The following is a 144179-nucleotide window of genomic DNA, read 5'->3' on the forward strand; positions in this document are numbered from 1 at the left end:
CACAGCTGTTAGTATATTCGTGAGCAGCAATGATAGGGTTTGGTAGAACACTTAGTAGATTCAGCAATCTTTGTTCTTAAAGGTCAACTGAAACGATTTTCAAAGTTCGTTTTTCAAATAAATTCCGTAAGAAAATACCATTCCTTAAATGTTTTCACATAAGAATAATTTTTGTTTCGATCATCCAGGTAGATACGACATCGTTAATTTCAACCCGGTAAATTTTATTGTATGAGTTATCTGCCCTTTAGGCGAACCTGATATTTCAATATGGCGGCACGATATGAAAATCATTCGGAAGATTGTATTCCTGAAATAGATATATCGCTTAGTGTTAATGTGCAGCCCTGCCAATACGAACCAGTTGTACAGCGAGACGCATCCCCACTAGTGGAAAACGATAGTTATTCAGAAAACAGCGAGGATCAATCGGACGAATGCCCTTCACCTGTTCACCATCTGATATGCGAGGTCGATATGCAATGGTTTGTTAATTTAGGCTAATTATTTATATGAGACTTTTAATGAAAACGAAACGATTACTCAAAGCTCAGAAGTGCATCAGCATGTATTTCTAAGACTAGTTTTCTATTATTCTAACAGGTGATCATATAGGCTAGTAATGTCATCGCAATGCCCTCAAGAAGGGAGTCCAAATGTTGCAGTGCATAGGATTGAAGAGGTGGGCGTGTCCTGCATCACAGATCACGAAGGTTTTGTTGTGGCAAACTGTCTCAACAGATTGGTAATAGGAACAGCTTATTATGAATGCATACAAAATATTGGTCCCTTGGAGGAGGGGGAATTGATTCACAAGTATGTATTTTGTTATGATTACTCAAAGTTAATATTGGGGGGGGGGGGGGGGGGGGGGGGGGGGGCACTCGGTCTCCTGATTCACTATGACACGGCCATAGTCATAGTCATTAATGAAGCATTGTAAAATAAATGTCTAGATACTATTAAATACCAATGTTCTTTAATATTTTCTAGATTGAAATTGCTAATTTATTTAAGTATTTCAAATAATTTAATGCAAATTAGTAGATAAAAATGAAAATAAGTATGTCAATGGTCAATGGGGCAGGCACTCGGTCTCCTGATTCACTATGAGCCATAGTCATAATGAACCTCTCCTATTTCAATATCTAAACCCACTGAATTGTTGACCCTTTTATGCACTTCCTTTCAAATAAACATAAAATGTGCCTCAATCAATTTCTTATGTTTTATCTTTACCCATTTTACTGTCTAACCATGTGTACATTTTATATCAATTTTAAATCAGAAATTAATTCCTGAAAAATCATTCATATTTAAAGTAACCCCATCCCCCCCCCCCCCCCAATTTTTTTTTTTTTTTTTTGGTTAGATGAAAGTCATCAATTATATTTGAAATTTTAAAATTCTTCATAATTTTTTTAACAGATTTTACAGACATCATGCATATTGGAGATCTGGTAGTAGCTTGGGAAAAACAATTGGAAAGTTCTTCTATCCTGCGTTGTGACTATGATAAGAAATCATTCCATCACAACAGTACTGTGGATTTAAATACCCTTTGGTATTAATTTAAATGTGTGATAAATTCTTAATGCATTTTTCATAAGTGATATAAATAAATATAAACAAGTAAACATAGTTTGATGTTCAGTTTTTATATTGTACATAATATAAATCACCAATTTACATATATGTAATTTGGGTTAAATCCAAAAGGTCTACAGGTCCCAGTCACCTGAGTTTGACACATGTTGGTAGGAATTTGTGATCGGGGCAGGAGAATTACCAACAACATCCATTATATTAACTTCCTGGAGTTTCTGTAGGAGCCAAACTGATCACTTCCTGCATCAATTCAAAGGCTTAATCTGAAATATAACAAAACGTTACAATTCAATAAACATGTACTTATTGTCTAGTATTATGAATATCCACTCACATACATACTAATTATGTGGGTCAATTTAAAAAATGTACATATTTGAGGTGAAGAAAAACAAAAAAATTCAAATGTCGCAGAAAATTAATTTTCATATTAATGAAGCATTGTAAAATAAATGTCTAGATACTATTAAATACCAATGTTCTTTAATATTTTCTAGATTGAAATTGCTAATTTATTCAAGTATTTCAAATAATTTAATGCAAATTAGTAGATAAAAATGAAAATAAGTATGTCAATGGTCAAAATTGACCTACATGTAAAATTTGTACATGTATTCCGTTTCTTTTTCCAACAACTGGATTTATTTAATGATACAAGTTTAATTTTCCATCTCATAATTATAAGAATATTATCAAAACTATGGTTGTAAGAAATATTCATTTATCAATTTCACAATTTATCTATTTAGTAAATTGTAAAATTGCTTCTTTTGGGGGGGGGGGGGGGGGGGGGGGGGGGTCTGTAACTTGGGAAATTTGCATAGTATCAGCATGGATAAATAAATATATGCTCTGCATTTAATTAATCAAATGTGGATCATGTGTACTTAGTCATGTTGCATGTATATCATAAAGCTGATTAAGTATACTCAACTAGTGATATTTTTATTGTACTACTACTTGTGTAGATTTTTCTATACCTATTTCTGGATTTTATATTAATTATTGTACTTCAGAGAAAACTCAGTACAAATATGTGTCCTATATTTACTTGTTTTAAAATCATTTACCTTTATGGCATAAAAATAATGAATTTTAGAAAAATTTACAATTTTTTCATGTTTGACACTGTATTGAGTTTGTATTCAAATTTAGTAACAGTATCGAGAGTAACATCATGGACAAAGTGTAAAAAATCTAAAGGGCATGAGTGTAGAACACAAGTGAAAAAATATTCAGATTTTATACAAAGTTACTTAACATGCATATTGGCTATGATTCTAATTTACACATTTGCAAAAGTTCACTTCAATCTAGAATAATATTCATAGATATTTACTTGATATCCTTCACCTAACTTGTATACATATATATGTACATGTATGTTACATGAACAATTGAACATTCAAAGTATCCATTAAATTTACACCAATGTGTAATATTTTTGAAAACAAATTTGATAATACAATTCATGTCATTTTGTGTCTCTAGTACAAATCTTGCAATTATTCCATATGTGGTTTGTGTAGTCATTTCATAAGTGTTTGTCCCATTCATGATTTAATCATTTTGAATGGCAGGATCATATGACATTGAATGGAATTGGTTGTTTTTGTTGATTGTCTTGGAATTGGGTGGTGGGGGAAGAATGATTCGGACATTGTCATCAACTTCTAACTCATATAAACTAATATAAACAAATGAATGAAAGTAAACTTCAGTTATGAATGACTTGTGTGACTGCATGAAGGGGGGGGGGGTAATAAAAATAAGCTTCAGTATGAAATAATTGTGTGACGGGTGGGGGTAGAGGATATTCGTATAGAGAACAAATAAATCGTGTCATACTATATCAATGTCAATAAAAAAGCCAATATCATTTACATCAAAACTTGCGTTCTTTTCTCCACAGCTCTGGAAGTTTTGTTTATGAAGGGGAAAGTCCAAATCTGTTTTCCGTTTTCGGCCCTTTCAGGTCTTTGTAGCTACGTGTAGCGGTTTGTAATCAAAGAGAATTGGGATTGGCTTTTTCTTTCATTGCATTCTTGAGTGTTCCATGCAAAGACCATGCCATGGACAGCTGATGGACGGCTTATTATGTAGGCCTAACAGTCCTCAATAGAGTGCTTCGACGGCCAATAATTAACCCATTGTTTTTAATTTCCCCACCCAAATTCCGCAATTTTTTGTGTGTGTAGGGAAACTAAACATTGTTACTCTGTCTATATTAAACCTTACAGTCAGGAACCGCACAAAACACCATATTTACTCGTTGTTTACCGGACGTCACCTGCTGATTAGCGTCTTTAGTTTCAATATGGCGGGTTCGTGTAAAGGGGCATAACTCCCGCAATATTTTCTGCTCTGACACAGGTGCGCTATCTTTATCCGCGCGTATCGCGGATATATGACCAAAATGAACCGAACAAACCCGCACAATCATTTTATACGATCTAAATGAAGCAAATACATACTTAATATGGAAAAAGTTATATTTCGTTTCAGGGTTTTTATGAAGTGTAGGTGTTCATTTTGTGTCTGTATATATGTTTTAAAGCAGGATCACAATGAAAACTAGCTATATGCTAATTTGTGTTATCCTGAATAAATAAGAACTATTATTGATATTATTAAGAATTCAGTATAGGTACAGTAGCTCATATTCATCGGACCCATTGACTGGAATATTAAATGTGTGAAAGTTGAAGATAACGAACAGTGATCAATCTCATAACTCCCTTTTGACTATATTTTGACTGCGGATAACTCCGTTTACCTTAACAGGATATAGGGCTCGCGGCGGGTGTGACCGGTTGATAGGGAATGCTTACTCCTCCTAGGAACCTGATCCCAAGTCTGGTGTGTCAAAATACATAGTTGGGCAAACACGGACCACTGTACACACCAGAGATGGGATCAGGTGCCACTTCTCGACCAGGCACACACTAATACTGAAGCATTTCACCTTTGAAAGGGCAGTTCGAGTATAAGTACGATTACCAAAAGTGGAATTAATGCCAAGTTCGTTTCAAATACAGTTGTAATAATGAGTTTTACAAAAAAGACAATGTTGTTACAAGTTTTCAATATTCAGCCTCATCCATACTGTGGATGATGTCGAAGAGTGTGAAATTCTGTTTTCGGGTAATGTAAAAAAGGAAAAAAGAATGTTTATGGACTTTGCCACATATATTCACCTCTGTACTGAAGTGCTATCAGCATACCAAATTATCTACATTGATATTACTTCATAAACTAGAAAAGTAAACATTGTTAAATTTGAATTTTTAATATCAACACTCGTATTAATATGAACAGATATAGATAACATATCACTGGCGATCATTATTGTACTTGAGTAAAACATCGTAACAAAAAACTGTAACAAAAGTAAAGTTTGTTCTAATGTTATCACTTTCCCAAAATAGAGGAGAGTAGATATCTGGCAGGAATGAGCACGTGGTCTATGATGTGTACCACTCCGTTGGTGGCGCTAATGTCAGCCTTGACAACATGGCCATTTCTATTTACGGTAACAGCATTTCCTGAAAAATAAATTTCAGTGTTTGTATGTTGTTGTTTTTTTTTTGGTCACATCAACAACTTTTTCAGTCATAGAGACCTTACTACGTTTATGTGATTTGAAAAAAACACATTTGACTTCTTGCTGTTCAAAGCCATAGCAGTGCGTCCACACCTACTATAAGTATATTTCAGGGGTTTTATAGGTCATATACGAACAATGTGTCACAATCACTTTTAATGATAGGTGCTTAAAATGAATAGTAATTATCTATATCAAACGTGTTAGGAATAACACGGCGTCAGGATCGAAAATCGAACTTGAAACCTCGTAAAGAAGCGGGTGCATTGAACACTAGGCTACCGCTACGAGTTATCTAATAGTTAAGATAGAATACGAGATAGAAAAGAATTGATAATGATCTTTAAAGAAAAAAGATGAAATATCTGTACCACTGACTGCCAGCCTGATGACATCATGGTGACTATCCAACGTCCTTACGTATTCTCTGTTATAAAGACCAGCGGAGTATTCAGTGTGGGGAACAACATGGTACTCCAAGATTTCTGAAACAAATTTGGGATATATACTTATCCCCGTTCTCTCCATTACAGTGTAAATGGTTTCTATGAACTAAGACTAACCTTTAAGAAGTTGAGGGTTTCTTCTCAAGTTATTCAAGACATGGGATCCAAGTTTTTGGAAAGCTGCATTGGTTGGCGCAAAAACTGTGAGACCATCACCTGGAAACAAAAGTCAAAATCTATATAATGTTTCAGAACAATACATATAGAAGTTTGTCATACTTTTCTGGGTATATGCCACTTGCACAGTTTCGGACATTCTTCGTTCAGATATGGATATACAATTCTAAACAACATTACATATAGAATTTTGTCATTCTTTGATTAATATGTGTCACTTGCAGTTTCGAAAAATATTTGTTCAGATGTTGGCGTACCTTGTAGAGCTCCAGCCAGTCCGGCTGCCTGGACGTTGGAGAGAAGGGTGCTGAGGTCACTGTTGCCTGCCACCAGATCCACGATACTTCCTTGTGGAGGCATCATCACGGTGTCTATCACGTGGACCATACTGTTGGAGGCGGTCAAATCAAAGTGAGTGATTTTGGATCCTTCGACAGTCACGACCTATCGACGGAAAAATTCAAATATATTTTAGACAGAAGTAACCCGTTAACCCACAATAGCACGACAATCTTACATGATATATCCACCATAAGTGTGCAAATCTAGACATCTTACATTATTGTGAGGATAGATGTTGAATCTAATCTTGGTTCCGGCTAGTGTCTCCAACTGAAGCTCGTTAGAAGCATCGGCCTTGTGGATAGACCCTTTAACCACGTGGTATTTCAGAATGTTGGCCAAAGCTGTCGTATCCTTCTGAAGGCTATCGAGTGTGGACTGGGGAAGTTTGGAAAAAGCGGCGTTTGTTGGAGCAAAAATGGTGAATTCTCCTAGGATAGTAAACAATAATTTCAGGCAATTCATAAAGGATATCAACCTACTCCTTAAAATGATACACACTAAATTTGCTGTCAAATGATGGATTTGTTTACGATTAAAAGATAAACATGTTCCAAAGCTATAACGACCAATGTATACGGACGGCGGACACGTATAGGAATAGGTCACTTGAGTGACTGAGGTGCCCTCCCAATATTCGATATAAAGAATTTTAAGATTTTAAAACGATATTTAGAACTTTTGTCTTCGTTTCTGAATTAACATATAGAGTGATATTATTGTAAATAATATGTTTTATGCATTTATATGTAACAATGCACTGGTACATAATTTTCGTTAGCTTGGTGACGAAACAATCCACTAGTGCATTTGAGACGTTTGATTAGCTGTTGAAGTAATAAATTATTGTATGACGTTATCAGTAAAGTTATTATCATTAGATGTTTTAAACGAAGCATCAGAAAAGATACCCATCCCCACCGATACAACTAGACTGCTATATATTTTTTACACGTTGTCATTTCGTTATGTTGTGGCCTATTGTTTGTTGCCACCTTATTTTTCATCATAGTAATCATAATTATCACACTATATCTTTACAAGTAAATTTTGGAGATCCTAAACCAAGTCTATGTACAATTTGATAAGCAAGTAGGATATCCCTAATTCTTTATATTGATATCTTCTTGTCATTAATAAATGAGAGTTTTACAATTACAATAATTATTTGTTCGTTGTGATGAAAGGTAACTAGCTGCGGGAAATATGTTTTAACTTCTAGATTTATCGTATAGAAGACAAACAATTTATTTACTATGCCTGTTTGAAACTGTACGTGACGATTACCTCCTAAAATTGCGTCGGCCAGACCTGCTTGTTGTACCAATGAAATGAGTGTCGTTTCCCCATCGGCTTGAAGAACTTCCACCAAGTTGCCACCGAAGGCACTCTGAATCAACACGATGAGAACAAGGGCGGCAATCATGGTTAATCAATGCTTCAGTTCAGCTGATTTGATAACTAAGCTAAAGGTTTCTACCTTTTATAATGAAAAATAGTATCTCAATTTACATAACATTGTCCCAAACTCGTGTTTGAATCTCATACACGTGGTGAAATATTGAAACATGTCCGAACACATGTTGAGGGAATTCCAAAGGTTTTACTGAGTGCATATACTGGGTCCTACTCACTTAATTAGAAAACTCTGTATATTTATGTGCTATCTTACATGTAGTATAATAACATATTTACATACATAATATAATAAAGTAGAATCGAAAAAATAATCTTTTTAAAAAGTGCGTTTCCCTGGGGGACCCCTTTTTTTGATGTACAGATAAGCAACGTGAATTGACCACGTTACATATACCAGCATTGACCATGTGAAATCAGGAATTCCCATATTGCACGTATTCCAATATTAGGTAAAGTATGCGAGGCTTATAATAAGAAAGGATAGATTGAAGCACTCCAGAGATAACTGATATTGATGAAAAGTGGAAAACTAATTTGAAATTGAAAATTAAGACGTTTCCTTTATGTCATTTACTGAAAATGTTTAGTTGTAGTTTAAGAAAAATTAAAACTAAGATTCCAATCTACGATCTATAGATAGGAAGCCTTTTACTATATACCAACTGAAATAACAGATTATGCTTAAAAAGATTCAAAATAACGTGGGATAAAGTGCTGATATTTATTTCTGCATGAGTGTTTTGTCGACCATTATGGAACAGTCTTTGACAGGCAACCAGAGGAAATCTCTCCTACTAAAATTACTACATACTTTAACACAGAGATTGAATTAAGATTCAAAGCTGCACTTTAATCTCTCACAAATAATGAGCCCCGCCTGCTCGTCGTCATTAGACAGGCTTGGTTAATATAATATGAACACCTGTAAACAATAATAATATTTTTCTTCTTACGATGTTCACATTGATAGAAGTTAACCAAAGCGTATTTACGGTGTACGGACCTTAAAAAATCAGACAAATTGTTCATGACTGAAAGGTCGTTATTTCGAGCCCAACTCCTTTTCCGGAGGATGGTGTACATACACTTGATTTACTAGTAGTTAGAATTATTTTTTAAATCACAGTTCATCTCAGAAATACAGATACTATTAATACATCCTTAAAGACGGTAATTGTGGTGGTTTTTTTGTTTTTTTGTTTTTTTTTTCATGCAGATTGATTTCATAGCTGGTATCATTGTAATATCGTTATGAGACCATGGCGTTGGTACAGATAAACAATCATTAATATAATACATTCAAACGGATATGCGGAAAAGAGCAGTTGAGATAGTAGCAAATCATGAAATGTTGGAAATAGTCCGCACTGTGAGCTCTCCTCTGTGAAGAAATGAGATTTGGAAACAGAACCGATCTTATACTTGGTGATCTTAATCCTTTGCAAACATTCTCTCACAGTTAGTCACCTCATGACCCCTGGAACAAGATCGGGCTCACAATATGAGTTCAAACATAAATGTTGTTAAAAAAAATTCTGAATACCAACAAGGATAAAGGTTGTCAAATAGATATACTTCAACTTCCTATATAAATAATCAACTTCCCATATTCATGTTGCAATATTGCATTATCACCTGTATATAGTGTGTATATATTTCAATTAATTCAATACGCAAGAGCTTGTACTGCCAATGATAAGTTTAAAATTGAAGCAGGCTACTGATAAACAAGTTTATGTTGTAAGGTTTCAACAGTCTCGTTCGAAGTCAGCATTTCGGAAATCGTATGGTCGTTATAACGATCTAGTTTGCAAATACAACATATCATTGGGTCAAAGGCTGTCTGACTACTTTCATATCGATTGTTAGATAGTTCTTGGCTCACTGCTTTTGACTACGGATAACTCTGCTTATTTGATCAAGATATCAGATTCACGGCGGTTGTTACCGGTAGACGTAGACAGAGATTGCGTACTCCTTCTAGACACATGATCCCACTTCTGGTATATCCAGGGGTCTGTGTTTGCCCAACTCTATTTTGTATTGCTATAGGAGTTATCAGATTAATTACTGTTCGTTATCTTCGTATTTTATATTTAAACATCTTCGTACAGTGTAGTTTCCCATGTCTTTATGTTATAACTCCTGCATATGGCTGAGTCGCAATCTATTTAAAGTTTAACATTGGGTATATACTTTAAATTAAAATCTATTCAGTGGTTTACATAATTGTTATATGGTTATGTAATCAAGCTCTGCCATAAAGGTTAGACTGAGATTTATTCGCTTTAACCTTTAGATTAAAAGTTTTCAACGAAAACTCAAAAGATAAATGTTTAAACTTTATCAATATTAGTCGGGTCCGGTAAAAAAATAAACCATTGTAACATTTAGATATGTTGAACGTTGAGTCTCATCGGGGTGATATTTTCCCGTGTTATTACAAATCTGACGAGCTATATTTTGTAATTCGTTTTGACTATTTGAACAGTCGGCACTCGAATTGATTGAAGGCACTATAATCCGGAGTTAGTAAATTATGGTTTGGGCTAGTACTTTGTAAAGAGCATCGATGTGTCCTTTTGGGTAGTTGATTTGAATACTTCTGAAGTTCCTCTACGATCGGTTCAGTGAATTTTACTCCTCCTAGGCACCTGATCTCTCATCTGGTGTGTTCAGGGTTCCGTGTTTGTTCAACTATCTATTTTGTATTGCTTATAGGAGTGATGAGATTGATCACTGTTCGTTATCTTCGCCTTACATGTGTGCATACTATTGGTGTTAGTTTTTTTTATAAGATACAAAAATGATGTCTTTTTTCACCTTTGTTAAGCTGTACTATGAAGTATTACAATGTAAATCCGTTTCCGAATATTTCTAAGATCGAGTTCTCTGACTCGGAGTATTTCAAAGAACGAATTTAGTTTTGTGTATGCATGAAATTCGATTTTTGTTGATGCTTCGAGTTGCAACATGGTCCATCGGGATCATGGTGGAACGATATAGTAATGCAGGACTTCCAGATAAATTGGGTGAGTCTTAGCGATCTATTTTACTTTTTAAAAAATTAACATAAGTTTCCTGTATGAACATGTATACGATGGATGGCTAAAGTGTCTGACTGTAGTTAACTTATTAGAATAGAGGCTATCGACATTGACTGATTGCTTGTTTTACATCTCCTCGCGAACTTTTCACTCATAATGGTAAGTCACCAGCTGTAGCTGTTATTCAAAAAATCAAACCAAATATGCTCTTGGTATTTTTAATGTACAAATATACGTGTATATATATATATTATAATATATATATATATATATATATATATATATATATATATATATCCAATAATAAAAGTCAAGAAACACAAAACTCGAATAACATTTCACTGTTAGCGCTTTCGGCTTTAATGCCTCTTCAGACAGTTATTTTAATAATTATTTCATTTTATAACTGTCTGAAGAGGCATTAAAGCCGAAAACGCTAACAGTGAAATGTTATTCGAGTTTTGTGTTTCTTGACTTTTATTATTGGATGTATTTACTGTATCAAATACCGAATTCTTTATTTACAAACTATATATATATATATATATATATATATATATATATATATATATATATATATATATATATATATAAAGCACTAAATAATCACAACTAGGTACTGAAAATTTTCGCCCCAGCCCGGGGTCGAACCAGCGACGTACGGCACCCACCGCCTAGCAAGATTGTCAAACCAGTGCGTAAGTCCACTCGGCCACAACGAAGGGAAGTCGCTGATTCGACCCCGGGCTGGGGCGAAAATTTTCAGTACCTAGTTGTGATTATTTAGTGCTTTATATATTAATTAATTGATTTTCACATGTATCGTTTAGATCCTAGGGGTAAACGGAAGGTTGGGTGTTATAACTGTTTATATATATATATATATATAATTCAATAAAAAAGCAGGAAAATATACAGTTCCAAAATATATTTAAATCACTAGCGCTTTCTGGATTTTAACATCCATCCTCAGGTGAATACAAAGCGCTAGTGATTTAAATATATTTTGGAACTGTATATTTTCCTGCTTTTTTTTATTGAATTATATATATATATATATATATATATATATATATATCTGTGCGAACACGTTTGAATAAGTCCTCAATCCTCTTTGTTACTAATCGTAAGAGGTTACTAAATGCGACGGTTTTTTTAGATGAGAATGCAAAGAAACCGAGGCAATACAATGTAGTACGAAAACTGTAGATTTGGGCATTTGCCAAAAATTCATACTAATGACAAATAATACAAAATGAACAATATGAGCAATTGATATTTCTAAAATAAACATGGAGAAGTTTAACATATTAATAAAGATTAGTTAGAGTGATTAAAAAAAACCTCGTGTAAACATAAACTGATGTAATCCAGTAGTACCCCCCTCCCCAAACACCAAGTAGATTTTGCAATCATTTCCATAAACGAGCTATATTACATGTGCTGTATTGCCATGTAAACTATTATCAATAACTATAAAAAAAAGTCTTCTCAAGATATTGGGCAGATACCAATAAATTGTTTATTGTACTGCCTTGTATTTGCTGACCTTTGACCTGGAAATCATTAGGGTCATCTACTATTCATAACCAACCAACATATGAAATATCATAATTGAACAACAGGCTCAATATATTTGGGGGGGGGGGGGGGGCATTGCATAGAGTACTAGCTACATTGCACCTAGCCATTTTTAATTGATTGATTTATTGATATTTTCCGCCACACTCAACAATTTTTCAGTTATCTGGTGGTGCCCAGTGTTTATTGGTGAAAGTGAAAATCCAGATACAATGTACGTCCTGTGAAGAGACCACCGACCTTCCGAAAGTAAAGTGGGAAACTTTCTCACTTACCGGTGCGAGCGGGATTCGAACCCACGCCGACAGAGGCTGTGTGATTTTGAGCACTATGCTCCAACCACTCGGCCACGGAGGCCCCTGCCATTTTTAATCTTTTGACCTGAAAATCAATGGGGGTCATATACTACCAGTGACCAACCCCTGTATGAAATATCACTATCAATCAAAGGGTTCCGAAGAAACTGGTCAGACATCGATTGTACAGAGTATTGTATTACACCTGGTGACCTTTGGACCAGAAAATCAATATGTGTCATTTTCTAATGCAGAAGCTACATGAAACTTTAAAATTTATTGAAGTTTGTTCAGTGTTACTGTAATCTATGTTGACATACCAGTAATTAGTAAATTTATAATATTAACACAGAACAACTCATTTTTGCAAAGTTGTTTATTCAACAAACATGGATCACAATGTTATCCTAACAACACAATCATCTTTTTTTTTATTATAATAGTGATTTTCCTTCAACTGTTCAGTAATGAATCCTTATTCAGTAGGCTCACATAAGACACTTCAGGTTAATTTTGTAATGTTTTAGTTACATTAGTCTTCTGACACCAAAACTTGATCTTAACTAAGTCATGGTGTGTCCTTAGAAGAGTAGACTACCAGTTTACTGAATCAGGATGGACTTGTGTCGTGAGGTGTGTTCATTGACTGTAAAACGTGCAGGGTTTTTTTCCCCATTCTCTAGAGCTCTCCTTTGTCTTCTATATCATATAAGAGTCATGGAATGCATCTTCTGCTCTTCAAGTTCTAAAACATGTGTTGAACAAATATTGAAAAGTTCATTTTATTTTTCATACAGTACACACCTAATTCAATTTGATTAAACTAAATTTACATGTACAAGATCATTCATGATGCTAGAATAATAAGTTTACCACTTAATTAATTACTTAATTGATAGGTTATCATAGATTATCATCCCCGCCCGCCCCTCAAAAATTATCTGTGAAATAAGCATAGATTTATATATCTGGCATTAAATTATGCACTTCTGTTGACAAAAACTCGTTTGTCATTAATATATTTTAGATTGGCATCTCTAGTGTAAAATTTTCGTTAAAATATAAGGAATGCAATCTTTAAAACGTGGGATTTTAACAGGTTTTTTTTAAATGTTAATGTTTTTGGCAACTTTAGTGTGTTGCAGAAGATCATTCCACAAACTAAACTGGCTGCAGCCCAACTAAATGGAAGTACCCCAAAAGACTTTTGCGAAATTTTTGGCACGGTGAGCTTAAGTGATGTTTCAGATTATTAGAAGTCGATATGGGGAATACATTTCAATCGGTTCTTGTAGCTATTCGGGAACACGTTTTGTCAGCGCGCAGAAAGTAGACACCAAGATTTTTTTTTTATTGCGGACGATACTGCACTGAAAGCCAATGTAGCTGCGCTTAGACTGGGGAAATATGACCCCGTGTTGTTGTCTTCGACACAAGCCTGGCTGCGGTGTTCTGTACCTTCTGTAAGCGGTCCAAGGTGGTCTTCTTGATTCCAAATAGAAGAGAGTTCACATAATCAAATTTTCATGTAACGATTGCATTGACACGAGTCTTACATGCTTCTGTTGTTATGAAATGGCAAATTCGACCAATATTGCTAATTATAGGAAAGAGGTATGCTTTCACAATATATGATACATAACTCTCAAAAATGAGATAGGAATCGAGGTGCACACCAATATTTTTGACACATGATGCAGCAGATGTGTTGTTTTCTCCAACTTTAAGGCGGTGTAATGGAATTTTTGCTGTATTATGTTTTTAAGAGAAAATGATCAGTTCCGTTTTGTTCTGCTTCCGTTTCAACAATAGGCATCAATGAATTGATATCTGCTGTACAAGCTTCTAATCTTGGAAAACAATTATTCCATCCACCATTGGTTGTATTACAAGGTAGATTTGAGGGTCGTCCGCATAATAGTGGTACTTAATTCCATGCTGTCGACAGATGGTTCCGACTGGTTTGGAAAACAGGCGGTAAAGTTTAGGCCTAAGAACAGACCCTAGGGTGACGCCAAAAGAAAGAACTCGCTCAGTAGATTTGACGGAGTTAATAGATACGGATTGATGTCGCTTTTCTAAGTAATCATGGATCCATTTTTAATTTTCAAGATCATTTTTTAATGTATGAAGCAATTATAATCCGAAAATATAAACAACGTTTATGTCAATAATCATGATCAATAATGCTCAGGTGTTTATGGTCTCGTTTATACCCCCATCACACTAGGCCACGTTCGCACTACGACCATGTAAAAATTGATGATCGTAGTGCGATCGGGTACGTCGTAGTAAGGTCGTAGTAAGAACGTAGTAAGGTCTTTATGGTCGTGATGGTCGTGGAGCAACTTTGAACATGCTCAAAACAAACGTAGTGCGGTCGTGGTCAAATTTGATCGTAGTGGAATCGTAGTAAGGACGTAATAAGGTCGTATTTAGATCGGCATGGTCGTAGTAGCATCGTAATGGGATCGTGATGCATAAGAAAACGACTGCACTGCGATTCCACTACGCTCTCTATACGACCATCCCGTTTTCACTACGTTCTCATTACGATCATCCCGTTTGCACTGCGTTTTCTTCACGCTTCCGCTACGATCACGACACGTCCATACTATGTTGTTGAAGACTGTAGTACGTTTCTACCAAGCTCATCCCGTCCTTAATACGTCCTCACTACGATTTCACAGCGCGCAAGCCACGACCGAATCACGTTCTGTTCTCCCCCACACACTGGTATAAAAACTGAACAAAGGTTGCATATGACCATTGCTTCTTTGGAATCATGGAAAGGCCAGACCAAGAAATATTGATGGAGATGTTGATGCATATTCAGTATATGGCACTTAACGACCAAGCTGCTATATTGTTACTTAGGCGAAGGAGGAGGAGAATCGTAAGGCAGCGTATATCTTGCTGGGTACGACCTTGGCTTTCTGTTGAAAGAAGACTTCAGTTTGACCATTATGATCAACTGATGAATGAATTGAGGATGGAGAATCAACAGTCCTTCTTCAACTTTTTGAGGATGCCTCCAGAGATGTTTGATGAATTATTGAATAGAGTTGGACCCCGAATTCAGAAGAAGAATACCACATTCAGAAAAGCTCTAGAACCCGGTCTAAAACTGGCTATAACCATAAGACATTTGGCATCGGGCGGTTGATATTCAACCCTCCAGTATAATTTTAGAGTCGCACGCAATACTATATGCACATTTATACCTGATGTTTGCAAAGAAATTGTTCAAGAGTATAAAGACGAAGTTATATCATGTCCAACAGAACCAGAAGAATGGAGGGCTATTGCTGAGGAATTTAATTGAAGATGGAACATCCCACATGCTTGTGGCGCATTAGATGGCAAACATATTGCTGTTAGAAGTCCACCAAAAACTGGGACATTGTTTCATAATTATAAGGGTTTTTTTCTCAATAGTTCTTCTTGCCTTGGTTGATGCAGACTACAAGTTCCTATGGGTAGATGTAGGTGGTTATGGTTCCATGTCGGATGCCCAGATATTCAACGCTTCTGAATTAAAAGAATGCTTGGAAGATAGAAGTATTGGATTTCCAGAACCAGATGCAATGCCTAACGATGTCCAGCACATGCCTTATTTCATTTTGGGTGATGACGCTTTTGGACTTAGAACCTATTTGATGAAGCCCTATTCCATACGAGGTATGACAAAAGAACAAGCCATTACTAATTACAGAATTTCAAGGGGGAGACGTGTTGTGGAGAACGCGTTTGGGATATTAGCACAGAGATGGCAAATTTTATTATCGACAATGATGCAAGGCCCAGATACCGTTGGTGTTGTAACTGAGACTTGCGTTTGTCTGCACAACTTGATGAGAACACGATATCCAACCTTACAAAATGCTCTACTGGACATGGAAGACGATCAACATAATATTGCTCCAGGTCTTTGGAGAGCAAATGCAAACAAGCACCTTTCCCTTTCCCTTTACCTTTCCCACCACGACCTCTTTCAGTTTTTGGCGGCATGCTTTTACAATGGAAATATTGGTACAAATGGATGACAAGAAGGTTCTGAGCTGTATTTATACTGAATCTGGATCTGATTCAGCTGCTGCAAAGCGTGGCGACAGCGGCGCGGAAACGTTGTAGAACCGTAGTAAGATCGTGGTAGAATCGTAGTAAGATCGTGGTATAATCGTGGCAGAAGCGTAGGAAACTCGTGTTGCAGTCGTGGGAGTCGTGGTAAGAGCGTAGTTAGAGCGTGATGGACGTAGTGGGAGCGTAGTAAGAACTTGATGAACGTAGTGAGAACGTGGTGAAATCGTAACAAGGCCGTAGTTTAATCGTAGTGGAGTCGTGATAAGAGCGTAGTGAGGACGCAGTAACATCGTGAAGACAGACAAAATTACAAATTCATGCCGTTCGCACTACGATCTCACCACGATCTAAAAAAATGATAGAACGTAGTGAGGTCGTGATGGTCGTGATGTAGTGTGACAGGGCCATTAGGTAGTTCTTATCTGTATGTAAATTAACTGTGATATTTTCATGTTTTATGATATATATATATATATATATATATATATATATATATATATATATATATATATATATATATATATTATGATATATGTATATATAATTTAATTCTTATTGTATACTTGTCTCTGATTGGTCAAATTCCAATTGAGGAACGCAATTTATTTTTGTATAATTCCAATGTTATTTATTACAAGTGTTTTGATTGGACAAAAATAAAGCTGAACAAGAGTTTATACATCAATAAATCCGAAAACGCGATGTATTCATACACGCCTGAAAACAAATAACATAGTGCAGGGAAACTATTCAAATTTTTACAATTGTTAATGAAGTGAATGAATTGGAATTATAAGAATCAAACATTCTTTTTGAAGAATTTATCGATGTGTAAACTCCGGCCATTTTACTCACAAACTTAACATAAAAGTGTTTCGTAATGAAGAATATTTAATCCTATTAATAACCTGGTTTGGTATGGGGACACACCCCCTTGACAAACAGATGTCGGAACTATTTTTTCTCTCTCTCTCTAAATTTACATCGCAGCACTGTTTTCAGCGTTCTATGGAATAGGCAGTCAACGTGCACAATAAGATACTTCGGTTTGATACACATGTTGTTTTCTCGTTGTCAATAGAGAGGTTAAGCAACTGACCGTGTACGTCTACGTGTACGTGTGACTAGGGGAATCCCCTCTTTTGATGCGTATTACGTCATCATTTTCGCACACAACGTCATTCTACAAGTTGTACACAACGCGTAGAGCTTAGAGTACACGGGGGTAAGAACTTGTAACATTTTAAGCTCATTATACAACGATTTTGTGCAAAATATGAATTTTGTAACAATCTAGAGGATTTATTACGCACGAATGTTAACCTGAACTGATCATTGTCATAGAAATATTTGATGAAAAATTATTGTAAAATTACCCTTGTAGACCGGTGTCTACATCACAGATCATATTATTTAGGGAAAAAAGAAAGCTTGCTAAGTCTATATTGATGGATGAATTGATATATGTGACAGTTAAATCAAAATGCAAATTGATATATTTAAATAAAATTTATTCCATGTTGTTTAAAAGTCACCGGGGGGGGGGGGGGGGGGGGGGGGGGGGGGGGGGGGGGGGGCTCGCCCCCCGGCAAGCTATAATAATTGTATTGTTTATCATTCAAATATATAATTATATATGTATCATTATACTTTAGACAGAAATGAATACCGACAGGAAAAAACAGATCCGATTTAAACCTGAGGATGATCTACGGCTTTTAAGGGAAGTTGTCGGGAGTAATCCCCTGAGAAACAAAAACAAATGGGCTGAAATAGCTGAAACTCTATCAACATCGACTTTTATTCTGGACAGTAGACGAGTGAGAGAACGTACAAATCTCCTCATTGAACAACATAAACGAGAAACAAGGGAACATCTTAAAAGGTTTTCTCTCTCTCTCTCTCTCTCTGATACACCGCTTATCTTTTAATATTCTTGTCTTATTTTCCCCATGCCTAAAATATTTCATAATACCGTACACTAATATGTTCCCATACATTTTCAATACACTTACGTTCCTGTATATTTATTTTTTTAAGATCTGGTGTCGATGAAGATGTTTCGGAAAAAAACAAACCTGCTGGACGATGTCATAGAATTGAAAAATGAAGAGGAGAGAGAGAAGAAAGAAGAAAAAGAAAAGAAGGACAGATCAGAAAATTTAGGGAAAGAAATCAGGAAAAGGGCACTTGAATGCCTTACACCAAAGAAAAGTATGAAAATATTATTGTGTCATTGTATTACAAGGCTCATGTGATTTGTTTGGGGGAAAATGCATTGATTTGTCGTGTAAACAAATACAGCCATATATATTTTTTGTTTGTTTTTTCAGACGACGAATGCGATTTGCCAGTACTCAAGAAGAAGAATTCGCAGACGTATCTTGTGGACTATTTAAAAGAAAAATCAGAAAATGAGATATCTATGAGAAAATCAGAAATAGAAGTAAGAAAAGAAGAATTAAAGTTGGAGAAGGCAAAGTTTGAAATGGAGCGAGAGGAACGGATGCAGAGAATGGAAATAGAAAAGCAAGAGAAACTTGCTTTCATTGATTTACTTAAAAAATTAACGAAAGATAACTAATCATAAAAACTGTTCAGAAGTGTAAAATTTTATTCCAGATATTTGTTTAATTTATCTGAATAAACTAAACCATTAAAGTCAGTCTTGTTCATATATGTGTCCACGTTACAACACACATTCTATACATTTGAACACATTTAGGCCAAATATTCCTGTAGTGATGGGGGAGACATATCAAAGAAAGTGCCAGTTTCGCTCACGTACAAAATAGTGTGACAATTAGTAAGGATTGAAGCTACCCTATAGTACTTTCCAACAGGTTGTAGATAGAGCTTTTGATTTTTCTTGTAATCTAAAAAAGAAAAGAGAGTTAAGATTTTGCCAAAAGTCCATTCCACGCAGACTCTCACTGCGGACATCCTTTTGTTAAATCGCAGTTGATTTGCAGTAATTACACCTCCTCGAAATGGGGGAATTATGTAAGGCGATAACGGGTACGCAGGGTCGCCGTAGACAGAGTAGACATCATAGTTTGGTTTTGTCATATGTTGATACATCTGGTATTCAACGTTGCTTTCCCTTAACATACCGGCATCATGACGACGGCCTTCAACCGGGCCAAATAGATGCGCAATCATACCATCAGGTGTCGTTATGCACTGAAATTTTAAACCGTGTACTCTTTTGTGACCATTAAACACCACCTGCTGATGAGACTGAGGTCTGCATATCGGTCTGACAGTTCCGTCAATGAACCCCCATCAATTGGACAGAGGCGCTCCACATCTATTCACGACTGCTGCCATTTCATCCAGTTTTGCATGAGACAACCAAGGCTGGTTTAGGTTTTCGAGGAGATGTCCATGTATTGTATCTATGCAGTCAAGGACTGAGTTGAAAATATATGACAATTCAGCAGTTGATCTTCCAAATACATGGGAAAGATCCTCTAATCTATTTGGGTATGCCAATCTTCGTATGAGAATACACAAACCTTCTATACACGTATCAACACTTCGCCGCAAGTTACGTCCCTTTGCGGGGTCAGCCAAAGGTCAATCGGTGAAAAACCCAGTTTTCCTTCTTTACCTTACCAAATGTAAGATGTTATTACTTTGAATTTTAGCCAATTACCAAGTTTTCATACAAGTTAATGGGTTGCCCCAATCTGGGGCATATTGTAGTTGACTGCAATTGATGGAAAAATAACAGATGTTAAAGCTACAGATAGGAAAATTACAAAGGCCAACGTAGGGAAATACGATTTTTATCCGGGAGATGGCGGACAAGGGACGTAACTTTCGCGAAGTGTTGATACGTGTATTCCTGAACATACAGTCCTGTTTTTACATACAATTTTGTTTGGAATATGCAGTGCTATTCGTAATCCTAGCAAATCATCTTTTTGAAACCGGAATAACAGGCGAAATTGTTAGTCGTTCAATTCATCCAGGTTTAATCGGTGATAAATCGATGCCTCTTTTTCATTGCTCATGCAAGACAAAAGTAAAACATCATCATCGTCTGTCAGAGCTGCAAGCAACATCATATTTTGCGCCATTTGTTTTCTTTGATCTTAACGCAGTAAACCCTCTTTTGATTCGTTTATTTGCACATTTGTATCCAATCAATTTATTTGTAATTAATGGTTTTACACGTACGCGTACACGTACTGTTTGTTAAACGTAACATTACGTTGGATGCGTGTACTTGTAAACATACTTCTGTTTGTACACGTACGCGTAGACGTACACGGTCAGTTGCTTAACCTCTCTAATATCGTGTATGTGTGTACTTACAACAAGGAGTGTGATATGTATAAAACAATAATAATTCATGATCTTATTTAGTCAACAAGTTAAACATCTTTTGTCTGATTTATCATTTTTTAACTAACAGGAGACTTAGTAACCGCAAAACTCCAATCCTAAATAGTGAGGACTTCTGGCAGTTAATTTTTAAACTAAATACTTGTATAGCTTAACATTTGGATTAAGAATGAGATGACTTTTAATTCCATTCAAGTATAAATTCTGTGTTAAGTTTTTAGCTACTTCATATATTATGAAATAAATCTGTTAATTCCTCTTACTGTTGGTCGTAAACTTCATCCTAGTTAACATCGGTTTTGTTTCAATCTTTCTTTCCTGCTGTATCTCTTAAGTTTCAACACTAATCCGCAGGATATCGGTAAATGAACGAACTTTCGCATAGATTCATCCCAAATGAGGCAAAACTTGTTTCTTCACCGGACTCGTTCGCTTTAAAATTTGATTTGATACATAAATGTATATTGTACCAGGGGTAGAACTAAATTCAAATTCAGTTATCTTAAACATATGTAGTTCTATTAAAAGCACGTTCGATTTAAAAAGGTAATGTTTAGGGAAAATTGTTCAAAGAATTATTTTATCTTTTACAATGTTGTTTTCGGGGGAGGGTGTGTACCTTTTATTCATTGGATGGACTCATAAAATCTTTTCTTACCATACCAGCCAGAATAATGTAATAAATTATAATTCAAGTCTTTTCAGTATGTTACCTTATTTATTTTTTCTTCATTTGTGAAACAACATACTGTCAAAATCTGGGGTGGGGTGGGGGGTGGGGGTGACAAAGCCGGGAAAAAAGATGGTGCCAATAGGTGCTTGCTTAATATTTTTTATTAAAACTTACTATATGCAAAATATTAAGCAAGCGCCTGTTGGTACATTCATCCGCAAAACACACCGTGTAAAAATACATAATAATGCTTTAGTATGAGGTATCAATATGAAATGGTGGATTCTGAGGATGACTTCCTGTTCTCTCTGTAATTTCTGCATTCCTTGTTCAAAATAAGCCTTTTGATTTTGCAAAATGTTGACCTCCTCATGACATTATTGTATATATTTTCCGTTTTCCGTTCCTTTTTCCGTTCCGCGTTTTAGCAACACCCCAGCCATCATGGTAAGATTTGCTTTGGCGGGCTTCCGTTTTAGGGAGGAGTACTAAAAGTATTCAAACTAATAAAAATATTGGAAAGAGATATCTCTTTCTCTTTGAGAGATATCTCTTTTTCAACGATTAAAGAGATATCTCTTATACTTTGAAAGATATATCTCTAGGAATTCTTAGAGAGATATCTCTTTAAGTGAAGGGGATATCTCTCAAAGTAAAAGAGATATCTCCCAGAGTAAAAGAGATATCTCTTTAAGTGAAAGAGATATCTCTCAAAGTAAAAGAGATATCTCTCAGAGTAAAAGAGGTATCTCTTTAAGTGAAAGAGATATATCTCTAAGTGAAAGAGATATCTCTTAAGATTAAGAGATATCTCTCATTTTAAAGAGATATCTCTTTAAAATAAGAGATATCTCTTTAATTCAAAGAGATATCTTATTTTTCGAATAAATAGTAAAAGGGCTTGCCATATATACGCCCCTTTCGAGAATTTTTCACTCATAATGAGACTAGATGGAAGTTCCACATTTAAACCTATGCTTGCGCTCAAGGCCGTAGCAGCGACCCAACGACTGGAACTTAATTATTTAAAAATGTCATTTTCGGAAAACCCGTGACCCTCACTTCTGTTCTATGCATAAAGTTCATTACACGGTTTATTTGTGCTGTGTAGGGGATGCTCTGCCACTCTTTCAGAAGTGCCTGGCGCAAAGCAGATTTATAGAGCCTCTGATGGATTAGGGCCCGTTCACGTGCGTTTAAATAATATGCTTCACCCATGCTGCCCATGCTCTATTGGCGAGAGATCGGGACTGTTTGAGCACAGGCACTTATTTCTGTAAATAACTTATAACCTCTGTAAACTAATAATAACATGTGTTATTATACAGAGGTCGTAAGATATTTACAGAAACAAGTGTTTGTGTGTATGAGGGCCAAGTTAACGTGTCGACATTATTTCAGTGAAGATAGTGCGCGTGAATATGCATGATATAATAATTCAAATTTGCAAACAATAAACGATTAAAAACTCAAGACTGCGTTTTTTCTACGTGTATTCCCGTGAAGACCCGGTTTAGAATAGGTCCTCAGTACCCCTTGCTTGTCGTAGGAGGCGACTAAATGAGGCAAACCTTCGGATGAGACCACAAAAACCGAGGTCCCGTGTCAAAGCAGGTGTGGCACGATACAATCTGATTAAAATAAGATCTTTGATCCGCTCCGTTATTGTTATGTCGCTACACAAAGTAGCGACATAACACTTTGTGTAGCGACATAACAATAACGGAGCGGATCAAAGATCTTATTTTAATCAGATTGGGCACGATACAGATCCCTCCCTGCTCAAAGGCCGTAAGTGCCGAGCATAGGCCTAAATTTTGCAGCCCGTCACCGGCAATGGTGACGTTTCCATATGAGTGAAAGATTCTCGAGAGGGACGTTAAACAATATTAAATCAATCTTCTGCGTGTTCTTGCATGGATAGCCACTTCCGCCACATGAAACACACGTACACAATTATGCTGATAGTATTGTAAACTTTCGTATATTTATATCCAATAATGTATCTACTGCGCTCAGTGACCATTAGGAGTCCTTGATTTGTTGATTAATACCTTTTACTTAAAAACATGTGCCATATAGTTATGTTGTAGAATTTTCCGTGTAACATAGAAACCTCTAATTCTTCGAAAGCCTCATCAGGTCAATCCAGAAGCAGGACATTGATTATCCCTTGTAAAATTTGAACAACAAATAAAGAGATATATTTGTCAAAAACTTTAATGAACACCCTAAATATGTTATATTTTACAAGATTGAAATAAAAAGAAATTCAATCATCAAAGCCAAGAGAATCTCGATGGGAGTTATTGTCAAACATCGAGCTCGACATAGTCATTGACACGGAGACCTACGAGGTCCTCCCAGACAATTACCAATTCCTGACCAGAATGGACCAACCAGGCGGAGGCTCTCCCAGAAAATTACCAATTCCTGACCAGAATGGACCAACCAGGCGGAGGCTCTCCCAGAAAATTACCAATTCCTGACCAGAATGGACCAACCAGGCGGAGGCTCTCCCAGAAAATTACCAATTCCTGACCAGAATGGACCAACCAGGCGGAGGCTCTCCCAGAAAATTACCAATTCCTGACCAGAATGGACCAACCAGGCGGAGGCTCTCCCAGAAAATTACCAATTCCTGACCAGAATGGACCAACCAGGCGGAGGCTCTCCCAGAAAATTACCCGTTCCTGACCAGAAAGGACCGACCAAACGACCCACATGGAGGTGTAGCAGTCATCGTCAAATTCAACATTACTGGGGTCCAAGTCGAAACAGACACAACCACCGAATTTACAGCAGCTCCAATCACCTGCAAGCACAGTAAGAACTCACTGATCATCGGTTCCCTTTACCGACCACAAAGCAGCAACGCAGAATATACAAAGGAGCTGTGCTCAGCTATCAGGAATATTGCGAGACGATACCAAGGTTCAGTGATATGGATCGGAGGCAATGCCAACTTGCCCGACATTGACTGGTCTTTCAGCACTCCACCCCAGAACAACCAGGCATATATCAACTCGATCTTCACTGATACGATATTCGACATTGGAGGGGAGCAGGTGGTAGACTTTCCTACCCGAGGTATCAACACCCTGGATGTTTTCATCACAAACGGTCCTTCCTCGCTGAATAGGTGCATACTATGCCCGGGCCTTAGTGACCATGGTCAACACACAGGGTCATCTAGTCAGAAACTAGTCAGAGCTTCATCCATGCACGAAAGCCAGCACATCAAAACTGGCAGAGGATCTTGACAATGGACAGTTGAGCAGAGGACACACCCATAATCAACGTTTGACCCACCTTCAAAACGGTCTGCCTTAACAACCTCACTAAACATGTACCAACTAACAAGGCCTTGAAAAGATAAGCAGCCATAGTGTAACAGGAAGATCAAGCAGCTTTCGAGGCAAAAACGAAGAGCCTTCAACAAGTACAAAATACCAGACAGGGACGATTTAAGCGCCTGCAGAAGTCAACGCAGCAAGAGTGTAAGAGTGCCTACAAATCGTATGTATCAGGCATGGTGCAGGAGTTTTAACAGCAAGAAACGCTAGTGCGACAGTGCTGGGACTACTCCGCTTCACTGTAACGGGAATCTACACGGAGATCTACAATTCAAAGTTTCTCTCCGGGATCAGCAATTCTCGCCAGTGTTTACTTCGGGGGATACATCCAACATATCTCAGAGAAGGGCGTACTGAATCTCCTGTTAAGCTTAACCCTAATAACTATAAGGCGACTGGTCCTGGTGAGATTTCTACCAAGCTCCTGAAATAGATGGCTCATTCAGTTACAAAAGCTCTCACAAAGATCTTTCAGGCATCCATCCATCAATCAAGGTCAAACACCAGAGAACTGGAAGTCAGCAAATGTCTCACCGATATTCAAGAAGGGTGACAAGAGCAAGCTTGCAAATTATCGACCTGTGTCCTTTACCTCTTTGTGTTGTAAGGTTGTAGAGCACATCCACCTTATGAACTTCTTTGAACAGCACAACATCTCAACCGACTACCAACATGGTTTTAGGATGAAGTGATCCTCACCGTTGTATCCCAACAGATAACAGCAACCCAGAACCTCGCCATGGACATCGAAAACAACACCCAGATCAATGCAGTGCTGCTAGATTCCTCGAAAGCATTTGACAATGTCCCACATGAGAGGTTGCTAACAAAGCTAGTTCATTACGGTTTACGAGGGAGCCTGCTCATTTGGTTCCGGAGTTTCTTGTCTGCATGGACGAATGCAACGAATATTGCTCATCAACCGCACCTGTTACATCCGGAATAACCCAAGGAACGGTCCTTGACCCACTACTATTTTGGCATAACTTAACGACCTACCTTTCAAAGTGAGCTCCAAGGCCAGATTATTTGCGGGTGACTGCTTCCTGTACAAGACCGTTACTACAGAGACCGACGCCATACAACTCCCAATGTGTGGTCCTAGAAAACCTCCAGCAATGGGAATTTACAGATTGGCTATTGCACTTTTATCCAGATAAGTGTAAGGTCATCCGTATCACCACCAAAGCAAACAACACATCACCCCATTCGACATCCATGGGAAGGATCTCACTGTTACCACCAAGGACAGATACCTAGGGGTCAACATCTACTATATAAACCTATCGTGGAACCATCACATTGATAGTGCTTGTAAGAAAGTAACCACTGCCTTCTTACAGAGAAATCTCTCATCTTGTCCAGCCAACACCAAGGACAAATGCTACAAGACGCTGCATGCTCAGACCCAAGTTGGAATATGCATGCACTGTTTGGAACCCTCAGACCAAGGAAAATACTGAGAAAATGGAGGTGGTGCAAAGGAGAGCGGCTAGGTTCGTGACAAACAACTATAACACCACCCGTATAGTGTCACAGCCGTGATTGACAGGCTAGAGTGGGATACGGAGCAAAGGTCACCATGATGTACCGGGTCGTCCATTCCCTTGTTGCCATGGATGTGCCTCCCTAATTCAGTCAAACAGGAGCAGCCAAAAGGGGACGCCAACACCGATACAGGATCTCATTCTGCCGTACCATCATCTTCAAGGAATCATTCTATCTTACTACCATCAGGATATGGAACCAGCTGCCACAATATATCGTCATGGCTACGACCCTAGAGTCCTAATTAAGACCAGGATCCAGGGATCAGAAACACCAGAAGTAGCAGAGCATGATTTTACCAGATTTTAAACTTTAAATAGCGGCATGGAGTTCCACCCGCACACGTGCTTTTTAACCCAATTGAGACAATGCCTTAGTAGCGGCCCTTCATGTTAATTAGTGGAAGAGGAAGAATTCAGAACCGGAAAAAATGGTTTATCATATCTAGTCATTTGGGCATTATACCCCTGTAATTTTTTCAGTCAAATAAAAAAAAACTAAGATGCATTTTACATCCCACCCCATAATTCTTATAGAAAATGTTAATGTTGAGTACACTAGGTCAAAAGAGTTTGGTTAATGCACTTAATTCATAATTTCCTAATTTTGACATTTCAATCAGTACACTATACTATCAGGACATTATACCATCGGCTCCCGTAACAATAAAAATCAATATCCCTCGTCTTTCTGATTTTTAAAGAGAAGGAACCATTAAAAGAGTAACGATGTGTCAATATTCAATTTATTTATCAATCCCTTGCCTCCCATGGTTTGTGGTTTGATATGATTTATATTCAACTCGCGTGAGTTTTCTAAGAGAGATATATTAGTTGCCCAATTCAAAATATTCATGTAAAATTCACTTAACCTTCTAGCATGAACTACATTGATAGGGTTGCAAAGTATTTTACAATGGTTTTCATTTGATACATCATCATTTGAATTGTAGATGTTCAAAGGGTATTTATATATATCTTATATCTTTATATACATATTTAAAGCAGTCATATAAAAAAAATGTAACCCGTCTTCAACAGTAGTTTTAGAAAACTGACAAAAATAACATTCTTTTGGAATACATGATTTTGAATATCTATGCAAAAAGTCTTGTAATTCATAGCTCCTTCTAATTTTACTGTTAAAAATAGCAATATTCCAGGTAGTTTGTCACACTTGTTTTAAAGTCTGAAATCCAAATTTCAGAATCACATAAAATGATACCTAGAGCAGAATGATGTTTTAATAGAGTTTTTACAGATAAGTTATCATAAAAGGGTAAGGGATGTTTAGTTGCATAAAAAAACTTTCCATGCACGGTGATCTTGTCTGGTTTCTGATCCGCTCCTCTCGAGTGGAGCGGATCAGAAACCCTGGACTTGGGAAAGATGGGTGATCTAAGCAGTTCGGCTGCGTATTTAAGTTTACCATTACAAGTGAAGCTTATTTCCAAATATATATATTCACCAATGTAAACGCAGATTAATGTTCAGGGCGTATGAAAAGCGCGGGATTTAACAGGATGTGACGTTACAAGCACACAGCAACGATAAACAACATGGACGTCGGATTAGCCAAAAAGACGTGAAACCGTGAGGATCAAAGCGTCCTTCTCTCGTGAAACGCTTGAAAGGATCACTATAAACAAAATGGATACAATATCAGAGGAGTTATGACTGTGATGTGAATGACAATGAAACTTTTTGTGTGATTATTAGCTAACTTAGGCGTAACTTTAACTGTCTGAACGGACACCTGTTTGTTTGCTAAAAAGATTTTCATGATGGTTGGAGGGAGCAGTGCTCTAAATCTCTCGCTGTTAAGCCGAGGTGTTGGCGAAATTACTAAAAATGGACATGAAAAAATCGACGTTGTATTCGAACCTCAGGTAATTTACAGATAATGTACAGATAACGGGAATGACCGTCTTCATAAATAATAATAATAAAAAAATCTTGAAAATTCTGTTAATTTTGTCTCCACATCTTTTGAAACACAAGACCAGTTTGATGTCAACCTGTCAACTTAGAATCCGTCTCACTGATTTTGTTACATGTATGCTATATTAATGGGTGTGAAAATTTAAAAATATATCGCTCCGAATAATTCAGATTAGAAAGTAGATTAGGCCTAGTGCAGAGTATATGATTAGTTCCACTTATTTAGTTAGAAATCTTGGGTCATGAATAATAGATGTGAAAATAAAACCCTGGAGAGAAGACTCAATTTAAATGCCTTGTTGTGCTAAGCTTCAGTATAGAACTGTTCAATAATGCATGCCAGCTCATTAATGGTGGTTAAGCATGAAACATGAAAACTTTTTTCCAAATGATACAGAATCTTTTTTAAACCTGCAGTGATTGATACTCGTAGCAGTGTAAGGTCCTAATTACGAGGTTATGAAAGGGGTATGTTCTTTAAATTGAGAAATTAAATACATATTTTACAAGTTACCAGCTGTTTTGAATTAAAGTTGGCATGAATAACCCTTCATATGAATTTATCAACAATTAATTAAATTTTTTCCTCAGATATGATTGATTTGTAGGATTAACGTACAGGTCTATGCCAGAATGATATTATGATCCCCAAACAACCACATTTAGTTACTGTCTCCTAACTGAGGATTATAGAATGATATTCAGATCCCTAAAACAACCACATACTGTCTCCTAGCTGAGGATTATAGAACAATATTCAGATCCCTAAAACAACCACATACTGTCTCCTAGCCGAGAATCATAGAACAATATTCAGATCCGTAAACCAACCACATACTGTCTCCTAACCGAGGATTATAGAAAGATATTCAGATCCCAAAACAACCACATACTGTCTCCTAGCTGAGAATTATAGAATGATATTCAGATCTGTAAAACAACCACTTACTGTCTCCTAAATGATGATTATAGAATGATATTCAGATCCCTAAAACAACCACATACTGTCTCCTAGCCGAGAATCATAGAATGATATTCAGATCCCTAAAACAACCACATACTGTCTCCTAGCTGAGAATTATAGAATGATATTCAGATTCCTAAAACAACTACATACTGTCTCCTAGCTGAGAATTATAGAATGATATTCAGATTCCTAAAACAACTACATACTGTCTCCTAGCTGAGGATTATAGAACAATATTCAGATCCCTAAAACAACCACATACTGTCTCCTAGCCGAGAATCATAGAACAATATTCAGATCCGTAAACCAACCACATACTGTCTCCTAACCGAGGATTATAGAAAGATATTCAGATCCCAAAACAACCACATACTGTCTCCTAGCTGAGAATTATAGAATGATATTCAGATCTGTAAAACAACCACTTACTGTCTCCTAAATGATGATTATAGAATGATATTCAGATCCCTAAAACAACCACATACTGTCTCCTAGCCGAGAATCATAGAATGATATTCAGATCCCTAAAACAACCACATACTGTCTCCTAGCTGAGAATTATAGAATGATATTCAGATTCCTAAAACAACTACATACTGTCTCCTAGCTGAGAATTATAGAATGATATTCAGATTCCTAAAACAACTACATACTGTCTCCTAGCTGAGAATCATAGAATGATATTCAGATCCCTAAAAACAACCACATACTGTCTCCTAGCCGAGAATCATAAAATGATATTCAGATCCGTAAAACAACCACATACTGTCTCCTAGCCGAGAATCATAAAATGATATTCAGATCCCTAAAACAACCACATACTGTCTCCTAAATGATGATTATAGAAAGATATTCAGATCCGTAAAACAACCACATACTGTCTCCTAGCCGAGAATTATTGAAAGATATTCAGATCCGTAAAACAACCACATACTGTCTCCTAGCTGAGAATTATAGAATGATATTCAGATCCCTAAAACAACCACATATTGTCCCCTAGCCGAGAATCCTAAAATGATATTCAGATCCCTAAAACAACCACATATTGTCCCCTAGCCGAGAATCATAAAATGATATTCAGATCCCTAAAACAACCACATATTGTCTCCTAGCTGAGAATTATAGAATGATATTCAGATCCCTAAAACAACCACATACTGTCTCCTAGCCGAGGATTATAGAATGATATTCAGATCCGTAAAACAACCACATACTGTCTCCTAGCTGAGGATTATAGAATGATATTCAGATCCCTAAAACAACCACATATTGTCTCCTAGCCGAGAATCAAAGATTGATATTCAGATCCGTAAAACAACCACATACTGTCTCCTAGCTGAGAATTATAGAATGATATTCAGATCCCTAAAACAACCACATACTGTCTCATAACCGAGGATTATAGAAAGATATTCAGATCCCAAAACAACCACATACTGTCTCCTAGCTGAGAATTATAGAATGATATTCAGATCTGTAAAACAACCACTTACTGTCTCCTAAATGATGATTATAGAATGATATTCAGATCCCTAAAACAACCACATACTGTCTCCTAGCCGAGAATCCTAAAATGATATTCAGATCCCTAAAACAACCACATACTGTCTCCTAGCCGAGGATTATAGAATGATATTCAGATCCGTAAAACAACCACATACTGTCTCCTAGCTGAGGATTATAGAATGATATTCAGATCCCTAAAACAACCACATATTGTCTCCTAGCCGAGAATCAAAGAATGATATTCAGATCCGTAAAACAACCACATACTGTCTCCTAGCTGAGAATTATAGAATGATATTCAGATCCCAAAACAACCACATACTGTCTCATAACCGAGGATTATAGAAAGATATTCAGATCCCAAAACAACCACATACTGTCTCCTAGCTGAGAATTATAGAATGATATTCAGATCTGTAAAACAACCACTTACTGTCTCCTAAATGATGATTATAGAATGATATTCAGATCCCTAAAACAACCACATACTGTCTCCTAGCCGAGAATCCTAAAATGATATTCAGATCCCTAAAACAACCACATACTGTCTCCTAGCTGAGGATTATAGAATGATATTCAGATCCCTAAAACAACCACATACTGTCTCCTAGCTGAGAATTATAGAATGATATTCAGATCCCTAAAACAACCACATACTGTCTCCTAAATGAGGGTTATAGAACGATATTCAGATCCGTAAAACAACCTCATACTGTCTCCTAGCTGAGGATTATAGAATGATATTCAGATCCCTAAAACAACCACATACTGTCTCCTAGCCGAGAATTATAGAGTGATATTCAGATCCCTAAAACAACCACATACTGTCTCCTAGCTGAGAATTATAGAATGATATTCAGATCCCTAAAACAACCACATACTGTCTCCTAAATGAGGGTTATAGAACGATATTCAGATCCGTAAAACAACCTCATACTGTCTCCTAGCTGAGGATTATAGAATGATATTCAGATCCCTAAAACAACCACATACTGTCTCCTAGTCGAGAATTATAGAATGATATTCAGATCCCTAAAACAACCACATACTGTCTCCTAGCTGAGAATTATAGAATGATATTCAGATCCCTAAAACAACCACATACTGTCTCCTAGCTGAGAATTATAGAATGATATTCAGATCCCTAAAACAACCACATACTGTCTCCTAACCGAGGATTATAGAAAGATATTCAGATCCCAAAACAACCACATACTGTCTCCTAGCTGAGAATTATAGAATGATATTCAGATCTGTAAAACAACCACTTACTGTCTCCTAAATGATGATTATAGAATGATATTCAGATCCCTAAAACAACCACATACTGTCTCCTAGCCGAGAATCCTAAAATGATATTCAGATCCCTAAAACAACCACATACTGTCTCCTAGCTGAGGATTATAGAATGATATTCAGATCCCTAAAACAACCACATACTGTCTCCTAGCCGAGAATTATAGAATGATATTCAGATCCCTAAAACAACCACATACTGTCTCCTAGCTGAGAATTATAGAATGATATTCAGATCCCTAAAACAACCACATACTGTCTCCTAAATGAGGGTTATAGAACGATATTCAGATCCGTAAAACAACCTCATACTGTCTCCTAGCTGAGGATTATAGAATGATATTCAGATCCCTAAAACAACCACATACTGTCTCCTAGTCGAGAATTATAGAATGATATTCAGATCCCTAAAACAACCACATACTGTCTCCTAGCTGAGAATTATAGAATGATATTCAGATCCCTAAAACAACCACATACTGTCTCCTAGCTGAGAATTATAGAATGATATTCAGATCCCTAAAACAGCCACATACTGTCTCATAACTGAGGATTATAGAAAGATATTCAGATCCCAAAACAACCACATACTGTCTCCTAGCTGAGAATTATAGAATGATATTCAGATCTGTAAAACAACCACTTACTGTCTCCTAAATGATGATTATAGAATGATATTCAGATCCCTTAAACAACCACATACTGTCTCCTAGCCAAGAATCCTAAAATGATATTCAGATCCCTAAAACAACCACATACTGTCTCCTAGCCGAGGATCATAAAATGATATTCAGATCCCTAAAACAACCACATACTGTCTCCTAGCTGAGAATCCTAAAATGATATTCAGATCCCTAAAACAACCACATACTGTCTCCTATCCGAGAATCATAAAATGATATTCAGATCCCTAAAACAACCACATACTGTCTCCTAGCCGAGAATCCTAAAATGATATTCAGATCCCTAAAACAACCACATACTGTCTCCTAGCCGAGAATCATAAAATGATATTCAGATCCCTAAAACAACCACATACTGTCTCCTAACTGAGGATCATAGAATGATATTCAGATCCCTAAAACAACCACATACCGTCTCCTAGCCGAGTATTATAGAAAGATATTCAGATCCCTAAAAACAACCACATACTGTCTCCTAGTCGAGAATGAGAATGATATTCAGATCCCTAAAACAACAACATACTGTCTCCTAGCCAAAGGTTATAGAAAGATGTTAAATTTCCCAAAACAAACACATTTAACTAAGTACTGTCTGCTGAAAACAACCACACTAGGCTGCATTGTACAAGATGATATTCAAATGTCTAAAACAAGATATAAATATTGAGTTTTACATGTACATGTATTGCCTATATGAAAAAGGCATAATTTTTGTCTATCTTGGTAAGAAATTGATATAATATCTAAATTTTTAAAAGTAATTTTACAATCAACAAATTATCTGGGCCCATGCAGTTGCACGAAGATGAGTTAAGTTTATCTGACAGTTAATGTTTAGTTAATACTATATATTAAATGTAAGTTAAGTTTAAGTGACAGTTAATGTTTAGTTAACACTATATATTAAATGTAAGTTAAGTTTAAGTGACAGTTAATGTTTAGTTAACACTATATAAATGTAAGTTAAGTTTAAGTGACAGTTAATGTTTAGTTAACACTGTATAAATGTCAGTTAAGTTTAACTGACAGTTAATGTCTGGTTAACTATCTGTTAAAGTTAACTAACCATACTGCAATTAGGGCCTGTGTTAAAGGGAGAAAACTTGGAAAAATGTCATGATGAAATATTGCTGTTGTTCATTTATAGGACTACTACAACTTTGTTAATGACTCCAGAAGAATTTATCTGCCACCCATACAGCCCTCTTACGCTTATGATGAACCGTCATTCTCATTATCACGAGCGTCCAAGAAATCTGTCCAGGAGATCAGCATGCCAAAGACATTCACCACCAGAAAGGGGGCACTCCTTCTCTTTTCTGAAGACATGGCCCAGCGCAAAAGACATACACACCACCATGTTCGTAAAAGCCATCTGGGTTTTGATGACAGAGAATCACAGCTGTCAAAAAGTGCTGATGAAATTGACCTGAGAACTGTAGATGATCTGGCAAAATCTATTTTGTCCTTCGGTGCTCAGGTAATCCCACGAATAATACACGATTAATTCAGGTAATCCCACGAATAATGCACGATTAATTCAGGTAATCCCACGAATGATACACCATTAATTTAGGTAATTCCACGAATAATACACGATTAATTCAGGTAATCATACAAATAATACACGATTAATTCAGGTAATCCCACGAATAATGCATGATTAATTCAGGTAATCCCACGAATAATGCACGATTAATTCAGGTAATCCCTTGAATAATACATGATTAATTCAGGTAATCCCACGAATGATGCACGATTAATTCAGGTAATCCCACGAATGATACACGATTAATTCAGGTAATGCCACGAATGATGCACGATTAATGCTAGATACCCTTCAGCCCTTAATATTTGATCTCATTGTTTAACAAATCAATAAGGTAAAACTTGCAAGAGATGCAAACTTCCAAAAAAGATAATACTAACTTTGAATATTGTACCAGTGTAAATATATGTAAACTTTTAAGTGAATTATATATTTTGAAACAATGTATTTCCGCTTGACACAGGATCCAGACAGGGAGGAGGGTGTATATCTCAAATTTGTTCACGGAAGACGGAAGAGGGATTATTTTGACAGGCAGATCCGACCAGGATTTTCTGCCAAAAGATATTTGTCCTCCTGGACCAAGTGCTGGGATGATAATGTCTTAGAAAAAGTTATCAGCAAAGGTACAGCTAATTACATCAGTATGTAAAGCGTGTTGCAGTCAAGAATGAACATTTTAAAGACATTATAATGCATGGTGAATTGGCACTGTTTTTTAAAAATATATTAAATGGATCTGGGTGCTCACCATTGTGCATCTTCAGTAATGAAGGTTACAATCCTCTTCTCTTCTCTTCAGTAGCGAGGGTTACAATGCTCTTCTCTCCTCTTCAGTAGTGAGGGTTAATTACAATCCTCTTCTCTCCTCTTCAGTAGTGAGGGTTAATTACAATCCTCTTCTCTCCTCTTCAGTAGTGAGGGTTACAATTATCTTATCTCTTATTCAGTGGTGAGGGTTACAATCCTCTTCAGTAGTGAGGGTTACAATCCTCTTCTCTCCTCTTCAGTAGTGAGGGTTACAAGCCTCTTCAGTAGTGAGGGTTAATTACAATCCTCTTCTCTCCTCTTCAGTAGCAAGGGTTATAATCTTCTTGTCGCCTCTTCAGTGATTAAGGGTTAGAGAAGAAAAGTGGATTTTAACAGAGAAGAAAAGTGGATGGTACTAGAAAAGAATTTAAGTGTATTGTTACAGAAAAGAAAAGTGAATTGTAACCCTTGGTTAGCGATGATAACCATTGTAATGCTGTACAATGAATTAGCGTACTCATCAGAATTGAGTGTAATAACCTTTTTTTTTTGCTCAACAGAAGTTAAACTCGTGCTACCCCACATGTCCTCTTGTCAGTTTGATGGTTTGAGGAGTATGTGATGATGTTTGTTTTTTTTTTACTTCTTTGTAGGGTATTTGACAGAAAAATCCCTGTTTTATTATAACCCTCTGATGCCCCATCTCCAACGTCGACTAAATGACGATATGTCACATTACCCCACTCCCTACAAACTAATGAGGAGCATGTTAATGTCGCCCGGAAGCTTGTCTGGATACACCTTCTACCGAATCCGACCCGAGTCTGCAGAAACCATTAGTAAGTACCAAAAAAAATTTGTAAAGTCGAAAGTGATATTTGTAAAAAAAAATTATCTTATAAAATCTTTTATCTCATAGACAGATGTCACCGTAGGTAAAGTGACAAATATTTTGACAATGTGTGGCTGTTGAGGCTACAACTGCGGGTTCTATATCATGCTAATGCCTACAGTATCACAAAAAAACCCACTTGCTACCAATTTCAAATGTTTTAACTTTTGAGCTTGAGATAACAATGAACTGAGGAAAGTACCTGTACTTTAATATTACTAACAGACTAAAACTGTTGTTGAACTTGTTATAGGGTTGAAAAATCATGGTATAAAAGGCGTATGAATGCAAGTGAAAAGTGTTACTGATGCTATGTATAGACTTGAATGTCTTTACCTGGTTTTTGGGGGAGTGAAATAGGAAACACTCATATATTTTATTTTGGTCTATGTGTAAATCATTACTGATATTATGTATAGACTTGAATGCTGTTCATTCTAACAGTGACCCAGGACGTCGATATTCACGGAGTACCTCCAAGCCAGGGGGCCTCCATTAAAGTCATCAGTACCAAAGATGGAGTGCAAAGGGAGGTAACTTATGGCAGTCTGGACAAGAAGGCCCAAGAGGAAGTATTGACTGATCTATTGGTAAAGAGCGCCGTTCACTATGCCATGAAAAAACAACAGGTTAGTTTCTGAGTGTATGCAATGATTTAGTTATACATACTGTTCGTGTATCTCAAACATCGATATTTCAAATACCATGAATATGTCGAAGTGAGTTGGAAGTCCCAACTACATATTCACTATGTATTTTAACCTCAATATCTGTAATCCTTAGATATCTCAAATTTGTTTTGGCTCCATGAAGTTCAAGATAGCAAAGTTTGACTGTGGCATTTTTCATAATTGCATCCTATATCAACGAAAGGTCACTTTAAATCAGCTTTAAAGCTAGGCTGATATAATTTGACAGAGAACTGATGCGATATAAAAAAAAATTGCCATGTTATGATTTTTATATCATGGTTATCAGAGAACTGATGCAATAAAAAAATAATGCCATGTCATGATTTATATGACAATGACACTCTGGATTTGACGATTGTGACGTTTATGATGTTGTGATGTCCTTGTCATGATTTATGTGACAATGACACTGTGGATTTGACGATTGTGACATTTATGATGTTGTGATGTCCTTGTCATGATTTATGTGACAATGACACTGTGGATTTGACGATTGCGACGTTTATGATGTTGTGATGTCCTTGTCATGATTTATGTGACAATGACACTGTGGATTTGACGATTGCGACGTTTATGATGTTGTGATGTCCTTGTCATGATTTATGTGACAATGACACTGTGGATTTGACGATTGCGACGTTTATGATGTTGTGATGTCCTTGTCATGATTTATGTGACAATGACACTGTGGATTTGACGATTGCGACGTTTATGATGTTGTGATGTCCTTGTCATGATTTATGAGACAATGACACTGTGGATTTGACGATTGCGACGTTTATGATGTTGTGATGTCCTTGTCATGATTTAGGAGAAGAGTGTATTGTATTTTTTGATAAAATCAGGCAGTGTACTTCATGTATTTTTGGCTTATTTGAAAAGGGCATACGAACGGTGTATTTTCTATTACTTTATAATATACCTAGTACACCGAATCATTGAAAATTGGTATATTATTGTGATCAGAATCTTTGAAATTGTTTGCCAAAGAGAAGGACAATTTGTATTTAATATATAGTAGAACAAGTTTCAGATGAACACTCATGAAAGATTCCTTTAAGACATATCTAGATGTACTTTCATTGAATTCTGCAGGAATATCTAGAGGACAATCTGATAAGAGCCATAGAGACGAACAAAATCCACGAACTGTCCGAGGGTCAAGAAACGCCAACCTCCATGCCACAGTTTAATATGCAGGAAGCTGTTGAGGTAAGAAGCAAATACATCTCTTCAGAAAAGCACCTAGCTGGTGCAGCGGATGAGATTGTTAATTAGTAGGTCAACAGTTTGATTCCAGGTATCGTCAGTGGATACCATGTGGTTTGTCCTTGGATAATCATGCAGTTTTAGGTTGGTAAATGACAAACAATTGATGGCTTTGTGGGAGGAGATATGTCTGTCACTTGAACCTCATAAGGGCTTTCTCCCAGGGACCTTTACAATATTAAAATGTTGACATTTCTTGGTTTAATGATAGATCAGATCAACAGTGTGATTTCTGGTAGTGTCAGTCGATTCTGGGCACAGTGTCCTTGGAGACAGATTTGTGTCGAGACTCGGTGAACCCAGCCGTCCGGGGTATTGCTGATTCTCATGATCCCATGTCGAGGAATCAAAACTTTTATCTCAGAACAATCCACAAAGTAATTGTTTACATGCTATTCATTGCATCTGGTATGTTGTTGTTCTTAAACCAATTAAAAAGTACATGAAATTTGCTTATTATATTTCAGTACCTGATCATTAGTTAATCAAAACAATATGCATACATTACTTATTTGCATTGTTTATTTTTTTACTTTAACCTTGAGTAAGTCAATACAATTCCCACTACTGAAGGTCGAACATTTAAATCTTTGAAGATATGTCAAAACATTGATATGTTGTGTCGTTGATTGTTATCAATGAATGGAGATGTTTATCTCATTAATTATCATTTGACTTATATCTGATCAGGACAAATGCAGGGGCCTTGAAAATATATCTCACAGATTCAGAAATTGTTTTGAAGTCAAATTGTATACGAATTGATTTATGATTGAAGAATTTGGACATTCACATTATAGATGTGCACTGATATGTGCGTCAGTGTAATTTTTTATGCTCCCGAGATCAAATATCAGGAGGTAATACTGTTTTGGGTCTGTCTGTTGCATTGCCTGTCATTACAAGGTGGGAACTTCATACTCTGTAAATTGAAAGGTCAGGTCAGGGCTGTGTGATAATTGAATTTGACCACATTCTGGGCAGTTTCATAAACATCTTTATTTTGTAGAAAATTTATAAACTTGTTTTGTATTGATTTACAAAGCTTTGTTTATTGTTATTCCAAGAATCCACTTCCTTTATGGCTAAATATGGAATAAGATTCAGTATACTAACACAGTGCAACATTTGATCATACCGTCTACTGTCTTTTTCCAATTAATTCAAATTATGTTGTTTTGATTCAGTTTTGAGATTACCCGAGTCATTCATGTCACTTTCCTCCTATATTGTGCCTATCTTGCGTAGGCAGTGTTGCTTGTTGTTAACTTTGGATCATTTCTGTGTTCTGTTACTAGCATATTCGGAAGTAGTGGAAAATGAATTTCACGGTCCCTTACACTCTTAAAGAGGTAGGGGGTGGGGGTAAAACCTATAAGAATAATGCAATTTTAAAACAAGAGGCTCATACCATGGGTCATTTCACTAATCTGAACAGTATCATTTTCCCGATATAAAACTTAAAAACCTGATGGTGGTCCTCCTAGTAGTTATGGTTGAATCTAAATATCTATACACTACACGAGAATGCTTGTATATCAATATGGCAAAGAATGATAATTTATAATTTATCAGTTAACTTGTCAAACTTATAACAACAAACAAACTAACCCATTAACTTCTTGTATCCTTGAGAACATTTTTTAAAAATATATTCCAATTAATTTGATTTATTTTCACTCGTAAAACGCAATTTGATTGGTTCATTTAAGAATAAATTTCATTTCAAGGTCTAGATTACTTTTTTAAAAGATCTAACTTTTGTTTGGATCACAAACTAGTGATGTAGAGATCTTAGAAGTTCACAAACTAGTGATGTAGAGATTTTAGAAGTTCACAAACTGGTGATGTAGAGATCTTAGAAGTTCACAAACTAGTGATGTAGAGATTTTAGAAGTTCACAAACTAGTGATGTAGAGATTTTAGAAGTTCACAAACTAGTGATGTAGAGATTTTAGAAGTTCACAAACTAGTGATGTAGAGATCTTAGAAGTTCACAAACTGGTGATGTAGAGATCTTAGAAGTTCACAAACTGGTGATGTAGAGATTTTAGAAGTTCACAAACTAGTGATGTAGAGATCTTAGAAGTTCACAAACTGGTGATGTAGAGATTTTAGAAGTTCACAAACTAGTGATGTAGAGATCTTAGAAGTTCACAAACTGGTGATGTAGAGATTTTAGAAGTTTACAAACTAGTGATGTAGAGATCTTAGAAGTTCACAAACTAGTGATGTAGAGATCTTAGAAGTTTACAAACTAGTGATGTAGAGATTTAGAAGTTTACAAACTAGTGATGTAGAGATTTTAGAAATTCACAAACTGGTGATGAGAGATTTTAGAAGTTTATTCTTCGAGCAATGATTGCTCATAAACTAGTGATGTTTCATTTTCTAAGCAATGGTTGCTCACAAACTAGTTATGTTTCATTCTCTGGGTGATGGTTGCTCATAACCTGACAATTTGTCTTGACCCCGAATAGAGACAAAGGCTAAAATTACTTACAATGTATATCAAAAATTCAATTTACTGTTTATTGGGCCACAATATGGTAACAATGATGATCAGTCATATTGCTATATGAAAAGTTACTCATTAGGTTTATGGCCATCGTCAATGACATAGGTAAATATGTGAGAAATACTTGTTCAAGGGTGTTATACTTTTATTATACCCCCCGAACGAAGTTCTGGGGGGTATATAGGAATCACTCTGTCTGTCTGTCCGTCTGTCTGTCTGTGCAGATTTGTGTCCGGGCCATAACTTCTTTGTTCTTTGACTTAGGCATACCATATTTGGCACACAGGTAGATCACCATGAGACGATGTGTCAAGTACCTTCATGACCTCTATATGAACTTTGACCCTTGACCTCAAGGTCAAAATTAAAGGTTTTTTACAATGGATTCGTGTCCGGGCCATAACTTCTTTGTTCTTTGACATAGGCATACCATATTTGACACATGAGTGTATCACCATGAGACGATGTGTCAAGTACCTTCATGACCTCTATATGACCTTGATCCTTGACCTCAAGGTCAAAATTAAAGGTTTTTTACAATGGATTTGTGTCCGGGCCATAACTTCTTTGTTCTTTGACATAGGCATACCATATTTGACACATGAGTGTATCACCATGAGACGATGTGTCAAGTACCTTCATGACCTCTATATGACCTTGACTTTTGATCTCAAGGTCAAAATTATAGGTTTATGCCATGGATTTGTGTTCGGACTATATCTTCCATTTTCTTCTACAAATGCATACCATATTTTTACACTCAGGAAAGAGGTAATTTATACCTATTAACAACACCCTTTGGGAGATTGGGGTAAGCGGGGGGTATTCTTAGTGAGCATTGCTCACAGTACATCTTGTTTGTTAAATACATTAGAATCTTTTATTTGGCACAAAAGTTGCTTATGAATTCAACTGTGTTTCATGACCCTAAATCATGGTCATTTGGCCAAGATGTAGACCCCCTACCCCACCCCCGAAAAAGGCATCAGTCTAAAAATACCCAGCCTTGACAAATCTTAATGAGATTAACCCCCCTCCCTCTATGCCATGATGAATTTGTAAGGAAGAAACAACAAAAGAAATTATCACCTGTTCTGATCACTGATTAAAGATTGCAGCATCAACATGGAACACTTCTAACTGTAGATCATTGTTGTCGCATTCCCAGGTGACTGTTAATGCCCATAGGCCTCTCATGATTTGGTATATGAACATGAAGTAATACTTCACAGTTTGAATTAGGAGTATGGATTTTCTGCGGAGCTACATGTACCTCAATATTGACTTCCCTATCTTTTGTCTGGATCTCTGTAACACAGGTTTCAGTCTAAGAATGGGGATTAAATTTAATGTGACTTCGCTGTTTGCTAGACTGCTTGAGGTTATGATAATTAGAAATTAATCAACTTTTATGGTCAAGTTTTTTGTGTTTCTAAGTAGGTAATTTTAAACGTAATGAATGTTTTATATATATATTTGTAAAATTCAATGATGACCAAAAACTTGGATCTGAATCAAAGTTGAAAGATGCCCTTTGGATTTGGGAATGCCATGAGAATTTTTTAGCTTGTGAAGGTAGCTGAAAGATAATTGATTATCGTGATGTTGAAATAAAAAGTATTCTTACAACAAAAATCAATTTTTACAGACAAATGAAGCGGAATTTTAACTATCACTAGAATATGGAAGAAATGCAGATGAAACGTACTGTATCAGGAAAATGTCGAAGCCTGGTTTTCATTAGACACAAGTGAAAAAACAGAATGTGCTAAAACTTTAATTTTTATTTAGTTCTTTCTCTAAACAATTTGTGAGGCAGTTAATCAATCTGTAAAAGTATCCCATATACATTCAAAACTAACATTAGAAGGTAATTTGAAAAAAATTTAAAACCCCTCCTGGACTCGAACCTGCGACCTACAGTTCAGCAGTCGGTATTCTTACCAACTGAGCTACTTGGCTAGGTATTTAAATGGTAAAGGAAAAGTCAAATATTGCTGATATCGATTTTTTCATCCATGTTTTTATAGGAAGTCAGCCATTATGATGATGTAGACTCGAGTACTTCGTTTTTGAAAAATATTCATGTATTTTAAAAATACATGTATTACCTAACTTATTCAACACTAATAGTTTTGCATATATTAAAAGTAAACAAATGGCAATTTCTAAAGAATGTTCATGGTGATAAGGTGTATAAATAAAACAATTTTTGATCATTATCTTTAAAGAAAACTATAGGTCACCACAGAGACAAAATCTGATGAAATTTTAGTTTTCCCTTATTTTTGTCTTTAAAAATAACTTGCATTTAATAGTGATAAATTTTCTGTCAGTGATGTTTGCATTAAGTTGAATAATAGAATACTAATGGTTTACAGATTTACAATTAATTCATTGAATCAGATATATAATTTATCTCTAGAATGTGAAAAACTCTACTATTATCAAACACATGTATAACAAATATTTTAAGTATACAAGTTTTGAAATTCATCAGTTATTTCCCTTTAGTCAAAAAAGGGTAAAGATAACCAGTAGTGATCATGTGCTTTAGAGGAGTTAGCACCCCTGTTGACTGGTCACACCCATCATGATCCCTCTATCCTGATCAGGTAAATGGAGTTATCCATTTCCAAAATTAAAATAATCAGCTAACCAGAATAATTGTTTCTAGCACATTTCAGGCTGGACACATCAAATATTATATGATGCACATATATTTATAGGTCTGTAAAACGGACACATTAATATGATGCACATATGTATTTTAGGTCTATAAAACGATTTCAAAGTGGATGAACAATTCTATATGCAATACTGTATGACAATCATTGTCTTTAGGAAGCTTGGCATCAGTTCTCAAGTCTTATGCTGATATTGGTCCTCTGAGTAAGTTGAAGATCAATCCTAAAGTCTGATATCAATTGACTAAAGCTGTCTAAAAAAAGATGTACAGTATCTTCTCATTCATAGCTGTCTAAAGAAGTTATAGCATCTCATTCAAAGCTACCTAAAGAGAGGCTCATAGCATCTCCTCATTCAAAGTTGTCTTATTTTTATTCATCCTGATGTAAGTTTCATGCATGCTTTTAGAAATCTTTATTGGTCGCTCATGACCAATGCAAAATTCCCGAACAGTTACTCACATTTAATTATGTTAACCAGAGTATGCATAACTATGACAGCACCTTCAGGTTTGGGTTTACAGTGCAGAGATATAAATGATTTGAATGAAACTGTGACTATATTGCATGTAAGCAATTTGACCCTTGGTCGCTTAGTTTGGAAACAACATAATTTGTAAACAGTAATTATGATTTAAAAGAATTTAAATGACAGTGTTGAGAATGAAGATTTAACACCTAGGAAATGAGATATAGGGCACAAAGTTCAGGTGAAATCAGCAAGTCATTGATCAGGTCTTATATAGCAGAACGATGGGCCTAAACTGGGGACAAGCACTGATCAGTTTTGTGATAAATGACAGGATTATGTGAAATCAATGACAAATATTGGAAAAACAGGCTCCGATTAAACTAGCCACCGAGAAAGGAAGGGAAAAGATGGAATTAAGAATGATAGTATCAAAGTTTGGAATATACCTATTTCATTGTTGTGGAATTTATTAAATTTACTTGACAGCAAGATAAAATGTGTTTTAAATTCCGTGTTACCAAGAATCTACATATATATCAGATATATCAATTTCTTTTGAAAGGAGCTGTAGTAGAGTTTGATAAATTGTCTTAGATTATGAAGTCACCAGATTAAACGTGTATTGTTAATTTGTGAGCTTATGAAGGGCTTTGACAATCTACACAAGCTAGCTGTTATCTCTGTGGCAGGGTTTAAAATTACGACTTTACATTTAAATTGATTAAATATGAATGGCCTCTTCTGTGACACATAGTAATACACATCCTTTGGTGGGAAATATTGTATTAGTTGGAGATTTCCTCATTAGACTGGGAGTCCTTTTCGTCAGTGCAAGAGATGATACTTACAGTTGTTTGAAGTTCAGTTTTTTTTCTAACGGATTTCATGAACGATAGATTTTATCGGGAGATGGATATAAATTTTTTCGTAATTGCATATCCACCATTATGAAGGAATAATGGGTATGACCAAGGATTATCAGGAAAACAAACAAAATGAGATATGCCACGACTGATTATATGAATTAATGGCAATTATTGAGCAATTTGAAAATTTCGGTTGTGAACGTAAAATGTAAGTAATGGATAACGTTATTCTTTCTTTCGATTAAAAACTACTTCAAATGAAACTTTAAAAACAAGTAAATTAATGCCGAGTAACTTTAAGGTACACAAGCGTCTAATGTCCCGATAACTTATAAAAATAAAATGGAGTTCTTTTGTTGTAAAATCAAACAATTCTCTATTCATGTATTACATTTACTTTAAAATCAAAAGTTTGCTGAATGAAACCTATTATTTACAAATCATTTCCCTGTACCCTGCATCTCGACAATTGTGACTGGCATTGTCTAAATTATCAATATTAAGTCAGGTGGGAGTTTTTAAAGGCAAAATAAAATAATTGTGAAAAAAATATTGTGATATGAACTTTGATGTCAAATCTAAATTTTCTGGACATTTCAAAGTTATGCCAGTGACGTGAGTCCTGTTATGATAGACGGTCTGTCTGTGATTCGGCAGGGTTTTGAAGACCTATGGTGGTTGTTTTTACCCATTCACTCTGTAAGCCGATTAAGATGTTTTTTGTGAAAATACCTGGATGCATGAATATGATTTTAGTGGTGAATGATGATACTGTGAATTGATTGGATGAAATGAAGGCTAAGGAATTGTGTAACAAGATGTCCATTCGACTGATTGTTCCGTGAATTTAGATTGAAATCTTTTGATCTCGGGGATGTACGGATTTAAGCTGGTGCTATACAAGGAGTGAAATATCAAGAAAATTTCAAAATGGCGCTAGTGGATAGTCTATTTCCACCAATAAAACTAACAAAAAGCAGCATATTTCCATCAATAAAGAAAAAGGGCAGGAATAAAACTTTGGCAAACATGTTTACGAGGCCCATGTTAAGTGATGTGCCTCGCAAGATTGTCCTGTGTTCATTACCACCAGTATCTGTTCCAAAACGTCTGGCCAAGCGTCCCCGCAACAATCGGTTAAGGCGCCTCCACGTAAGAGCACCGGTTTATCCAAAGCTTCACCGTTTAGGTTCCGGTTTGCTTCCTCCAGCAGTCGTAGACAGCCAGATCTTGACGGATATGATGGTAGGGGTCTCTCTCTATTTGTGGATATGAAATCTCAATTTATTATTGACATATTCTTAAGGTATTATATGATGAAAAGTTTTTATCCCCATCTTATAAACTTTTATATTGATGGATTGAAAAATGATTTTACCCCGTATTGAATTACAGTGTAAAATTTTATGCCTCTGGTATTTAGTTAATGAGGCAATTTCAAATTCGGCCATTGATGAGTATGAAAAGGATGATGGAATTAAGATAGGGTTGCTATTTCCAGCAATTATGCAGACATCGGTATACATATTTGGTCCAGAATTTGTGAACTTTTTTCATTGAAATACTTTATTGCAGTCTTTTTTAAAATTTTTGTTAAGCTTGACAATGAAGCAGTTTGTAAGATTATGACTGTACAGCCCATGATTTAAATGGTTTCCCATCAGGCCTTCAATAAAGGTTATATTTGAAGGTCTCTTAGTTTTATAGCAAATTTTTTTCTGCCAGGACACTAAAAATTTGTTAAGTCTTAGATTAATAATAGGTCTACCAAATTAGTAGATTTCTGGCATGTAGTACTGTTATCCATGGCTTTTTAGTTGGAATTTTACTTTTTGATAAATATCTTCATCGATTCTGGATGTGTCATTATATGTGTGACAGCTAATGTAACAAAAAAATTACATGTGTGTTTGAAACCTATGTGCACATTTCTACAGTTCATAAGACATACAATTCTTATTCCTTTACATATCATTTACAAATTGGACCTCCAGCTTGCTCAGGGCATAGACTCAAGTAAATATACATGCATGCTCATAATTAGTACTTTAAAGTTATAATAGCTCTCAATCTGAAAAATTTATTTAGTTATAAAAATGTACTATTATGATAGTTTTGTATGTAACTTTAACTATATTCATTGATAAAGTTAGAATTAAGTTAGATTTTTATCAAAATCAAGATTTTGGTTCTATTTAATATAAAGCATCATATACCTGATCAGGATATAGGGCTCACGGCGGGTGTGACTGGTCGACAGGGGATGCTTACTCCTCCTAGGCAACTGATCCCACCTCTGGTGTGTCCAGGGGTCTGTGTTTGCCCAACTGTCTATTTTGTATTGCTTGTAGGAGTTATGAGATTAATCACTGTTCGTTATCTTCACCTTTCATATAGAAATAAATTTTTGTACAGGAAGACAATAAATGTAATTTTACAACATTGAAAGACTGAATAGGTTTTCTAACATGAATAACAAAAGTTAATTATGAACCTTATTTTTTCCTGTCATTGAAATAGTAAATCACAATTTTGCAACTAAACTTTTCGACACCAAAAATGAGAGCTATACTTGTCAGGTTAGCAGTATGGTCCTTCTCCACTATATCAAAAGAAAATGAAGCAGTTTTTTGATGGTAAATCAATGCTGAGATCATCCAGTTCTGATAATTAAATCTGCTAAAATATCAGGCCATTGTAGTTGATTTGCACAAAAACTTATGATTTCATACGTCATTATTTTTTCATGGCCTCTTCCTATAATCAATGCAGACAATGCAGCGGAATCGGAATTACAATTGAATTCTGCAACAATGCAGAGATATTTATGCACATAGTAACGATGGCAGGCATTGATCTGTGTTATCATATTGTTAGTCTGGTGTGTTAACCCAGTCAATCAAATTGTAAAGTCAGATGACAGCATTACTCAAGTGTATAGCGGGTACAAATGTGACACACGGCACGTGAATGGTCCAAAATTTATCGTTACAAACCTTGTATTAATTTAAATTTTATGTACTTGCTTTTGATTTGCAAAATATACGAATAAAAGATATGCAATAAATAATTCTGTACTTTTAAACATTTTAGATGGTGTTAAATGGGGGGAAATGGTACATTTTTAAAAGCCGATGTGAATTTTTTTACGTATTGTTCCTCATTTTAATCTGAAGATTATGTATGGGTTGAGAATTGGAGAAATTTGATATCAGTGAGACGATCTGATTAAATGCGGCCATTATCTGAGAATGGGGTATGTAACAATCCATGCAGATCCCACAAGTAAACTTTTGATGACAAAGAGAGAAAAGGAAATGTAAATAACACTAATTAAATCTTCACATACAATTACACCTGTATACTCCAACAGTCAAATGTAGGAAATAATTGAACTTAAAGACATTGATACAGGAGAGTGCTTAGATACAGCACAAATTTTCACTGGAGTATATAAAGTTTGATTTAGTGTAAAATGTGAAACTGGATCCTCAGCTGGAATCTACCATATTTAAGTAAAAATGGGGAAATTTGTAAAACAAGAACATGGGTACAGACGTTATGCGTTTGACTTTTTCACAATTAAGAGTCGTACATGGAGACTGGATTACTTTAGGCCTGCTGGGTTCACTATAAAGCTGAGACACTTCCTGGCAATCCGTCGACCAGCCAGGCTCAGGGTACGACAGAGTGTAGTAATAGTTTCTTTATAATTGATGGGAGTATTTAATTTGGTGAAATCCAAGTTCAGCATCATTTTGCGAGAATCAAATTTGCAAGTGGTAAACTCTGAAGGATTTAAATCCGTTTAGATTCACAAGAAGATAAAAGTCAGAAATTTCTTTTCGAAAGAGTCTTCTCAGGAATTGATGAAATTTCTTCCATACATTAGGGAATGTACAGTATTGTGATTGAGATCCATAGACAGGCAATGATCAACAAATTAAATATTTCTTTGTAAAATCCCCAATTGTATAAATTTCTTTCTTTTTTCAGTCATTGCTGGATACCCAAAGATCTAAAGGTGCTGTTATTGAGGCAGACCTCCCAGAGGACAGGTCATCAGAAAAGTCAGGGTCACTGAAGCCAAAGCAACCAATCAAAAGGCACGGCAAAGACCGAGGTAAATATACCTTCAGTTGTACACCTATCATTGATAAACCAAATCAAAATACAAGTTATCGAGCTTTCAGTTTAAGGACACTTGATATATGGATTGATATATATTTTATGGCTGAGTTTGGTTGTAATAAATACAACTATAGAATACCTTTTTTAAAAAAAGGGGGGGGGGTTATATTTTGTAAATTTTCTATGATGTTCAAAATTTGAAATATTTTAACCCTCCCTATATATAACTCTATAGAAAATTTCCCCACTGTTTTTGACTTAATTGAGAAACAATGGGAATGATTAAATTGCATTCCATACAATAGCTTATATTTATTTTAATTATTAAAACAAATTTTGTTTTCATCATTTTTGAAAAAAGTTAGTTTGTAGCAAGCGTCATTACAATCTGCATAAGTGAGTCTTGTGATATTTTTTCAGCGCGCTCCACGTCGAGTTCCCCAGCCCCTGAGGAGAAAGAATACATTGGAGGTGTACCTGTGGTGTCCTTCAGAGACGGGTCAGGGTCACCCAGCTCTGTCCCCCAGCTCCCCCACATTCCCGGGACAGCTCCTCTGACGCCGATTGGGGAGATGAGCAGAGAACAGACCACAGTGGTCCCACTGCCACCCATAGGAAAAGGTGACCTATCCACCTCAAATACTATATACATCTATACCCCTTTCTTCTCTTGGCATGTGTGTATTCTCCTATATATGTATCTTGCTTAAAGCAAAAAGGAATGCAATGGCTTTTATTGTAATCAATATATTTTCATTTAAGTATTTGTAAACTGCACAATTTTTATAGTTGAAGACGGAGAATTAATTGCAAGATGACATACATGCCTTGATCTATGACCTTGGTGAAGGGAGATAATTTGGTGGAGGTTAAATGTAACATTGAAAAAATTGTTTCAACCCTTATTTTGTCCAACCCCAAACCCTAGGTAAAGCTAAATAATGTTTTAAGTCCCAGGATATAGTTAGGTTTTATGTGAACACAGCATATTTAGAACTTAAAACCATTTAACAAGAGAAGAAAATTGCAAATAATTTTAAATGAATATTTACACAGTAAAGAGATCATTATTTGAGACTGACTTGTTTGACGTCTGCTTTTAGTTAATTTTATTTCTGTGCCCGGCAATCTCAAACTTAGAGAATCCAATTATAAAGTACAAAGCATAGAGTATGAAGGAACTTTAAAAAATATTGATAAAAGATCTCACTTGAATTTGTCCACGTAATGAGTGTATGTATTGTTAAGCCTGACTCGGAAATGTGATCCTGATCTAAAGAGAAAGAGATCAGTTTTGAAAAAAGAAATTTTATTGCTTTACAAAAAATGTCAAAGAGATACATTTTTAAAATATCATGAATATGTATTGCTTCATGGTCATCAAGTTCAGATTAAAAATCAAAATAAATGAAGAGTATAAAGGCAGCCACATACCATTTGGTGAATGATTTTAGTGGAGAAAAGATAGGGTAAACGTACGCACATATATAAAAGAAAGGCTTCACATGAATAAACTTAAAGAATCGTCCGTAAATTAATGTTGCATTAATACTAAATTAGCAAATGTTTCTTATATCTTGTATATGAAGACCCAAATACGTTTATGGTTAATATTTTCAGAAGAAACCAAGAACAAGATTGACATCCCCATTGGAAGTATGGCTTTATCCCTGTTCTTGTGGGTTTTTACTCTATAATGTTCCCAAACAAAACAAAATAACATGTCTGTGAAACACAACAGTGTTTGCACTCTGCATTCCAACTGGACTACACAAACATGTATATAGTCCATGGTTTTAAAATTTACTGTGTGGATACTCAACCTCATGTTTGTCGTCCCCAATCCTAATTAAATCAAGGTGTGTTATGTTTAATTAAACCTGTTTGTGTTATGATTTAATTAATGAATTTGATCACAGGTTTAAAATCTGAGAATGTCAGATTTGATCTTTATGTGAATGGAACCTAACAACCCACTACACTCATGGTGATACAAGTTCAAACACCTCATTATTCTGTGCAGAAATTGGAACACTAAATGTGTTGAATTTCAAAATAAATGTTAAAAAGACGATAATTGGACATTTCTTTTGATGTCCAGAGTTTAGAGAAATATTGCAGACAGTATTTACAAATTTTCAGAATAGGTGTACAATATTGACTAAATGCAAATTACATGCATTTCGATCACCTTTGGCTTGACAAAATTGAATGAAGTATGACAGATAGGTTGTCCATTGTGCATTACGCACTTTGTATATGACCTTGTATCACCAGCGCCATGTTTGTCCTGTACGGCTCTAATGCGACTGACAGAGATTCTGTGTGTACATTAGGCATACCAGCTCTGCACATTCAGCCGCCAACCCCACAACATACAATTCTTGAGTCGTATGATGCCACAGGGCAAAAGAATGGGAATCTCAAGTCTGTTAGCGAAGGTAAAGTCAGCTCACATCATCTCCTCTGCTGGGAACCAGTCAAGCTTCTGTATGACCACTAGTTTTTTGGGGTTTTTTTTTTGGGGGGGGGGGGGGGGGGGGGGGTAGCAAATGGACACAGTTAGAATGATAGTCTTAGATATCAAAACAATATATATTTTATAACTCATTTAGTTTGTGTAATAATAGTTATCTAAAAATAACACAGCATTAGATGTGATTGTTAGAGAGATGATGTGAGTTAAATTTCAGAGTACTATTATGTTAAACTGATTAAAATTTGTAGATCTGCTACATATATATCTCTATTATTATTGGGTTATTGAATTTGGGGAATTGGTTGGTTTAGAGATTATACAGTATATCATGCCTATCTTCATATATTCACGGCTCCTGTGTGTATAGGTGCACATTTACTATACAGCTGCACAGCGACTCATTTAGTTGTGTGATAATTTTGCTTGTTTTGCTGTTTGGAGTCTGTACTTCTGTCTGTGTGTTTGTCTGTAGGAGATATCTATATATAATTCAATATTGATAGATGATGTAGACACATATACTTCTTAAGATAATGTGAAAAATAAAGCGCTGTACCTGAAAAGTTTGACATATCAATATAAAAGCTAAAGGGCTTACCTTATTGTAATGATTGTTTTATTTTCAAATTGTTCCTTTTTCACCCAAAATGAAGAGTAATTGAGATTCTATTTCAATCCTCAGAAGAAGTTTATCTTGAATTACTTGGTGTTCATTTTTTTAATGCAAGATTTATGTTTCACTACCCTTGCCTCTGACTATGTATTTAGAAACAGTGGCTCATAAAAGGAAGAAAAAAACCCAAATAATTCAATGTATTTGAAAAGGGAGTAGTATTTTATGATCGTTTGAATGTTTTAGCAGACACAGATGAGGATTGGACTGCTCAAGTGTCTCAGTCCCGTGTGGCAGATCACACCTCTACTAAAGGGGACGTGGAAACTGAGTCCAAGAAGGACAAGGGTAAGACGTCAGCCTGTAGAGGGCGCTGTACGGTGTATTAGTGTGTACCTGCTGTACTTGGTGTTCATCATATACTGGCTTGTCTGTGTTTTCAATGTTTGTATCTTCATTGGTTTGCATGTGTGTAAAAATAGGTTTGTGTTCACATGAATATCTGCATCTTCATTTTCTTTCTGGCTGCATTGCTTGTAGGTATTTTTATTTTCACTGTATGCCATTTGGTGTATTTGTATTTCATTGAAATTTTTCCATATTGATGATGATATAGCAAATCTGATTGGTTAAAAAAAATTGATGATATTCAAATCAAGTTAAAAATTTACTATGTTATGCTACTGTTCAAAAGCATTGTTTTGAAATTTGCAACCGCATACTACATGATGCAGTTGTAACATTTTCATCAATTTATATGTATTATCTATGGATTAAAAAATCAAGTAAGGGAATTGAATAATTAAAGAAATGACTAACAGTTTTTCAGTTGATAAAATTTGGACAGAAAACTTATGCATCAAAGAGTTGTACACATTGATGTAATTTTGATGGTCACCTCAATCATCTGAAGAAAATAAATATTCATAAAGTAATTTCTGAAGTTTACATGAATGTATGTCACTATGATGTCCAAATGTGTGTTCACTTGTGTGCCTGTTTGTCATGGTTTTGTATGTTGACAAGAATATCTGTATCTCGTGTTTTCACATGTGTGTATATCACATCTGTGTTTTCACATGTGTGTATATCACATCTGTGTTTTCACATGCCTGTATATCACATCTGTGTTTTCACATGTGTGTATATCACATCTGTGTTTTCACATGCCTGTATATCACATCTGTGTTTTCACATGCCTGTATATCACATCTGTGTTTTCACATGTGTGTATATCACATCTGTGTTTTCACATGCCTGTATATCACATCTGTGTTTTCACATGCCTGTATATCACATCTGTGTTTTCACATGCATGTATATCACATCTGTGTTTTCACATGCCTGTATATCACATCTGTGTTTTCACATGTGTGTATATCACATCTGTGTTTTCACATGTGTGTATATCACATCTGTGTTTTCACATGCCTGTATATCACATCTGTGTTTTCACATGCCTGTATATCACATCTGTGTTTTCACATGCCTGTATATCACATCTGTGTTTTCACATGTGTGTATATCACATCTGTGTTTTCACATGTGTGTATATCACATCTGTGTTTTCACATGTGTGTATATCACATCTGTGTTTTCACATGCCTGTATATCACATCTGTGTTTTCACATGCCTGTATATCACATCTGTGTTTTCACATGTGTGTATATCACATCTGTGTTTTCACATGCCTGTATATCACATCTGTGTTTTCACATGTGTGTATATCACATCTGTGTTTTCACATGTGTGTATATCACATCTGTGTTTTCACATGCCTGTATATCACATCTGTGTTTTCACATGTGTGTATATCACATCTGTGTTTTCACATGCCTGTATATCACATCTGTGTTTTCACATGCCTGTATATCACATCTGTGTTTTCACATGTGTGTATATCACATCTGTGTTTTCACATGCCTGTATATCACATCTGTGTTTTCACATGCCTGTATATCACATCTGTGTTTTCACATGCCTGTATATCACATCTGTGTTTTCACATGCCTGTATATCACATCTGTGTTTTCACAATAATGTCAGTACTATTTCATTATCTCTATGTGTGTGTGTCTGTGATATATTTTTAGATGGGATATTTTTCTGCTACATCACTTATTAATTTCGTGGTGTCAGGGCTATTTTGGATTATTTTCTGGTATCATCTTTATTTCTCAGCATGCTCACAACATTCTCAGCTTCATAATTTAACACGAAAAACAGAAAATCCCATTTCTAAGGGGCAAGATCAAAAGATTGATGTCGGATAAAAATCTAAATTCAAACAGTTAGGGGGAGAGGGAGTAAAAACTCCGGTAAGTTTCTGTCATCCGACATTGATTACTCTTTAGTAGAAAAAGAAGAAAAAACAAGTGAGTGTTAAATCACATAATAATATTACATTTTAATGAACATTTAATAGTTTTAAAGTACACTTGCATTTGTGAAAAAACTGTAGAAAAGATATAAAGTGTTATTTATAATTGTATGTTTGTACTTGATAATTGATTAGTTTCAACATTTGTCATATTTAGTTTTAAAGGGGGGTAGGGGGGGGGGGGGGTCTTGATAAAAACTATGTGAATTTAGTTTTTTGTCAGACATTGAACTTTGATCTTGCCCCTAATGCCTTTTTCATATTTATATTCATAAAATATTTGGATTTTGGGTGGGGGCTCTTTTAAGAAGGAGGGAATTGCAATAATTTTTTTTTTTCAGAAATGCACTTTGATGTTCATTTCTGACATGTGTTGCATCATTTGACAAAGTGTTATACATATATGTTGAGATTTACCATTGCATGAAAATTTGAATTGTCATATATATCATAAAGCTTTCCTACGATCCTATTTATAGAATAAGACTTTGTTCTGGTGTAACTACTACCTGAACAACAACTGTGCATGTCTCTGAACATGAACATGTTGAATTTGTCCTGCTTTGATCATTAAGATTTTTTTCTTCAGAAATAGCTTGATGTTAATAAAGTCTGTGTGAAAAGAAGGCTTAATATGTTTGTAATGAATCAAGTTATAAATAGAATATGGCATAACAGTCTATGAATGGTGAATGGCACTGGATATGTTTTGGAAACTTCTGAAATTGTGCTTGCTCTGTATTAGGTAATAGGGTCTGCTTTAGAGTGAGCTATCGTTCATTATATACCTCTATCAAACAAAGAGCTCTCATGTTTTACAGGTGAAGTTTCCTCACATGTCAAGGGTTCCACAGAGAGCAGTGGTACTGGTGTTCACTCTATAAGAGAGAGTAAGCCCAACCGAACACACTGGAAGGGCAGTCAGACAAGTGTCAGGAGCTCCAAAAAAGGATGTAAGTCACCGACCAATCACAGGAGCTCTTTGTTTCAGGTTGTTGTAAATCACTGTTTTGATAGCATGAGTGTAGTTTGTGCTATTCATAATACAAATGGATTTTCAGTACAAATGCAGGACAGATCGCAAAGTGATCACTTATCGAGTGCAAGCAATCAGTCTTTGGAAATTGCTTGTAAGACAATACAAAGATTAAGCATGCTTAGGAAGTACAGCCAAACACCCTCAACTACTGAATCTAACCAGAGTTCTAATCGAACACAGCCTTCACGGAGAAGTAGCATGCAGGGCAGTCTGTGGGAAACAGAAAGTAAAAGTTTGAGTAGAAATCGCACATAGATTTTATGCGAGGGTACTCCGGATAGAACACAAAGAACTTCTAATTGATCTATGGACTTTTATCATTTAATTTGCATTATTGGTTTCAGCATCAGTTATTCATACTTTGTAGATTGTTTTTTATTTCTTTGATGTGGTGATAGCTTGATTTGTATTAGCAAGTATGTTTTTTTTAATTAAAATGACAGCATCTCAGGATAGTGATCAGGAAAGTGGAAGTCATAGAGGTATTTTTGTTGAAGGTTGATGGGAATCAAAACTGGCAGTGTTGATTGTTAATGTAACAAAGGGTCAAGGAAAACAAAACAGTACACTTATAACATGTATGAAGATCAAATCTGTGGTGGCAGAAACTGATGAAATGACACAGCGACTGTGTGAGATTGCATCAGTGTGTATAAGTAGCGCTTTAGGAGCATAACAAAACTTCCTTTTTAGGGAAGTTGTTGTGGCCGAGTGGACTTACCCACTGGTTTGACAGTCTTGCTAGGCGGTGGGTGCCGTAGGTCGCTGGTTCGACCCCGGGCTGGGGCAAAATTTTTCAGTACCTAGTTGTGATTATTTAGTGCTTTATATATTAATTAATTGATTATCACATGTATCATTTAGATCCTAGGGGTAAACGTAAGGTTGGGTGTTATAATTATTTGTTTTGCTTTATATATATATATACACATATGTAGGTTATGCATTATCAAAGTCACTCAGTAACTGCTTGAAGTATGTGTTCAGCATGCAATCAATCATTTCTATTTCAGTTATTTTGCAGTTGTATATTTAGTGGGATATAAATCAAACATCTTAATGAATTTGACTTACAATTTTGATTTTATTCATAATAGAAAACTGTAATTTTTTAATGAGTTTATTAGAACCAAAACAAAAATCATAAGTTGTTGGGTTTTATTTAGATGAATTCATGTTGTGTTAAACATATTTTGTTTGCTTTGCTTTGTGCTGATTTTATTTTAAAGCTTTTTTCCGTTACTTTTATAACTTAGCTGGTAGTATAGATGATGGATCAGTCAAGGGCAGTGTTATAATGGGTCCAGAAGGGGAGATAATTAATGTAGGTGGAACGATTAAACCACACCTCAGAGACATAGACATGGTTCAAGACGCCAACAAAGTGTTCGGAAAAGGTATTTTCGTACTGTTGAAATAAATGTGGATACATGATTAATTTAATAGAAATTGTTTTTAATGTATAGTGGGCAGGCGAAATATAAAGGATTTGTAAAAACAAAAGTCAGTGCTGTAAATTTACTTATATATTTCACAAGTCTTTATTTACATTATCATATCTTTTGAATTCATCAGCAAGACACCGTGCATTACTATGTATATAAACAATATTCCCTAGAAATTTATTTTTGCGGCAAGGAAATTTGAAGATTTCCAGGTTTTCAAGAATAAAAAGTGAAGATATTTCAACACACTGCATTTTCGGATATCTCTGTTTGGACAAACATTTTATTTTTTAATAACAGTCCTTGATATATAAGATGTCTGGATTTGGTTATTTCAGATCTGGCAAGTGATGACTCTGAAGCTGACGATCAGCCAGATGAGTGGAAGAAACATCGAACTTTACCGCCTGGAGCTCGCGATCAGATGAAAAATTTCGCTAACAAACGAGGTACATACATGTTTTATTACACTGTGATACGGACAAGCAAATTAGAATTTTATCGCCTGAGCAGTATTGTGTAATATATTATCTTATAGCCCATTGATAGGAACACAGATATGATTAATCACTGTGTACTGGATCTAGCAATGTATCTATGTTTGTAAAGGTGTATGTGAAGTTTAGGAATCCAGTATATAGATCCGGTAACTCATATTCATTTATCCCATTGACTGGGACATGAAATGGGTTCAAGATGCCTTAGATTTGTTTTAAAAGTCTTTGTGCAGCTGCTGTAATAGAATTTCATACATATGTTTGTCCAAGAGCGATTCATTCCAAATGCAATTGATTTATCCTTGCAAACAGTTACATCCTCAAATTTATCGATGACGGAGCCCCTGCGCCCGCCTCCCCATGGCGACCCATCCAGTGAGTGGTAACCTAGAGCATTAGCATGGCCAGCTCTCGGCTGTTTTCTGTATTACCGTATATATAATCCTTTCTTAGCGTGTAATCCGCTTTGCTGCATGAAAGCTGCCTGAATGTCTCTATGTTTTCTGCTCTGTGATTTGATATTGATTATGTTTCAGACCTCAATTTAAAATTGTTTGGTAGACTAGCACAACTCTGTGGTTTGTCGTTTTTATTAGGTTGTATTTTACAGGTGGAGTTTAGAATCAGGTGCAGAGATTGAATCTAACATAGAAGTGATTGAATACATAGTACTGATTCAGACTGATAATGTACAAGTAGTTTTTAGCTCACCTGAGCTATAAGCTCAAGTGAGCTTTTCTGATCACCTGTTATTCAGCATCTGTCCATCTGTTCATATACTTTACACATTTTAACTTCTTCTCCAGAACCACAGGGCCAATTTCAACCAAATTTGCCACTAAGCACCCTTGGTGAAGGGAATCAAAAATTGTTCACATAAAGGGTCACACCCTTTTCAAAGGGGAGATAATTAAGAATTTTGAAAACATGATTGCATCATTTACAATCCTTCTCAAGAACCAATGGACCAGAAAATACAAACATATGAGAAAGCTTCCACGATGAGTAGAGGTTCACAAATTCTCAAATCTAGGCCCCTGGGGATATGGTGGGGCCATAATAGGAGATCAAAGTTTTATATGGGAATAGATAGGAATAATCTTCTAAAGAGGGACATTAGGGCCATGATTAGTCATATCAATGTGCAAGCATCCTCAGGTAGTGCAGATTTCATTTTCTTCATATCATGGTCTGGGGAGTAGGGGGGATGGTAGGATGGGATTAAATGTATTTAAAATATGCAAGTATTCCAATGTAGTGCCAAATTGGAATGTTGAAATGACCATTTATGCTATATTTTGCTCACTTTGGTATTAGAATGAAGTGAAGTTATTAAGTACTGTATTTATTAAACTTGTGTAGTTTGTGAAAAACTTTGCATGTTATCTCATATGTTGAATACTGTAGATTCCTTATTATACGCGAGTGCTTAATATCGTGAAATTATTCATAGACTTCAAATGGTGAGATCATGAATTCTCAAGTGGATCAAGAGTTTTTAAATATAGTTTTAGCAATTTGATATTAGTTTCAGCAATATAATATTAGTTTCAGCAATATAATAATAGTTTTAGCAATATGATATTAGTTTCAGCAATATAATAATAGTTTTAGCAATATGATATTAGTTTCAGTTCAGCAATATGATATTAGTTTCAGCAATATGATATTAGTTTTAGCAATATGATATTAGTTTTAGCAATATGATATTAGGAGAAAGTAATTTTATTTCTTGAGTCGTGCCTCTTGTTAAATTCTGTGATAATAAATTCCTCAAATATGTTTCGGAATCTACAGTACTGCTCTTCATAGATATTGTTTTTCTTTTATAAATAGCTTTACATATATTTTTATATTGCTTTCTGCTGTTCATATATACTGTATTTTCATCTTTAGTTTTACAAGTGTAATCATATCTTTACAGATGTGTAGAGACTTGCTACTGCAAACAGTTATATGATTGTGCTACATGTATTATATGACTTTCATTTTAGATTTAAAAGTAAACTTGTGCAACATTCTTAATTTTGATTTGAGTTGTGTACATGCACTAGTATCAAGATTTTTGTAAGTTTTATTAAGTTTTGCTATTTTTTGGTAAACAAATTGTGGTGCATTGTTGTTGCTTGACTGTTGCTTTTATGGCTCTGTAGAGATTGATTATACCAGTGGGGACATAGACGCCACCTTGTCAATTAACTCCTGGAGCTATGCCCCCCGTGACCAGGATCCTGAACTGAATGATCTCAGAAAAACAAGTAGTTTGCAGAGTCTCCCCAATCTAGAAGGTAGAGAGTAACCCTTGGACAGCTTGTCTGTCAGTAGAACGCCACCTTTCTCTGTCTGGGTCTAGCACATCTTTTCTCTCTGAATCTAATTTCTGTTATGCACTGCTCACCCTGTGAGCGATCTCATTATTGAGAACATTTTTGTTACCTTCTTGATATCTCTTTTTGTCTTCTGTCTTTCAAAATTATTTTTTTTTAAAAAGGATAAAAAAGAGATTAACATTTTATACTCTTTTTTTCCTTTTCATACAAGATTTGATTGTGAAAATTGATTTAATATTTATTCTATTGTACACAATGACAGGATGTTATCAACAGGGACTTTCACTGCTGCATTTTCTCATGTTGCTTATTAGTAGTAATTTCAATTGCATGATTCTGAGGTAATGGTTTATAATTATCTATAATCTCCAATAAGCATATCAGCTGCATGGTACAATTATATTCTCCACTTCATGCTTCAATCCTCACATCCTATGCTTTATTTCAGTTGAGTTTTTAAAGGATTTAACCATTTTAAGTCGAGCAACAGAGAAAACTGAACCAGTTGAAGCTCAGGATGTGAACACTTCTGATGACTCTAACAATGCTGGAGGTCCAAGCTCCACCGCCCCAATGACAGATGTCGTCAGCTCCCTCCAGACCCCTTTTACCCAGTCCATAACCCCGGGAGGGAGAATCACCAGCATACTGGACACCCCCATGGGTCCTCAGGAAGACACAGTTATTGAAGAGTCAGAGAGAGAATCTCCTGAGCAGATCTCTGAAAAGGAAGAAGAGAATGAATTAGATGAGACAATTAAATCTAGAGCCAGTCAGGAATCTGTAAAGTCTCCCGTGAGAAAGGATTCGGTTATGTCTAAAGTATCGGTTGTTGATCCAGAGTTGAGCAAGTCTGCAGCTGGGAGCGGTAGTCAGTCTAAGTCTAGGACTCCCAGTGTGGATCTGTACAAAGGAACACTATTCCAACCGCTGGGTCGCAGAAGGTATAGTTTAGATCTCGGATTAAAAATGGTAAGGGGGCTCCCATCTGATACTGACAAGAGGCTTAGAGCATCAAGTGTTGACCTGAACAAGAATGTGGACCTGTCACTGGATGATTTGAAGAACAAGGATGATGAACAAAGTGACGAAGTCAACAAATCGAGGAGTGCAAGTTCACACGAAGAGAAACGGATGTATGCTTCAAGGGAGTCCATCTTAAGGAGTTTGTCCAAGCAGTCTATGAATCAGGAGGATATATTGTTTGAGGGTCCAGGGGAGAGTGAGATTTTGGAGGTGGTCTCTGAGAGGGAGAAGAAGTCCACAGTTACAGGTGAAGAAGAGTCTGTGTTAGCTGTGGAGGGGCAGGGCATACCTAGCCCCCCTTCTCCTACCTCAGATGAACAACCCCCCTCTGTTGAACAATCTCCCTCCTCCCCTGAATCTCCCAAACAATCGGAGCATGCAGAGGACACAACTGGTCGCCTCTCAGGTATAAAAGACCTCACAAGTAGTCTTTAACAGTTTACTACAACCTAATCCACACCAGAGGTCACAAGGTAGAGTGGTAGGCACAGCAGCTCGTTTTTGCCTCCAGTTTTTTTTAGTCCTCGTGCCACACAAAGTTTTGGATCCTCACACGATTTTCACGTGTGTTAGTTTTACTGCAGCAATTCCCCATCACTGATATTGTATTTTATGTTTTTTCCTTTGTCATTCACTTTTACATTCCAATTCTAACATATTGATGAATGATTTTTTTATCCACTCGCAAGAAAGTTACTGAGGATACTGTAACTTACCACCATGTGTGAGTGAGTGCATGCATGTGTGTGTGTCTGTGTGTCTGCGACCTTTTAGTCTAATACTTGCTATAGAGATACTATGTGGCCAAGCAACCAATTGCATTCTGACAGGTGAAATGATTAGGTTAGGAATAAGTTTGAAAAGCAAAACATAATGTTATGCATGACACATAAAATGAGAAAGTTGATCTTTCAGTCACAGAGATGTACGGTAGACAAAGGAAGAAACTTTCTGATTTTGAGGGTCAAAGTTCAAGATCAAAGTCTAAAATATGCTTGTCATAACAATGTTGCGGGCAACATGTAAGGCATAGCATATCACTATCCTACATGGTAATGTTGTGTTGAAGAGATGACATATAATTTTGATTCTCAAACTTAAAGTCAATGTCATTATTCAATGTGAGAGGGTAGGTAGGTGTTTGTAGGTTATGCACATTGCAATGGAATGCTTTCTTTCAGTGCCTTTATTCAGACTAAATTTACAAATTTAAGATGTTAATGTAGTTGGTATAAAGAAATATTTCTTGATTTTTTAAGAAGTGAGTAAGAAAATATTTTGATGTTAGAATATTTGACATTTATGCACTGTTTGATATGAGTGTAACTAGCGTATCACTGCATGTGTTTGCTGTTCTGTATAGTGGTTTGTGCATCAATATCATTACTTTGCCTCATTTCAATTAATAATATTTTATGTTGACTTTTGTCAAAGAATTCATGGATTAATTCATTTTATTTCAGATAATATTGGGAAAAATGGTTGAGATGAACTTTTTTAATATTCTATCATTACCGTTTACACCATTTACTCTTTTTCTTGTGCAGATCAATGGCTTACATGATCCTTATGCTCTTCAATATTAAAACATTCCTGTAACTTTGACAGATTCTGCAAATTCCAAAGTGTCTGAGAAGGAAATCATGGATGCCTTGGCAGACCACGCCCAGCAGATAGCTCAGAACGTGCTCAGTCGCAGTGTGTCAGGAAAAGATCTAGAGGAGGATGTCAGGGTAAGGGAGATAACTTGTACAGTTCAAATCCCAGTCAAGGGAGGCCAAGCACAGCGCTTCATGTTGTGAACTTTTTTCTCAACCTCAAAGGGTGAAAGTTTCTCTATTATCTCTCAAGTTTTTCAAGTTCAAACTATCTCTCAAAGTTTTGGAATCAAATATTCAGATAATTTATATATTCAATAGATTTGTTTTAAAAGTGTACATCAGGCTAAATTTATGAATGTCTTAAAAGAAGAATGAAATTTGCTGACTAATTTTTCAGATTAATTGAATGTGTTGCTTTTCTGTGATATATTCACCTATTGATAATATGCTTCATTCAGATGTGAGAAGATGCCTTTTATCTACAGGCTTTATTAACAGTTACTGTTGTATTCATTTCTCTCATCTCTGGTTTTTGATATGCTACAATCTTTGAATTGTCACTGACTCTGCCAGAATTTCCTCTGATTTGCATGACATGCAGACTAACCTTTTGGCCTCTTCTAGCGGGCAGCTAGGCTATGGATGGACACACACCCCCCACGGGATATTTCTAGGAGTCAGTCGGTTCAGGACAAGGTATTTATACACAAATAAATGCGCACTGGCTCAAAGGGATTACTTGGGTGTAGGAATCCATTTCTAATTATTTCAAAAGATCAAAATGATGTTGATATAATATTTGTATCATGTCACAGATGGAATGTTGTCCAAATAAACAGAATAAGTGTGACACACAGGGCTTGATAATACATGCAATTAAAAGTTTCCAGTTTCATTTAGTGTTGTCATATTTTGTATTTTATCAGATTATTTGACATAAAGAACATTTTAAAGACCAATTTAATAATGGGTAAAGGTTTTGTGCCTATTACATTAATTGAGAATTTGAATCTTTTTTTTTTTTTTTTACTTTTTCATGTTACCAGTTCATCTGTTCTTCATTCGTTTTTGTTTATTTTCTGTGAAAATACTTGTATTTCTGTTGTAAGACCTTGAACATTCAAAATGAAAAGTGTAGATTTTGATTTTGTCTCTTTTGTTTTGATATGTTTGATAAGATTTATGCTCTATTGTAATGTGTGTATAATTGAATAACAAATTCTAAAAATGCATTTGAACACTAATATAAATCTTAACAAGTCATTGGACATGTGTTGATCTTAAACAAAACAGAAAAATTCCATTTTTGCCTGTTTATTTTGCTTTGAAATGCTTATGAGATTGTATGAAATTTGAAGGTGTGTTTTTTATTGCTAATTGTAGTCTATTGTACAAAAGATAATGGCAGGGTAGTCAGTACTTTCAGTACTTTGAATGTTATCTGTAGTCTATTGTACAAGAGATAATGGCAGGGTAGTCAGTACTTTCAGTACTTTGATTGTTATCTGTAGTCTATTGTACAAGAGATAATGGCAGGGTAGTCAGTACTTTGATTGTTATCTGTAGTTTATTGTACAAGAGGTAATGGCAGGGTAGTCAGTATTTTCAGTACTTCGATTGTTATCTGTAGTCTGTTGTACAAGAGGTAATGGCAGGATAGTCAGTACTTTCAGTACTCCGATTGTTTTTTGTAGTCTATTGTACAAGAGATAATCGCAGGGCAGGAGAAGAGGAAGAGTGCTGGACCAACAGCAGGAGAATATAGAGAACTGATCAAGGCTAATCTCAAAACTGCTGGTGAGTATCGGGATCAGTGAGGTAAAATAAAATATAGAGAACTGATCAAGGTTAATCTCAAGACTGCTGGTGAGTATCCGGATCAGTGAGGTAAAATAAAATAATTATAGAGAACTGATCAAGGCTAATCTCAAGACCGCTTGTTAGTATCGGGATCAGTGAGGTAAAATAAAATATAGAGAACTGATCAAGGCTAATCTCAAGACCGCTTGTTAGTATCGGGATCAATGAGATAAAATAAAATATAGAGAACTGATCAAGGCTAATCTCAAGACCGCTTGTGAGTATCGGGATCAGTGAGATAAAATATAGAGAACTGATCAAGGTTAATCTCAAGACTGCTGATGAGTATCAGGATCAGTGAGGTAAAATAAAATATAGAGAACTGATCAAGGCTAATCTCAAGACTGCTGATGAGTATCGGGATCAGTGAGATAAAATATAGAGAACTGATCAAGGTTAATCTCAAGACTGCTGGTGAGTATCCGGATCAGTGAGGTAAAATAAAATATAGAGAACTGATCAAGGCTAATCTCAAGACCGCTGGTGAGTATCAGGATCAGTGAGGTAAAATAAAATATAGAGAACTGATCAAGGCTAATCTCAAAACTGCTTGTGAGTATCAGGGCCAGCGAGATAAAATAAAATATAGAGGATTTATCAAGGTTAATCTGAAGACGGTGTGAGTATCAAAGTTAGAAAGGTCAAATAAAGAATAGAGGACTCAAAAAGGATGAGCTCAAGATACATGTCATTGATTGTTTTATTTAAGGTAGCTCATTACACTAAAGCTTATACTCTTTATGACACTACATCACAAGATGGCAATTTAAATGTTTTGTGAAAGTATTTGTATCGATCGATTTGTTTGTCTAACATCGTAGCTCAGTGGTTAAAGCATTGGGCTGATGAACTGCAGATCTCGAGTTCAAATCCGCTAGAGTCTTCTGTTCATATGTGTTGAAATGATTTTTTTGAAAATAATGTTTTTATCCAAATTTGCTTATTTTCTGCCTTTTTTGGCATACACACTTATTATATATCATCATATCTTTTATGATTAAACCAATTCGTACTGATTTGAAAAACTATTTATAGGCGTAGTGAGCCACCTTAAGACCGAGTGCAAGATACATGTAATGAGCATTAAAAAGACTAAACTTGTACTTATTTCCTTGATCTGCCTTTCAGTGTCCAGCACGAGTGGGGAGAATGTCCCGGTGGACACAGAGGTCAGTCCGGAACTTCTAGACACACTGGCCAAGGAGGACATCGCTCCGGAGGATCTAGAAATCGTACAAGATGATGACGGGAAGAGTCTGATCCGCAGCAAAAGTCAGGTCTCCATGGCAATGGGTGGAGTCAAAGAAGGTCATATCTACGTACCAGTGGCTAAAAGTAAGCTAGTGTTGTCAGTCTAGATATCTAGTACAAATATCATGGCATGTTTGACTGATTTTCAGATAGTTGAAATAAATACTGCACATTTTCATGATTTCTCAAATTAATGAACATGTTTAATGATGTCTTTCAATTTTTTTACACAGTTAATAGAAAATTTTCAGAAGTTTTTTACATTTCAATCTTCCTTTTTAATTTAGTAGCAAACGCTTTTACTTTCCTTTATTTAATTTGCAAATCTTGATGTTTGGTAAAGGATCGAATGAATTAATAGATTAGATGTAATTGATTTGTAAATAATTTGCTTCATAATAGCTGTGGTATTTGGTAGTTTATTTGTAGTGAACAAGCTGTCTGTTATTAGTGTAATCTCAGTGTTACTGTCGAACAGGAGTTGTTGTAATTTTCATTTGTCTGCCAGGGATGTCTAGTGAAACTTCTCTATTCCATACATCAGGTCATTTTGGCACATTGAAAATGTTGGGTTTTTTTGGCAGGTAAAGGAACAATTTTTTCCATATTAATCAAAAATGCTAAAATTTCCATTAAATGAAAATTAGCCAAAAACTAAAGCTCCAACATTTCAAACTATTTTAACAAGAGAAATCTATAAAATATTCTTGAAGCCAAAATTACTTGATAGATGGTATACTTAGACTAGTTTGTGTTTAAGGTTGATCGATCCTCATGTGATGTCATAGGTTTTTGCAAAAATCTTAATAATTTAAACTTTGCACATGATATAAATATATCTTTCTGAGAAATTTTGTTCACTAGATGTAATAAAAAATCTGGTAAACTATTAATACTGAAAAAGTTCATTTTCCATCGATAATCAATTATTTATGATTAAAAAAATGTTGTCAAGGGCAATAACTCCTATGGTGGAATTTCCTCTACTGAATGTCTATTATATATTGGTTTCCCTAATATCCACTATTAATCTATACATATTTATGAATTAGAAACTGTTGATATTTAAATTTTGTCATTTCAACAAGTTTTTATCTATTTTTAATATTCTGTTTAATGAAAATGTGTGATTTTCTGATGTAGATGTATACTTCTGTTTTTGTATGTCTGGCATCTTTAAAAAGGTGGCAACATATATATTTTCTTTGATTATTAATTAAATTAAACTATACTGAGTGGAAATTAATAAAGTTTTTCCACTTTTAACCATTAATATTGATAAGTCACATGAGGATGGAGCTACCTTAACTTGGTGAGATGGTATATTTAAATTAGTTTGTGTTTAACTTGGTGAGACGGTATATTTAGATTAGTTTGTGTTTAATTTGGTGACTGGTTCTGCTGTATGGGTGTGGGTGTCGCTTGGTAACGCTGCTTAACACTATTGCTTTGCAGACGGGCAGAAGGGTCCTGCTACTAGCATTCCAGTGGATCGTCAATCTAATGCTGATATAGGAGAACTTGCTGTCATTCATTATTCTGGGGAGAAGGACTTGGTAAAGGAAAGTTCTGAAAAGACCCCCTCAGATCGGGGCAGTAAAACCAAGTCCCATCCCCCCTCAACTCTCGGAGAATCTATTGCAGAAGAGGATCAAATCCCAGATGATGCCTCAGAACCTAAGTCACATGTGTCATTTAAGGATGAAGTCGAGATAGAGGATGAGTTCCAGAAAGCCATTCAGGGATTGGAACAGGTTTGTGAACAGATGGCTCGGTGATAGATCATTCAAGGTGAAATAAACACAATGGAACACTGGGATCAGCCCTGAGATGGGTCTAGCTGGTTAATCAAAAACAGAATGGGACTCTGGGATCAGCCCTGAGATAGGTCTTGCTAGTTAATCAAAAACAGAATGGGACTCTGGGATCAGCCCTGAGATAGGTCCAGCTAGTTAATCAAAAACAGAATGGGACTCTGGGATCAGCCCTGAGATAGGTCTTGCTAGTTAATCAAAAACAGAATGGGACTCTGGGATCAGCCCTGAGATAGGTCCAGCTAGTTAATCAAAAACAGAATGGGACTCTGGGATCAGCCCTGAGATAGGTCTTGCTAGTTAATCAAAAACAGAATGGGACTCTGGGATCAGCCCTGAGATAGGTGCTGCTGGTTAATCAAAAACAGAATGGGACTCTGGGATCAGCCCTGAGATAGGTGCTGCTGGTTAATTAAAAACAAAAGGAGACTCTGGGATCAGCATAGCAATAAATAGAATTAAGTACATAATCTCCGTAATAAATCTCCAAGGTTGACACAAAAACATTAGCTCAGAGATAGGTTAACTAAAAACAGAGCAGAACATTTTTCGATTGGCCCAGCTCTCTTAGGTTATATGTTGGATTTTTAAATTTTGTCCAGCAATCATCATAAGATTTTTTAAAATGACAGTGAATTAAATATGTGCTAAAACATACAAAGTTGTGATGATTGTTGATATGAATTGTGAACCTGATTAATATGGGGAGCACATGCATTCCATACACCTATATTTTTATCATTGCATTGCTATGTAGAGTAAATTAAACATTAAAATGACATTTAGAATAGTTAAAGCTTGACTAATCTTTGTTTGTCCTGTACATAACTATAACATGGGGCAAGTTCAGTTAAACAGAATAGACATGGTTAAATGGGATATAGTAGGATCACTTAAAGGACACATCTCGTGTTTTCAAAGTATACAGAATTATATGCATTTTGTCTTCCTTATGCTTATAGAAATTAATTGTAATAGTTCGTTCGCTGAAGTATTGCGATAATTAGCCACAATACGGACTTAAATCTAAGCCCCGATTTAAAAAAGCCGAGTTAATTAGATAGGTAGTCACGTGATACAGTGACGTCATATGCGACCTTCGTCGATCAACTTGTTGTAAAAGTAGTGTTAGATATTTTTAAAAACTCGGGTTTTAGGGGCCTAATTTATTTACCATGGATAACATTATTTCGATGTCGACAAATTCCCCGAGTCTTATATCTTTTAGCCACCAGTGCATACAAATAGCGACCCAAATGTAGCGAGGAAAGCGAGTAAACTATGATATCTGCATAAATTTGCGAGTAAATAATGTTTACATCGGATCACTGTCTAATGCCATTTCTGTAAACAACTGTAATTAGCATTGTTGCTTTTTTAAAATAAACAGTGCAATTATTATTAAATTTATTTTTGGAGAAATTAGATAGGCCTAAATTATGATACGATTATGACAACTAGGCCTACTGTCACGGGTGCATTTCAAAGAAAAAAAATAATAATAATGATCAAACTTATTGTGAAAATCACAATACTTTTAAATTATTTTATTAAAACAATTTTATTAGGCCTAATCATTATTTTTTGTTATCAACACGTTGTTACTTAGGAAGTGGGAGCGCGGCGTGCTGTTGTTGTAAACACGTATGTGTTCCTTAAAAAAAATGAAAGCATTATAATTCAATTCAAAGTCGGGAAATATTATATTTTATTATTTATGATTGAAAGTTCAATTATCTTTTATCTTAAAATTTCTTTTTTAAAACTACCAGTTGGTAGACACTGCTAGCAAAGTTCTGCCTATATGTTGTTACAAGGTGAAGGTCAGTTGGTGCGAGTGTGTATTGAATTCGAGAGCAGAACGGAAAGCATATGCCGTAGGCCTATATGTAACAGTGTGTAGCTTCGATAGAACCATTTTCTCGCAGTTTATCTACGTCTTTGTCCAAGTGCTTGTTTGAAAAAGTACAGGGACAAATTCTACTGGGAGTTTTTATGGCAAAGTCGTTGTGCTGACAAAAAGTATCCACGTCTTGTCCCTCATACCTTCCTTCGAAAATTGGAAAAAACACAGTCCAAATCCTCTCTACTGACAGCAAGTACACCCTTAAACGGCACAAAACACCCTAATGCAGTGTTATTGACAAGCTGTTAATGTGATAATTGTTTGTTTGTCAATTAAATCTAATCTGTTTATGAAATGGCTATCAACTGTTTTCAAATATTCTCGCTCGAGGTCGCATATGACGTCACAGATAATGGCGCGTAAAATATCGAAGAAAATATGCATATCGCAAGATTTGAATTTCATCGCTTTCAAACTCGAAAACTACATAAACTGTTTCATTTAAAACACATGTAAAGTAGTTTTAGGCATGAAATGAATTAATTTTGCTGAAAAAATTAAAAAGTTTAAAAACATGCAATGTGTCCTTTAAATTGTATTGGATGCAGTGGGATCAGTCAAACAAAAGGGACATTCTGAGATTAGTTAGCACATGGGATCAGTTACACAGAATGAGATCCAGTACATAGGATTAGTTATACAGAATATACAGTACATAGGATTAGTTACACAGAATGAGACACAGTACATAGGATTAGTTATACAGAATGAGATACAGTACATGGGATCAGTTACACAGAATGAGATACAGTACATAGGATTAGTTATACAGAATATACAGTACATAGGATTAGTTACACAGAATGAGACACAGTACATGGGATTAGTTATACAGAATGAGATTCAGTACATGGGATTAGTTATACAGAATGAGATACAGTACATGGGATTAGTTACACAGAATGAGGTACAGTACATGGGATTAGTTACACAGAATGAGGTACAGTACATGGGATTAGTTACACAGAATGAGATACAGTACATGGGATTAGTTATACAGAATATACAGTACATGGGATTAGTTATACAGAATATACAGTACATAGGATTAATTACACAGAATGGGATACAGTACATGGGATTAGTTACACAGAATATACAGTACATGGGATTAGTTACACAGAATGGGATACAGTACATGGGATTAGTTACACAGAATGAGATACAGTACATGGGATTAGTTATACAGAATGAGATACAGTACATGGGATTAGTTATACAGAATATACAGTACATAGGATTAGTTACACAGAATGGGATACAGTACATGGGATTAGTTATACAGAATATACAGTACATAGGATTAGTTACACAGAATGGGATACAGTACATGGGATTAGTTACACAGAATGAGATACAGTACATGGGATTAGTTATACAGAATATACAGTACATGGGATTAGTTATACAGAATGGAATACAGTACATGGGATTAGTTATACAGAATGAGATACAGTACATGGGATTAGTTATACAGAATGAGATACAGTACATGGGATTAGTTAGATAGAATGAGATACAGTACATGGGATTAGTTATACAGAATGGAATACAGTACATGGGATTAGTTACACAATGAGATTCAGTACATGGGATTAGTTATACAGAATGAGATACAGTACATGGGATTAGTTATACAGAATGAGATACAGTACATGGGATTAGTTACACAGAATGAGATACAGTACATGGGATTAGTTATACAGAATGGGATACAGTACATGGGATTAGTTATACAGAATATACAGTACATGGGATTAGTTACACAGAATGAGATACAGTACATGGGATTAATTACACAGAATATACAGTACATGGGATTAGTTACACAGAATGGGATACAGTACATGGGATTAGTTATACAGAATATACAGTACATAGGATTAGTTACACAGAATGGGATACAGTACATGGTATTAGTTATACAGAATATACAGTACATAGGATTAGTTACACAGAATGGGATACAGTACATGGGATTAGTTACACAGAATGAGATACAGTACATGGGATTAGTTATACAGAATGGGATACAGTACATGGGATTAGTTATACAGAATATACAGTACATGGGATTAGTTATACAGAATGAGATACAGTACATGGGATTAGTTACACAGAATGAGATACAGTACATGGGATTAGTTATACAGAATGAGATTCAGTACATAGGATTAGTTATACAGAATATACAGTACATGGGATTAGTTACACAGAATGGGATACAGTACATAGGATTAGTTACACAGAATGGGATACAGTACATAGGATTAGTTACACAGAATGAGATACAGTACATAGGATTAGTTATACAGAATGGGATACAGTACATAGGATTAGTTACACAGAATGAGACACAGTACATGGGATTAGTTATACAGAATGAGATACAGTACATGGGATTAGTTACACAGAATGAGATACAGTACATGGGATTAGTTATACAGAATATACAGTACATAGGATTAGTTACACAGAATGGGATACAGTACATAGGATTAGTTACACAGAATGGGATACAGTACATGGGATTAGTTACACAGAATGGGATACAGTACATGGGATTAGTTATACAGAATATACAGTACATAGGATTAGTTACACAGAATGGGATACAGTACATGGGATAAGTTACACAGAATGAGATACAGTACATGGGATTAGTTACACAGAATGGGATACAATGTTATAGAGATTGATAGAGAGACAACTAGTGATCATCTAACAGCATGTGCATTGCCATGCTTGTTAAGAAATGATTTTTTAAAGTATATTTCAGAGTGAATTGTGCATTAGAATGGTAAATAAAGGTAGAAAAACAACCAAACAAACCCAATCGTATGTACATATATCACCTCTGACATTTACAAATTTAGAAATCGGACAAGCAGAGCGTGAAAAGTGCAAAGACAGAATCTGACGGAAAGAAAAGTAAAGTTTCCGTGGACAAGTCCACAACACCGATTAAGAAAAAGGAGGAGTTTATTGTAGGTATGTACTGGAGAAACTGGGTGCTTGATAGTAAATTAACACATAGAAACTAACTTGTGAATGTGATACAAAATGCAATATCCATGAATGGAAGTTTGTAAAATATTTTGGTATCGTAAATCCGATTCTTGTTACTATTTTTGTTACAGAAGAAGAATGTAAACTGTACATGTATCATTAGATACATAGTTATCTAGTGACCGAGAGTGGGATGAAACTTAGATTTCATACCTCGTGAAGTGAAGCCGAGGTATAGGACTATACTTAGTGTGTAGATTTCATACCTCGGAAGTGAAGCCGAGGTACAGGACTATACTTAGTCTGTAGATTTCATACCTCGTGAAGTGAAGCCGAGGTATAGGACTATACTTAGTCTGTAGATTTCATACCTCGTGAAGTGAAGCCGAGGTACAGGACTATACTTAGTCTGTAGATTTCATGTCTCATGAACTGAAGCTGAGGTACAGGACTATACTTAGTCTGTAGATTTCATACCTCGTGAAGTGAAGCCGAGGTACAGGACTATACTTAGTCTGTAGATTTCATACCTCGTGAAGTGAAGCCGAGGTACAGGACTATACTTAGTCTGTAGATTTCATACCTCGTGAAGTGAAACCGAGGTACAGGACTATACTTAGTCTGTAGATTTCATACCTCGTGAAGTGAAGCCAAGGTACAGGACTATACTTAGTCTGTAGATTTCATATCTCATGAAGTGAAGCTGAGGTACAGGACTATACTTAGTCTGTAGATTTCATATTTCATGAAGTGAAGCCGAGGTACAGGACTATACTTAGTCTGTAGATTTCATACCTCGTGAAGTGAAACCGAGGTACAGGACTATACTTAGTGTGTAGATTTCATACCTCGTGAAGTGAAGCCGAGGTACAGGACTATACTTAGTCTGTAGATTTCATACCTCGTGAAGTGAAACCGAGGTATAGGACTATACTTAGTCTGTAGATTTCATACCTCGTGAAGTGAAGCCGAGGTACAGGACTATACTTAGTCTGTAGATTTCATACCTCGTGAAGTGAAGCCGAGGTATAGGACTATACTTAGTCTGTAGATTTCATTCCTTGTGAAGTGAAGCCGAGGTATAGGACTATACATAGTCTGTAGATTTCATACCTCGTGAAGCCGAGGTACAGGACTATACTTAGTCTGTAGATTTCATACCTCGTGAAGTGAAGCCGAGGTACAGGACTATACTTAGTGTGTAGATTTCATACCTCGTGAAGTGAAGCCGAGGTACAGGACTATACTTAGTCTGTAGATTTCATTCCTCGTGAAGTGAAGCTGAGGTACAGGACTATACTTAGTCTGTAGATTTCATACCTCGTGAAGTGAAGCCGAGGTATAGGACTATATTTAGTAGATTTCATACCTGGTGATGCGAGTTGGGATATGAAACCAAGTGACTATGTATCAACCCACACCTGGTCACTAGATGACCATGTAACAAATTTACCCCACTAATGACATTTATTGTGTAGAAGCAATGTTAGACTTACATTTTAACACTGATATTGTATGTTCAACAACTCTATGAACTGAAAAATTGTACACATCTAATCAACTGGCTTGTGCATCAATTATTGGATTTATTTTTTCCATGGAGTGGAGATTAATCTAGGAGTAGACTAATAGAATCCTTCATTATTACGAGTGTGGGATAGGGAAATTCCACCGAGGGGACAAGATTCGCAGTCTAGGACGAGGCTTTGCTGAGTGCTCAGACAGTGAATCTTGTTCCAGTGGTGGAATTTCCCTATCCTACACGAGTAAATAATGAAGGATTATTTTTCTCACATTTTACCTACAGTTTAGTGCATAGATTTAGGAGCATTGAGAAAATTCTAAATTATCAAAATCCTCATTGGAACTCCAATACAAAAACTAATTAGATAGGCAGAAAGAACATACCCGAAAATGATTTACACTATAAATGTAAACTAAAAAGCCCAAGGTTGTCCACCAGAAAGCTATACTACATTAAAATTTAAAGAAAACAATGCAAAATAAAATCTCACATGGCTGTCTCACATGGGTAAAGTCGATCTCACACTGTTGATAATGTGAGATAGAAAAATCTCACATGGCTGTCTCACATGGGTAAAGTCGATCTCATACTGGTGATAATGTGAGAAAGTATTATCTCAATCTTCTCACTGCGAAGCAAACTGTGTAATCGTCGTAAAAGATAACTTAACAATGACCATATATAGATTATAAAGCTGACTGGTATAAGTTATAATAAGTAAGTCAATTGCAGTTACTGATTTTGTTAATCATTAGTCAGAAGTGGGGTAATTAAATTTCTGACCATATATACATGTTTGTTTTTCAGCTTAATTAGATTATTTTAGTCAGTTTCTTAGTAAATTACCATATATTAAGTGGAATTTTTAGCGAGACACTTTAGTGATTTTTCAAAAAAATATATAATATTTAGTGAGAGCTAATTTTAGTGACTTTATAATTCCAAGAAAGATAACTATTACTTCTGATATAGAATAAATTGTTAGCAATATTCAATTTTAGCAATCTCATCACACTCGCTATTAATGCCAAAATTAAATCCTTGTTAAAAATTCTACTTATTTGGTATATATTAGATATGTTTATATGACTAGATGATGTGATATTTTGATATCATTGATACCCACCCAACAGTAGAATTTCACTTGATGTATTGATTTTAAATGTGTTTCTATATTGTGTTGATGATGTTTCCCAGGCAAGGTTGACACAAAAGATGACATAAAGGCCCTGTACGGTCAACCTGACCCCCCTCCCAAGGAGCCGTCACCTCCAACCATGGGTGAGAATCAGAGCGTGGGACTAACCCTCCACTGTGTAATGTCTCGCTGCCACATAACAACCCTAACTCCGTTTTTATAGACCGTTGCTTTCTCTGCTTATAACTCAGGTTATTTTGTACTGTGAATTGTATTGTACACGAACATTTTATTTCCAAATTACAGGAACTTATAATCATTAGTTTCAGAGATAGTTTCTTAATTCAAACTTCTGTTTGCTGATATTTATTCATATATTACTTCACAACTATTCAGGAATTCATAGGAGTTAAATTGCAAAACGACCAATCTGATTCTTTCTGATATGTAAAGTTGCTAAATATATATTACAATGAAAAATCCACACACCTAGTTATCCAGGTTAAATCTCAGAATCGTCATTTCATGTTGCGGAGGGTTAAAGATGAACACCAGAAGATAATTTATTGTTTCTTATTTCAATCTCTACGGGAGATATTAATTCTTTTGTCTAAAGGCAGTTGGTTCTCTTGATGCTTGTAACTAGTGGTATGACCCTCTTTTTGCAATCACACAAATTTTTTAAGTATTGTCTTCTACCTATTTACCTTCCATCTGCATTTACCTGTCAGGTGAAATCTTACCTATTTAATGATGATGATTTAGTACATCTACTTCTAATGTAAATTTTATAGTACCTTAAGGCTTTCACTACTACATGTACTAATGAATTTTTGCCATAAGTATATGAATCACAGTATAATGTCAAAGGTTCAAAATACTAACAAAAATCAACAATATGATAAATATATGATAACTATTATGGATGTACAAGTATGTTTTGTATTTCAACACTATAAGAATTAGGTACATTGTACTTATGAAACTGACAAAATCCCTGTACTTCCCACGACAGCTAAGAAGGCCAGCCCTGTCAAAGAGTCGCCTCCCTTGCCCTCTCCTCCGAAGAGCGCTGGTGAGATTGTGTGATGAGTGTGATGACATCACTATATGACTGTGCACTCAGACAAAACCTGTCTGACATTAAAAGAAAAAAATATACATAAAGTTGCACCAAGAAATTTTTATATAAACAGTTGTAGAAACAAATGAAGTTTTAAAATTTTCAAACAATTTTGAATTACTAATCATGATACAGGTGCCTTTACTGATACATGCATATGAGTGTGGCAACTTCAAATTTTTAAGATGTGCACATCATTTCTCAGAGTTTATGGTGATCTTCTCAAAGAAAAGTCAGGAATTGGAAGATATTCCATTTCACAAGGGGGGTAACCCCATATCAAATCCAGCCATGCCAGTGCTTGATAGTCTGAGTAAGAACAAATCACATGGGAGATTAGTCATTGCTTGTTCAGTGCACACATGGATCTTGTCACATCTCCTAAAGGCATTGGGTTCATCCACATTCAAAAATGATTCAGGTTCAATAGGTTTTTGTTCACTCCGTCTGTCTTCTATTATTGGGGCATTTTGAAATGCGAATTGGTACCTTCCAATATGGTGACAGATGAATTTATTGTGATACAATTCCTTTGCTGTGCTGTGGATAAATTTTGCTGGTGTTGGCGTCATATTGTTAATTTTTATTCATTTCTCTCTAAGAGTTAAGATAAATGTTTGTGTTCGTGATGGCATACATCAAGGGTCGCGCAGCGTGATCTGATCTTTCTGATACTTTGAAGGAAAAAAATCGAAAGATGAAGAACCTAAAAAACTTGCAGTTGATGACAAAAGCATCAAATCTGCTAGCACGGCCAAGAGCAGTACTACTGGTACTAAAACCATGACATCTGTTAAGTCGGAGGAAATGGGTGAGCAACACTCAGCTGACCACGAGACCAAAACACAGCTTTATGTGTGAGCTGGCTGCACACACACTGGGCATTCAGAGTCACGTCAACACGCTTAGCTTTCATCAATTTCTGACTGCTACACACTTGGCTATGACAAAAATCGGACTTATTGTACACAGTTGACAAAACTTGGACTTGAATCACATGCATTAGTTGAATATTTAAAGTTATTACAAAAAGAGAGTTTCTTGTTTTTGTTTTAAAAATATGTCACCACTCACATTTTGCATCACTTTTGCAGTTTGGATTGAGTTTTTCCATTCAGACACCTGTGACCATTAAAACTCACTGCTACTTTCATTTTCAGATTCAACTGCTAGTGAAACTAGAGAGTTGGAACGAGTGCTAACTTTAATTTGAAATTCAATTTCAGCTCAAGTTCAGCAGGATTTCCAAAATGAGATAAAAAATCTTTTGGGAAAAGGGCCATCAAAACAAGACGTCAAGGGTAATCCCCCTTTGTATCTTGACCACCTCGTCCACCTATGGGATTTATAACACCATACTGTCTAACCATCAGTTTTAACAATCTCACATTTCTACGATTAATACTCTGTTCTTTTTGTATTTTTTACAGGTTTCACACGACACCATTTCCCAACTAAATTCTTCCGACACATATGACAGTATAAAAAAGCTAATCTGTGTGTGATAAAAGTAAAGCTCGTTGTGCTGAGAGATGCTAGACTTTTGTTAGATCTGTGTGGTAAATAGTCAGATCTTTTTTGTTACAGGAAGAGTTGATTACAAAGATGAATTAAAACATCTATATAATAACCAGGCTAGAAAGCCTGAAAAATCCAAGGGTGAGACCTACACAGTCAATAGAATGTTTAATCCTAGATGTACTTTTGCTTTCTAAATATATATATATATATATATCTATATTGCCCAAGCAGATACACTTTATTATTTTTGACAGTTTCTGTATCTTTTCTTTATTTTTTTTAGAATGAATTTCATTTCTTTCTTTATTACATAAATGAGATTACTGTAGTCCTCATGCTCTACAGATCAGCATACTCCTTCAGCACTGTCTATAAACACAACATTTCAAGCTGTACCCACCTTTGTCGCACTTAATTATCTTGTGTTTGAACACTGCTTTTTTAAAATGCATGTAAATATAATTAGTGAGAACATCCTTTGTGATCAGTACTCTCTGCTTATAATACACTGTATACACATTTAGCATTGCATAAACCAGAAAGGTATCGATCCATGTGTTAAAACCCTTTTCCTTTTCACTATGCATCTTTGTTTTGTTTTTTTAGCTCCTTTTTCAGACAGTTGTGTATACATGTATGTTTTTACATTAGTAGTTGTGTTATACAGTGAAACTTCTCTAAACCGGCCGGCTCTCGGACCAGAAAAAACGTCCGGTTTAGAGGGATGGCTGGTATACCGAGAATTTAGCAATTATTTATAGACGTTTAACGGTTTTATCTCAATATTCACAAAGAAGGTACTGTTCACTTTGATCTGGTGATCTATGATAAATTATCAGTGGAGATTAAATTAGTTTGCTTGTACCAAAAGGTAATTATGAATTGCAAGAAATATTCTCGCTGAAATCATCTAATTTTAAACTGAAAATCTATAACAGGATACATAAAGAAAACACAGAGGACTATTATTGGAATTCCTCTTACCTATAAAAACATTCATCACTTATGTCATTAACAATTTTGTTTTGACGTTTTTAAAAAGTACAGTAGTAAATATGAAATTGTAATTTGAATATTTCTTTGGAATTTTAAGTCTCTGGAAACCAAGAAAATTAATCTATCTTTTAATAATTATCATTAACAGTCATGGGTTTGTTCTTTATTAACTACCGTTTATATCCATACGATAGTATGGTGAAACAATATGGTGATTGATACTGTATTCATTCAATATGTTCCAAACTTTTTTTTACATTTTGTACAGAATTTGGAAGGGTCTCTTGGATTAGCTAAGTGTCAATTAACACCCTTGACAGTGCAGGTAAACAATAGAAATTAAAGAGGCCACTAGAGTATTTCACACCTCCTGTGGATAATTTCCCACCAGGCTGGTTGGTCAGTCAATTTGCTCACCTGGACGATCTTGATCAACCTCTGGCCAAAAGTTTCTTGTCTTAAAAAAGTGGCTGGTATGTTAAGGATAAATTACACATGTTTGTTAACAAATGTACTTTAAAAAGTGGCCGATGTCCGGTTTTCAGGGGTAGCCGGTTTTGTAAGACTTTTTCTTTGTAAGGAAATGTTAAGATTTCTGCCGGGACTTTGAAAATCGGCCGATATTCAGGGAGAACCGGTTTTCTGAGGGGCCGGTTTGGAGAAGTTTCACTGTAGTTGTCCAATAAAGACATCAAATAATTGTATCAAAATTCATCTAGCAAGTAAATTAAATCAAAATCATTTCTTGCATAGTTAACAAGTTCATCATTTGTATAAAAAAATGCAAGTGCTCATGACATTCTTTTAATGATATCAAAAGAAATGACTGACTGATTTGTTGACTTTCAAAACAGGTAAGGGCAAGTCTAAGAAAGTGCCCTCCCCAACCAAAAAGCCCGCAGCTCCTAAAGAGGTCAAGCCCAAAGCCAAAGGTAAGGGCAAGGGCAAAAAGAAGGAGGAATCACCTGAACCGAAACCAGCAGAGCCAGAACCGGTGGCACCAGTGGAGCCACCCAAGGAACCGACACCACCACCTCCCACACCACCACCACCAAAAGAGGAACCACCTTCTGATCCCGAGACTGACAGAGTAAGAGTTAAATACAGTCAAACCAGTTTATGGTGAAGTCATTGATGATGATTGCCTGGAAATTTGAATATTCCTAGAAATTTGTAAAAATGTCTAATGTCTAATATAATGGAAAAGTAACATAGCTTGGTGGATAATTGTTTTTGCAGAGAAAATCTATTGCTTCCAGTATAAATGTAAACCTTAAGAAGGTCAGATCTAAGGTATAAAGAGCAGTACATATCACTGAGCACTCGTTTGCTAATGCCTTCATTTTCTTTCAGTGATGTCTATATAATGACTTTGCAGTGTTTTGTTTCCAGAGATAATACAAACAAGATGTTCATATTGTCATCCATCTCTCTCTCCACTTACTCCACTGAAACAACCACAAAGAAATCAAAATTTCCTGAAGCCTAATATACATATGTCATTTTGTGTTAATGATACATGTATAAACTTCACTATTCATGAAAATGGGACGTTGAATCTTATCACTACTAATTGACTCTGTGTGTAGGACGGGAATGCACTGAGATCATTTGAGATCTTTCATATGACATGAGTTTTGTGCTTCTCACTCTACATGTAAAATAAAGATTTTATTCAGTTTTAAGAACTATAAAAGGGAGGTAATATCCAGATAATGATGACCAAATGAACATCTTCCAATTTTCCAGGAGTCAATGTCCGACTTGAAGAGTGAGGAGAGTTTTGAGTTCCATATTGTCAGGGATTCCCCGTCCCCCAGTCCTCCGCCGACCAAGGCGCCCTCGATCCCGTCTGTAGAGGAAGAACCAGAAACAGAGGATGAGGAGCCACCGGAGGACGAAGATGTAAGTTATCTCCCCTAGTCAATCTCAAGTTTTCAGGTTTGGAAGTTTACTGTTGGTGTCGGGTAGGATTTGTAATCGATCTGATTTAAGCATATTTTATTGTCTTAAACATTTACAATGGGATTGGACACAAGTTTTCAAAACTTAAAATGTCCTCTCCCTTATAATAGCTGTACACTTGCATGCAGTTGTTGTTAAATTGTATGAAATTTATTTATATAAATTTGATATATGAATAAGTATGATTATGCTGCTACAATATTTTGGGTGGAGAAATCATTGAATTTCAGGTTTAAATTGTGATACTGAATTTATTATAGATATTTGCAAATGAAGTATTTTTCACAGAATGTAAGGTGTAGATAAATCATTTTATTTTTAAATTTGTTTAAAGACAGCTAAACAGGTAATGAATGCTTGATAAACCTATCACAGGAGTGGTCATATCTGCACCCTATATGTCTCTCTAACAAAACTACAACAATCCTCTAAGTTATTACAAACCCACAGAGCAGTAATCCGCTCTGAGGTAACCTAGTAACCATAGATAAATATTCCAAATCCATTAAACTTCATAAATCCTGTATCCAACTTTCATTTGTGGCAAAAATTACTTGCAAATAATTTGATTGGAAAAAAAGTTGTTTTGGGTGTCACCGTGTGAAGGTAAATTTCCATTTGGTGTAAATCGTTTATCTTTTGTTGGTGATGAATAAATTGGCAACGTTTCAGACAATTTCTGTAGATTTGTTAAAATTACTGGGCACACTGACGCAGCCTTCTTAGCTGCTTAGTAAACTGGTTATGACAATCCTGCACTCGATTGTCAGCTGAGATTGTGCACACACTCAGCAACATGTGCTGATTGCAACAGAAAATTTAATAGGCACATCCTGTATAAAGATGGCAGCAATCAACAGAAGATTTGTGAGATTGTTGTATGTTTTTGGCAATTGAAATTACAAACATATATTCATAGACAATAATTATGTCTTACAAACTGATATACTAATTATCATTGTCGACACAGTGTGGTAAAGGAATAAAAACAAAAAAGAAAATTGCATTTAAAAAGAGATAGCATTTTGCTAATTTATTTCACTACATTTCATCCCCATTTTTTTTTTGTGTGTGGGGGGGGGGGGGGTGTTAGGGACCTGTTAACTCAAATTTGCTTGAAGTTTCTTGAAAGTAGCATGTCACAATTGATAAATATAAACTGCCAATGTGATTAAAAGTTTTGTTTTCTAGCTATTTTCACAGATCATGTAAATGTTCCCAAGCAGCTAAAATGTCTTCCTTGGATCAACTCATTTTTGTCAGAATCAATTACGCTAATCACATTTAAATGTACATGCATTGAGATTTCAGAATATCCCAGGATTCTGATATAATGTGGAAATTTACCTTCATACTGAATGTATACCAGTCTCCCAGATTGAGAGACTCCTGAACTGTTATATACACACAAATAAAAGTTGTTAACATGCCAACTCTTGACCATTCAGTGATCCTGAGTTAATGCAGAAAATATTACTCTACTAATTTTAGTTTTCAACAAAACTTCTTTAATCAAGCAGCCAAACTTTGATCTCTCTGGACAGCCTTTCCATCTTTATGACTTACTAGATTAAAACAGATCTTTATATGCAAATTATGATTGCTTAGAATTATATTTAAAGTGTGCTGTATATGTATCTCGGCCATGATCGATAACACCCAATGAAAGTCCATGAATTGCCTATCTACTATCTGCTCTGTAATAAGAGTTACCAATTTTGGCCAAATGACAGTGTATCTTGATTACTAAATGAAAACAATACTACTTACGGCTTTTGTTTGGATACTAGTAGTACATGTGCTCTTGAATTCTGCTTGCTGAATATTTTTTTTCAATTATATAAGATTGTTACTTTAAATATCTAGAAGACATAATGTTTTAGCCTGTAAAATATTCCCAATTGTGTACAAGAGAGTCACTAATGTTTTAGCCTGCAAAATATTCCCAATTGTGTACAAGAGAGTCACTAATGTTTTAGCCTGTAAAATATTCCCAATTGTGTACAAGAGAGTCCTTGATTTTCATGGGGACCCCACTTTCATGGAATGGATAAAGGAAAGTTGAGAATAAATATTTCATCAACCACAATTTATCTTAATCCAAAGACATTCAAGTTCAAATCTCAAGGCACATGCTGCAGTCAAACCTCGTTACCTTGAACTTGATGGGACCAAGAAAAAACTTCGAGATATCTGAGGATTCGAGATATTGAGGGTAAAATACTTGAATAAGTGGTTTTGACTTTTAAACCAATTCAACATATCCATGGTATTTAAGATATTGGTGTTCGAAATACCAAAGTTCAACTGTATTTTATCTTAATCCAAATAAATGCAAAAATCTGACCCCATGAAAGTCGGTGGCTTTACTTTTATCCTGTGCTGTATAATTCGGTGGCTTTACTTTTATCCTGCGCTGTATAAGTCGGTGGCTTTACTTTTATCCTGCGCTGTATGCAGTAAAATGTTTGCCCTGTGTTATTCTCATCCTTACACATTGGAAAATGTTTCTGCCCAAGTTAAAATTCACCCAGAGCTGAATATTAAAGTAATGATTGAGTTATACTTAACCAGGTTTAAATCTTCTTTTTTTTTAAAGTGATGCTTGAATTTATTCTTAAACTTTAAGTTTAAATTTGTCCAGATTCGGTCTTTGCTACTTTTTAAGTAATGATTGAATTCAAATTTGCCCATTTAGGATTGCTCAAAGTAATAAAGAAACAAGGCATATAAAAAAGGATAAGACAGGAGCAAAGCTTTTCCTGTCTGCAGTGTCTCTGTTCCTGCGTTTGGACTTGATTGTTGTGCATTTATAGCCAGTTGTAGTTCTATTGATATCCATTTACATGTTTAATATTCTCTTTTTTTTTCTAATTCCCACTTTAAAGAAAGGGGTGAAGAAGGTAAAATAAACTGTTGTATCAGCACATAACTTAACATGGTGGTAGTTAAGGAGCAATTTAAATCACTGCAATATCAACACAGCAGACGTTATGTAGATTTATGTATAAGTGATCTTAAATGGAGGATTTTTTTTTCAAACACAAATGAAACATTGCAACAGAATTATAATTGAATTTACCTGTATCTTGTGCTTAAAGCAAATTGTCAAGAAGACAAAGGTATATTGTTTTGTTTCTAAATATATCTATAACTTGCTTGTATCCTTTAATTATTATTCATTTTATTTTAAGTACTTTTTTTTAATTCTCAAAAATAAGAATTTCTAAACTTCTCTTCTCTTGCTGCCATACTACCACCTGTATCACCACTGTGTGTCAACTAGGGTCAGCTGAAAGCATGTCATGTGACCAGTCTAAAAGCATGTCATGTGACCAGTCTAAAAGCATGTCATGTGACCAGTCTAAAAGCATGTCATGTGACTGTCTAAAACATATTGTGTGATCATTCAAATTAAATGCATGTCATTTGTTGGACTTGAGTCTGTGTCAAAACAAACTAAAAGCATGTTATATATTTGTGTATGTCAAATGAATTTCACTATAGAATGATGCATGGCATGCCAGTTTTATAGGATGCCATGTGATCAAAGTTTACGCCATGGTGAACCATATGCATGAAACAAAACGTAAAATGATAAATGTTTTGATACTGACGAATTGTTACATGAAAAAAGTGCTTCATGAGAAAGATGATATTTCTAATATTCTAAGAAAATCCTGTTTGTTTCTATATTGCACAATCTATCCAAAACAAATTACTCACATATGTCAATAAGTTTCATATTTTTAAGAATTTAAGCTTTGTGTCACAGAATCACAACTGATAATAGAATGCATGTACGGTGTACATGGAATTAAGTCACGTTTCATTTAGAGCCATGGTCATAGTTCCACTTTATTTACTCTATCTGTCAAACGCACATATTTGAGTTACTGCGACTGATCAATTCTCACTTCTTCTCTAGATAATCTAATAAGAGTCTGTTGACATGAATGTAACTTAATGTTGACAAATTTTAAGATGAATTTTTGTGCTTTGAACTTCAAAGAAGAGAAATAATTTGTGTTTTGCTATGTCAAATTTCTATGCTTTTTGTCTGTGATGATTCTTCAATTCATGATTTTTAATATCAGGGCGGACCTAAGGTAGTATGTTGTGATAAGACTAAAACTATTTAATGATTACATTGCAATCTTTGAAATGCACGAGGGAAATACGCACACACAGCAATGATAATTACAGAGAGAGAAAAAAGCAGTTGATATAATTTGTTGATGTTGAATTAATGAAAATGTTTGACAATTTTTATGGTTTTTACATTGACTACAATGATATTAATAACACTTGTGAGAGTTTACAACACTGTATGCAGTAGTCCTCACTCTCTGATAAATGACTAAAGTTCCAGATGTGCCATGTAATCCAGCATTAGATAATGATGATATTCGAGATGTGAATTATGTAATTTGATGCTATTTGAACATAAGCACTCAGAGATACATACATTTCACTATTAACACTCTTTTCTTTATCGGACCATTTATTAACGCTCTGATTTTTCTTGACTAGAACAATATTGAATGTTGTGTAATTTCACTAAAGGATGAGGCAGCACGGCTGCGCATGATTTCCAACAGAGAGGCAAGAGCTGCCAAACGGGCCGCACAGGCGGAGAAACGACGACAGGAAGTGGAAAAACGGCGACGTGAAAGGGAGGATCAATTAAAGAGAGAGAAAGAAGAGTTTGAACGACAGCAGCAACTAAAAGCTGAACTTGAGGAAGAACGACGAAGACAGGAAGAGCAAAGAAGGTCAGCCATAACTGACATTTTGTTCGGTACTGAATGACATTTTGCTAGACCACCCTGTCATTGTAGTGTACCATCCTGACATTGTGTTAGACCACTACTGACATTGTGTTAGACCACTACTGACATTGTGCTAGACCACCACTGACATTGTGTTAGACCACCACTGACATTGTGCTAGACCACCACTGACATTGTGCTAGACCACTACTGACATTGTGCTAGACCACCACTGACATTGTGCTAGACCACCACTGACATTGTGCTAGACCACTACTGACATTGTGTTAGACCACTACTGACATTGTGCTAGACCACCACTGACATTGTGTTAGACCACCACTGACATTGTGCTAGACCACTACTGACATTGTGCTAGACCACCCTGACATTGTGTTAGACCTACATTGTGCTAGACCACCACTGACATTGTGTTAGACCACTACTGACATTGTGCTAGACCACTACTGACATTGTGCTAGACCACCCTGACATTGTGTTAGACCTACATTGTGCTAGACCACCACTGACATTGTGCTAGACCATTACTTACATTGTGGTCAGGTGTAACTGACATTGTCGTGGGGCAGCACTGGGACTGGTTAGTCATGACTAACATTGTGATTGACCATGTCTGATTGTGGTCAGCCATCACTGGCATTGTGATCAACTGCTACTGACATTTTATGGGGTCTATCAAAAGCTACTGCAGAAAAATCAAGTTTTGTGTAATTGCTACAGTTTATGAAAATATATTTACTGGTAAGGTTTGATTTTGCTAAATGCTATTTTCTTGGGGGTAAAACAAATTTTGATATACAGGTAATCATGATTTGGAAATACAAAGAGTTATCTCTCTTTGATTGTGGACATTTTCAGACTTCGCCGTGAGCTTGCAGATGCAGAAAGAGATGATGAGGAGCGAAGAGAGGAAGAGAGATTGAGAAGACAGAAACTCGAAGAGGAGAAGGAAAGAAGAAGGAAGGAGGAATACCAAAGAAAACTGGAGGAAATGAGGAAGAGACAGGCGGAGGAAGAAAAGAGACGTCACGGTTAGTGGGAAGAGGGACTAGAGGGAAGGGGGTATCTTTCATGGTCAGTGGGGGAGGGGGGGGGCATTTATGGTCAGTTTCAAGAAGGGGTCTGTCATGACAAGTGGAAAGGAGGATCTATTATGGTCAGTTGGAAGGAAGCAAAGTTAGTGGAAGGGGGTCCATCAGTATAAAGGGAAATGGGATCTCGTCGGGAATGGATCTACCTGTTAATGGATAAGTGATTAGTCATGATCAATTGGAAGGGGAATCTATTGTGGGAAAGGAGGTTTCATCGGGGAATTTCTGCACTTAAATGAATGAAGCAAATAACAATGTCAATTAATGCTTCATACTTGAATGCATTATGTCACCTGTCTGTCGTGGTGTTTTCTCTGACTGGTTGTTGTATTATGTCATCTGTCTGTCGTGGTGTTTTCTCTGACTGGTTGTTGTATTATGTCATCTGTCTGTCGTGGTGTTTTCTCTGACTGGTTGTTGTATTATGTCACCTGTCTGTCGTGGTGTTTTCTCTGACTGGTTGTTGTATTACGTCACCTGTCTGTCGTGGTGTTTTGACTGGTTGTTGTATTACGTCACCTGTATGTCGTGGTGTTTTGACTGGTTGTTGTATTATGTCACCTGTCTGTCGTGGTGTTTTGACTGGTTGTTGTATTATGTCTCCTGTCTGTCGTGGTGTTTTCTCTGACTGGTTGTTGTATTATGTCACCTGTCTGTCGTGGTATTTTCTCTGAATGGTTGCTGTATTACGTCACTGTCTGTCGTGGTGTTTTCTCTGACTGGTTGTTGTATTATGTCACCTGTCTGTCGTGGTATTTTCTCTGAATGGTTGCTGTATTACGTCACTGTCTGTCGTGGTGTTTTGACTGGTTGTTGTATTATGTCACCTGTCTGTTGTGGTGTTTTCTCTGACTGGTTGTTGTATTACGTCACTGTCTGTCGTGGTGTTTTGACTGGTTGTTGTATCATGTCACCTGTCTGTCGTGGTGTTTTGACTGGTTGTTGTATCATGTCACCTGTCTGTCGTGGTGTTTTGACTGGTTGTTGTATTACGTCACTGTCTGTCGTGGTGTTTTCTCTGACTGGTTGTTGTATTATGTCACCTGTCTGTCGTGGTGTTTTGACTGGTTGTTGTATTATGTCACCTGTCTGTCGTGGTGTTTTGACTGGTTGTTGTATTATGTCACCTGTCTGTCGTGGTGTTTTCTCTGACTGGTTGTTGTATTATGTCTCCTGTCTGTCGTGGTGTTTTGACTGGTTGTTGTATTATGTCACCTGTCTGTCGTGGTGTTTTCTCTGACTGGTTGTTGTATTATGTCACCTGTCTGTCGTGGTATTTTCTCTGAATGGTTGTTGTATTATGTCACCTGTCTGTCGTGGTGTTTTGACTGGTTGTTGTATTATGTCATCTGTCTGTCGTGGTGTTTTGACTGGTTGTTGTATTATGTCACCTGTCTGTCGTGGTGTTTTGACTGGTTGTTGTATTATGTCACCTGTCTGTCGTGGTGTTTTGACTGGTTGTTGTATTATGTCTCCTGTCTGTCGTGGTGTTTTCTCTGACTGGTTGTTGTATTATGTCATCTGTCGTGGTGTTTTGACTGGTTGTTGTATTATGTCACCTGTCTGTCGTGGTGTTTTGACTGGTTGTTGTATTATGACATTGTAATCGGTGACATCATGAAATTGTGTAATATGTACCACGTCATTTTAGCTTTTGATAATTTTTTCAAATGCACCCCAACCTCCATCCAATTAGATGCCTCTAATCACATGTTTTAAATCATTCAAAGATGATTAATAATAATCATTGAAAACTTTTTGGATCATGGGCTAGGGTGAGATAAATATTGGGTAATAATTATCTGTTACCATGCTTGTTTGGAATAAAGTCACAAAGATGTCTAATTCTCTCAAATACTTTAACCCAATGGATAAAATATTTGGTATGTATAGAAAGATTGAAACATCATATATACCATTTTCCAGAAAATTTCAACACAATCTGACAATTCATTACATTGCAAAATGAATAGGGTTGATTTATGCAATTGTGAACTGCAATTCTTTACATGGTACACCTGATACACATTCATTTGAAAATAATGCATACATATTAAATATAGAATTTCATGTTCAGATGCATTTCCCTCTTGTGTGTGAATGATTTTTCTGATTAGTTTGGTTCCAAAAATTTTGACACCATGGTCTTAGAGTTTGGCCATATTTTTCAGAGAGATGGTTAATGAATCCTCTGATTATGTTACAAAGGAGGTGTTTGATGATTTCTCTGATTATATTACAGAGGAGGTTGTCGATGATTTCTCTGATTATTTAACAGAGGAGGTTGTCGATGATTTCTCTGATTATTTTACAGAGTAGAAATAGTCGATGATTTGCCTGATTATTTTACAGAGTAGAAATAGTCAATGATTTGCCTGATTATTTTACAGAGGAGGTTGTCGATGATTTCTCTGATTATTTTACAGAGTAGAAATAGTCGATGATTTGCCTGATTATTTTACAGAGTAGAAATAGTCGATGATTTGCCTGATTATTTTACAGAGGAGATGTTGAAAAAACAAGAAGAGGAGGAAGAAGCTAAGCGATTGGAGGCTGAGAAAATGGCTGCCATGGAGGAAGAGGAGAGACGACAATACGAGATTCAGAAGAAACTTGAGGAAGAGGAAAGGCTGAGGAAAGAGGAAGAAGAAAGGTAGGATACTATAGCAATCCACTAAATCTAGACACAAAAATGCAACAATCTACTGAATTACAACTAAATATAAAGTGGGGAATAGATAATTAGGCACTGGTCTGTAAACAGAACCAGAGGAGCTTTTCATATCAGTAAAAATTTATTTTAGTGATGACAAAATATTACAGATTCATTTGATTCCTCCCTTAATATGATCCAAGGTTATCTGTATAATGTCATACCAGTATCTTAGTACAATGTGTGTTCTTTCACAATAAGGTTTAGCCCAAGATTGAGGTAACATTTATAAACAAAAGAACCAAAAATTTAAGGAACTGTTGTTAAAAAATAGTTCTTTCCATACGTAATCAGGGGTGTGATTTTTCCTCTTTTCAGAGGAAATCCTCTGATTTGCTCAATTTTTGAAAAAATGAAACACTCTGGATTTGATCTAAAGTGGCAGAAAATTATATTTTTCCAGGTAGGCTGAGGTGTTTTCCTCCCTTTTTGACCAGTTTTCCTCTGATTTCTGAGGAATTCGGTCACATCCCTGCATAATGCTTTAGTCACCTATTTGCATACAGAGTTTAAATACATGTTTAAATAGTGATGCTTGTTTTATATGCTGATGTCACAGAATTATTGTCATTTTAGACTTCGCCGTGAAGAGGAGGCCAGGAAAGCTATGGAGGAAGCACGTCGCCTGGCCGAGGAAATGGCTCGAAAGCAGGCGGAAATGGAGGCCCGGCTCAAATTCAATCGAACCCTTCAGGTGGAGGCACATGGCCTGGAACACTCTCAGGACATCACTCGAGCATTTGTTTTCTCGTACTTTGAACTTCTCCAATGGCTTGGTCTGGACATTCCTGAATTTGAGTTGTTGAAATTGAATCAGTATTGATTGTTTTAGGAGTATGTATTGTTGCTTGTAATGGTGATAAGTTTTTCCAAGAGTAGCAGTATTACCGCTTTGTTAAAATCTATGAAGTTTTTCATCGATTCTGTTACAGAGGATTCCAGCGCTTGTTCTCCCTAGTCTTTCACAAGTATTTATATCTTTCCTGTTCCATTTGTCAATGTCTTAATACATCTAGAGATATATTTTGCTATCGTTCATAACGATATAATGTACTTTATTTTATGTGACAGGCAATTTATTTTCTGAGAAATTCATTTGATTTTCAATTTTACTTTATCTATCTACTGTCAGAACTAAACTCTGTAATCTTATGATACAGTGAAGAGGCTGTTAAAGTACAAGCAATGTATTACTATGTATCTAATTCATTGGGTATGGTACTGTGTTTTGTTAAGTATATACAGCAATACTTGTTTCAAGGTCTTTTTGTATTCATTTAGAATCTATGAAAGTACCAACTGTTAGCAATAGGACAATATGATATTTATCAAACAGTTAACAATATAAGACATTTATTTTATCCTGCATGTGTGCTAACTTTGATCCCAGTATTTGAATTCATTGTATAAAACAGATTGACAGTATTTTACAAAAAAACAACAACCCAAAATAAACACTGTATTTTATCAATAATTTACCTTCACTGTCAATTACATTGTTCTATATTAAACAATGACAGACGGTATATCATGGAATATTATTTCAACCAATTGAGGAATACCATACATAATTTAACATTTGTGCACATTTTAGCATTTTACATTGTTGTCACATTGGCTAGCCATGTTAAACACATTTTTTTTTTATTTGATGTATGTAATTGTCTGTTGAATTTTTTTTTTAATACAGCCACATTTCTGCATTGATGACCACCATTTTGATTTGCTGATCACCTGTGTGTTGACCAATATTTTTATCGGCACCACAATGTCCTGCCAGTTGAAATCTGTGATGTAGTGTAATTTCATCTACTGTGATACAATGTTTATTTATACTCATTTTATGTGGAAATAAATAATTTTCACATTTTTACCGCTTTTCTGGATGAAAACATTTTCCGATGTTGACTGATTGTGTACTTTACAATAAGGTAACAACGCCATAAAACAAACAAATTCAGCAATAAATGCATTCATTTCTCCGAATTGTACAACTGACATAAAAATTTTGCTATTTGTTTCCCATATAAAAAATTTATTACAGTAATTATAATTCATAGCTTTCAGAGATTTATGATGTTGTTGGCACACATATTGTCAGAGACAACCCCGTTTCGTCTTTTTCCACGTAAAGGAAACCATGCACCTCGTTAAAGGCTAGACGTCTTTGATCTCGTTGTTGCTAGCTGCAGCGCGCGAGAATTAGTGCAGTGCCCAGAAATTGACAAAATGTCAAAAAAAAAGAAAAAGAAACTACTACGCTAAACAAAGTTGGAGTATGATATCTTTTTTAACTGAATATCTAAAATATTTGGCCTGTTTCTATTTCCTTTGATGTGGATCACCGTGAAATGGTGATTCATTGATAGTGTTGTGGAGGGGGAAATTAAACCTTAACAAAGTCAATATTAAGTTATTATCCGCGGAAAACACAACAGAAAGCTGAACATCAAACAACAAGTTAATGCAGGTCACGTTACCGATTCTTATTTCAAGAAGCGATGCCAATTATAACATAGGTTTTAGTCAAGAACAATATAGCAGTTCCATAGTGCATGCGACCTGTAGTTTGAAATATCGATCAGAACTATTTAAAGGTTGTAAAATACACGGTGAAACAACAGACTGACGGAGAATAGCGTCTAAATTATCAGTTCCAGTTTGCGTGGTAGTTGATTCCATGCTAAATTTAAAGCCCGCGTTAATAATCCATTAATTTTATTTCCGATAGAGAATGCATCAAGTTTGTATTCAAGTTCCCACCGTTGTGCGATAAATGTTTGCGTCAGTCAGAGCACTATTCAAAATCGCGCGCACGCTACGATAGTCGCGAACGAAACAGAGCCTGAAAGTTGCAAATAATCTTCTTTTTTTAAATCATACTTTGACGGAGGTAAAACGGATAGAGATACATTAGAAGTCGTTAAACACCGATTGTGGGCATCTGGCACACTAACAATCTCATCAAAGCTTGGGATCGTTCGATTTACACTCATCGAAGCTAGGGATGGTTCGATTTATTGGCGAAATGCAGCCCAGATAATGCGGTTCTCAACGCAATAACTGCTCAAGCGATATGCCCTATGTTAAGTTCAATGGTTTCCATGAAACATGTCTTAAGGTTATCGTCTTTTAAGCAATATATCGCAATTAACCATGCTTCTGTTCGTTTTTCAGTACATATTACATGTATTTAGAAACAAGTCGACATTTAGATGTTCATGTTCTGAATGCCTAGTCCTAGTCCCACACTGGAGACGAATAAACAATATTAAAAAAATCTATGTACGTTTGGATGAATTCTGACCAAAGTCGAGACTTCTTTTCGTTACAACATCTATTGACCCAACACCCTCAAGATTAAAGTCTATCCGAAGGACCCGCGAACTCTCCCTTCCTAACCGCGTTGAAAACGAGGGGGCACTCGATACCTGCTGCTGCAGTAAGACCTAGGACCCTTGATCCCACGTTGTAAATGTCGTTGTGCTACGGAAAGCAGTCAATCTGACAATTAATTACCATTGCTAACGAGTGAAAATGTGTTTATTTCTATTTGATAAACTTGAGTGAGTTGTAAGTAGACCATGTTGTTCTGACGAGGGGACGTGCCCGGAATTCGAAGCTTGACATGCTGTTGGAATCCTCACATCTAATGGATTAAATGTGTCAGTTTAATACGACAGAGTGTCTGATTATCTGGTCCTCCACTAAGTCAGAAGCAGGGTGGCGGTGCGGGGATCAATACACAGCCATCTTATCTCCTCCGTAAAACCATGACTCAACGCCACACACAATGCCAACTGCAAACTAAATAAATACATTTTATGAGATCTGAAGAATAGTCAAATCGATAAACTCGTGAAAATACTACAATTAAAGCACATTCCTGACGCTTTCCCGTACTACTAGAACCTTGGGGTGTAGAGACAAGACTGAGGCAGCAACGCTCTACAAAATACATGCACTGAATTTAGCACATTGTGGGTATCAAAAAATTTTTGCGAAATCATTTTGCATAATCAAATATATAGAATATCAACAACTCGTGACTACTTCAGCATGTTTACTTTTTATCGTGCACCTCCCGTATATCAATTAACAACGCTCACTGCTTCTCTGTATAGAGATACGGTACTCAACACTGTCCGACCTGTGGTGGGGGAGGACCACTCAATCAGCCTTATTAAGAATACCTAAGCCGTGCCACCAGGATACTCAGGATAAGCCGTGGGGACATGGTATTTCCTTTGAGAGTTTGTAAACACAGGTGGCAAATTATGCTCTGTCCTAACAACACGCATCAGCTGATCCAGTCTTAAACAGTATTAAATACAAACACAAATAATTCTGACGTATTTTCTGTCATTTTGTAATCTTTGTTATCTTTGGGGATTAGAATAGTTGTGATTTCCCCGCTAACACCCCGGGCTCACTACGATAATCGTATATTTAAAAAAAATTCTAAATCTTTGTCGAGTATGAATAAATCAAAGCTATATTGAGTGTCAGTCAGGGAAATGACACGTGAGTGTATCATTCATAAAAATCATAGTTCCGCATAAATCAAATATATTAATTACAAGACATTTCTGTTTTTTGTCGAAATCTGACAGAGGAAACCTGTGTCAGGTACAATATTCAAATTGCTCCAATTCACAAAGCGCTTTCCATGAAGCCCAAGTGGACGCGAGTTCGTCTATAGCAACCCGATCCAATCGCCAGCCTTGCGGCCTAACACAAGAATATGATACACATAGTTCTGTTCCGGTTGCGTTCACAAATGGAGACCCTTTCTTGCTTCACTGAAAAAGAATGATGCCAAAAATAACATGATGCAGACAGGATATGTTTTTTTTATATTTAGCGGAGAGAAACTGATCGGCATTATCTACACTGTGACGCAGTCATGAAAGATTTTAATGAGTTCCTTTATGTGCATTGAGAAGATAGCATCGGGTTTTCATAAAACTGCAAGTCCCATTACGAAACCCAATAATGTATTCCATCCTTTGTGTTGTTCCCATGTACAGGCAAGGCCGCACACTGTTACCGTCTGTCTGTCTGTCTGTCTGTCCGAGAAATTAGAAGAGATATTTCAGATGAGTTGTAAATATGGATAACTCTTAAAAGACATAATTACGATTTAACATAACATCATATATGCAATTATGCTTTGTGCTTTCAATGTAATTTAAATATCCACGGCAAATAAAAAGATAACCATTTTAGTCGATTAACCACACTTCATGGTAGCTTTTGACGGGACAACAGTGACTTGCCAGTATTAATCAATGTGTATAAAGTGCAACCAAAAGAGGTCACCCTGCTTCAAATCCGGAACTTCCGAATCCGATTTCAGTTTTTCAAGTGCTAGCTTTCGGCGGGAAAAACTGCCGGGAATAATTTAAGTCCAAAGCTATTGAATATTGCTATCAAGCACTTCAAATGGTTTGCAATGAAAACTAGATATTTTAGACAAATATTGCAATGACTGGTGCCTTTTAACCCTTCGGCTTCCAAATTTCAAAGATATAGATGTCACAATGGACAAAATGTTTACTGAAATGTAAAACATTCTTAATACTGCAAGACTATTCCTGATGTACAGAGAAAGTCGACTAATTTTGCAGTTCTACCTGAACTTGGAAGATTTCCATTCTATTATCAAATCATTAAAGCCATGATGAATTTCTGGTTTCGACTCGAAACATTACAGAATCCATCTTCTATCTTATTGAAGGAAGCATTTTTAGTGTCAAAGAACCTTCAAAATAAACCATCATGGTATACAGCCATCTAAACAATGCTGGATATCAGTAATATAGATCTATCTAAACAATGCTGGATATCAGTAATATAGATCTGTCTAAACAATGCTGGATATCAGTAATATAGATCTATCTAAACAATGCTGGATATCAGTAATATAGATCTGTATAAACAATGCTGGATATCAGTAATATAGATCTATCTAAACAATGCTGGATATCAGTAATATAGATCTATGTAAACAATGCTGGATATCAGTAATATAGATCTATGTAAACAATGCTGGAAATCAGTAATATAGATCTATCTAAACAATGCTGGATATCAGTAATATAGATCTATCTAAACAATGCTGGATATCAGTAATATAGATCTATCTAAACAATGCTGGATATCAGTAATATAGATCTATCTAAACAATGCTGGATATCAGTAATATAGATCTATCTAAACAATGCTGGATATCAGTAATATAGATCTGTCTAAACAATGCTGGATATCAGTAACATAGATCTATCTAAACAATGCTGGATATCAGTAATATAGATCTATGTAAACAATGCTGGATATCAGTAATATAGATCTATGTAAACAATGCTGGATATCAGTAATATAGATCTGTCTAAACAATGCTAGATATCAGTAATATAGATCTGTGTAAACAATGCTGGATATCAGTAATATAGATCTATGTAAACAATGCTGGATATCAGTAATATAGATCTATGTAAACAATGCTGGATATCAGTAATATAGATCTATCTAAACAATGCTGGATATCAGTAATATAGATCTATGTAAACAATGCTGGATATCAGTAATATAGATCTATGTAAACAATGCTGGATATCAGTAATATAGATCTGTCTAAACAATGCTAGATATCAGTAATATAGATCTGTGTAAACAATGCTGGATATCAGTAATATAGATCTATGTAAACAATGCTGGATATCAGTAATATAGATCTATGTAAACAATGCTGGATATCAGTAATATAGATCTATGTAAACAATGCTGGATATCAGTAATATAGATCTATCTAAACAATGCTGGATATCAGTAATATAGATCTATGTAAACAATGCTGGATATCAGTAATATAGATCTATCTAAACAATGCTGGATATCAGTAATATAGATCTATGTAAACAATGCTGGATATCAGTAATATAGATCTATCTAAACAATGCTGGATATCAGTAATATAGATCTATCAAACTATAAAAGTCCCTATTCGTTTAAAAAGAAGTTGTCAAATATTATAAGACATTATTTTATAAACCTATGGGTGAAAGAAAAGGAGCAACAAAATAATGGCAAACTAAGAACTTATGCTACATTAAAAAACAACTTTGGAAGAGAACACTACCTCTCTGTTGTTAATAACTTTGATCAGAGGAAGAGTATAACTAAACTCCGCATGTCTGCACATCAATTAGATATTGAAAAGGGAAGATATACAGGACTTCCCCTGAGTTTAGAGTATGCTTTCAATGTGATATACAGGAGGTTGAAGTTGAACAATTCTTGTTTGTTCAAAATATAACAACGAGAACTTACAATTAATGGAAACCGTCTCAAGAATCAGCACAATATCTCTGTTTTGACGCCTACTGAAAAACTAATATGGATCTTAAATAATAGAAGTTTTATGTTTGCTTGGAAAATTTATTTTTGAAAACAGTATAAGAACTAACGTATTTAACATACGTATTTTCATGTACGTGAAGGTTTTTGGGAGTTTATAGCTTTTTGTTGTTTAAAAATGCAAAATCAAGAATTAACACTTAAATGTATGGGAGCAATATGTATTAGCATCTATTTACAAATAAGTACAATCATATTTCATCATGAACACTAGTGACAATGATACCTGGCTATGATTATATAAAACGCAATGTTATTGAATTTCTATGATTTTTTTAATTAGACTTCTTTATGTTAACAATGATTTCCGAGGCCCTTGATTGGTCAACAAAATATTTTGTATATTGTTTTTATCCCTAGTGTTATAAGTGTTACTCGGAGTGACCTGACTTTCTAGATTAACCTTTCATTTGAAACAGAGATTTCTTTTATGGTGGATAGAATCTCCCTTTTCTTTGACTGAAAGACCGTGGCCTCTTTCGTATCTTTTGAAGTTAATAACTTATCACGAGAGTATAAATAAACTTTGGTTGGATCAAATATACCTGTCAGCTGAAATCCATCTTCCTTTAGAACATTGGGATCATTTTTTATGTTTGTTCTGACCGTAAAATAACTTTGTTCTCTCAGACACAAGATCCCATCTCTTTAAAAAAAAAAAAAAAAACAAACTAACATAAATAATTGTAAGATATACCAATTTATCCGAGATAATTTCCAATACTCCCCCTTCTGATGATCGTCACCAATATACGCCAGATATTAACATAAACAATTCATTGAAATTCGTGTGCAAGGGGCTGGTTTCAATCAAAGTAAATGTATATATATATGGCATTGCAAAATATAAAGTATTCATTCATCATAAGTGGAATATGCATGCTTGTGTAACCGATATCCGTATTCCTCTTTGTATAGACAGAGACTAGATCAAACTCGGGATTTAAATCTTTTCAAATCGATCTTTAGTAGAGGAAGGTGACTTGGTGCAAATCCCCGAGAATACACAAAGACCGGGACCCAGATTACCCCCGTTTGCGTTAACTGGGCCCCGTGTATGTATACGTTAGACAGTGTAGGGTTACGCGATTACACCTAGGCTTAATGCCTGTTAAATCGACTTCTGAGATAACATCTCTGATCACAATCAGCCTTCCTTTGATGCCCCATTGTGTGACTTAGTCTTAGGATTCATTTTTCCAGCTATCTATGAGGCATTCACATCTTCGGTCTAAAGTACACAAAAAATAATGCACTGTATATTATTTCACTATTTTGTATTAATACAAACTCGGAACAGGAGGCCTATTTGGGCGATTCAACGAGCTCGCTTCTACAGATTATACAGGGATAGGGCACCTAAAGTTTTAAATACAAGTGATTAAATTTCAAATGCCATTAAATCCAGACAATGGTTTTTGAAGACCCCTGTCTTATTTTACTCCTTGGAATAAAGAGACCCCCGATTGATACACAGTGCTTATCTCTGAAGGTGAATATTTAGATAGACAGATTGAATGATTTTCTCTCCGTGTGGCATTATCTGGAGGGTTTTTTTCACTCAGTCCTGGGGGCTGAATTAAAATCTTGTTATAATACGACCGAAGCCAGCTGTATTGAGATTATAATGTAAATTGCATTTCAGTTTCCTTTGATTTATTCCTTACACATGATGAAAAAAGATACCAGACAGTTTAGATGAGTAAATAATCTGGTATCCAACTTTGTGACACTATGTTTGGTGCAAAAAGGGTGGTGGTATCCACCAAAACTAACATTTTCTAACCAATGTGGGGACCCTCACCCCCCCCCCTCTCTCTCTCTCTTTCTCCCATGTTATTCGCTTTTTGTCCTATATTTGTCCTTCTCCAAAGATCAAAAATTTCTAACGGTGACCCATCACAAGTTTAGTACGAATCAATGACTTTATTTTCATGTATTTCACGTTTCCACTGTTTTTACATTCGACATCTTTATCTAAATGATAGCCATTTCCTCATGAATGTAAACAGTATGCGTATGAATCTTTATAAATATAGTACGGCAATTGCAACGGCTGGGAATTTCGACAGAAATGAAAATAAAATGTATAAATATAAAATTTAGAAATACATGAGGGTGTGTTCGAACAGCCACGCTTCAAGTCGGCATACCTTTCAGGAATTATGTCAGGGCGTAAAGCGTCGCAGGTCATGCACTTCTGTATTTTCAAAGATGAAATTTATTTCTTAAATAATTTATTTACATTTGCTACATAGTCGATTTCGAAACAAAGCGTTTATGTGATAAGAACCATCCACGAATGTTTGTTCAAAACATATGTTAGAGGTCCTTGAAAACCTCTTGGATTCTGTAGTGCTAAAGTTAGTCTACTCCTAAAAGTTTTGAGCACTCAGACAGAAACCATTGACGAGTCAATTACGACATGCTTTTACAATTTCACTATAGGTTTGTATTAATTTCTTATTCTTTATAATTTCAAATAAGAGAGTTCTCATTCCGTGAAAATATTCTTTTCTAGAAAAAGTAGCTCGCTTGCTTTGCCCGCTAAAGATCTTTGCACGTTTATGAATAATTAAAAAGTGCATGCTGCACATTTAATTTCCTTAATGAGTACGACACATTTTGACTGTTTTGCACCTGGTAAACCTTTGATTAGAACATCATGTAATCTCCCAGTTACACCTGTAATTATAGCAGCACGTCATCCACAACTTTGCACACACCTGAGATGGTGTCGTGACATCTGTAATCCAATGCCAGCTGACCTCCTGACCCCACAGGTAACTGTTTCCGAGGGCAAAATTCCACTTTCAATTAGAAACTGTGTTTAGATGTCAGTTTCCCCAGAAAGTGATCAGTTACAGAATTAAGGAGGGGGGGGGGGGGGGTAACTTTGTACAGAAACAACCTAGGTGTTTAATCACATATCTCGATCATTTGTAATTAACATCATGTCAAACCTTTTTTAAAAAACACAAAAGACTTAATTTTCTGTGTTTGCTGATAACAAAAGTCAATATGTGGTTTCATTACCTATAGCATTAGATAAGTTTTAAATAGGTGATCAAGATACGAAACAGCAGCGAACACAGAGAGACACGTAAAGCCAAACTGTGTAGATACAACAGATTAGAAAAGCCACGATAATCCATGATAATCCGTCAGATGGACGAAGCAAACAGTGATCATCTCTTTGTCAATCATCACATGGGGCGATAAGTCCAGAGCAGAGGATTTCCATTATTAGGAAAAGAAAACAAAAGAGAGAATTGTATGTGTGACCTTTGCTTCTGTCCCCTCCCCTAGGTTCTAACTTTCCATTAATTGCCCCCCCCCCCCGCCTCTTTCCCCTTGCTTTTAACTTCCCAGGCATTGTATTCCTCCCTTTGCCCCCTGTCATTGCCTCTTTGCCCATGCTCATTTATAAATAAAACTCCCCTGTCATTGCTTCTTTGCCCTTGTCAATTGCCCCTTTGCCTTTAACTCCCCTGTCATTGCCTCTTTGTCCTTGCTGTTAACTCCCCTGTCATTACCTCTTTGCCCTTGCTGTTAACCCCCCTGCCATTGCCCTTCCCCATTTTCCCTAGCTTTTAACGTCCTACCTACTCCTTAGTGTACCGACAGTTGACCAGAAACATTCATGTATTTTCAGTAAATTGTATGATTTCAAACCTAAACACAGAAGTTCATCCAGAACTCTTTTTATATTTATCAGTGTGCACATCATGTGCAGTTCTCTTAAGTGTGTAATTACATTTTGAATGCCTCTACAGTCTTTATGGCCTCTTCGTTGGATCCTCAATCGAACTGATGATGGAGAGAAGGGAATTGAAATTTCTGAAAAGCCAATTTTTATTTTGATTACACCACATTTTTATAAAGATAGGGAATTTCAGTATCTCTCTCACTTCAATAGAGTCGACAACATCGGATTGAACATCAAAGCCCTCCAAACTAATGAAAAATGCAACTTCAAAGGAACTATGGGATATCAAAATATATCTTAATTTCCTTGTTTTGACAAGATGCTTTGGAAACACATTTGTTTGTATATATGAGCAGACATCCCAAATGTACCAAAAAATTGCCAATACCTCAAAGCTGCCAAAATCATGAAAACACATGCTTCTAGCTTCTATCGTTTTGTTGCTTGAAATTCCGCCGTCAGTCAGCGTGTCGTGTTACTTACATATCGCATGAAAATCTTCAAACTGGTCAAAGTCTCGTAGATATCCAAGTTTCCAACCTCTGTTCCATTGGTGTCCATCTTACTAAACACAGGAGGGACAGCTGGAGCATCTTGAGTTAAACGACTCTTTATCATGACACTTCAACACTGAAGAGCTCCAATATCCAGATAAAGATATTTCTTCTTAAAGCTTTTTCTTCATTTTATTTTATTTTATCTATTTTTGGGTCAAATTAAACATGGAAGCCCTAAGACTTAATTGTTCTTACAGCAGAACGATGAAACATTTTTCACGTACTTTTTGGCCTGCAGGTTATATAACATTTTTTTGAGCACGTTTTCATATTCAAACTCAAAAGCGAAGGTTATAAAACTTTTATAAAATAATTCACACACTCAAGTGGAGTACATGCTCAAGATTTTTCGAGTATACTGAGAGCTTGCTCAGAGTTGTACTCAAAACAAACATGACTGAGTTTGAGTATGAGTACGGTAGAATGCTTTTTTTACCCCCAGGCCTGCCCATGGTTAGTAATAGAAAATCAGTTTTAATGTTGGTTATCAACTTATATGCTAATTTAATGTTATCTTTTATTGCCATAGTACGGAAGCCGATAGGTGCCAGGGTATAGAATTAATATTTATTTAACTGGCGGCCTCCAGTTAATTTATGTGGCGGCCGACAGTTAAATTAAGTGGCGGCCGCCACATAAATTAACTGGCGGCCGCCAGTTAAATAAATATTAATTCTATACCCTGGCACCTATCAGCTTCCGTACAATAGAGCATTAATAAATAAAGATTTTTTCTCTAAGTCACATGCTTTTTTGTGCAGAACATTATACACGTTTCAGGCTTATTAGTGGAGTTTCTAGGAATACATGCATTCACGACAAGCTGTCTAATGGTGCAGTGCAGATTTTGTCCGGTTCAAATCAGTGTCAAAGTAATATTTATACTACAACTCATAAAAGAAAACAATTCACCTCCTCAGAAAATTTGTAACATTTTTAATATACGAAGCATTTTCGTGTAGCGTACAGATAAAATCAGTGTGGAACTACAGTGGGGTCCGGGGTGTTACACATCGGAGCTTACCGGGAAATCTCTTTAAAAATCTGCCCAAATATTTACAAACTGCAAAATCAGTATGCAAGCTTCCTTGATACTTCCTGTACAAACAAGACATAGGTTGGCGATGTAGTCCACAGGCCTCGGATTAAATATTCCTCCTCTGATAGGTCTGATGTTTACCTGCGCGGCTTCGTGGCTCACAGTGAATCTGGTGGCTGCCAATCAAGCAGGAGAGAGAGAAAAGATGTTTGGCATTGCAGGGTATGGTGGCTCCCATTCAAGCAGGATAGAGAGAAAAGATGCTCGGCATTGCAGGAGACAGAAAACTGTTGTTCTGGAGACGCCAACAAAAATCCGTAGGTCGCTACTTAGGAGGCTTTGATGTCAGAGAAAATCGGTCATTAATCAGACCCCATAAAGCCTGTATGATAGGTAGAGTCTCAAAATGCTCGACCGTTTACTGGTTACCTTGATGTCTTACAGGTCTGGCACGTTGTCGATTTAAAAAGAAAAAAACACACCAAACAACATTTATGACTGATATTACAGCGTGAAATGTATGTCAACTGTTTTAGCTCACGGCTATTGGTTCTATGAATATACTGAATATTTGTTTTGAGGGTTCATCTTTATTGAAATTCCTATTACATTTTACACAGGAAACATCAAAGAGCCTTGTATTGTGCTTGTGAATAAATGTACATGAACGCACCATAAACTTACTGAACGAGTAGTTTCTCAGTTGGATGAGTAGATTCTGAGATTCTCGTGAGAGCGCATGTTTCCCGAGATCTCGTTGTGCTCTCCATCAGTACAAGCTCATATTTGATTTCGATAATTTTGTAACACGGAAAGAAAATTAGTGATGGGTCACCATATACAAAAATACACACACTTTTCAGAAAAGTATTCTTTAAAAAAGAGAAAGAAATACCGCATTAGATGTTTCAACGCTTCTCCTTCGTTAATAATTTCATTCATAAAAAAAATCTGGAATTATTTGGTCAGTAATACCATTTTTACACTAATCAAAGTGATCGACAACCCCTGATAGTGAGTGAATTGATTTTGATAGCCAAGTGAATCGAGTTGCCACCAAACAATAGGAGCGGTGTATCGTCCAATATAATACACAGCTTCCTCAAAGATTCCGTTCTGCTGAGATATTGGGGTTCTGATCCTGAAGGAAATTCCATCAACATTTAATACCAGTGTAATTTTGTTTAACCCGGCATTGCATAACTGAATCACCAACAGCGACTATATGACTCATGGACTCCGAGATGAAGATGCAATCATCTGCAGCAAATCCATTTTTCACATAATTTTTGTAATTTAGTTATACTGGTAGAATGCTAAAAGCCCTTGATATCCTGTTAGATTTAACCAATGTTTGGTTGAGTTGTCTAAATATCATTAAAATTTCCGATTGGAAATCGGTAGTCAACAGAAGCTGTGCATACAAGTGACACAGAGCTTTGATTGGAAAGAGATGAATCTGGTCATCAGCAGCGTATAGCATATAATGATCTAGGTCTTTTGTGACTAGGAAATGCTACCAAATGAATTTACACCAAAAAACAAAAAAACAAAACAAAAAACAACCCACAAAACACCTTACTGTATCGTTCACAGCCACAATTATCAATAGGGAAAAAATATATAGTTGAAATATTTCAACATTTCTTGTGCACCATGAATAAAAACAAAATATTTCTTTATTATCAAGGCATCAATTTCCAAACAAAACCCCTTAAAAACAATCTTGCCTGCATGTTTTGTCAATTTATGCAGCATACAAATCGCAGTGGGAGTCAAGACATGTAGAAAATATCCAGATATCTCCACGTTACCAATGTCTGAAATGCTTTGTTTCCCGTAGGTTTATTTAAAGATGTTTTCCTACAGTTCGCAGCAGGAACCCTAACCACAGAAATATGATGTAAGATTTAGGAGTTCCTGAAAGAGGCCCCGAAAATTGAGTATCAAAGATAAGACAGAAGTGTGATTACAAGCACTGTATGGTAAGCTAAGGCAATTTAATTTACTGATTCAACCTCTAAAAGTGTGAAACCCGCTCTCACCTCACGTATACACACCATTCGTTTAATCAACTGTCAGATTGTGGGAGAAAATGGACTCGGTATTACTTATGTCTAGAGTATTTGGGTCATGTTCTCGGAAGCGTCCCCTCACTGCTTTTTCCGATGACCACTGCAATGCATGTGCAGCTATATATGCATAGATCAATTTCAATGACCGCTAAACGTCTTCAGTTCAGTGCCTGCTATACACATATACTGCTAGATAACACAACCCGGTGATGTGTTGTCGCTGTTAACAATAACAAAATGAGAAAATGGTTCAAGATGGAAATTGGAAAATATATCACAATGATTTAACTTCGGTTCATTCTATGAGGCACGTTCTGCCATATTATCAAAAAGGTAGACAGGTATTTCATTGACAATGCACATCAGGGGCGGTGGTATGTTTTCCTTGAAATAAGACAACACAAGCTGGTTTATGAGTTGTTTTGCCGTTCATATTTTGGAATGCCAGCCCCTGGGATGTTTACCCTAGTAAATTTTGTATATATTTTAATGGGTTGGTGTTCTGGTAAGCAGGGCTAGTGCCCTGTGTACTTTACACTGCATTATCATACATCACACCGTCGCCATTTACATATATAAATGTTTCCCCCCTACATTTTTGCACAGAGGGCACCTGCTTAATTAAAACTTCAAACAATTCTCAGACTCCGTGGAAGGTAGTGTTGTTTTGTTTAAATATTTAAAAATGTGACGTTTAATTGTCTCTTTAGGAAAGTGATAACATCTTGAAACATTGCAAAACAACGACGTCTCACAAGCTTTACTTTGAAAATATGTATATACACATCAAAGGGGCCTGAAAAATGTCTTAAATTACCGCGGTATTTGGGGTTTGTTTCTATGTTATACTATGAAATTTGAAAGATATTCTACTGTCCAAGGGCTAGAGAACATACTCAATTACAACTAACGAAGTTTCACTACTCAGTCAGTCAGACTAAAAGTTTGATCCAGACTCAGTGACTAACAGTGAACGGACGACTGCTGAAAGACTTCTTTGCAAACGGCACACCACGAAAGGCAGTCCATAGTCAAATCATCTAAATGCATTTCCCTTAGCAGTTAAGGTTTCAACATCGTCGCTAGCCACGGTTACTGAGTCCGGTGGTACCTACCCTACCTCATTTGACGTAATGTAAACGGAGACAATAGGCGTGGCTTGTGTCGATGAGGTTACAAGCGACTGGACATTACATACAAAAACATTGTTAAACGAATGAATAATTCCAAGCTTCTGATTGACTGAGACCCAACAAGTAGAAAATCCACTCCACATGCCTTCAAGGTGAGTATAACATTTGATTTTTTTCGAACATCGGACCAAAAATAAAGTTGGGGGATTCCAAAATAGATACGATTGGTCATCATTTTTGGTTCTTCTAATGAAAAACTTGCGTCTCTAATCATTTACGATTAGGTCTTGTACACTAGACGGAAACAAAGATGGCCGATCAGATATCCTTTTGGTAAGCTCTAGACGTGTAGTAGCCGGTTTTGATGTTATCAATTATTCAATTATAAAATAACTATTAACATTCTCTCGGTCAATACGATGCTCTAGCTACTAAAAAATACAATATTCACCGAACCCGGAGAAAACGTTAATAACTGTATAATTTTACATACAATATTACTTATAACATCAGACAATGATACACCTAAAGTTACATACAAACATATATTATATGCTTTTTAAACTACATTTATTTGGTAAGAAAATAATAATGAAGACATAAATGTATATTTCCACATGCCACAATTTAGTCATTTTAAGTTTGGTACCAAAAATCCTTCACTTTCTTAAGCCGTTTTAATTTATACTGTTACACTGTAGTAATCTTTTTCATCTTTCATAGGTCATATCACACTAGCTCCTTTTCTTGCTAATCAGGAATTTTGAGGGATGCGTGAAAATTGTCAGTCGCAAACCAATGCCTTACACTGTATATGAAAATCAGGTAATAATTTCATGTGATAAAATTATATAATTATTTATCATATGAATTGCCATATCATTCTGTAACACTCTGACATCTGCCCTGGATTTCTTGAAATGAATTTAAGTCGAAATTTGGATTTAAGTCTGAGGTTTTGTTCTTTTGACTGCTCAGATAAAAGAAAACTCAAACTTAAGTTTGAGATTTTTCAAGAAACCCAAGCCAGAATTTTAGAGATGAATTCAAGCTTAGAGAAAAGAGACACACCCACAGGATCCTTTGCATCTCGTGCAAAGACCACTTTACCAACTTGGAGGTTTAGTCAGAGTGACGTCTCCATATGAGGGGAAAACTTCTCGAGGGGGAAGTTAAACAATATACAATCAATCAGTCAGGGTGAGGCTATGAAACCATGAAACCATACAAATGCATGTTGAATTCGATGAAAGATAAGATGATAAAAGTGAAGATAACGAACAGTGATCAATTTTATAAATCATGAAAAATAAAATCACTATAAAGACTAGGGCAAACACTGACCCTTTGAAACACAAGAGGTTCCAATGTACTTGATAAAATCACTCTAGACGAAACAATACAAGCCTGCAGGAGACGAAGACAAAAAAAAAAAAAAAAAAAGGAGATTGGACGACAACATAGCTAATGGACTGGCCTCTCACCCAGGGGCTGACTCAAAACATCTGGGAACCGGGAGGAACAGGGAAATAGCACCCCTGTGATCTTCCAGACTCCTGGATAAGCGAAGATGAAAATGATTCAGCATAAAGTAGAATAAGACTCGTTCTGAATTTTCTGATATTTCCTAAAAATATGATTATATCAAACTCCACACTAACGTGAAATGATAACATACGTGATCCAAGTTTCAATACTTTTTTCTGCTGTATGTTGCCCGTGCCATCAAACGTTAATGTGTGTGTGTTTGTTTAGGTCTCTGTCTGAGAATTGAATAGAAGTGTGAGTCACCCTCATAGGTTAACTCACACACATTAATACGCTGAGCTCGGTACTTCTTTTTCACTGAGGCTGATGAAAATTGATATGATAATTCACGGCAACGTTCTTCATAAAACATCTAACCATATCTGCAGTGTCATAACTCAGCGACATTAGGACAGGAGAGAAAAAATAGAAATCCCCCTGACATGTTGTCATTTTAATTCATTACAGGACGTTCTGACACCTGAGATAAATTTTCGTTTGCAGGAACAGTGCACAATATTTATCTTTATGATTAACTTTTATCACCAGCTGAATATGCGGAGCTAGAAATTACTAAATGAATTGCCCTTAAAACTGAAAAACACCGCAACCATTAACAGACCTAGATGCAGACTTGGGAAATAGGTGTGGCCCAGAGAAGCACTGCATATCCCTGATAGATTTTACATCCAGCCGCCCACTCGATGTTGTACGATTTTTGTGAATAAAAACGACCAGCTAATCCTGTGCGTTAGATGTACACAGTAGCTATATAGCACCAGCCATTAATTCCCTAAGATAATTATAAACTCTTATTTACATATTTGATAATGTCCGATTACGTGCCCCCAGTTCTAATGTTGCCATGTTCAACCTTTCGGTTTTATCATTTGATTAATTAGGCTGTATATATATGTGTGTGTAACGTTTGTTGTTTGATAATTATTTGAAATTCGTTCATCCTATATTTGAAATTTCTAAGTATTTGATAAACTATTTTTTGCTAAATAACAGAAACTTCACAATAATGATCGAATAATTTTGCTGTAAGTTAGATTTCCTAAAGCGGCTGTTTGATCTCCCAAAATATCCCACTGTTACGTAAAAAAAAAAGTTTACGAGGAAGGTGAATATTGTGCCAGCAGGCATATACTACACACCACTAGTAACTCTGGGCTCTGTTTGTACAAGGCTAGGGTAGATATATCACTCAGCAGTATTATCAAACAGTGGTCCCCCAACATTCCAGGGCTTAGTACACAAAAACAACCCACTTCAAACGCGTATCCAATATGCATACAGTGACGTCACTGAAGAAAAGAGTCAATTTTTAAATTCCTGACGAGTGTCTCTTGATTTTGTATTTCCTTTACGTACATATGTATTTAAAATCTACCTTTATTGATGGACATCCTAAACCTTTATCATAACATATTGATTTCTAAAAGCTCCCGCTAGTGGCCATTAAAAGAATCTTATACAGCAGGTTTTCGCTCAGTTCTTGCTATTTTACAGCTAAGGAAACAAATAAACATTTGACTTGTGGCACTTGATGTGTGCAGGTTTGTTAATGCAGAAACCCATGGTTCTCCATAAATCAGCACAACCTTGGCATGCAGCCTTAGCTTTAACATAAGATTGCAACAATTGTATACAATCGTTAGCAGCTGCTGTGGGTATCCCAGACTTTTAACGAGGCGGGGAGGAATGTAAGGGGAACCAACACTTCGGCAGTCAAGTGGATCACTGGCATCAGAAGGTTCACAAACCCCCGCTCCTACAGAAGCTAGGCTTCAGAGGGTTCACAGGAAAGGTTCAGTAACTTTAACCTCTCTGATTAGGGGAAGTCAGGTGGAAATATAGTTTACAAATTCAACATTGTACACGAACAAGTGAGAGAAAACTACGCGGTTTTCCAGCTAATATGTTTGTCGGAATTCGAACCCGATACAGTTTGAGAGAGCTGTGGTTAAAACTTTCCGGACGTTGCCATCACTCAGACCTCCAAGAGTCTTCAAATTCTATACCCTTTTGCATCTGGTTCAACACATATTGTCAGATAGTTCCTCCATTGTGTGATCAGTTCAAGAAGAAAAAAATCACAAAACAGTCAAATATTTTTCATCAATACATGAAGCGTTTTGAACTTCAAGTCTCGCCAAGGAAATATATAAAATAAGAGAAAGTACACATCTAATTGCAGTCCTATTATCATTGAATGAATGCACTAACTGAACCAAGATGTCCGATTCTTTTTTTGTAAGGTGTAACGCAGATTTAAAGTAAGGTCATCATTAAAAGAACAAAAACTCTAATGATTTATAATAAACAAAAGCTATATATGGAATTACATGAATCATTTTGTTGGCATGTAGATTTTTTAAATTTTATTTTTACATGCATTGTGCCTTTGAATGACATTTATGTATGATGTAATACCCATAATCGTTTCTGTGATATATTGTGTACTATCTACCTTTCCATCCTGCGTGTTTGTTTATGAAAATTTACTTTCGAACATGCTTAAATTTCATGTCTCATGATGGTCCTATAATTGATCAATAAAACTATTGTGTTCCGTCTGGTACACATGCTCGTTATCCAACTACAGGTTCAGTGTCGATGATAAATCAATCAATCCCTGTCAGTGAATTGTCTAGAATACTAAACACCTCACAGCAAAGCCGTTATTAAATTGATTATCAAGGACAGTCATGTCGGTGAATCTTTTCACGATACACTTATTGTAAGACACAGAGAACAACTCTACATAATGGCTGTGTCTATACAAGTACAGAAGACCCAGGATAAGCATGCATTTGTAATGTCAGAGTTTTATCCAGCATTTAGTTGTTACTACCCATTTTATATTTAAGGGGAATTTTTGAAAATGTAGTCATGAGCTTCCAGGGGATGGGGGACACCCATGGAATATAATATCCACAGATTATAACAGCCATATAAAGTGATTGATTATTCATTTTATCTATATTTTAAGTCTGACAATTGTAGGAAAATGACTTAGAATATCAACCAAAAAAAAAAAAAAAAAAAAAAAAAAGAAAGATTTTTGTTGAAAATTCTTTTACAATTTTGTGAAGTTTCTGCAAATGAAGGTGTTTTTTTAACTGTGGAAGGGGAAATATCCATTTGTTGCCAAGGGGGAAAGGTACCTTTTACCGGTAGTAAAAACCTGGATAAATCCCTGAATGTGCAGTTCTGTACTGGGCACAGGGAGTTAGGGTTCGTACGCACCGTCCCTTGATATCCTCTGCACTATTGCGACCAGTTCAATATCTCATTAATGAACATTTATCATATGTTGTAATAAAAATCTATTTGATATGTAACCTTTGTCCTAGCGAATTATTGTCTCTCCACCATTAGTCATCAATTATATACACAATTTCAAATATCAGTCTAAAGTGTATTTCAGTAGTGCATTGAACTGTTGCGTGTCAAATTGCATGGCTCTTATAACCATAAACGTTCCATGTAGTACATTGCCCTTTGTGGGTCCATGACTAGTCAATAAATCATACATAAAGAGCGTCTAGACTCCGATGACCACAAGCACAAGTTTACAAGATTCCTTTGGATTAGCAGAGTAACAGAAAAGGACGGAAGTTACTGTAGATCAGCACCACACTGACCTCACTCCACGTTACACGAGCCCTTGAATTAAAGTGTCCGGCCATGTGAGAATACTGACCATTATCTCACTTAGAGCAATAATGCAGTAGCGAGAACAAACATTTATCAGCTCAAAACTCGTGGCCCTTCCCTCAATAGCAAGTCAAAAAACAAGACGTGCAGAGTGGGACAATGAAGAGAGCGAAGACACAACCTCGATGTAGGTGGGACTTTTCACGACAACGCTCTTAACGATATAATGTTGATTGCTTGTGCTAATTATCAGTGTGAAACGTACTCTCCCTCTACAGTATAGTGATTAACAGACATTAACTAAGTGCATTACTATTGGTTTCAACTTTTGTCCATTCTCTGCATGATAAATCAGGAAGCGAGAAGTCAGTGCATCAATGCCGAGGATAAAGTTTTGAGATGGATCTTTTATCATGTATAAAGACATATTTCTCACCTGAGAAATCAACTTATGATCAAATACAAGTTTTAAAGGTAGATCTACTTGCACAAACAATATATTACTTTGGGAAAACTGATTGTCAGCTCACAATCCTTCAACATGTATATTTAATTTTGTAGTTCATAAAATTTGGTCTCACCATGTTCAACTAAATACTAGTATTCGGTAATATTTACATTTCCAATTTATTGCCTTCAATATCTTTCCAAATTGTAATGATAGCCATTTTTTCATGAATGCAGTGGACTTGTGAACAATGCACATATATAGATCTTGATAAACATATAGCACTGTACATCTATTTCAAAATTGGGCAATTCCAATAGAAATGAACGTAGAATGTAAATAAAAATTGAAAATACACTAGGGCATGAGCTGCAATGCTTTAAACCAGCATACTTTTCAATGAGTGCTAAAACGCTTCACGAAGTACGATGGCATGAAGCCTTGCAGTTCATTCCCTCTTGTGTTTTCAAAAAGGAAATACATTTCCCAAATATCTATTTCCGAGCCCTTGGTGCAAGTGTGCTACTAAGTAATGATTTCCTTTCCAACAGGCAGCTACAATGATAAATTTCTCTAATAGGAGCAGAAAACTCAAGTATTTACACTGATAGAAGTAGGAATGAGATGATATCTACAATTTATACAGAGTACAAAACATTGTCAATGAAAGGACTATATAATATATATGGTTAATGCCCAATTTGGCCCCTTAAAAACATGAAAATTCACAGAAAGGTTTTTTCCAGATTCCCCCCAATGCTATGACATCAGAAATGAAGAATTTAAATCACTGTCTGGTATTTTTGTTTTCTTCTTTGGTAATAACAATATGAATCTTGTTCACAAAGTTGCTCTAACATAATTTAAAATTCTTCAACAAAATTTCAATGTAGAAGAGTCTTTTCTGACATCATAGCCCATGATCAAGAACTATAATTAAAATTATGTAATTTTACACACATGTAAATACCCTTCATCAAATTTCTAAAAAATTGAAGTCAATTTAGTGGATCACTAAGGCCCAGATCATGAACATGTATAGCTCTTTGTTGAATTTTTCACACAACAAGACATATCAAAAAACTTTTTGAAAGGCTTTTAAATCACTGTTCAGCAATCTGACAATGGGACACACCAAAAATCTATTTCTCAATGTATTCTCAATAGCAGTACAAAAGAGTGTGTGACTTTTTAACTAGACTTTATTACACATAGAGCATTGGTTGATAAAAATGACAATTAGGCATGCAGAGATCCCAATCTCTCACAGACAAAAAAGCTTAAAACACTCACAATTCCAGGTGTTTTAAAAAGATTCACAAAAATAAAAAGTCAACTGGCACAAAGCCAAAATTCCTTTAGCCCAAAATATGATACATCCACTATCAATGAATTTTATCATTCCCTTCAGTGAAACAACAATTTGCTCTAGATATTTTTTAACGAAGTAAATGTAACTTTTGTTCGCACTCTTTCTTTTCAGACAAACAAATCACATGTTACTTGATTATGGACCTTACAATACCAAATAAATAAGGCAGTACATTTGACTTAATTTATAAAAGTATGTCAATACTGTTGACCTTTGAACTAAATATACACTCTACAAAAGAGCAATATCCTTCAAGTGGAAAATATATACATGCAACGTTTTCTTTTTTAATCTCAGAATTTTGTAGCCTGAAATATTGACAAAACATTTGCCCAAAATTGTATCACACACAAGTGTGTAGCACACAACCAGTTTTAATCCAAGTCAATTTTGTTCATTTTGTGCAAAAGTATACCCAGTAAGCACATAGGTTTGATAGTCAGTAAATGGTACTGAATGACTGCATTAAAAAAAATAATTCTCCACCATCACACTCAACATGTAATAGTTGCAGACAAAATCAATAGGTCTGCAGACTCTGCATTTCCTTAATAAAAACTGTCACATTCTTTTACTAATGTGTCATCAATTAACAAACGCTTCCAAAGACAATACATATTTGCTAAATAATCCATCTATTGTTTCTTTTGCGATAAAGACTGTTTTAATCAGAATTCAAATATGTCCAATTCATACAAGATATTGATCTATTTTCATAAATTTAGCATTAAAACATCAAAATCTATAAAATAAATCCAGTTCTTTCCATAACAGTGTCAGATTTTGTGTCCTTTACATAGAACCCACCTTAGAGGATGCTTCATACATCCAGTTACTAAAAATGCATGACATGTCAATATATTCATTTACCTGCCAGACATTCACACCTGAAAACTGGCATACATGTATCTGACCATGACCTGGAGGCAATTATGTTACAACCAAAGCCTCACCATACATATGTAAAATGGTGATTTATCACTTAAAGCAAAACACACTGTTTATTTACAAGTTGTAAAAAATATCTAAATAAACTGACATGTTGACACGTATCGGTACATATAAAACATGTAAATTTATATTAAATAGTGTATAAATCAATAAAAAGAAATATATGACATACTTTAAAAGCAAAAGAGGAACTTTTCCCACTATCTAAAAAAAAAAATTGAATCCAAAATGTAGCAGACCCTATGATAACAAAGTAACATGTATGAATATTTTACTTATCTTTGTTCATTCAATTGTGAAATGAAGGGCAAAAATTATTCCTATTTTCTTCCAGACTTTCCATAAAAAAGATTCTTTGGCACATGAAAAGAACTAAGGAGAGTTTAATAAGGAGATGCGAAATGTAACTGTTCACTGTCCGACAATGATAAAAACACAAGACACTTACACATGAACAACCTCACATACATTGGATGTGTGCTCTTATGGACACATGATTTTAGCTCAGCCACTCAATACAAGGTGAAAATACTCTCAAGAGCTAACATACTGGCATCATTGGAAGGTATACAAAATTTTAAACTCTTCTGCAGAGTTTAACTGACAATGTTTCTCAATTTACAATCATTTTGTAAATTGTCATAAAGTCCACTTAAGATTTTGCTTGCCATCCAAAGTTTTCACACATTACTTTCCCGTTTGCTTGACCCAAATATTTTGGCATAGAATCTCTTCCAGGAACTGAGGGTTTTCCCGGTCCAGATCCAGACCCCTGAGGTAATTCCGACAATAACGGTCATTAAGTACTTGATCATGAACACATTGAAGTCGGGCCACGGTTTGTCCCCTGACTTAAGCAGTTCAATGCCTTCACGAGGGGCATCTGTTGATGACGCTAAACACACTTTGGTAAACCAATGTAACATCCAAGTGTCTCGAGATGCTTGTTCATAAAAGTAACAGGCAATAACTATGGTAGCTGGAACTGTGTATAATACTGAAAAAACTCCAATACGAACCATTAATTTCTCAAGCTTGTCTGTTTTGGTTCCATCACTTTTCATAATGGTGCGGATTTTAAACAGTGAAACAAATCCAGCTAATAAGAAAGAGGTTCCTAATAATAAATAAACAACTAATGGAGCCAATACAAATCCTCGCAGGGCATCCACATCGAAAATCCCAGTGAAACAAATACCACTCAGATTGTCACCATCTACCTGTCCCATGGCTAGAATGGCAATGGTTTTAATGGCTGGCACCGCCCATGCTGCAAGGTGGAAGTACTGGGAGTTAGCTTCAATGGCTTCATGACCCCATTTCATTCCTGCTGCCAGGAACCAAGTCAAGGTCAGAATGACCCACCAAATTGAAGAGGCCATACTGAAAAAGTACATCATCATGAATAGAATTGTACACCATTCCTTCTTTGTTCCTTGTGTAGTAATAAGCTCCACTTCTGGACTGTTTTTGAATCGGTTGCATGCTGCTGCCTCTTTGTCGAGAGAGAACCCAATGACATACGCGAGTGCAACCATGAAGTAACACCCGGACAAAAAGATGATAGGACGCTCAGGATAACGAAATCTGGTCATGTCCACAAAGAAAGTCAACACGGTGAACAGTGTTGAAGCTAGGCATATGCTCGACCACACACCTATCCACAATTTTGCAAAGTGTCGTTCATGTTCATTGAAATACATGTTTTCACATGGGGCACCACAATTTATGTACACTACAGAGCCCACTTTCAAACGGTAGTCAAATCCTGGCCCTATCCTGTACTGCGAGGGACAAGTTTGGTAAAAGTTGGTCGCTTCTGGATTTTCATCCCCACCATACCCTGGTCTCAATTTATTCTGATCATTATCGGGAACATACACGGGGAATTCTGGATTGCTACCACCATGATTCCCATTCCCAGTGTCTGGGGGGTGGGGGGTAGACTCAACAGGATCTGTCCGGTTTTCTCCAACACACATACCACTCTCCGGGAATTTTTCACATTTTAAACTGTCCGGCCATTCAAATCCAAACTTATTCATTAACGATTCACATCCATTTCTGGCTTCGTTACACATGGCACGACAGGGTGGAATCGCCTCCTCCAGCACAGTACACACTGGTGCATACATTGTACACAAGAAGAACTTCAGTTTAGGGCTACACTGAACCTTCACAAGGGGAAAGAACTGGTGCACCTCTAATCCGGCGTCCTCTTGTTTCTGATGGTTTAAGAGATTCGGCATAATTGTCCAATTGTACGGCAAGTCCTTACATAAAGGAATCGAAATAAGTTGACATTTTTCATGTGGGTGAAACGCTTGCTGTCCGTTCCCAAACACGAATGCACACAAAATAAACGCGACCACAAAAATTGTTTTCGACGCTGCCATGTCTAAATTCGTGTAAATATCCGCTTGGTTAAACCACTGTCCAGGTAATCGATATTAAGACATGGTCCTACAAATCTGCTTCAATTTTTTGGGGGGTCCTTGTATGGGATCAATTGATCAATAGCCATGAACTTAAAACTACACTTTCCACAGATCCAGTCCGTCCATCTTCTTCTGTCTTTGTGCGGTGAATTGAATTACAATTTTCAAAAGTTTCTAGATCAATGACCTGGAACACTCTGTACGAAACTGTTTGACTGGGGATCTAGAAACCTAACAAGCACTAATATTATTGGCTACAATAGCTGTTACATTTACACCCCCTTCTCCCCTCCATGAGTTGGTGTGGAAGGCGAGGTAATCAAGAATTATTTTAAAAGACATCGACCAAAATATTGATAAAAAGTTTACATTTTTGTTTTTACATTTAAGGTAAAAAGATTGCCCCCAAGGTAATACTGAAATTTTATAAAAGTTGCCGCTCCGTTTATGTCGTGAAAAGGTGCTGGCACTAATCATTCTTCAGATTAAATCTTGTTTAACTTGTCAGGGACAATAAATACTCAATTAAAGTTCACTCAATTCCTCGTTAATGAATGTAATTGTTATTCAATATTAGAATTAACGGTTGTACAGTCTTGCCGGTGGGAATCACACAGGGACAAGGGGAAATGTATATTATATAAAGGCCAAAAACGCTGAAATAAATCGCTCTAGAAGATCTACATTAATAACGTTGAACAGATATGTATTTTTTAAGCCTCAGATATATTTTTTTCCAAATAGACCCATGTCCCCCCCCCCCCCCCCCAAGTCAGACAGTTTAGAGTTGTGTAACCTATATGGATAGATAATCAATAAGTTTGAATTTTAGATCGTGTAGGCCCAAGCAAATTCGTGTTTTTATGATGTACTGTATATTTAGCTTACTCTTACCATGACTAGCCCCGAAATTAGTTAGACTTAACAAATTTGATTGATTGATTGAATATTCACCAAGTATTGACAGACTATCAAATCATACGGGCAATCAAATTTAGATACAATTTTATTCAACTGTTGTTTAATTGATTTACTGTCAAATATCCCAGTCAGTGGACTGACGGGCTCGTTACAGTTCTCCATGAGGTTGATGACGGTGATCCAAACAACTCTCGTGGAATCATGCACTACAATAAATACAATGGGTACAATAGTATTTTGAGGAAATACGATGGGTACACCCTTCAATACACCTATTCTCTGTTAATCGGCCCATTTCATTTTGTCAATTTGGAAAAAATATAATTCTGAGATAAACCTGAAAATCAGGCTTTTTATTTAAGTTTAAACATTCAACAGTACATATCATAAATTGCTGGACTCGAAGTTAAGGTGTTACAATAAAATTCTTCCTTGAAAATATAGTATGAAACATATGTGTAATTTACGTGATCAAAAGAGTGGATGAAGTTCGTGATGAAAATGTATTTGAATTAACAACTTTTGATACCAATTATAGCTTCCTAAAATAAGTTAAGCTATTAAGACGTATAAAACAGCAACATTGGCAAATTTCTACAAAGCATATACATTTTAGGAATGTCTAAGTTATGTATATATCATTTTGTGGGATTAATCACGGTTTCACAGTTTATCATTCTCGTGAACAACGTTTCGTATGTCATTACAATAAAAAAAGATGGATAAGAAATAGAAATTATAATAATTTGATCGTGTTTATGGAAGTTATTTCATCTTGATACTTAAACTGAATGAAAATTTGCATAAAATAATATGATAACGTAAATTACACATTTCAGTCAAAAATAACATAATCTAGCTTTATTATGAAATTTCATTAAGTTCACCGAAAATCTTCATTCATTCTTTACAATTATTTTTATCAATGGGCAAATCTGTAATAAAAAATTGTACATAGACAACGGGATACCACTAGAGTTTGCCTAAATTTTAAAGAACCACTATATTCTATTCCAAAAATCTTGAGAAAATACAATTAATCTAAATATTTTCAAAGCAAACAGAAAATATGATAGTTTTTAACACTTGAAAACATATATATTCGCAATATTTTTGGCAAACCGTCATTAAAACATAAGCTTTATGAGAAACCCCTTGTTTAACACTGATAACGTAAGTTACAAATCCGGAACGAGAAACATGAAAACGATGTCCTGGAACACTACATTCAGTCCTTCGAACGAGTATTTTGAATAATTTCAATGCCTGCAGCATTCAATTTCAAACTACGTCCTATTCTACCGATTTTTTAAGGGTAGTTTATTTTACAGATGACATCATAGTGAGATATATCAAGTATGTTTGCGGGTTTTGGCCATTTATATGTACTGTGATATGTAGAGCGTCCACCACTCACTCTGAGAAAAGATAATTCATATTTTCCATCTCCTTGGTCGATAGATTTTATTTGATCTACATGCCACTTTTGTTCGTAGGAAACAATTATCCAATCTCCCTTTTCATATCGCAGCGGACTTCTATTCTCGTCGTATGCAGATTCAGTGGAAACAATGGTAGGACTTGTAATTTCTGCATTTGCTGAATTAGATTGCAATTCCTCGTCTTCCGTGGAATGCAATCTTGACGTTACCTCTTGTCTTTGTTTAAGAATGCTTCCATTGGTACCAATATGGTCTACACCATTTAAACAAACCTCGCAGTAGCAAGAGGTAACGGAAGTGCGGATTCTCCCCTTTTCCAGTGCAGAGACATGATGGACTTTCATCGTTCCTTTCAGAGCTATTAGGTTCTTATTCAGTTCTGCTAACTTTTGCCTAGCTGAATCCGCTTGGAACGAAGAAACAAAAAAAAAGTGTAAGTTGCAGATTTATAGTGGCCTCCAACATTAACGTAGAAGTCATTGGCATCTTGGACAATGAATTTTTCTTGTTTAATACCCATGTCCGCTGCCCGCTTTGCTGTTCCGCCGACACCATCACATGGTCCCTTGCCATGACCCGTTTCAAAATAATTCAACGGGGCTGGGACACCAAGCAAGTTAGTGTGGCCAGATATTATGTAAAAGGCCATTTTGTTGCGATACTGAGAGCTGGGGCTATCTGTCCAGTAATGAATGTAGGTGAGATTCGGAACGATCTCCTTCACCTTCTTTACAATATCTTTCAGAATAGCATACACAAGTCATATGTTATGGCCCAAATCGTCAGATACAACAACGTAGTTCTTATGTTGTAGGATGTCATCTTTCTCAAGACATATTAAAACAAAACAATGTATGTCAAAATCATTACAGAACATGGAAGTATTTTATGTAATTTACGTTATGATACCTGTAATTTACGTTATGTGAAATGTTAACACTCCAGTAAGAGAAATGAACAATTCAAATGTGAAATATTCTATAGCAAAGACATTCAATCTCTGGCCTTCACTTATGATGAGTCTATTTTTATTTCGTCTTTATATTACGTGAAAAATATGAGAGCAGGTGTTTATCATGTAATTTACGTTAGGGGGTTTGCGGCATTATAATTCTTTAATTCATGCGTTCAGTACACTGTACTATCCCTATTCTTGATACAAAAGGCATACAGTTGAAGAACAGAACGCATATTGGGTGTTAAAATAGGATTAAGGCATAAAAATTGCGAAATAAAAACAAAGGTATGATGTTTTTTCCTTCACTTTTCAGAACATGTGCATTGCTTTTCCCATTTAAATTGTACATTCCCTTTAACTGATATACTTTAATTGGCTTATATGATTTATATGAACTTCTTTTTAATCAATACCAATCAATTTGACATATAATTACTTGCCGATCGCCTGAATGAAACACTGTAATGTTACTTGTCTAGATGGTAGTTTTCTGTTGACCTTGAATTCTGTACCAAGAAAATCTTTAGTGAATACCGGAAATAATCAACGCCGATAGTTTTACGGAAGGAAACCTGACCCGGCCATGCAGTTCCGAATATCGTAAACTAAGTTACTAACGTATGTTTGGGCATTTCTTTCAATGGACATATCGTAAATTACAAAACGTAAATTACATTTTGATAATCTTTTAACTTGAAAGCAAGATAATCATTCGAAGAAAACCTATTTAGTGTTTTAATTTTTCGCATATGGTGTCGTCTATAAGAGGATCAATGTTTTTTGTATTTATCTCACTGCATGTATTAATTATACGCCTAACGTAAATTACATTCTTAAAAAATCTCTACTAAACAGTTCTAAAGGGACATGATTCTGTTTAACGCATTGCTGATACACTTACACTCGTTCTATCAAATACAAGTATATTAAGTTATGTCTACAAAAACGAGGTTTTTGTATAGACAAATGTATATATTTTCATAGTTGAGGGCAATTGATGCTTCCATAACGTAAATTACTGATTTTTGGCGACATGTTCGAAACTCTGTTTAATCGCATCAAATAGAATTATTGATGGAATTTGAATTCATTTCATATATTTCTATCTTTTACGTTTCATTTGATAGGAAAACATGCTAGATACATGGCATAATTAATATCGAAATCAACATTTGAAGTGAATATGCTTGTCAGGCGACATCCAGATAGCGCCAATTTCCGTTTCTTCAGACGTCATGTTTAGTATTATTTTCAAAGACAATCTTCCCTTTCTTGGTTTCAGAGAGAAGATGGACATATAATGTTATGAAATTTATGGCAAAACAGTAAGATTATGAGCCATTTGTAGAAAAAAATGATCGACGACCTTCTTATATAAATTCGGTACGATTAACAGAGAATAGGTGAATAGTATTTTTAAATCTATAGATAGTCAATATTTCTCTCTAAACATAATATGAGTTACTAGATCTACAAGAACTTCACATTATATGTTTATGTTAATTAAGAAATATTATCTAAACCTATTGTCATGACAAAAAGAGAACGGTATATATATATATATGCTTTGTTGACTAGAGAGAACGGTATATATATATGCTTTGTTGACTTTCGTAAAGACTCTGACACGGTTATTAATTCTGGATTAAAATTCAAACTTTTAAAACTATGAATATCAGAACTAAGTTTTACAATCTCATGAAAAGTATATACATTCAAATTAATTTTTGTGTTAAAATAAAAAAAAATCCCATGCAAATTTTCAATATGTAAAAGAGGGCGATAATCTAAGTCCTAATTTGCTTAAAATATTTTATCAATGACTCACCAAACTATCTTAAAGATACCCTTAATCCTATTATACTGATTGATAAACTTTTAGCATGTAGTCTTAAATATGCCTACTCCTGTAGTCACTATATAAACATCAGTATAGCGTTATTCTATGCCCTTTTTCATGTACAATTGTATCTATTGTTCTTTGTTTTAATTTGTTTTACATTTAAAGCATTAGGACACAATACATTAGGGTTATTTATTGTGAATTAGGACGGTTATCTCTATATGTCAGAAGAAAAATGTGGATTTTTAAATACTGGATAAAACTTGAAAATACAAATAACTGTATTTTAAAAGAATATTTTTGATTATATGATTTTAAATAACGACAGTTGGGTTATACATATAAAACAAGAATTGTCCGACTTGGGATTAACATATTTTTGGGAAGAATCAGGAAGTGGTTTGAATATATACAAGGTAATTGAACAAAAAATGTTAGATACACATATAAGCAAAATATTTGTTCGTCTTTTTTAACTTCACCAAAATGCAATTTTTTTTTTATATCAACACCTTATTGATAATTTTTGTTTACAGTTCTATCTTAAAAAACCAATTGATCCCAATGGAAAGAATTTTTGTAAGAAAATTTCGAACGTCGTCACACTCGTTGATCATTGAGAAGTATGGAGCGCCAAATTAACATAAACTCAAATAATTGAAGATATCTTCAATTATTTGAAGATATCATCAATTCAATTAGTGCTCTCTTTAATTGAATTAATGCGCGCATTAAATCAATAATTGCTCTCGTCAAATGACTTAATGCGCGCTTCAATTCAATTATTGCTCTCTTCAATTCAATTGATGCTCTCATCAATTGAATTAATGAGAGCAATAATAGATTTGATGCGCGCATTGCTCTCTTCAATTCAATTGATGAGAGCATCAATTTCGTAGAAATATTGCTCGCAATAATTAATTTAGAACTCGGTATAAATAATTTAATGATCTCTTTAATTCAATTGAAGATATCTTTAATTATTTACCATGCTTTTGTATAAGGAATTAATGCGCGCATCAATTCTTTTAAAGAGATCAACAATTCAATTAAAGAGATCATTAATTCAATTGTGGATATGTTGAATTGAAGATATCTTTAATCATATCTCTCAAAGAATTATTGCTCTCTTCAAATGAATTAAAGATATCATTAATTCAATTGAAGAGAGCAATAATTGAATTAATGCGCGCATTAAATAAATTATTGCTCTCATCAAATGAATTAATGCGCGCATCAATTCAATTATTGCTCTCATCAATTGATTTATTGCGCGCATTATATCAATTATTGCTCTCTTCACTTGAATTGTAGCGCGTATCAATTCAATTGTTGATATCATTAATTCATTTGAAGTGATCATTAATTCAATTAAAGAGAGCATCAATTCAGCTGAAGAATTAATGCTATCATCAATTCAATTAATGCGCGCAATAATTCAGAATTGAAGATATCATGAATTATTTGAAGAGATCTTTAATTAAATTGTTGCGCGCATCAAATGAATTGATGATATCTTTAAATAATTGAAGATATCTTCAATTATTTGAGTTTATGTTAATTTGGCGCTCCATAGAGAAGGGCAGGCATAAAAATATTTCAAGAAGTAATAGGATTTGTACATTTTGTAACCTAAATGAGTTAAAAGACGAATTTCGTTTTATTTTAAAATGTCCTTTTTATAACGGTTTAAGAATTAAATATATCAAAACAAATTATCACAAAAAACCCAGTGTCTTCAAATTAGTAAAGCTTCCTAGTGTAAATAACACAAAAGAACTCAATAATTTAGGAAAGTTCCTACAACAGGCTACAAAGTTACGATCTTCATGTATTTTATGAAATGCTGTACAAAAGTTGCAACGACATATTATTTACGCGTATTCATATTGAAATGCATTGATTTCATATCCTCAAAATTGTATCTGTATGTCTACTCACCCTCTATTGTCTTATTTGTATATGTAAATATTTTGTATTTATGACCGACCAAAGGAAGGAAAGAATCTGATGTGTCAGCGAGATGATTATCTAGGCGCTATATCACAGGCACTAAACGTTTTTAAAAAATATTTATACTAAAAAAAAAATTGTCTTCCTATAACGTGAGTAGGTTATATATAGGAAGACTTTTTTTTTTTAATTACAGATATATAAAACGTCAAGTGCCAGTGGGCGCTATATAAAAGTACCGTAATAATGATGAATGATAAACTGGCTTCTGTACGATGCTGATGTAATGTTGTTATCCCAAACAGTATGCATCAGGTCTTTGAACAGTCTAAATTAGATAAGCTATGTGCAGTCATTTTGCAATGATTGGTGTCTGGAAGTGAATAGAGCTAAAACCCGGCAAAGTTCTCATTCTAATAAAGAAGGCAGTTTTATATAAGCGTTGTCCAGAGGGGATAGAGTACATAATATTCGGATTGTTCTAATAGAACGCTTTAAACAACAAAATCAAAAACTAAAAGCCAATAGAAACTTTAAAGAATAGTAATAAATACAAGACACCCCCCCCCCCCAAAAAACCCAAACCTTCATTTTGTAGTTGTACGAAATAATCAGTGTACGAGTTGACCTGAATCCGATAGTTTGACCTTACCGCTCAAATTCTACTTTTACCCTGATCATACGATAGATCTTAAGAAATGAAAGTAGATTGTTTGCTGCCGACATCAACTCAACATGTTTTATTTTGAACCTCCCAGGGGCGTGGTATCTCTGAAACACTTTGAATATTTTGCTACAGTTAGACTAAACTTTTTGATAAAAGTGATGAAATGTGGAAACCAAACAGATCAGTTCCATGCAATTCTTTCCACCCCCAACATTGTTATGGATTCTGACGTCTTACTGGAAGGATCCAACAAAGATATAATTTCTCATTTCACATTAAGGTTAGCACTAAATGCAACTTCTGGTCTGTCATTAGGAATTTGGGTTAGATAGAGCCCTAGAGCATCATTTTTAAAATTTCCCTTTAAACCACACGTAATATTTTATGGTAGATCTACCTTCACACTCACGGATTTTTCTTGCGGATCCTTATGTATTCCACAAACCCGTAAATTTACGGAACACATTTACGATTTGTTCCGAATGAATACGGATAAATACGAGCTTTTTAGGGATTGTTAGGAGTATATAATGGAAATTTACTATTTAGCTTAGGCCAAGATAAATAAATAGTGTGTTTCCTATTCCAACCTGGAAAAAAATAGGGTAGGTAGGTAGGGTAAATAATTTAATTTATTTGAACATTATATTGTTTAAAATTCAACTTTGACAATATGACATTTTATATCAGGATTAAAGCATATTGTGTCAGTCTTCACGAAAACATTTAAAACTTGCTGGCCAGTCGGACCAGTGAACTGTCTGAATTTACTGGCCCACAGTGAAATTTACTGGCCCCCTAAATTTTCATAGTACATATTTATCACATACATTATGGAATGCATTGTAAAATTGTACAATTAATTTACTAAAACTATGGTTATTACTCATATTCATATCCACCCTAAGACATCCTTTCTGTCAATTCCAGAAAAACAACACCAGTCGTACACAGTATTTTCTCTTCTCTTCACCCGCAAACAACAAGACTATAAATTCACTTATTTTTCACAAACATGAAAACAGCCCGAGTGCAACCTTAGGAAGTAGCTTTCTCTACTAACATCAAATGTAAACGATTGATTAATTCTATAAACTATAGAAATTGCATAAAATCAGAGACAATATAATTGCACTTGACGAAGTTCATTTTAATTGTACAATGCAATAAAGCAGCAATTACCGGTGTGCTGGGCAATACAGAACGCAGCCATTTTGTTTTTTCAACAAGTTGTTCGTTTAATATTCACATGATCAACGTACAAGTTATCTTGACAGTTACAAGTATATAGTTATCGTTCTTTACAAAATAAACAAACCACGATGTCTAAACACTTACTTTATGTACTATTTTTTGATTTATTGTATGTGGTAAATGTAAGCAAATAAGATGTTTAGAATATCTAAATCCAACATTTAATATATTTAATGTGACTTACGAAAAGTCTACAAGCCCATCAGACTTCCTGATTTTTAATTTTCACTGACCCGACCGTAAAATTCACTGGCCTCAGTCTTCGGACCACTGAGTTTTCGTGAAGACTGTTGTGTACATGTAAAACTATTTTGAGAAATGCATATTACACCGACATAGTTATGCAAAAGCTACCTGGATATTTTTTCTTAATATTTAAATGTTCGTCTTTTTGACATTAAAACCTGGAAGGCATCAATAGCTTTTTTGGTCGCCGATTCAGCTGCCACTAACAACCCTGCACCTAATGTAGGGTCAACGTCTGGTTCACAAATAAACTCTAAATATTTCATTTCAAATCTGGCTAAATCACCAACAGAAATACTGCCCTGAACTTCATACGGCTCCATGTTTTTGGAATGCGATTTATTTGGCCAACATAATATTGTAGTTTCGCAGTGTTTTGGCCAATCAGATGGCCCTTCATGATGCTTCTCAAAAATACTAAACAATGATTCATTGTTTTTACCATAGTTATAAAGTTTTTTCCCTCTTGATGTTTGCAATATGCTTGGCAAGACAAACACGCTGCTCCCCCCCCCCCCCCCCCCCCCACCCCCCCCCGGAGAAATCGCTCTCAGAACATTTTTGTTTAATGCGTAAAGGAATATGTATTTTCTCAAACACGGAAATGATTGAGATTAGGATTTCTAATAATGAAACCGGAATTGTTTACTTCTGGGAAGTATATCGGTGTATAAATTTTTCAGGGTCAGCTAATATATTTTAGGGTCGGTCGGGGAACTGGAAACACACAATTTATTTATCTAGGCCTTAGCTTTTACGTGTAAATCACGACCTGTTAACGTGTTGATAACTTGTTGTTACGAATAGTTAGAAATTAGTTACGATTGTTTACGTTTTTGACTCAAAAGTGTTCGTAAATTGGCTTTGTATCATCATTCGACAACTGACATTATTTGTAACAGCATGTGTGTATATTGTATGCTAGATGTGTAACTTCTTTGATGTCTTGATAACAACTGAAAGAAACTGTCAGATTTTGTGTCTTTTATACCTTTCTTTAATCGTAAAGTTTAAGTAGTACTCGTAAAGTAATCGTGTCTATATGTAAAGCGCTCGTAATGACTGTGAACAATTCGTAAAGCGATTGTAACCTGACGTGAATGAAATCGTACATATCATTTAGGCATTCGTAATAATCCATAAACAACTCGTAAACTAACCGCAAAGCAGGGTTTGACACTAAGGCACGTCCGACCAACTGAGTCTACTAAATTATAGGTCGGGTCGGGTAAAATGTCGATTTACTAGTCTGACTGGTCGTGTTGAAAAAATAAACAAGAAACTTTACTTTAAACCATAAGATATTTTATTCTTAACTAAAAAAAGAATAACCGTAGAGTTTGCGAGCAATTTTGAACTGCATGATGACACAATCACTTTTTATTTCTAATAAATAAGTTGCGGTCGGAAGTGATGTTTTACGACATCTACTCGATATTAATGTGTGTAAAGTTATGTTTTAGATGAATTTATTTTCATTAAAAAAAACCCAGTTTATTTGAATCAAATATAAGAAAGTGTTTATCAAATTAATAAATTACGTCATAAACAGCCATTTTTCGGTGTTGACATATGTGCAGGAATGTCTCTATATTCAAATGCGACTTCTCGTCCTCAAAGAAAGATGTCCCAAGAAAAAAAAGTAAAAGGTTGAGAAGAAACAAAGCAGAGCTTATGAAATAGAGATTTTAAAAAAAAACGGTTGAGGTCATTTTATTTTAAATGGACTAGAGAATTTCCGTGCCGGGTAGAATTTAAAGAAACAGAAAATGTGTTTGAAAATGAGAGTATTAAATTGAATGACGAGACTAAAGCTCTTTTTCTAGACATTTAAGTACGTTTCAGTTCATGCAAACATGATGTTTGTCATTGGAATTAAGTACATTTAAATATGGAGAAACTATCAGTTTCTGGAAAGTTAGTCGGAGCTAGTGGATTTAAGGTCAGGTCTAGCAAACATCATTTGAAGTAGCCCGACTGGTCCAGTGCTGAAAAAAGTAAATGTCAGACCCTGCAAAGATTCGTAAAAAAAACTTTTTACAAGTGTTTAGGGATTCTTACAAGTAGTTTACGTGTTCTTGCGACCAGTTTACAATACTTACGAATTGTTACAAGTTATTTACGGAAAATGAAATCCGTGGACAATTGTGAAATTTTTTTTGACATGTCAAAAAATTTGCCCCTACTTTCACGGATCCTTACGAATGTGTGCGAGTTGTGACGAGTTATTAACGGATACCGGCGAGTAATTTACGAATGCTTGCGATTGACTACGAGTCGGAGATCCGTAAGGACTCGTAAGAAAAATCCGTGAGTGTGAAGGTGGTATTAAGGTCAAAACATTGCAAATTACATCCTCAAGCAATTAACAAACAAAATGATGTTCAAAACAATGGTGTGACACTGATGCAGGTAATTGTAACAGTTTTCAATTGATCTCAATCACTACATCATTATAAACATTATGGACTGGTGTACTGAAAGTATATGTTGAAATTGTTAACAATGTTAGGTATTTTATTTTGTAGACGTTTACTAGCAAATGAAGCAGATTCCTGTAATTTTATTCTCCATGCTGAGTCCAGACTGTTTCAGTTCAGACTAAAGTGCATGAATGATAAAGAATTACATAGGTATGAAATAACCTTTATCATTGAATCTTAATTGATTGTAATTTAAGTGCGTGTAATACTAGCATCTTTATGGTCTTGGGTAGTTACCAGTACAAATGTTATAATTGTTGACAATAACATGCAATTGACATTGTAGATTTCTGTCATACACCGAACAAAGACTCAAGAAGCTACAAGAATCTGCATATCTCTCATCTTCAGAATACTCTCTAGTTGATCAAATACAGAGCATTTTTGCCCAAATTAAGACATCCCAAGGGAGATGGAGAAAAGTTGTGACATTAAGTCGTGAGAGGAAAAGCAATTTATTCTTTCAAGTTCCCTTCTCTGTTGTACCACATTTAATGGCCAAAAGAATGGTCACTCTTCAGAATGGACAGGCATTTGTACCATATCACTACCTACACCATGTGTTAGCACACTGCTTTGAACTCTCCCTCCAACAGGGCATACAGAAATGTAAATCTGAGCAGGAAAACTTGGATAAGCGGTGTAAAATACTCAGACACCGACTGCAGGTAAAATTCTAAATGCGCACAATTTTATTCTACTCTTGTCAAGCTGCAATCTGATTAGAATCAGGTCCTTTGATTCGCACATGTAAATCACTGCACAAGGAATTTGTGTAGCAATCTAAGAGAGTAGATCAAAGGATCCAATTTTGATCAGATTTGACAAGCTGTTTAAAGGATAAAAGACTTTTGGGAAATCAAATGTTGAACATATAAATATGTTATCATGTATATACATATTTTGGTATGATTTTAAATAGTGTATGTACAGTAGTTGCCCATTGCTAGATAGTATCAAATGGGAGGGTGTGGTTTTTACTCTCACAGGGAAACATCATGATTTTCACAATGTTTTTTGTCCAATCATATTCAAGCCTTTTACATTGAAATATAATGGTATCAGATATAATAATAAATTTATTTTGTAAAGTGTAAAATCCATATTGCTCTAAACGCTATTTAAATAACAATAAAATAAGTAAAATAAGTTGTATAAGAACAAATGACTAGTATGTGAAGATAAGGGAGTCCGTTATGATTGCACAACATAGTAATCTTGACTTAGATTTCATCTGCACAGACTAGTTGTAATGAATTGTAAACAGATGAGTCTTTAGTTTAGATTTAAAGATACAGAGACTGACAATATATGACCATTTTCTAGTCAGCAGTGCAAGGCCACAATTACCAATGAATTGAATACATGTGATCACTAATCTTGTTCTGTTTTATATTGTATCAGGTGATGCTGCGGAACAAATACAGGCCACAATCCAATTTGGCCTGTTTACCCTGTACCACACTGACACGAGGAGAAGTGATGACAGAAGGTCAGTTCTTCCCACCGTGCATGTTTGTGTTACTCCAGAATCTACATACCCACCACAGGCTTCAACATCACTCCAGGGTATGTCATCCAGGTGTATCCCCACTCCAGAGTATGTTATCCAGGTGTATCTCCACTCCAGAGTATGTCATCTAGGTGTGTCCCCACTCCAGGGTATGTCATCCAGGTGTATCCCCACTCCAGAGTATGTTATCCAGGTGTATCTCCACTCCAGGGTATGTCATCCATGTGTATCCTCACTCCAGGGTATGTTATCTAGGTGTATCCTCACTCCAGGGTATGTCATCTAGGTGTATCCTCACTCCAGGGTATGTCATCTAGGTGTATCCTCTGACACTTTAGGGTATGTCATCCAGGTGTATTCTCACTCCAGGGTATGTCATCCAGGTGTATCCTCACTCCAGGGTATGTCATCCAGGTGTATTCTCACTCCAGGGTATGTCATCCAGGTGTATCCTCACTCCAGGGTATGTCATTCAACATCACTCCAGGGTATGTCATCTAGGTGTATCCTCACTCCAGGGTATGTCATCCAGGTGTATCCTCACTCCAGGGTATGTCATTCAACATCACTCCAGGGTATGTCATCTAGGTGTATCCCCACTCCAGGGTATGTTATCTAGGTGTATCCTCTGACACTTTAGGGTATGTCATCTAGGTGTATCCTCTGACACTTTAGGGTATGTCATCCAGGTGTATTCTCACTCCAGGGTATGTCATCCAGGTGTATCCTCACTCCAGGGTATGTCATGCAGGTGTATCCCCACTCCAGGGTATTATATCCAGGTGTATCCTCATTCCAGGGTATGTCATCCAGGTGTGTCCCACTCCAGGGTATGTCATCCAGGTGTATTCTCACTCCAGGGTATGTCATCCAGGTGTATCCTCACTCCAGGGTATGTCATCCAGGTGTATCCCCACTCCAGGGTATGTCATCCAGGTGTATTCTCACTCCAGGGTATGTTATTCAGGTGTATCCTCACTCCAGGATATGTTATCCAAGTGTATCTCCACTCCAGGGTATGTCATCCAGGTGTATCCCCACTCCAGGGTATGTCATCCAGGTGTATTCTCACTCCAGGGTATGTTATTCAGGTGTATCCTCACTCCAGGGTATGTTATCCAAGTGTATCTCCACTCCAGGGTATGTCATTCAACATCACTCCAGGGTATGTCATTAAGGTGTATCCTCACTTCAGGGTATGTCATTTTTGGTTTGGTCCGAGTTGTATATGACTTTCATGAAAATAGTATACATGCTTTAAGTCTGGTATTAAATTCTGCAGATTTTATGTGACCAAGGACATAGCGGAAATAAGTACCACACGTAATAAGGACATAGTGGAAATAAGTACCACACGTAACATTTACAGTATCTGTTTACACTGGAATAATCATGTGCATATACCTAGTATATCATGTATGTCATAGTGAGGAATATCTATTGGAAGATACAAAGAGCTGTCCATTTTACATACAGAGTGATAATGGCTTACTGTGAAAATGTGTAAAGGAAGAACTATGTTCAATGAATGAAGTAATAATGACAATGAATAAAGTTGTCAAAATGGTGAGTTAGAAATGAATACTCGTTCACATAATCCTCTATAGATACAGTTGACGTTGTTCCTGAAGGAGATTGGTATGCCGGTGCACGAGGCGATACAATTCTGGAAGCATTATTACAGCCAAGTCAGCGCAGACAGTGGTGGATGTCATCACGCGTGGGAGGGAAATGAGAAGAGATATCAATATGGCATACGGCACCTGTATGGACTGGAGGGCTCACATATCAACTATAGAGCTCACTGGTGTGTTTCTCTCCAGGTCAGTCGTAATCTCCATCTTCACGGTGCTTCATTTGTCAGTATTTCTGTCTCAGCTGCACATCTCGAAAATTGTTCATTAAAGATTTAAACAACATGTAATTATGAGGTTTACTGAAGGTTCTTACAACACTTGTATCATTTGTATTGCACCAGTAAATAAATATATCTTAATTTTTTTTAAAATGTAGGAAAATTTTACCCCGCCATTTGGAGGCAGTGGTGGTTGCCCTTTCAAACATTTTGATGACCCGAATTTGACCCAATACCTGTCAGGAGAAGGAATCACAGATATTGAGGATATTTTGGATCTGAGGCAACAGGGACACTTTTCTACTGCATGTGCCCTGTACCTTCAGGGAAAAGCTGGAAAACAGTCACCACAGAGAAAAGTAAATAGGCATATTTCAAGTCACAAACGGTCACCACAGAGAGAAGTAAATAGGCATATTTCAAGTCACAAACCACACAAATGAACATTCTTGAAAGGGACTGATACATGATTCCCCCCCAAATTTAATGTATTACAAAAAATTAATGTTATGCATCACGACAGAAGCTCGATCATTATGAAGAGTTTATTATTTGTTTTGAAAACAAAGATTGGGGTGTGTTATTGTTTACGAAGATTTCAAATAAATGGATATCGATGTAAGTTAATTAATATATATCACATTTCAAGTATACTTTTGGTAAAATGTGTCATTTGAAAGTTAAAATTTGTGATTGTACAAAATGAAGGATGCTTTAAATTACAAAATCAACATTTCACTGGTGTGTAAATGTATACATAAAAAGACTCGAGTCTTTGTTTACATAACACAGAATTAAAGCTAAAATATTGCTCATATCCTTTCATTCAGATGTTGGTTGTCAATGATAAATGATAAAATATTTTAACATTTGATGTAAGAGTAATTTTAGATTAGAGAAAACAAATGGCTTCAGATGCTGAACAATAGTACTACTGTTATATATAAGTCCCACCAGTCCATAGTGTGGCACACAGGCTTCGTTATAAGAAAAAGAAATTCAATGATAAATCTTCATCAAATAGCAAAACAAGTTAGCATCAATTTTGATTGAAATACAGTAAAATACAGTTACAGCAAACACATTTATAATGAATTCCTGCTTACAACGAAGTGATTTTCATTCCCTGTAGTTTTAAAACTTATTATTAACTTATTGGATATAGTGATTACGTTTACTATAAATCAAAATTGTTTGTGTCCAGCATTTGCTATAAATGTGTTTTACTGTGGTGCAATGTGAATTCAATACCGTAACATTTGACCTGTTTCTGTGTTTAGGTTGTCCGTGACCCCATTCTTACAGAGGAACCAACAGCTAAAAGGGCGAGGTTTGAGGACCTATGTACAGACAACAGGCCTTGTAAAAAGTCTTTTGTCAGTCCAGGGGATCCCAAAGAAAAGCATGTCACCAAAGACAAGTGTCTGTATCCTTACAATACACAGTGCAAGGTGAATACAGAAATAGACGAGGACATTGAAATGTCTGACATTGAGTGCATTTCAAAACAGTTGAAAGCAAACTCTAAACGACCTCTTTGTGGTGGAAGTGAGATTGCTAGGACGCTTCACAGGGACTGTGATAGGTGTAAAGAAAATCGGCAATTGTCCTTTGTTTCTGTTCAGTGTAATGAAAAGACGTTTTTCTCAAGGAAGTTGGAAAACACATTTGATATGGACCATACTGAAACCAAAAATAGCAAGAGGAAAACTGCTGAGGACAAATCGATGTCGCGTTACTGTGGTGATCATTGCCACTCACAGATTACAACTGAAGAACACTCGTCGATTGAACAAAACATTGAGACAAACTACTTCAAGCCAGTTGTCAAACCCTCAGATTTTTATGTCAGCTTCAAAAATCTCTGTAATTATTTGAGAACACCAGGATCTATAGATAAAGTCATAAAATGACATTGATTTTTATTTTTACAAAGAATAGATTTTATATATCATTATCTCCACCTTTCATTAATGGGGATGTTATATTGGAATAACCTTTTCCATTGGTGGTAGGGCTGTCACAGTTCCAAAAAATTTTGGGTCGGTTCTAATTTTTTTTACTTCTGTTTCAGGTATTTCGGTTCAGGTCTATATAACTATTTTAAAAATCTAATATACAGTTTAAAAAATCAAAAAGCTTTATTGTATTTTGTCACAATAATTACTTGGGGATGTGGACTGAGGTTTAGACTCGACATCCATGGTACTAGAAACAGCATTGTCATTTCCATCCATGCTTTCAATTATTTGTCATTGACGATGTTGATCCTGTGGTGTATTTTCAATGCGTCTGTCATATCTTACATATACTGTCATTATTTACAGTTTTGTCCACAATGCCATCATCTAACAATTAATCAAAATACCGCCACCTTTGAGGATTTTGACGACATTTCGTTTAAACGGATTTCTAATAATTATTTTATTTTAAAAACCAAACCCGAACTGAAATACAGGAAAATGGAACCGAACCCGACCCGAACAACACGACCCACGGTTTTCAGTTATTTCGGGTACCCGTTGCAACCCTAATTGGTAGGGTAGACATTTTTGGCGAGGAGATTTTCTCTGGTGCTATAACTGTGGTATTGTTAGATGCCTGGAACTTCCTATGAGCTCTGGCTAATGGCTAATGGGTTGTCCCTTCCTATGAGCTCTGGCTAATGGCTAATGGGTTGACCCTTCCTATGAGCTCTGGCTAATGGCTAGTGGGTTGACCCTTCCTATGAGCTCTGGCTAATGGCTAGTGGGTTAACCCTTTAGATTGATTGTCAGAGCACTGGACTGTCATGCCTGAGGTTCCAGGTTTCATCCTCAGCTGAGGTGTCTGCCACAAATGATTTAATTTCCCCTAGATTTTGTGGAAATGTTGTATACAATGTGAACCTGTTCACCTAATACTTTGAAAAAGTGGGGTCATATTATTTTGCACCTGTTGGTCGGTTAGTCTAGTGGTTGATCTGCAGACCAAGTCTTATTTGCCCAATATCTTAAGAACCCTTTGCTTGACAGACATCAAACTTGGTACACTGGTACATCTTATCGATAAGAAGTGGATGAATCCTATTGATTTTGAGATCACATGGTCTATGGTCAATCCACGCTGGACATAAGAAAATAATGTTCGCTCAGTATCCTGTAAACCCTTTCCTTGACATACATGAAACTTGGTACACTAGAACATCTTAAGGAGTAGATGAACCCTTTAGATTTTGGTTGGGTTCACATGGTCAAAGGTCAAACAGGACATAGTACTTAACTATATTTTGAGAATCATTTGCTTGATTAACACCAAACTTTGTACACTGGTACACCCTAAGGAGTAGATGACCCCTATTGATTTTGAGATCACATGGTCAAGGGTCAATCTGCTGGACATAGGAAGGTATTGTCCACCCAATATCTTGAGAACTCTTTCCTTGACGTACATCCAACTCCACCCCTATACTTACTTACTTACTTTTTTATTATGGGAGATTCTTTTTATCACATGTAAATGAAGATTCAAGCCGATTACCAGAAAGCTATACTGTGCCACTCACACTTGCATTTTCTCCTTTATTAATGATCCATTTATATTGAGTGCTGCCTGTAACCATGGTAACTTGAATTCTGAATTTCATCAGGTGATGTATCAATCATGTAGAAGCTCATATGACATTTTGGCCTTCAGCTAGATCTATATGTCCTGTAAGAATGAGCTCCGTGGGTAGATTAGTTAGGACAGCTACTGTAACCCGCTCGAGTGGTGTACTACTTTTACCGCCGTTTTGAATCAAAAGTGAAAGTAAACCGTGACGACCATGGAAGGTTGTCGATTACTACTATTTCCGAACCGGATTTTACTTAAGATTTCGAGAAAGAATGTGACATCGTTTTGTCATGGTGCTGTAAAATCTTTTCATGGTAAATGTTGTACATAATATGAATTGTCTGAAATTGCAATGTTCTTAGACGATATCTGGATATGTTGCACATTTTTAAAAAAAAGGGGGTTTGGCTATATAGGAGCTATGTTTCTTGAGATATAAAAGATATGAAATTTACAAACTTATTTTAATTTTTTTTAAAAAGTAGATAAATAAGTAAATAAAGTCAACGACGTCTGCCATCACAAACCAATTCTGATGACATTGTGTACACCGACATGACAAACTTAATGTTGTAATTTGTTGTTGCTTCTTGATTGCCTACTAGGGTAGTGGTCAGTTAAGAACATAAAAGAAATTCTTAAAATGATGTTATAAACAGTGTTGTAGGGAGTGAACAAAGTATAAACATGCTCAAAAGTTATGTGACCTTATGTCTGTACCATTGGCAATGACATTGCACTTAAGAAATTCAATCTTAACTAGTTCAAATAATAAAGCTATTTTTAAGATAGCTGCTTTATAAAGCTATATAGCTATAAAACTATAAAAATTGTGCTGGACCTGATAATATACCTTGTTCTGATGTGCTCGATATTCAGCAGTATTACTTGTGCTAAATTTAGCATGTTTTGACTTTCGTTTTTGAATTAAGGTCTGCTTTTATTTGTATGTACATTGTTAAATGCTTGTAGGGCTAGCTAGGATCATCAGACTTGGTACACATGCCCCCAATGACGAGTGGAAGAAATCAATGGTTTTTCAAGGTCAAGGGTCAAGGTCAATCTTTCATTGGTAATTTTATAGGCACAAAACAAGATAGAAACAGTATAAAGGCTGGGATAATCAGACTTGATTCGCATTTTCAACCATAGACATTATGTTAAAGCGTGTTTCTGTTCATTCATCAGCACCTTGTGGGAAGGTGCTTATTATATATGAATTAGTACATGTCCTGACTTATATGAATGAGTACATGTCCTTACTTATTATATGAATTAGTACATGTAATTACTTATTATATGAATTAGTACATGTCCTGACTTATATGAATTAGTACATGTCCTGACTTATTGTATGAATTAGTATATGTCCTGACTTATTGTATGAATTAGTACATGTCCTGACTTATTGTATGAATTAGTACATGTCCTGACTTATTATATGAATTAGTACATGTCCTGACTTATTGTATGAATTAGTACATGTCCTGACTTATTGTATGAATTAGTACATGTCCTGACTTATTATATGAATTAGTACATGTCCTGACTTATTATATGAATTAGTACATGTCCTGACTTATTATATGAATTAGTACATGTCCTGACTTATTGTATGAATTAGTACATGTCCTGACTTATTGTATGAATTAGTACATGTCCTGACTTATTATATGAATGAGTACATGTCCTTACTTATTATATGAATTAGTACATGTCCTGACTTATTATATGAATTAGTACATGTCCTGACTTATTATATGAATTAGTACATGTCCTGACTTATTATATGAATTAGTACATGTCCTGACTTATAGGAATTAGTACATGTCCTGACTTATTATAGGAATTAGTACATGTTCTGACTTATTATATGAATTAGTACATGTCCTGACTTATTATATGAATTAGTACATGTCCTGACTTATTATATGAATTAGTACATGTCCTGACTTATTATATGAATTAGTACATGTCCTGACTTATTGTAGGACATGGAGGAAGCTGTTACACAACACATCATCATCCCCGCCTATACTCCATTACATCATTGAACTACCGTGGTTTACATAGACCATACAGTAGCTCATATGAACCACCACAGAGTCCAGAGAAAGGGCGGGGGAGTAATTTGAATTCTCGGAATGGCCAGGAAGAAACTGACAAGCTGAAGCCAGACAGCACAGTAACTGACGACAGTACAGATAAAAGACTCTCAGTCTATCAGAGGTTCAAACAGACTTACAAGGAACACGGGAAAGCGCTGATTTTTGTTGAAGTTGTGACTTCGATAATGTGGTATGGACTTTTTTACGTCATTGTGACCAGGTAAGTTTTGTGTTTTTTTTTATGTCAATTTGACCTGGTAAGTTTTAAAAAAAACAAATGTTGGCATTTTGATCTTGTAGCTTAACCATCTATTATAGCATAGTAGGGTGAATGCATCTTTGCTAGCCAAAAGAAGGGAGTGGACCAAAAACCCTTGTCTGAGCTAGAGAAAATAGGGGGCATGTTAGTTCAAAGCTAATTACAGTAAATGAGCTCACTGCATTCAGTGAAGGTTTACCACCATCAGAGAATATCTCGGAATTCTTAAATAAGTTATAATCCTAATAATAATAAGTTAAAGTTGTGTACTAAAATGTCCACATTTCAAACGATGCATGTACTTAACAATGAGTAGAGTGTCTGTTTATGAAGAAATGACGTCATTTTGAATTGATAACGCAGCATATGTTATGTTTCAGTGGGGTAGACGTGATATCGTTACTAGAGAAGATGGGACTCAGTGATTCGCTGATGCAGCCATTCCGTTCCTCGAGCTTGGGAGATTTTGTGATTGCATTTTTATTGTACAAATTAATATCTCCAATCCGGTACACCGTCACGCTAGCAGGAACAGGATTTATTATCAGGTTAATGAGAAAACGTGGGACGATACCGCAGGTCACCGAGAGCACCAAACTCAGGACTCTGTACAAAGATAGCAGAGAGGAGATCAAAGACAAAAGTTCAAAGTTCAGGGAGAGGCAAAGGTCAAGGGCCAAGGGCAGAAAAAAGAGGAAACAGGGCAAAAAATAAGGTTTCTGGTTCAAAATGAAATCTGTGATATCGAGTCAGTGTGTGATTTCTAGCCTTTACTTTTGTAACTACATTACAAAATATTGTTTTTGATTTGTTGAAAGTGTAGTTTGTGATAAATTGTTTTACATATGAGATAAGTTAGAGCTTTTCATGCTGTTAAAGCTGTATGACCCGATGTTCATGTATTATTTTTGTACATAATTACTTTAAAGCAGATTAATTACTTTATAAAGTTATTAACTTTCCCTTAATTACATGCTTGAAAACATCTGCATGTAAAAGAAAACAGTGCGAATATTATTTAGAAAGTAAATATAGTGGCTACATATATAAATCATCCCATAATAGACGTCTATAAATAGACCCACGCGCGTCAGGGGAATCCCAACATGATGTATTAACTCGTACGCAAATGTCTAGTTTTAAGGCTGAAAGAGCGTAAAACAACGAATTACTAGGAGGTATTTGATATTTTTATTTCTATTAAACTTATGGTACGGCACTGTTATTACAAAATACACAGCTTTGCACAGATAAGACCACCGATGATCTGAAAGTTTGAACTGGTCACATGACTGTCACTTGAAATGGCAGTGACGCGGTTATTTGTAAACATCGATTTAAAATCAAATTATTTGGCTTAAAACAGGTGAAATAATTTATGATATGTCGTACAGTCTCATAACTACATACGTGCGATGATTTAATAGCGTTTTTACGAGATGGAAAAAAATATCGTAATTCGGACCATACAGCTTTAAACTATCACTATTGTAGTGAGGGGCCAGAATAAGATTACATTGTGGTCGTTGTGATAACCAGGGACTACAGAACATGTATAGTTATTAACTTATCAATAAAGAGGATTTAGGAACTTCTTCTTTCTGTGAAATTCCTTAGATAATCTAGCCTGTCTTTTATGTACAGCTATCAATTTGTTTGATGCGCGCAGCATTTCATTTGATTAAAGATCTCTTCGAATACATGTAATTAATGATATCTTCAATTCTGAATATTGTGCATATTAATTGAATTTTTTTTTTGGTTCAACACATTTAATTCTTTTAGTCAGGATTTTTACAAGTGCCCTTACATCCCAACCTGACCTGTGGGTATGGGGACTCAATGTTATTTACACAAACACTTTCACACTTATGACAGACTCTCATACAGAGGATAAAAGTAAAGAGAACAAAAACATAAAAATAAGGGTGAAAAAATTGCCAACATAGGCTATGTTTTGTTCACCCTGTGCACAATCTAAAAGTCTTAAAAATTTGGTCACAAAATCAGTACAAATATATATTCACGTACAAATTACATGCTGATGTAGCATTTATGCTTATAATCTTCTTATACATGCACAATGTAATAAAAATCATTCATTCATTTGAACATTTTTAACTTCTTCTTGATAACTACCAGTCCAATTCTTTTCAAATTTGGTATGAAACATCTTTGAGACAAGGGGGCATAAATTGTAAATTTCAGGACTCCAGCACCCCTGGGGCCTTAGGGGTGGGGCAAAAACTGCCCAAAATTGACCAATTTTCAAAAATCTTCTTCTCAAGAACCACACACATGTAAGAAAAACTAAATGCATAGTGATGGAGAGCAGGAAAGCCTCTACCTCTACCAAAATTGTAAATTTCATGATCCCCGGGGTAGGGATTCTGACCCCAGGGCGGGGCCAAACTTGGTGTATAGTGTTTATGTATAAAACACTTAAATAACATCTCTAGTGCTATTGATTTTAAATTGAAACTAAATGGATAGAGCAAGTAGTCTTTTACCAAAATTGTAGATGATCCCCAGGGTAAGGGTTCTGACCCCAGGGTGGGCCAAACTTAGTATATAGTATTTATGTGTAAGTTTGTTGTTACTGTATAAAATCTAAATGCATACTCAGGAATAGCAGAAAAGGGTTATGACTTTAGGATGTGTCCGAATTAGTCATATCTTTTGATGTTTTAATGTTAATACACCTATTATTTAAAGCCTTTCATCAATGTATGCACTTTTGATGGCAGTGAAGTTTTTTAAAGAACACATCTTGTTTTATACTTTTGCTGAACATTAAAATTTAGCTTAGATGTTCAGAACAGGAATTTTTGTTTTTAGATTTCGTAGCCTGTGGGAGTAGTGATACTTTTTTACTAGTATTCAGGTGACCTCAAATCGTTCTATACAGTTCTTATTAAGAGCTACATGTCTTTCAATATGATATACATTTATCTAGATATTCATAAATTTTACTAGAAGCAGTGGACTTTCTTTACATGAGAAGAATATATATAATGTTTCAAATGAAAATTTACAACACTAATCAATTCATTCTCTTATCAGCCAAGTAAAAATGCTTTATCTGTGACAATATTAAATGTAAAAAATTCAAAAAACCATGTATAAACCATACATAAAAATTCTTCACTTTTTCACTCATATGAAATATGCTCTAGTGTTTCTTTTTCTCTAACACAGAAACTAGGCCTACATGTTGTGATTAATAATTTTAATTTTTTTCAAAAAAGTATTTGTAGTTAATATTCTTTGGTTTATTCTATATTGTAACCTCTATTTTTCTATCATTTGTAAATTTAAAAAACATTTAAATTGATTTTTTTCCATTCTTGGTCTGTTGAAATTTTTTTGTTCCATTCCTTTTGACCTTTGGTGTTTCACCACTGTGATTCAGAATCTTGTATATTTTCTTATTTCCAGCATTAATTAGCAAAGGCAAGTGGTAAACTATGTAATGACTTAATATGTTCATCTTCTTTGCTCAAATGATTAAGAGCAACATGTTTACAATGTTTCTTAACTGCTTGCAATACACTGAAATTTTTTAAACAGTTTGTATGCACCCCACTATAAATATTTATAAATTGATCATATGATAGAAATGTTCCATCCTCATTTATCAATGAGTTTACCAACAACAAAAAAATGTATACCATGATTTAAAAAAAAAGGTTAATTATGTACTTGTATATTAATTGAATTGTTAATAGCATTGATTATTCTGCTGCATTGGTGAGCGCTTTAAATGAATTGTAGTGTGCATTAATTCAATTGATGCGCGCAATAAATGTTTTTAGAGAGAGCAAGCTATACAAAAGGTTGGTCCGGTTGCAGATAATATTAAAGATATCTTTAATTGAATTAAAGAGATCATCAGATCATTAATTCCACATACATTAATGCGTGCGTCAGTTTGATATTGACGAGGGCAATAATTGAGTTGATAGTCAAATCAAATCAATTATTGGTATCATCAATTGAATTAATGTGCGCATCAAATTAATTATTGCTATTATCAATGGGATACCTTTTAACTCCGTTTACCTGATCAAGATATAGAGCTCACGGTGGGTGTGACCGATCGACAGGGGATGTTTACTCCTCCTAGGCACTTGATCCAACCTCTGGTATTTCCAGGGGTCCGTGTTTGCCCAACTCTCTATTTTGTATTGCTTATAGGAATTATGAGATTGAACACTGTTTGTTATCTTCACCTTTCATCTTTTACTATGCAGTGTGAGTTATTTCCCCTTGAATATAAGGGCGCACAACACATAACGTCAATATAATGGAATGTAGAAAAAAAAAAATTACTAAATCTGATGCACAGACAATCGACGTTTTAAATATCTATAATAAAAAAAAAAACCTACTGGTAAAAGAAAGTGGAATGAAATATTTGAATTAAATGACACAGAATGGAAAATGATCTTCAGACTGCCCTTTAAAGTTACAAGTAATTGTAAACTGCAGTGGTTTCAATACAGAATTCTGAACAAAATTTTAGCTTCAAACTCATACTTATTCAAAATCAAAATTAGAGATGATAAGAATTGTACATTCTGTCAGATAGAAGAAGAAACAATTGAACATTTGGGAATGTGATAGTGTTCAGCATTTCTGAAGAGAATTTGAAGTTTGTTTTGAACATAAGACCAATCTTCAAATATCAATAACAAAAAATAATTTTATTTTTGGATTTTTGGATGAAAAGAAAACTATACAAAATAATCTTGTTCTTTGGCTGAAATATTATATCTATACTATGAGGTGTAAAGGGAAGACACTGAATGTAAATGTTGCGATATCGCTAATGAACACATTTTATGAAACTCAAAGACATATTGCATATAAAAATGGTGAAAAAGATTTGTTTGACACCTGCTGGAACCGCTGGAATCAATTATTTCATTGAGTGTTTGTTTGCTGTTGTTGTTTATTTTTTTTGTTTTTTGTTTGAAAATTATCTTGTTTATAAATTTCAATATATATGTACCCTTTTAAAATATATTAAATAATGACTGAACTCATCTCTCTCTCTCTCTCTCTCTCTCTCTCTCTCTCTCTCTCTCAGAAAATAATATATACATATACCTTTGATAGTTCTTCTAAACATTTTGTACAAGTTTCTTTGCAGAATGTATGTATATATATACTGTGTATGTTTAAAAAAAAAAATAAATATAAAAAAAAAAAAAATAAAAAAAATGTCTTCTTATAAGCAAAATATTTTGTTTACAGGAAGACATTTTTTTAAAATTATAAATATTTAAAACGTCGAGTGCCTGTAATATAAACCGTGCTAGTTAAGAATTGTGTGATTAATGAAAAATATTGTAACTGCATGTACAATAATTCAGTCATTGTTTGATTTTTTCGAAGACAATGTCGGGTCATGATGTAACAAAAGTATAAAATTGGTCTTACTAGGCCTATAAATCAGTAAGGTGTCTTTTGTATCTCGTCAATTCTTTATTATTAATTTTGATTAATATTTTTGATGTCCAAAACACACTTAGGTATGACAGAAATTACATGTGCAAACAAAGTCAATCTAATTAGAATTAGATCCTGTGATCCGCTAGCGATTGTAGATGAGCGGATCATAGGATCTAATTTTAATTAGATTGAAACAAAGTAGGACTTTATACATGTACATTTTGAACAGTGGCGGAGTTTTTAGAGGGAAAGGGGTTCGCAACTGATAAAACTGGCATATATATAGATGAAAACTCCAGATTTGGCTCCCAAATTTGCTGTGTATTTTTACTAATACTTGAAATTTACATGCCCCCCCCCCCCCCCCCCCCCCCCCCCCGGAAAACTTGGATCCGCCACTGCATTTAATTATTCACTTGTCGTTTAACACTGTGGTCAAGCAACGGAACATATTTATTGCATGTAGTTTGAATCTGTATCTAATGCAATCCTCTCTCCCCCACATATTATTCAATCTTTTGAAAATAATGTTTTTAGCTCACCTGAACCGAAGGTTCAAGTGAGCTTTTCTGATCACATTTTGTCCGTCGTCCGTAAACTTTTCACATTTTCGACTTCTTCTCCAGAACCACTGGGCCAATTTCAACCAAACTTCGCCAAAAGCATCCTTGTGTGAAGGGCTTTCAAGTTTGTTCAAATGAAGGGCCATGTCCCTTTCAAAGGGGAGATAATCACAAAAATGCAAAAATAGGATGGGGTCATTTAAAAATCTTCTTCTCAAGAACCACTGGGCCAGAAGAGTGGAAATTTACCTGAAAGCTTCCTGACATATTGCAGATTCAAGTTTGTTTAAGGTATTCAATGTATAATGACCATATTTCATATCTAATAAATGGATGGTGGAATATTTGTAATCATGGTATCATTTTGAAGGGTTCATCAAATAAAAATAATCTACCAAAGGAATTTTCAAAATTTTGTTTACTGCCTGATTTGGTTCACCTAGAAATTAACATTGAAGTATATGGGAAAAGCATGTTTTATTACGATATTTTAAAAACAAATTATTATAGGATTAAACATTCTTTTTGAAGAATTTATCGATGTGTAAACTCTGGACATTTTACTCACAAACTGAATAAAAGTGCAAAGCACTTTTATGTTAAGTTTATGAGTAAAATGTCCAGAGTTTACACATCGATAAATTCTTCAAAAAGAATGTTTGATTCTTATAATTCCAATTCGTTTCCTGCATTATCAACTTCAATAATTTGAATACTTTCCCCGCACTTTGTTGTTTGTTTTCAAGCGCGTATGTATACATAGCGTTTTTGGATTTATTGATGTGTAAATTCTCGTTTAGATTTATCTTTGTCCAATCAAAACAATTGTAATAAATAACATTGGAATTATATTTTCATAATTATCTCTTGGTAGAAAGTTTACATACACTTTCTTTTTATGAAAATATGAAATAAAATCAATCATTGACCATACACATTTTTAGAAAATTAGATTTTCTTATTTTTATTATTTTTACAAAGGGCAGACAACTCTTCCAAAAAGTCTTAAGTGCAAAAAGGTCAGCTTCTAATCATTTACCAGTCATGTGAATTTCATCTGCTTCACTTTTATCATTATTTAACAATAAACTTTTATGTTGATCTAAATCCTTCAAAATTGTTCATTATACTTTCATTATACATGGAATACCTTAAACCTTGGCCCCCCAGGGGTAGGATGGGGCCACAATAGGGGATCAAAGTTTTACATACAAATATATAGGAAAAACTTTAAAAATCTTCTCAAGAACCACTGAGCCAGAAAAGCTGAAATTTACATGAAAGCTTCCTGACATAATGCAGATTCAAGTTTGTTCAAATCATGGGCCCCGGGGGTTGGATGGGGCCACAATAGGGGATCAAAGTTTTACATACAAATATATAGGAAAATCTTCTCAAGAACCACTGAGCCAGAAAAACTGATTTTTACATGAAAACTTTTTGACATAGTGCAGATTCAAGTTTGTTCAAATCATGGCCCCCGGGGGTAGGATGGGGCCACAAGGGGGATCAAAGTTTTACATACAAATATATAGTTAAAATCTTCTCAATAACCACTGAGTCAGAAAAGCTGATATTTACAAGAAAACTTTCTGACATAGTGCAGATTCAAGTTTGTTCAAATCATGCCCCCCTCCCGGGGGGGGGGGGTAGGATGGGGCCACAAGTGGGGGGGGGGGTCATCTCAAGAACCATTGGGCCAAAGAAGTTGACATTTACATGAAAGCTTGCTGACGTAGTGTAGATTCAAGTTTGCAAAAATCGTGGCCTCCAGGGGTAGTTGGGGCCATAACAGGGACTAAGGTTTTACATGCAAATATAAATGGAAAGTCTTCAGATATGGGCCAAGGTGACTCCGGTGA

The 144179-nt window shown here is 35.5% G+C and overlaps 3 protein-coding genes, 1 long non-coding RNA gene and 2 pseudogenes across 52 annotated transcripts; 4 read left to right on the forward strand and 2 right to left on the reverse strand.

The window, feature by feature from the left end:
* The first annotated feature begins 78 nt into the window (after positions 1 to 78).
* Positions 79 to 1641, forward strand: LOC130051977 (uncharacterized). Of its 2 annotated transcripts, XR_008800272.1 has the most exons (3): positions 79 to 485; positions 604 to 816; positions 1429 to 1641. It is a non-coding gene; the product is annotated as an uncharacterized LOC130051977 (long non-coding RNA). The 2 variants fall into 2 exon arrangements; XR_008800271.1 differs by having other exon boundaries at positions 79 to 816.
* A 3239-nt stretch (positions 1642 to 4880) lies between these two features.
* LOC125681657 (transforming growth factor-beta-induced protein ig-h3-like) lies at positions 4881 to 7603 on the reverse strand. The gene is made up of 6 exons (XM_048921833.2): positions 7465 to 7603; positions 6394 to 6608; positions 6093 to 6279; positions 5776 to 5874; positions 5584 to 5697; positions 4881 to 5153 (listed from the first exon to the last, which is right to left on the reverse strand). Exons 1-6 carry the CDS (start codon positions 7601 to 7603, stop codon positions 5020 to 5022), a joined length of 888 nt encoding a protein of 295 aa, XP_048777790.2. The 3' UTR covers positions 4881 to 5019.
* A 10656-nt stretch (positions 7604 to 18259) lies between these two features.
* Positions 18260 to 19641, forward strand: LOC130051978 (uncharacterized; annotated as a pseudogene).
* Positions 19642 to 28065: 8424 nt separating this feature from the next.
* LOC125679245 (titin homolog) lies at positions 28066 to 90740 on the forward strand. Of its 48 annotated transcripts, none has more exons than XM_048918295.2 (35): positions 28066 to 28421; positions 34073 to 34405; positions 34938 to 35100; positions 35878 to 36063; positions 36561 to 36745; positions 37904 to 38020; positions 48617 to 48743; positions 49172 to 49372; positions 50372 to 50407; positions 51088 to 51192; positions 52090 to 52191; positions 55046 to 55177; positions 55286 to 55489; positions 56520 to 56660; positions 57047 to 57157; positions 57518 to 57580; positions 59359 to 59493; positions 62170 to 62294; positions 62787 to 62858; positions 63857 to 63959; positions 65151 to 65357; positions 66729 to 67027; positions 71870 to 71984; positions 74725 to 74808; positions 75681 to 75740; positions 75994 to 76101; positions 76471 to 76599; positions 79160 to 79395; positions 80055 to 80210; positions 83159 to 83173; positions 83372 to 83392; positions 84837 to 85045; positions 85922 to 86094; positions 88657 to 88807; positions 89444 to 90740. In XM_048918295.2, exons 1-35 carry the CDS (start codon positions 28314 to 28316, stop codon positions 89688 to 89690), a joined length of 4959 nt encoding a protein of 1652 aa, XP_048774252.2. In that variant the 5' UTR covers positions 28066 to 28313; the 3' UTR covers positions 89691 to 90740. The 48 variants fall into 48 exon arrangements, with proteins under 48 accessions (XP_048774252.2, XP_056011456.1, XP_048774263.2 ...); XM_048918308.2 differs by having other exon boundaries at positions 28072 to 28421; positions 66918 to 67027; XM_048918296.2 differs by having other exon boundaries at positions 28072 to 28421; positions 52093 to 52191.
* A 20884-nt stretch (positions 90741 to 111624) lies between these two features.
* Positions 111625 to 115412, reverse strand: LOC125680885 (frizzled-2-like). Its single transcript, XM_048920690.2, has one exon. The coding sequence runs from the start codon at positions 115157 to 115159 to the stop codon at positions 113444 to 113446; it is 1716 nt and encodes a 571-aa protein (XP_048776647.2). The 5' UTR covers positions 115160 to 115412; the 3' UTR covers positions 111625 to 113443.
* Positions 115413 to 122974: 7562 nt separating this feature from the next.
* Positions 122975 to 144179, forward strand: part of LOC125680136 (uncharacterized) — a 32733-nt pseudogene continuing 11528 nt past the window's right edge.

Source organism: Ostrea edulis, chromosome 2 (genome assembly GCF_947568905.1).
Source record: "Ostrea edulis chromosome 2, xbOstEdul1.1, whole genome shotgun sequence".
In the NCBI taxonomy this organism is placed as follows: Eukaryota; Metazoa; Mollusca; class Bivalvia; order Ostreida; family Ostreidae; genus Ostrea; species Ostrea edulis.

Bases quoted from the DNA above. Each gene is read 5' to 3' on its own strand.
- LOC125681657 (XM_048921833.2), bottom strand. From the start codon at position 7,603: ATGATTGCCGCCCTTGTTCTCATCGTGTTGATTCAGAGTGCCTTCGGT. The intron at 6,609-7,464 runs GTAATCGTCACG...TTACTATCCTAG, and splicing joins GGCCGACGCAATTTTAGGAG to GAGAATTCACCATTTTTGCT. The intron at 6,280-6,393 runs GTAAGATGTCTA...TTCCGTCGATAG, and splicing joins ACATCTATCCTCACAATAAT to GTCGTGACTGTCGAAGGATC.
- LOC125679245 (XM_048918295.2), top strand. From the start codon at position 28,314: ATGATGGTTGGAGGGAGCAGTGCTCTAAATCTCTCGCTGTTAAGCCGA. The intron at 74,809-75,680 runs GTGAGAATCAGA...TTCCCACGACAG, and splicing joins GCCGTCACCTCCAACCATGG to CTAAGAAGGCCAGCCCTGTC. The intron at 75,741-75,993 runs GTGAGATTGTGT...ATCATTTCTCAG, and splicing joins CTCTCCTCCGAAGAGCGCTG to AGTTTATGGTGATCTTCTCA.
- LOC125680885 (XM_048920690.2), bottom strand. From the start codon at position 115,159: ATGGCAGCGTCGAAAACAATTTTTGTGGTCGCGTTTATTTTGTGTGCA.